At 43.3% G+C, this 131,381-nt stretch overlaps 1 protein-coding gene across 1 annotated transcript; it reads right to left on the reverse strand.

Moving 5' to 3' along the window:
• Positions 1–10,220: 10,220 nt before the first annotated feature.
• On the reverse strand, positions 10,221–116,148 carry MYO5C (myosin VC). The gene is made up of 41 exons (XM_068536206.1): positions 116,089–116,148; positions 102,770–102,880; positions 98,871–99,036; positions 98,148–98,292; positions 94,709–94,865; positions 92,378–92,521; positions 91,522–91,603; positions 90,281–90,388; positions 82,065–82,171; positions 78,767–79,032; positions 74,937–75,018; positions 72,534–72,674; positions 70,994–71,119; positions 66,788–66,871; positions 64,815–64,949; positions 64,204–64,301; positions 63,213–63,299; positions 62,649–62,760; positions 61,660–61,871; positions 59,158–59,323; positions 57,641–57,787; positions 55,562–55,726; positions 54,239–54,332; positions 51,125–51,188; positions 48,264–48,444; positions 46,177–46,270; positions 45,793–45,856; positions 45,631–45,711; positions 44,239–44,419; positions 42,536–42,629; positions 42,012–42,075; positions 39,525–39,693; positions 37,680–37,767; positions 27,994–28,092; positions 26,570–26,724; positions 24,558–24,647; positions 21,985–22,135; positions 21,056–21,338; positions 12,570–12,744; positions 11,975–12,055; positions 10,221–10,758 (listed from the first exon to the last, which is right to left on the reverse strand). Exons 1-41 carry the CDS (start codon positions 116,113–116,115, stop codon positions 10,606–10,608), a joined length of 5,229 nt encoding a protein of 1,742 aa, XP_068392307.1. The 5' UTR covers positions 116,116–116,148; the 3' UTR covers positions 10,221–10,605.
• Between the last annotated feature and the right edge of the window lie 15,233 nt (positions 116,149–131,381).

The following is a 131,381-nucleotide window of genomic DNA, read 5'->3' on the forward strand; positions in this document are numbered from 1 at the left end:
GCTGCTCCAGGATGGTAGGGCCATCAGAAAGCAGGTTTATTTTAAGAACTGAATGTCCTCAGTTTGCAGTTTGCAGATCCAAGTTTAGAACACAATGTGCTGCAGGTAGAAGCCCATCACACTGAGCCTGAACCCCGTGTCATCAGGATTACTATGCTGTACCAAAGCCTGTGTGCCACCTGAGGCCGCTTACTTGCAATTTGCTTTATAGGAATAATTTTTTTAAATGTGATCACTGTCAGGGGTTACAATGGGACCAAAAGGATGAATACGGTTTTTCCTCTTCAGTTGGATAAAATGTCAACGTTATCTTTCCTCCCTTAGATATGTGTTTTGTTTTTTCTTTTTTCATCGCGTCCATGATCGGGATTTCCTACTGAGCTTGTGGGGAAGAGTGCTTTACCACTTGTGACCAGGTGGGGGCTCCACACGGCTTTGCAAATCTTCTGAGACAGGATATTCTTAGTGCCTCAGCCCGGCTGTGGGCATTTCTGCTGCAAGATCTGAAGCCTGCGCAAAGCCATCTCTGGTGAGGATTGATTTGTGTACTTTCAAAAGTGCCAGGTTTTGTGTTCAGTGCCTACCCTCGCTGAAGGCTTAGACCCAAGGAGCACTTTTCCTTGAGCCTGATTTTGCTAAATACTGAGGCCCTATGTGGTTCAATCTTCTACAGAGCTGTTCCTAGGGACAGCTGGAACAGGGCCTTTGGGAAGATGCTCCCCGGCTGTTTATATACCAGAGTTTCTTTTAGCTTGGTTGCTTGCCAAGCAGACTAGGAGAAGACAGAAGAAAAAAGCATTAGCTCTAAAAAATAATAAGCTAAAACATTTATCGAGCACTTCCTCTGCTGGGTATTGTTTTAAACACCTTCTCAAATAAACTCAGTTTTGTTTCTCCCAAAACCCTATGAGACAGATGCCATTATTGTTGTTTTACAGATGGGAAAACAGACCTCCTGGGAGAGGGGAGGTCCATTGGTACAAGGCCTCCAAGGAACATAACTGGGAGTTGAACCCAGGCAGTCAGAGCCCAGAGCCCACATCCTAAATCCCCATACTATACTGTCTCACCCAGCCGGGGTGTGCTGCAAATGTGTGTGTGTGTGTGTGTGTGTGTGTGTGAACTGATTCTCTGGCAACCCACCTGTCACAGGACCCTCACATCAGACATTGTTCAAAGACAGGTAACGACTTAAAGTTTTAAAAAGCAGCACTTACGATTTCTGCACATAGTGAACAGTAGCTGAGCTGTTGAGATTTCTTGAAAACTGGTCTCAGAGCCCGTTGTTTGAAACATTTGTCACAGGAGCCAAACACGTTAACGAGAAAGGTCTGATCACACATCTTTTACCCAGGATGGAGCTGAAAAAGAGGGAGAGAAGAAAAAGGGATGTGTGTGTACGAGAAAATTTCCTCAACCTAAGAAAAAACCATTCACAAATTCTTTAGTCTGATTTCTCAGGCATTTGACAGCAACTGAAAGCATTATGAAACATTCCTAAGTATTTTATAACCGTCTGCAAGTTGTTACTTTCTACTCTTTGTTCATAAAAGAAACATTGTAAGAGACTTTAATAAACTTTGTATTAACATGGTGGTTAGTGTGGATGTAAAAATCACTTTCTTGACTTGAGGCTGCTGAGCTGAAAGCAGAGCCGGGTTGTTAAACAAAGCGGGCCTCATCCTCCCACACAGCGTGGGGCATCACTGTAGTCAGGTGCTTCTTCTGAAATAGCAGTAAGAGCAGCCAAAAACTGTAACCTCAAGGAAACCATAAGTCTGAGTGCCTTAATCTTTAACCAGTTTCCAATCAGCGGAGTAATACGTGCTTTTTTTTTTTTTTTTTTATGTGGGATCTTCCCGGACCAGGGCTCGAACCCATGTCCCCTGCATTAGCAGGTGGATTCTTAACCACTGTGCCACCAGGGAAGCCCTAATATGTGCTTTTTGTTTTGCTTTCTCTTTCTTTCTTTTTTTTTTTTTGGCCACACCGCATGGCATGTGGGATCTTAGTTCCCGGACCAGGGATGGAACCCGCGCCCCCTGCAGTGGAAGCGTGGGGTCTTAACCACTGGACTGCCAGGGAAGTCCCCAATACATGCTCTTGTTGACTTAAAAAGAAACCAAGAAAAGAAAAGAAAAAGAGGGAGAGAAAAGAGGGGGAGAGGGAAAAAAAGGGATGTGTGTACATGAGAAAAGCCAACAGAAACCACTTTTTAAAACCTTGTCTCCCTGTTATGGTAGTTGCTCAGACCTCTACATGAGGAATAAAGTCTATGCAGTTAATCTGTAACCTTTGATTTATTACAACATGCTGGGTCAACACCAGCTCATTTATTTAATCAGTAAGAAAGTGTCAGACAATAGGTTTCCTGAACAGACATGGACACAATTGATCTTTGCAGCACAGTATTAATCCTGTGGGGCCTCACAAAGGAAAGTGTCCTTGTAATGGATACTGTAATTTAAAACTTAAAAAAAAAATTCCTCCCCTCAGGATGAACTTTTGCAGTAAAGACAAGAGTCAGAAAACAGCAGAGCCTGACCCCAACCGAGTAAATGTGGTGTTGGTTCCCTGCAAGTAACACATCTCATTTATGAAACATTTGACAGTCACAGACCTAGGGGTTGCCGCTTGTTCACCCAGAAGTCAACAGACAGGCCCAGGTCACTGAAGGGAGGGTAATCTTGAGGAAACAAAATCATCTTGTGCTAAGGGTGGGGCTCTGGCTGGCCGGATCCTGGCCCTACTACTTAGGCAAGAAACTTCACCTCTCTGAATCTTTGTTTGCTGGTCTGTCAAATGGGTATCTTAGAATCTACCATCACAGGGGTATCAGGGGAATTATGAGGGACAGCGCAGGAAGCGTTTAGCTCAAGGCTGGAATATAGTGAGTGCTGCACAGATGTTATGCTGCCCTGGGGGTGGCTACAATAGCAGCCGCCACCACAGCAGCGGGGGGGGGGGGGGGGGGGGGGAAGGAGGGGAGGGGGGATGAGGCTGGAGATGAGGAAAGAGCAGAGAGGAGCCTATGGCCACAGTTCAGACGCGATGAAGGCGTGAACTAAAGCAATGCTCTGGGGTGGATTTGGAGCATGCTTACGAAGGAGAGGGAGCTGGACTTGGTGATATGTGGGCACGAGCAGAGGGCGAGGTCTAGGATGCCCTCTAGGTTTCTGTTTGGGAGGCTGAGGGGTCGTGGTGCCACTGTTGGAGAGGGAGGACAAGGGGGTAGAGGTGGGAGGGAGCAGCCATTGTCGCCGAGCCAATTTAACAGGCGTTCCAAAGAGCGGGCCATGTCAAGGGCAAAGAAGAGAACCGCTGAGTGTAAAGATATTGGGGGCCCTGGTCTGAACATTTGGAAGAGCCCAAAGTGAGAGGGATGTATCTGTGGGGCAGGTGGCAGTGGGGACACCGCTGAGGGGGAATGTCTACCCTGCAGAGGTCACCATGGGGCTGGGGAGAGAATGGGGAGCTCATGAGTTGGGGTGGACTCCTACAGCCAAGGGCCGGCTGGCAGAGTTCTTGAGATCTCTGAGGAACAAAGGAGTAGAGGACAGTCCCCTAAGGACGAGAGATCAGGAGGGAACCAGCTACTGACCACCGCGAAGGGCTGGTCCCTGACCTCTCACAGCCACCCTGGGAGGGAGGAAGGACATCTGTGTTACCGCAGAGGAAATGCTGAGGGATTAAATGAGATCAAGGTCAGTGACGGAGCCTGAATCTGTATGTAGTGGGACTCCACAGCGTTTACCACAGAGCTAGACCATCAAGCCGCTCTGCTTTGTCCCAAAGAGCGAGTTAAAGACTGGGAAAGGGCCTGCCCACCCGAGCCTGGCCCATGCCGGGGGCCTAGTAATGTTGCCCAGCCCCCCGGCCCCCCACTGCCCAAACCTGCTAAGGCGGCCAGTCACGAGGTCGTGCTGAGAACTCCAAGTAATAGCATTAGGAAGGTGAGCCGTGGATTTATTCAGCGAGGGAGCGACGTCATTCAAGTGGATTATTCCAGCATTTGCGCTTCCAGAAGTAGGTCAGAGAGACAAAGTACAGCAGGAAAATCGACTAGGTTAAGAGACTGTTATCATGTTCTGGGGAAGAGGAAATGAGCTCTGGACAGAGTAGCAGCTGCAGGAATGGAAGGCGAGAGGAACCCGAGGATGCAAGTGCAGAAGGAATAGAAGGATGACTAGGAATTATGGGAGATCGACCCCTACAAAGAGAGAAGTAGAAAAATTGCCACACAGAAAGACAAATATCGTATGATGTTGCTTACATGTGGAATCTCAAAAAAAAGGGGGTACAAATGAATTTATTTACAAAACAGAAGCAGAGTCATGGATGTAGAAAACAAACTTACGGTTACCACAGGATAAGGGGGGAGGAGGGATAAATTGGGAGATTGGGACTGACATATACACACTGGTATAGATAAGTAATAGATAACTAATAAGAACCTGCTGTATAGCACAGGGAACTCTACTCAGTACTCTGTAATGGCATATACGAGAAAAGAATCTAAAAAAGAGTGGATATATGTATATGTATAACTGATTCACTTCGCTGTACAGCAGAAACTAACATAATATTGTAAATCAACTATACTCCAATAAATATTAAGAAGAAAAGAAAAATTGCCAACATTCCAAATCTGGATAGAGATAATTTTTTTCTCCCAAACTGAATTTTAAATTTTTTCAAATTGTAAGAGCTGTACATGTTCATTATAAATAATTGGAAACAGAGGAACATGAAGAAGGAAAATCAATCACCTACATGCCCTGTCCTAACAAATAACTGACCTGTTAGCATTTTATGTTTTCTTCTAGTATCTTCATAAGCACCTGTGTGTATACATTTAAAAAATTGGAATTACATGCCATATGCAATTTTGAACTTTAGTTTTTTGCTTAATAGTGTTTTTGCCTTTGCATGTCATTGCATATTCTTGGAAAACGCCAATTTTTAAATGGAGACCACAAGTTTTGAATTATATCAACATTAAATCACATTGCATAGCTAGCATTTTAGATCTGGTCGGTTGAACGTGGGCAAGCTACAAACTAAAGTCGGAAGATTATAGTATTTTAAAACTATAAACATTATACATGGTTGTTGTAGAAAGTTTGGAAAAATCAGAAAGGTATAAGGAAGAAAACAATCACCTGTAATCCCATTGCCCAGAGAGACTCCTTTTCACATTTCGGCATATGCAAGAATAGATTTTTAGGACCAGGGGTCATACTGATCATGTACACTGTTTATATTTTTACATCCTGGTGTTTTTCATTTAGTATTTATAACATGGGCTAAATTTAATTTCAGTACATTCTATTGTACTTATTGACAATAATCCTTTTTATGATGAGGGAACTTTTCAAGCTAGAGCAAATGCTTCAATGGGCATTTTAACAAGATAAAAATACCCCATTTTAACAAGTTTTCACATGAAGTTTCTCTGCAGTAGGAGTTCCCTAACCCTAAGGCACGCAAAAAATTTCTTTGAAATGTTTCACTTAAATAGATGTTGCAAAAAATCACCAAAACCCCCACTGCCCCATGATTATTTTTAAAAAGTCAGTGCCAAGACAGAAAATCAAAAGTGAAAATCCCCACTATCTGCCCTGCACTCAATTCCCTGAGTTTGATGGCTATTCTTCCAGACTTTTCTGATGCCATAGATAAAGCTTTGTTAGTTATATAAATGGGGCTGTTAGCTACTTGCTTTTTCACCTAACTTATTGTGTTAGTGCTTACAGAGCTATCTGTTTTTTTGGTAATAGCTTCAGTATTATTTTATCCTATGGAGTAATGGAGTATCATAATTTAATAAACCAACCTCCTGCTGTTGGATATATAGGATATCACCAGTTTTCACTTTAAAAATAATGCTTCATTGACCCAATTAAAAATGGGCAAAAGTACCCTCAGGCTTTGCTGGTGGGAATGTAAACTGGTGCATCCTCTGTGGAAAACAGTTTGGCAGTTACACAAAAAGTTAAATAGAGTTGTTACCGAATGACCAAGCAAATTCACTCCTGGATATATCATATGTTCACATAAAAACTTACACACGAATATTTGTAGCAGCATTTAACACAAAAAGTGGAAACAACTAAAATATCCATCAACTGAGGTATGGATAAAGAAAATGTGGTCTGTTCATACAGTAGACTCTTATTTGGCAATAAAAAATGATGAAGTCCTGATATGTGCTATATCATGGACAAACCTTGAAAACTTTATGCTAAGTGAAATAAGCCAGACAAAAAGGCCACAAACTGTGATTCCATTTATACGATAAGTCCGAGACAGGCAAATCCATAGAGACAAATCCAGATTAGAGGTTACCAATAGGTGGGGGAGAGGGGGTTGGAAGTGACTGCTTAATGAATATGGGATTTCTTTTTTGGGGTGATGGAAATGTTCTGGAATTAGATAATGTACATTCTTGTGAATATACTAAAAACCTCTGAAATGTATGCTATAAAATAGAGAGTTTTATATTGTGTGCAATCATATCTCAACACAAATTATTTTTTAAGTGTGCAAAGGACTTGGACACTTCACAAATGCAGATATTCACATGGTCAATAAACAGATAAAGAGGTGCTCAACATCATTAGGCATCAAAGAAACGCAAGGTAAAACCACACTGTGAATCCACTACTTACCCACCAGAATACCTAACAGTAAAAAAGACTGATGATGTGAAACGTGGGTGAGAATGTAGAGAACTGGACCTCCTCTGCTGGTGGGAGGATAAATTGGTACAACCACGTTGGAAAACTGGTTGATAGGACCTACTATAGCTACACATACATATAATTCTATTCCTTGATATATACTCAACAGAAATGCATACTTACATCCTCAAAAAAAAAAAACCCATGAACAAGAATGTCATAGCAGCTTTATTCATAATAGCCCCAAACTGGAAAAACCGAAATGTTCATCAATATAGACTAGATACATAAATTGTGATATGTTCATGTAATAAAAAAGAATAAACTGCTGATACATATGGCAGTAAATGGATGAATCTCACAGACTTAACTAAAATTATGTAACGTTTAGTGTCAGAAACCTCTGTCTATTCCATAAGCTGCACTCCGAGGTTTACGTTAACACGTGAAATGTTACGTGGGTCAGTTTTTTTTAATATCTCTTTCTTGGGGGGCCGCACTGCGCAGCAGGTGGGATCTTAACCCCAACCAGGGATCGAACCCCGTGTCCCCTGCAGTGGGAGTGCAGAGTCTTAGCCACTGGACTGCCAGGGAAGTCCCATGTGGGTCAATTTTTAACACCGATTAAATAATTGTAAAGATGCTTAATTTTCCCCTGATGCCAATACTAAATACATTTTGAAAACAAAGTACCTACTTCAAAAGATATGCATGTGTATTGTGGAAAAATTAGAACATACAGACTAACTACCATACCACCCCTCACCCATACTCTTACCACACAGAAAGACCACTGTCAACACCTTGGTATGCACACACCTGAACACTTTTCTGAGCATTTAAGGAAGCCTGAGTATTCTAATTTAATGTGTTAACACATACATACCTTCCAGAGACTCAACACATGGAACCGATCAGCAGAACGGAGAGAAGTTAGAGCTGTAGCTCCAAGTGCTAAGGCAACTGCATCCCGTCTAACTAATCTCCTTACCTGGGCTTTACGGCTCAGCTGCTCCCTTCCTTCCCACCTGCAGCTCCGTGTTCGCGTCTGAAGCACTCACCGCAGTTCGCATCACTCATTCACCCCTTGAACCTTCTGACCATCCATGCTGCCAGGTGCCCTCAGAACCCCCGTTGACCAGCTTCTAGGGCTCAATTCTCTGCCCTCTGCAGGAAGCAGAGTTCAGCAGGTTTGACCCCCGTAAATTCAGACCCCTCGTTACTGAGCAACCCTGACATTCACCTGTAACTGAAGGTTATCCGCAGCTCCTGCCTCTTCACAGTCTTCACCCCACCAGCACCTCGTTGTTTCGGCCACCCTTGCTACATTCAGCTTTGTAGAGCTGATCAAGACTGTGGGGCGAGGGCTCCCCTGCCCCCTTCTCCATGCATAAACTTTTCAGGCTCTGCAGGTCCCCCTGTCTCCACACAAGATCTACTCCCTCCCAGGACTGAACCCTCACAAGCCCTGCCGCCTCCAGTAGGACTTGGCCCCTGCGGTTCTGCTCGCCACATCAGGATGACCACGGGGATGAGCAGGATGTGGACCTGCTCTCCAGGAGCTCACAGGGTAGTGGAGGGAATGGCCAGCGTTACTGTCCCATAGCCCAGGATAAATGCTGTAAAACAGACAGGAGCCCTGAGTTACGGGGGCCAAAAAGGAAGGGTGATTGTCTCTTTGTGGCATAGGGGAGACCTGGAAGGGGCATGGAGAAGGCAGTCCATGTGGACCAAAACCCAGCCAGCTCTCCACCAAGTAGCCCCTCATCCTGGCACAGTCTGGGAGCCCCATGCAGACACAGCCTGAGCCAGGACTGAGGGCATATTTACTTCCTCTCTAAAAAATTTTATATATGTTTCAAGAGATATTATGAATCTATAAAGATTCTAGCATCTTTAAGTACGACCCTTAAAGAAAGGCATAAAATTTGTGCACTTAAGAAAAATGTAATCTCCTAGCAATTAAAAGAATCTGGGACTTCCCTGGTGGCGCCGTGGTTAAGAATCCGCCTGCCAACGCAAGGGACACGGATTCAAGCCCTGGTCCGGGAAGACCCCACATGCTGCGGAGCAACTAAGCCCATGCACCACAACTACTGAGCCCGCGTGCCACAACTACTGAAGCCCGCGCGCCTAGAGCCCATGTTCCGCAACGAGAAGCCACCGCAATGAGAAGCCCGCACACCGCAATGAAGAGCAGCCCCGTTCACCGCAACTAGAGAAAGCCTGCACGCAGCAACGAAGACACAACGCAGCCAAAAATAAATAAATAAATTTATTTAAAAAAAAAGAATCTGACCCAATTCATTTGGTAATTTATTTTATTGATTAAAATGTCACCAAGTTCTACTTCTCATTTCTTCATATACCATGTATCTAAATGAACTAAATTCAATCATTTGTAATATGAAAAGACATTATTACATATTAGTAGGGTGTTGTTGCTTCAAAATCATGTATTATTTCCACTCCTAAGATACATGCCCATGTTACAGAATCACAGCTATGGCCTGTGACTTTGGGGTGGTGCAGAAGAGGCCACAGGCCAGGAGTGCTTATCAAATGATGTTTTATGCTCTGAAAGGAAGAACGGAGAAAACTTGGGGGGAACAAGTAATAGTTCCCACAAAACTTGGGAAACAGATTTCTCAAAAGGAGGAGCTGACAAAATTCTTCAGTTATTTTTATGAGAAAATCTTAAAACATATTTGAATGCTGATAAGATAGAGAAAATCATCTATGTTGCCTTTTCAAACTTATTTTTTTAAGTTCTTGTATGAAAGATATTAAACAATGAAAAACGATGGCAAATATGCTGGCAGATAAAATTTAAAGAAATCTTCTTCTGGAGGAGGAGATGATAAATGGCATGGAAATTAAGCTTGAATGATATATTAGTGTTTTTGTTTTTTTAGTAAATTTATTTATTGTATTTATTTATTTTTGGCTGTGCTGGGTCTTTGTTGCTGCGTGCGGGCTTTCTCTAGTTGCAGTCAGCGGGGGCTACTCTCTGTTGCAGTGCGTGGGCTTCTCATCGTGGTGGCTTCTCTCGTTGTGGACACGGGCTCTAGGCACGTGGGCTTCAGTAGTGGCGGCACACGGGCTCAGTAGTTGTGGCGCACGGGCTCTAGCGCGCAGGCTCGGTAGATGTGGCGCACGGGCTTAGTTGCTCTGCGGCATGTGGGCTCTTCCTGGACCAGGGATCGAACCTGTGTCCTCTGCATTGGCAGGTGGATTCTCAACCACTGCACCACCAGGGAAGCCCTGATATATTAGTTTTAAATGGATATATACATAAAAATACTTCTGTGATTCATTTCAGATTGAATATTCTCTTAAAAATTAGAGGGGCCTGAAATAAGTATTTTTTTATGCAGAAGCGTTCTTAGTAAGGAGAGTTGGTGAAACACCTCTGCCCCCCCCCATCAAGCAGGCGTGGGGTGAGAGGCCGCCTTTGACAGGCCGCCATGGCCGAATGGGATCATTTGGAAGACTCAGCCCTAGAACCCATTTGTGGCTTCATAAATGTATCTGGGCTTCACACGAACTTTAGAAAACTTAGGATAAACTGTGTCCCTGGGTCTCACTCCCTCTCGGTGGACCCCTGTCACAAAATACATCTAGACAAGAGGCACCTGGCAGAAAACACGAGACTTGCAGGAATTCTAGTAAAAGCTGGCTGAGATTCCAAAGGTAGCAGTGGCCTTTCCAACCTCAGCTGGTGTGTGTTAATTCTTACAAGATGACAGTGGCAGCACCATCACCACGAGCAAGAGAAGATGTGGCCCATTTGGGAGAATTCTTATTTTCTTCCTTCAATCACATTCCAAAGCATTTCCAGTTCCAATTAATAAGCCACATCCCTCTATTTGACCTTCATTTAGCTTTTGAAAGAAAAGTGCATTTATTCTCTTTTTTCCTGCTATAATCTATTGAGAAAGCCTAGTTTGAAACTGCTGGGGATCTGGATCATTTCCAGAGCATGTGGAGAGGGGGTAAAAGGAAATGTGACTTGAAAGAGATATTTGGTATCCAACATAAGGTGTGATGAATCCTCTCGGCTATTGAGGAGAGCCTGAAAGGAGAACCAGAGGAAAAATGAGTAAGGAAACCAGTGCACTTTGCTTTATGGCTGTCTGGAAGTCAAGAGCAAGGAAAACACAACAACTCTATCTCGAGTGAAAAACTCCTTTCAAAATCATGTGAGATAACACACAAAAGGGCTTTTCAACAGCACAGCTCCAAGGTGAAATGGTTTATCCAGCTCTTCCAGATTAGCTCTCATGAATACTTAACTTGCCCTGTTTCACTTCAGAAGTTAATTTCCCACAGGATGGAATGACTGTAAATCGATCTACTTTCTATGTTTACCTATTCTCATGGCATAATTCTAAGACCAAACACGAGTGGAGCTCAGTATTAAATTTTTATTGCATTAATATTTCTTTTTAGTTCAGTGGTTTGCAAACCTTTTTGGTTTCAGGACCCCTTTATACTCTTAAATTACCAAGGACGCCAAACAGCTTTTGTGCATGTGGTTATCACTACTGATATCTATCATATTAGTAATTAAAACAATAATTTTAAATATTTTTTAATGCATTAAAATAACAAGCCCAATACATGTTAACATATTTTTATTGAAAAACAACTATATTTTTGAAAACAAATCAAAAAACTAGTGAGAAGTGGTATTGTTTCATAATTTTGTAATTCTTTTAAATGTCTGACTTAATATGACAGGTGGAATCTTGTATCTGCTTCTGCATTCACCTCTAGTGATATGTTATTTTGGTTGAAGTGTATGAAGAAAAGTCTGCCTCATACAGGTATGTATTTGGAAAAAGGAAGACTTTGCAGACTCCCTGAAATCATCTCAAGAATCCCCCCGCCACCCTCCAAGGACCCTTGAACCAAACTTTGAGAACTGCTGCCCTAGTTCACTGGGCAAGAAACTTTAGGGATTAAAATAAGAAAAAAATGGGTACACAGGTTCTCTCTTTCCATTCAGCCTCTGCTCCCTTGCATATACTCAAAGACTGATGAGAAACAAGACATGCTGAAGGAACATAGAATGTGAATCACGGTTTTGGTGTTTTTGTTCCCTTCCCACCAGGGTGAAAATGTGTTCTGAAAACAGGGAATTTGACAGGGAAAATTCCTGCTGCTTTTCCTGGGTGCCTTTCCTTTGTATATTTGGTACATGTACTTTAATCCTGAATTTCTATAATGGTAATTAAACAACACTGTCTTATACTAAAAATTAAAAGGCACATCCTTAAGGATCTCACCTGTACTTTGCGAACAAAGGATGAAGTCACTCTTTTCTCGAAGTCATCTATAGGTGTGTATGAGTTGAGGATCTTTATGATCTGCAAAGAGCACACAAGATGGTGTGAGGCCGCAGAAAAGGACAACTCTGTCCATGAAATAATGGTTCCAGTAGTCTGGGAACAGTCGGGAACCACAAGTGGTTCTTTTAGACTGTAATCTGGCTCTAGGAACCATGTGTTATTTTTTTCCAAAAGAGAAAACAAGCTGAGAAGAGCACAGAAGGCAGCAAGGACATCCTATAATTAGATGACCTTAAGAGAATTCCCCATTTCCTGCCTCCTTCCCCGCTCCCACCCCCTCTCCCCACACATACACATATGTGAGTATAGCGGGCAGGGAATGTGTCATATGCACTTTTATGTTTTTAAGGCCTAGGGTTAGTATTTAATAAATGCTTGTTAGATAAGAGGGCAGCCCATGGGAGATACGTATGCTCCCCAAAGAGCACAGAGAGACGCAGATGCACCCCACAGCTGGCTAAGCCAGGAAAGGCAAGGCCAATTACATGATCTGTGGGTGAAGATCAGGGAGACACTCAGCAAGCCTGGTCACCTGCACAGCAGACAGGGAGGTACAGCGTTCGTAGATCTCCTTGGCATCGCTGTCTGTGGTCTTCTTGACCTGAAGCAACCAGGCTGCCTGAGAGAGAGCTTCCAAGGTTTCCCTGGCCAAGCTGTTCTGCAAATTCTTATCTTTAAGCCATTCTTCCAAGTAGCTGATGTTGCACCTGGAGTAAACACCAGAGGAGCAGAGAACAGGGGTGACCTGCTTAGAACACTTTAGGGGAGGGTGCCGAATCCTCCAGTGTGTCCCAACATGGTACCAGAGCTCATTGAGATCCTTAGGACTACAGCCCAGCAGTTTCTTTATTTGTAACAAGACGGGGTTGGGCCAGATGATCAGCTCTCACGATCCATGGTTCTAAGGATCATGATGGTCAAGGGTGAGGGGCCATAACAGCGATAAACTTTGGAGAAAATCTGAGCAAAGAACAGTGACTACAATAATTTATAATCTATTAAAGTACCCTTAATAATAGATTTGAAAATATATTAAAGGAAAAAATCATAGTGGTATTTGAAGAGAAGACTTACATTGGTATAAAAATTGTTTGATCTCTTTTCCCAAATTGGCAGAAAATTTTCAATTGGTAGAGGCTTTCTTTTAGTCCACTGGGGTTTTTATTCTTGTTTCTGTCACTGATTATCATAGGTTTATGAGTTAAGGGCCATGGGTTTTAATCCCACCAATCCGTTGTGTGAGCCTGGAGAGTTACTCAACCTCTCTTGGTAAATCAGAGCGTTGAGAACACTCATACATTGCTAGTGGGAATGTAAATGGTACAGCTGCTAAGGAAAGCAGTTAGGCAGTTCCTCAAAATGTTAAACATAAAACTACCTTCTGACCTAGCAACTCCACTTCTAGGTACTTACTAAAGAGAACTGAAAGCATGTCCACACAAATAATCATACACAAATGTTCACAGCACCATTAATCATTATAGCCAAAAAAAGAAAACAACCCAGATGTCCACCAGTTGATGGACAGATAAACAAATTGTGGTCTATCCATACAACGGGATATTATTCAGCAATAAAAAGGAGTGAGGTACTGCCACATGCTACCACAGGGGGGAGCTATGAAAACATTACGCTAAGGGAAAGAAGCCAGTCATAAAAGACAACATATTTATGATTCCATTTATTTTAAAAATGTCCAGAAGGGGCAAATCTATAGAGAAAGAAAATATATTTGTTGTTGGTTAGGTTGAGGGGGAGGGGACTCCCCAGTGGGACTTGGGTAGGGGATACGAGTGGCTGCTATTGGGTGTAAGGTTTCTTTCTGGAGTGATGAAACTGTTCTAAAATTACATTATGGTGGCGGCTGCATAACTCTGTAAATATACCAGAAACCACTGAACGATACACTTTAAACGAGTGAACTCTATGGCATGTAAATTATATATCAATGAAGCTGTTTAAAAAAACTGAGTGCTGAACTAGGTGATCTCTAAGGTCGGTTCCAGCTCTGACCTTCCAGATTAGCAACTCCCCATGGGTTATAACATTGGGACAAAAATGCTGAATTAATGTATTCCATAGGGATGCAATGAGTGTGAGATAACATCTCTTGCACTGGTTACCCCCCCCTTTTTTTGCATTGTCAATTTTGTCCCACTAGTTCTTTTTTTTTTTTTAATTTTATTTATTTATTTATTCATTCATTTATGGCTGTGTTGGGTCTTCGTTTCTGTACGAGGGCTTTCTCTAGTTGTGGCAAGCGGGGGCCACCCTTCATCGCGGTGCGCGGGCCTCTCACTATCGCAGCCTCTCTTGTTGCGGAGCACAGGCTCCAGACGCGCAGGCTCAGTAATTGTGGCTCATGGGCCCAGCTGCTCCGCGGCATGTGGGATCCTCCCAGACCAGGGCTCGAACCCACGTCCCCTGCATTGGCAGGCAGATTCTCAACCACTGCACCACCAGGGAAGCCCCCACCACTAGTTCTTATTACAGTAGATTCCTAATGGGAATCCACTGAATTTTGAGCACGTTAATCCTCCCACTCAAAACTCTGTGTTGGAGTTCTGGTTCTTGGTAAGATGGAGTAAGCACTCCATTTTGTTTCTCCCACTGAATGCAGCTATAAAACCTGGATGGAATGCCTGGAACAGCTATTTGAGGACTCTGAAAAGTAAACAGTAGCAGGTGGGCTGGGAGAGAAGACCAGAATTTGAAGTATCTCCAAACTGACAATGAGTTTACCAGTATCTTTCCCTCTGCTATTCATTGGCCTGAACTCAAAGCAGCCTGAAATTCAGTAGTGGGCATGGGTGCCAACAAAGAGCTCCAGAAGGAGCCCTCTAGTTCTGGCTCGAGGTGCTGGAAAGGGGTGTCCTAATGCTCTGAGACAGGGTGGAAATTCTGTTTTTCTTTTTTCTCCTTTTCCTTTCTTTTTCTTCATTCTCTCATGTGCAAGCCCCAAACAGTCCTATGGTGGTGGCAACAGGGTCCAGCAGGAAATTAAAACTCTGAGACAGGGGAACTTTCTTCAGCTAGAGGAGTTGTGGCTCAAGAGGATGGCGTGAACTCTCCTTGCTCTTCCTCTCACCACTTGACCCCAGGTGGGGACATTTGCTGGAAGTGCGCCACACAGTGAGTTAAGTGAAGCCCCAGTTTTCTGTCTGGAGGACCAAAGAGGGGATCCCCAGGTATCTGGAAAGTACCAGGGGTATTGTGGAGAGGAGGAGCTTGGGAAAGTGACCCTTAAAGTTATTTATGAACTCTTGGACACACCCCTGAGCCCAGGGATGGATCTGACCCTCAAGAGCACACATAAGCTTTGAGGACTAAACTATAGGATTGCACACCACCCAAGTTTCAGACTGGCCACTGTGTGTCACACACAAGACAAAACCAAATAGCATTACAAAGGCTTTGAAGACAGAACTGACAGAGGAACCACAACCTGCAGAGCCTAAACCCAAGTGAGCTGATTACCTGATAAAAGTATCAACATTCTCCATAGGATTTAAAGACTCAGTGTCTCATAATATAATAATAAAAGTGTCCAGAATACAATTCAAAATTACTTGGCATATGAAAACCAGGAAAATCTTAAGTCACATTAAACAAGGTAATTAATAGTATCAACTCTGAGATGACACAGATGTTAGAATCATCTGACAAAGGCTTTAAAGAAGCTATCACAAAAATTGGCTGTCTTGAAAATAAACCCTCTTTGCTGCAGGAAAAAAAAAAAAAAAAGCTCCAAAAAGTAAGGACAAACTATCTTGAAATACATGAAAAAATAGAAAGCTTCAGAAAAGAAACAGAAGATGTTTCAAAACAATGGAAATTTACAACTGAAAAATACAATAACTGAAACAAAAGAACTCACTGAATGGGCTCAATAGCAGAATATAGATGGCAGAGAAAAGAGTCAGTGAACTTCAAGGGATCAATAAAGACTATCCAATCTGAAAAGTACAAAGAACAGAACTTTAGGGATAACAAAATAATGAAAGGTCTAACATTTGTGTCATTGAAATTCCAGAAGGAAAGGAGAAAGTGTGATGCAGATAAAACATTTGAAGAAATGGCTGAAAATGTCCCACATTTGGTGAGATCCACAAACCTACCGAGTCAAGAAGTTCAGAGAAGCTCAAAGAGGCTAAACCCAAAGAAATCCACACCCAGATGCATCATAATCGAACTGTAGTAAACTAAACACAAAGAAAAAAAATTTGGAACTCAGTCAGAGAAAAACTATGCATTATTTATAGGGAAATAATAATTCAAATGACTGTGCATTTCTCATCAGAAACCATGGAAGCCAGAAAAAGTGGAACATTTTTAAACTGATGAAAGAAAGGGCTGTCAACCCAGACATTGGTAGCCTATAAAAATTTACTTTAGGAATGAAGGTGAAATGAAGATATTTTCAGAGGAAAGAAAGCTAAGAGAATTTATTGTCGGTGAACCTGCTCTAAAAGGACTACTAAAATAATTTCCTCAGGCAAAAGGAAAATGAAATCGAAATGAGATTTGGGGGGAAAATGAGACTTGAAACATTAGAAATGAAGGAAAAACAGAAATGATAAATACCTGGGTAAATACAATAGACCATTCTTCTATTAAGTCCTTTAAAATATGTTGGATGGTTTAAAACAAAAATTATAACATTGTCCGGCAGAGTTTTTGATGTATGTAGATATAATATATAAGACAACAAGCAAAGAGGGGAAAGGGGCCTACATAATGGTAAGGGTTCTACATTCCACTTAATGTGATAAGATACTGATTCTAAAATGACTGAAAAAGGTTAAGTATGTATACTGTAATTCCTAGAGCAGCCATTAAAAAGATACAAAGAGATACAGTGAAAACACAATAGATAAATTTAAAAGGGGTACCAAAAGTGTTCAAAGAACCCAAAAGAAGACAGAGACTGGAAATCAGAGAAATAAAAACCAGAAGGAACAAATAGAAAATAACAAAATGGTAGACTTAAATCTGAGTATACCAATAATTACATTAAATTGAAATGGTGTAAAAACCCCAATTAAAAAGCACAGATTGTCAGACTGGATGAAAAAATAAAACAAAAAACTGGACCCAAATATATGTTGCCTACAAGAAACTCACTTCAGATATGATACAGATAGGTTAAAAGTAAAAGGATGGAAAAAGATATACTATGAAAACACTGATCCAAATAAAAAATACTTTCAGACAAAGTAGATTTCAAAGCAGAAAAAATTACCAGGGAGGGACAAAGAGAGATCCCACATAATGATAGGAGGGCTAACTCACCAAGAAGACATAACAATTCTTAGTGTGTATGCACCTAAAAACAGAGCTTCAGAATACATAAAGCAAAACCTGACAGACTGAAAGAAGAAATAGACAACTCCATAATTATAGTTGGAGACTTCAACACTCCTCTCAGTAATCAATAGAACTAATAGACAGAAAATCAGCAAGGATACAGAAGAAATGAAAAACATCAACAAACTGGGTCTGATCTACATTTATAGAACATTCTACCCAACAAAAGCAGAATATACATTCTTTTCAACCCACCGCATGGGGAAGATTCACAAAAATAGACCTGGGTCACAAAAGCAAATATTAACAAATTTAAAAATAACTGAAATCATACAAAGTTTGTTTTTTTCAATGTAAAAATATTTATAAGTTTTTGGTTTTTGTTTTTTTTTTAGGCCACGCCATGCAGCAAGTGGGATCTTATTTCTCCTACCAGGGATCGAATTCACACCCCCTACACTGGAAGTGTGAAGACTTAACCGCTGGACCACCAGGGAAGTCCCAAAATATTTATAAGTTTGTATTTTAAAAATAAACCTGGGAAAGTCTCGGACAAAGTGGGATGGTTGGTAATTCTAGTATCACAATCTATGGTATATGTTAACCTGGACGTACCTTGAGATTTTTTTAAAAATTGTGGTAGAAAATGCATAACATAAAATTACCGTCTGAACTACTGTAAGTGTATAGTATAGTAGTGTTAACTATATGCACCATGTTGTATAACAGATTCCCAGAACATTTTCACTTTGTAAAACTGAAATTGTACATCCATTGAATGAACAACAACTCCCTTTTTCTCTCTCTCCTCAGCCCCAGGCAACCACCATTCTATCTTCTGTTTCTAAGAATTTGACTGACAAAGTATGTTCTTCAAGCACAATGAAATTAAACTAAAAATCAATAATAGAAAGGTAATAAGAAAGTCTCTAAACACTTGGAAATTAAACAACACACTTCTAAATAATCCATGGGTCCAAGAGTAAGACTCGAGGGAAATTAGAAATACTTTGAACTGAACAAAAATGAAAATATAACATATCAAAATTTGTGGGATAGAGTTAAAGTAGTGCTTAGAGAGAAATGTATAGCATTTAATGCTTATGTTAGAAAAGAAAGGCCTCAGCGCCAATAATCCAGGTGTCTACTTTAGGAACCTAGAAGAAGAAGAGAAAAATAAATGCAAAGTAGGCAGAAGGAATGAAATCATAAAGACAGTAACAGAAATCAATTAAATTAAAAAAAAAAAAGACAAAAATCAGTGAAACCAAACTGATACACCTCTAGCAAGACTGACCAAGGAAAAGAGAAGACACAGATTACCCAAAGAGGAGCAGAAGAGGGGATATCACTACAAATTCTGCAGAAATTAAAAGAATAATAAGGGAATATTCTGAACGGCTCTATACACATAAACTCAACTTTGATGAAGTGGACCAATTCCTTGAAAACCAAAAACTACCAAAACTCATCCAAGATGAAATATATAACCTGAATATTCCTACAACTATTAAAGAAATTGAATTCATAGTTTAAAGCCTTCTGAAAAAGAAAAAGAAAAATCTGTGGTGGTTGCCACTCCTGAGGGACTAAAGCATGCATTTCTCATGCTGGCATTCCGCTTTGTCTTTCTAACCCATCTTTCTAGGTCCTCCCATCACTCCTGGTGCTCCTTTCAAAGGAGGCTGTTCATACCCTGCCCTCAGTTTTCCTTCACTGAGGCCTGTGCTCATTCCTCTGGTTCTGGGTCAGCTGAAATCCTACTTGTCCTTCAAGACCCAAGTTAATGCCTCTCGTACTCCCCCCAGATTCCCTCAGGCCAGCAAGCAATGTTTGTAGTTGGGCCACATTATTCCGGTTCCTAACAGAACTGTCTCTGTCTCCAGGACCCCTACCTAGGTTCTTATCAAAGATCCCTGGGCAAAACAGCCACAGTGGAACTTGCAGCAAAAATGCTATTGTGGAGATGGTGAGATAAAGTTCCATATGAGATATTATTTTTACAATTTATGACTAGGAACAAAAAAGAATTACGTACTAGGAAAATCTTTATATCTTCCCAGGAACTGGTCTGCCTCACCAAGCCAGATGAGACCAGAGAGCTATGATGTTTGGCTTTTTTTCCTGGCAGTCAGAAAGCCCAGAGCCAGTTTTCAGGCTACTCTGTCTACTGTTTATGTTTTTCTTTTCTTTGGTTTTGATTTTCCACTTGTGTCCATGTTTTGTTATTGTGTTGCTTGTGTTGTCATGGTAAAGTCACTGTAAATCCTGGTGTGCCTTGTTTATGGCAGGAGCTGAGTCAATATCTGAATGGATGAATGCCTCTTAAATGCATGTGCTACTTACTCAGAGCAACACACTGGAAAGTCAGTACTTCTCTAATGGCACTTTCAATTGGTGAGAGGAGAAAATACTGAGCACCTATGGGGACAGATGTTCACTCAACTTGGGGACCTACTGGTGGAATGAGAGTTGTTTAGCAAAGACTCTGGTGGCACACGAGGTTTATGGCTTTACTTTAAATAGGCCTGAATCCTACCTCAGAGGGGTACAGGGCATCTGCTCAGTGCTCGGGAAGTAAACAGAAGTCTTTCCTCTCTCAATGAAGAGGAAAAAAAGCCCAGTCCTCCTGAATACTCCCTCATATCTGAAAACCACAACCTGGCATCATGAGAATTTGCCACAATGGTTTGTAGGGATTAGAGGGTCCACCTCTAATGCTAAAAAGATGTAATGGATGCCTCTTGTTTATTTCTTGGCTTAATAAACTTTTTGGGGTCACTTTTCATTGTATCACTGCCATCATCACCATCCCAGGTTCCCCTATCACCTACAGGTGTCAAATCCCTGCACATATTATAAAAATCTTAAATATCTACCCCATATTATATGCTTTCTAATCATGTGACAGTGTTAATTCAAACAATAGCTAATGGTCTGTGTTTCCTCGGTTTAGAGACAAAGAGAAGTCAACGCACCTCAAAACTGGATGACCATGTCCCCAGGATGAACTCCCAGTGCTTGGCCTGGCATTCCAGACCCTCCCAATCTGGGTCCAACTTAGCACTCTACTGCGGACCTGTGGCTCCCGACACAAACCTCCGCTTAATCTAGACGGAGTTAGTTACTCCTGCCTGAGGACGGGCGCTCACTCAGTTCTACCACTGTGCCTTTGCCCACTCATTCCCCTGCCTGAAATGTTCTCCCATATTTAATCACTCACACACAGTTTTCAGGCTTCTTTAACTTTCCTGTCCACGATAATCTCTCCTCTCTGAAGCACTTCCCTCGCCACTTGCTTGTGACTTAATTATAGTGGTTTTGACTCATCATTTAGCTTCTCAATGGCAGGGATCAAATCACCCTTTCCTCTGTTTCCTGTGTCCCCCACCAGTAGTACTAGTCACAGAGGTGGCGGTCAATAAATACTGGTTGAGTATATGATAACCACAGAGGGCCAGAATTTAAAATACACAATTACTAGTTCTTAGTAGAAGACATTCTGCCAGACCGTCAAGTTAGCGTGGGGTAGAGTGATGGGAGGAGGGCCTGGCATCAGATGGCTGACATTTCCAAGGTTCTAAGAGTCATCTCGCACACCCTCCAGCAGTGCAGCTCTTGTGAAGGGAGGGCAGAGCGTGTGGCCTCGGACTTTAAGAGCATCCTTTCTGGCCAGCCTCTCCAGGATGAGTGGTGCTTTATGGGTCTTACCTTATCTGCATCCCTTTTCTGCAGGAGCACATGTCCTTGCGCAGGAAGAGGCTGTTCAGGGTGACGGCCCCTATCAGGAAGAAGAGCTGCTTCACTGCCTGCCTCACGATCTCGGGGTCCAGGCCGTTCTGGCACATGGTGCTGTAAAAGTAGCTCAGCTGCTGCAAGATGGAGGTCATTGTGTAGGCATCCGTGTCATCTATGCTGGATGACCGCTTCCGGAAGCCTGTGGGCTTCAGGCCGGAAATGCCCTGCAGACTCTCATACTCCAGCATGCCTGGCACTACGGAGAAAAACGGGAAGATTTTCTTGCACATGCAGTGGGGACACCCAGAGAACATTTCCACTGCTCTCATGTGTCTGTTTCAGGAGGTGGGACATTTTCCACATGAGTTAGTGTGGATACAGCTGTGACAGAGGAAGCAGAAGAATGGAGGGCTGGGGAGCACCAGGATGTAAGGGGCGGATGGGGATGGACCGTCATCTACAGCAGGGCAATAGCTCCTTTTCTTTCAACTTCACAGGAGAGAGAGCTGGTTAGCGTGACAACCCACGGTCTAGAACTACTTAAAGCCTAAAGTATTTAAATTTCAGAAAATTGAAGAAAGTATACAAGAATTTGAGTGAGGCTTTAGAATTTCAAAAATACTTGACTAAGAACCAGGATTAGCCACATAAGTAGCAGCAGTTCTCCCAAGTCTTTCCCTTCAGGATGGATCCCCCTTACAGAAAGAAAACTATGACCCGTGTACTTTTATATATGTAATCATTTTAGGCAATCAAAGAATTAAAAAGTGGACATTTACATCAGTAAATCTTCTTGTTTTAAAATTATGTTCTTTGCAATTACACATGCCGTGCACCAGATTTATTTTTTTAAGGTCTCAATGTCGCTATAAATATTTCTTGGTCATCGATTCTTTTCTTACCTATTATTGGTTGAATGTTATTTTCCATTACAATAATGAACTGATGATATATTCGTATAGCCACATCACTAAGAATCTGTCTGTATTCTGAAAGGTCAAAATTGTTCAAGCAATTCTTATTCTGACGTAGACTGTTATTCTTCATGAATTCCTGGAAGTAATTTTGAATATAAATATTAGAATAATGTAGACATGTAGAAAATTAAAATACTATCTCTAATGATATTATAATAAGCTTCCACTATAACTCTTATACTTTAAAACTTAATGTCTGATTTATATCGAATGAGTTCTCGATGTTTGTGGTAGCATTTATTTTCTATAACTAACTACACTTGACGCTTAAATGACATGGGTTTGAACTACATGGGTCTACTTACATGTGGATTTTTTCACTAAATATGTACTATAGTACCACATGATCCACAGTTGATTGAATCTGAGGATGGGTCAACTGTAAACATTACTGTCCTATTTATTTCCCTGACAAATATGTGCCTCCAGAGCTAGACTACATTGGAAAACAACTCCCATGGAAGCTCATAGAAAAAACTGCAAAGCACCCAAGGAAATAAACTGCTGTAAGAGGTTGGTAGGTGAATAAATGAGATTCATAACTTTATAATTAGAGTATAGACCAATCTGAAATGTTTTAAAATGTCGGTTCTGGGCTGAATATTTGTCCCCCCCCACCTCAAATTTATATATTGAAGCCCTAACCTCCAGGGTGGCTATATTTTAAGATGGGGCCTCTAAGGAAGTTACTAAGGTTAAATGAAGTCATAAGGGTGGGGTCCTGATCTGATAGGATTAGTGTTCTTACAGAAGGAGACAGCAGAGAGCTCAATCTCCCTCTTTCTACCCCATGCACTGAGGAAGGGCCATGTGACTACATAGTGAGAAGGTAGCTGTCTGCAAGCCCAGAAGTGAGCTCTCACCAGTGAACCAACCATGCTTGCACCCTGATCTTGGGCTTCTGTCATCCAGAACTGTGAGAAAATAAATTTCTGTTGTTTAGGCCACCTAGTCTGTGCTAGCAGACCAAGCAGACTAATAACAATATGTTTACCATGTTCAAAGAGATAAAAGAAAAAAAACATTAAGAATAGGACATTATAAAAGGCAGAGGTGAAAAAGAATTGAGATTTTAGAAATAAAAATATAGTAATTAAAAACCACTCAGACAGGGACAAGAACATTGTATACATGGCAGAAGGGGGTAAAGAAAGGATTTTTTAAAATGGTGTTGAATAATGCCTCCCACGAAGGCCTCACAGATGCCAGTTTGTCTTAAATGGGCTGGTCTTCCCCCCCTCCCCCCAATATTCCTTTTGGTTAGAGGTTGGATTTTCTTTACTTATTTCTCCTTTTATTCAATAGTACCAGTAGGATTATTTTTATATTTTATTTTACTTTCTCTCCATTGGGACAACTGGCTATCCACATGGAAGAAGATATGAGATCATTACCTCACATGTCAACTTGGGATAAATAATCATACCAATTTTGGATAAAAGCATAATTATGAACTCTAAATTTGAATTATCAGTTTAGAAGAAAGAATAACTTCATGATCTCAGGGTAGGGAAGAATTTCTTGAACAAGACATTAAATCAGGTATCATAAAAGAACAGGATTGATAGGTTTAAGTACATCAGAATTCAAAAATTGTGTCTGACAAAGGACTCCATAAGGAAAAGTAGAAGATAAGCCACAATCTACCCATAATATGTAAAGACCTCCTGCAAATCAATAAGAAAAATAATCACCCTTAAGGAAAATGGAGAACAGATGTGAGTAGGCAATTTAAAAGGCAACCCAACCAACTAGTAAGCATATGAAATGATGCTTGACCTCACTAGTGATCAAGTAATTACAATTTAAGTCAACAAAGTATCATCTTATACCCATGAGACTAATAAATAATAAAATGTCTGTCAATACCTAGTGTTGGTAAAGGTATGAGACACTGGAACCTTTACATACTACTGGTAGGACTATAAAATGGTATAACCATTTTACAGAGCAGTGAAAACCCTGAAAGCTATTTTTGCTATTTTAGGTCAATGAAATATTGCTCTGTGAGTACTTGGAGGTGAAGAGCTTCTTTATGATGTCAGCCCCTTGAAAGCAGAGTCAGAATGGCAAAGGATTTGCAGATTATGGAGGAACAATCAGAATCTCATAGTGAGAACAGCTATGAAGAAATAGGCATGTTGCACTAACAGCTGTATTTTAGAGTGAGAATACTAAAAACTTCAGAATTTTACAACCAGAAGGAAAATGAAAAGTCACAGAATCTACCTCATGAATTTTAAGTCAAGAAAACTGAGGCTTAGTACCATGCCCGAGGTCTATACTTCTTTCTAGAAGTCTTTTTGCCTGTGACTTCCATTCAGCTGGTGATGTGAAGCTGGCCTCCTGGGTAAGGGGGGAGTGAGAAAGCCAGCTGAAGCAGAAGCTGCCCCTGGGGCTGGGCATCCCGATTCCTAACTCCTACGGTGAGCTCTGGCTCATGAGGAGGTAGGAGACTGGCAGTCAGCGTAGAACACAGAGCGGGCAGGCAATCCTACCTCTTCTCCACTGTACTGCTTCAGGCAATTGAGGAAATGACAAGTATTGGAAAGCCAAAAGGACAGCATCTCAAAGTCTTCTAAATGTTCCTTTAAAAAAAAACAAAAAACAAGAAAAGACAAAGTTGGATTTTGGTGTTGGATTTGGTACCTCTGAGCCAAGAACAGACATATCTTACCTGTTTGGTTAGCTGGTGGCTTTTGACCAAAAAGAATTCCTTTTTTATTCATTAAAGACTTTATTAAATTTATACTATAAAAATAAGCTCTTGTATTTATTTAGCACGTTATGGTTTGCAAAGTATTTCTGTACAGGTTATATCACCTGTTATGATGCTTGAAGCAGGCACTGCAGGAATGCCTGAGAAATGTCTCAGTCCTTGCCTTCCAAAGTTCACATTCTGACTGGTAAGACAGACATGACATATATAGGACACAGTTAAATAGGTGGCCGACAGCCTACCTGATGGGCATAGACTGTGCTACAAAAGCTCAGAGGATGCAGAGATGATGTGGAACCTGGACAGCTGAGAAAACCTCAGGAGAGAGGTGGGAGGATGTCCTCCTTGAAGGAAAGGGGTGGGCAGACAAGAGCTCAAGATCGAGGACTCTGTTGGCAAGAACACCCCCGCTTACGGGGCAGGAAGGAGAGGAACGAGCAAAGGAAGCAGAGGTACTAAAGACCAGAGAGATAAAAGGAAAACCGGGAAAGTCCTGGGATTTGAAAGACAATGTCAGAGCGTTTCAAGGAGATGGTGCTACTGTTCAGTCCATTTAAAGAGAATAAAAATTAAGAAAATACCATTGGATTTAGCAAGAGGAACTACCTGTGATCTTTCTGTGGAGTAATGGGGGTAGAAGCCAGATCGCAAGGGGTGAAAAAAAAAGGCACGGTGGCCAAGGGGGTATGTGGACCAAGTGAGGGTTGCTTTAATGTGCTGTGCACTGGAGGGGGAGGGGTGGGGAGTCACTGAAGAAGCTGAGACGGAAGATGCCGGCAAGGAAGGCTTTACACTCCTCATGCCATGTGTCTTTCAGTTTCTAAGTATTTAAGCATTCCAGAGCAGCACGATGGGGCAAACACTGTGTGCCCATGACCTGGAACGCAATGCAAGTGTACCTTGAGAAAACCCAATTTATGAAAACACGGACAGGGAAAACATGAATTTATGGAAGTCTCTTCTAAGAACACAATGGTAGCTCCTGTGAAGACAGTGACTATAAAGCACCCAGCACCAAATCAATGTTAGTTTTCTACTCCTAACTCCTGATGAATAAGGAATTCTTAGTATAAAATTTGGTGGAGGGGGGGGATAGGGGGAAGACTTATCCATGCCCTGATGCATTCACTGTTTTTATTCTTCTCTTTTCCTAGAGTATTTAAAATAGGATTTAATTGCTCATGACTTTTCTAGAACACATATTTTACTAAAAGTGAGATAGGACTTACCCAACTAAAAAAATTAAATATATCTCAAAATCAAACATTACTTTCCATCTGGAAGGGGAATGAAGAATAATGGCTCTATATTTTATTGGTCCCTTACATATAGCTTATCTTCGTTTCTGGGCTGAGAATAAAAGTACATACTGTGGTTTTATGAGGGAGAATCACATAAATGCCAAGGGAAGAGAGGAGTAATTTTTCAGTCCTTCCCATTCCTTGGCATTCACACTTGTTATCTGGATAGACACATACTCCTTGCAGCCAGCCCCTCTTTGCAGCCCTGGGGGACAGAAGTGGTGGCGTGTTGGCTACCAGGCTGTAGTCTTGCAGGTAAGGATTTGGGGTCCATTGGCAGATCCCCACCCTTAGGGCTCTCTGACCTAAATTGTCTTTTCCTAACAGCTTGGATTCTTTTGCTGATTGGGCCTCTGACTGGTTTGAGGAATCATGGGGTTGACCAAAGACTGGAGGTGAAGGATGGAAAAAGCACGGGCATCTGGTCATTCCCTCAGGTGTTCCTAAAGTAGCCATAATACCAAGGGCCAATGTCAAAGGTAGTTCCTACCTTAACCACCTGCTTGATACCATTAATGGTGCTGTTCATGAGGGACTTGAGCATGTTGGCGTCATTTAGAGAGTCTGCGTAGCGTACACACATGAACAGGATGTGAGCTGGCAGCCCGGGGATCATGTTCACCACCACACCGCGGGGCTTCAGGTCTGGAGCAGAGAGAGTCAGTGAGGATTACAGCTGATGATCAGCTCTCCCGATAAGGAACCTATAATGATGGGGCAGGGGTTGTCTGCTTTTCTGTACTTGATGCAGTGCCTGAAATGCATAGGGATGTCTTTTCCCCTTTGAGGAGTTCAGGCTGGCGGTTTTCTTGGCAAAAAAATACATGCAGGTGCCACCTGCTCCTCTTACTTCTCATTTGCAAAGTACCTTCTCTTTTCTAAGGTTGAATAAAGGACAGAATTTCATATCTCCAAGGTAACAGAGGAACCCCAGTTCCATGCACCCTCACTTCAGCCTCTATGATGAGGATGGAATATGATCTCAGCAATCACAGGCATCTGCCTTGAATAGAGAAAACAGGTACACAGCAGTCCTGTAGAGGAGGACCAGCTGGTCTTGAGGAGAAGAGAATGGCTGGAAATCAGAGCGGGAATGAAGGGAAGATAGAAACTTTATAGAACAAGTTAAGATAAGCAAACACAGACCTCCCCATGTCTGCATTAAGACAGGGGAACAAAGAGGCCCCACAGCTGTGCACCAGTGAGGGCGGAAAGGAAAGGGTAGGGGTGCTCATGTCCTCTGAGGGGAGTCAATTAGGACAAGAGGAGTAAGGCTACATATGGGTTTTCTGCTTTGAGATGTTACAACCCGCTGATAGGGAGGCAGCTTTTCTCCTTTTCCCTGGAAAACCATGTGGTTTTCATGGTGAAGACAGTCTAGTAAGATTATTTCTAAGACCACCAACGTACGCCCACTGGGAGATTCCTGTAACTGAGGTGTGGCTAGAAAGCCTCCACCATACTGCCTGCAAATAAATTTCTCAGCAGAAGTCAGATGGAACAAAGGAGCCACAATTACTTTTCCCATGGCTCCCGTGCTGAGACACAAAGATGAGGAGATGTGTCTTCTACCCTGACCATGTGATGAGACTTGGGAAGAGGTTAGGGCAGTGCTTCTCAACTGAAGGCAAGGTACCCCCAGAGGGCATCTGGCAATGGCTGGAGGCGTTTCTTATTGTCATGGCTAGGGGTTGCTACTGGCTTCTACAGAATAGAAGCTAATGACACTGCTCAATATTCTACAGTGCAAAGCCCCTCCTCACCCCAAACAAAGAATTATGTGGTCAACAGTGGTGAGGCTGAGAAGAAGCAGTGGAGGAAGAAGAGGAAATACCCCTGCCCAAGACTGTAGCAATGGCTGATGCTCAAGTTCTCAAAGATAAACCAAAAATTCAGAGTTCCAGGTTTCACTACCAAGAATGAGGTTTTGGATGAGCTTGGCCTCATCTTCTCTCTTGTATTCCAGCATTCCAAGGTACTCCTTGGGTCCTGAGGACAGGTGCACATCATTGGCTGTAGGCAGAAGCAAACAATCAACTAAATACACAAAAACAACTTTCACCAGCATTATAATGAGACTACTCTGTCTCTTTCCATCCCATACTGGCTGGCTTGCCCATGAATTCCTGTGGCTTTCTGATAAATGCAAACTTTATTAAATCCTGAAGAATTTCTTCGGGTAGTGATTCTTATCTGTGAGTATATCAATGAGTATAGCTGCTGGTATATATCCTCATGAGCACCTGGTGTATATCGAGCACAGTGGGGATATGAAAACAATCCAAGATAATGCTCTGGCCTTCAGGACACTGATGTTACAGTTAAAGAAACGAGAGTCACAAAACATGTGGTGTGCAAAACACCAAACTGCATGACCCCAAGGTGGCTGGGCTAGCTTCCTATGTGCCATCACAAGGTGCCACAAACTCAGTGGCATAAAGCACAATTTTTAAAAAAATATAATTTAAAAAAATTTTACATTTCTGGAGGTCATAAGACTGAAATAGATCTTACACTGCTAAAATCAAAGTGTCAGCAGAGCTGTGTTTCTTCTGGAGGCTCTAGGGGAGAACTCATTCCTTGCCTTTTCCAGCATCTAGAGGCTGCCCACATGATTTGGCTTGTGGCCACATCACTCTGACCTCTGCTTCTATCATCACATCTTTCTCTCTCTGCTTCCATTGTCATATCACCTTCTCTCACCCTGTCATTCCTGCCTCTCTTATAATGTCTTTTGTGATTATTGTACATTGAATCCACCTGGATAATCCAGGAGACTCTCCCCATCTCAAGATCCTTCACTTAATCACATCTGCAAAATCCCTTCTGCCATGTAAGGTAACATATTCACAGGTTCTGGGGATTGGGACATGGACATCTTTGGGTGGGCCACAGTCTTCCCTCTGGTCCCCAAAGATTCATGTCCGTTCTGAGAGGAGGAGATGTACACAGAAGCACAGGTCAGAGGGTCAGAAAGATGTTAAAGATGCCATGCTGCTGAATTCGAAGACGGTGGAAGAAGCCCATAAGTCAGGAAAAGTGGGTGGCCTCCAGAAGCAGGAAAAGGCAAGAGAATAGAATCTCCCCCTAAAGCCTACAGAAGGCCTGCTGACATGTTGACTTTAACCCAGTGAAGACCATTTTTAACTTCTGACCTCTAGAACTGTAAGATTTGTGTTTTATTAAGCCACTAATTTTATGGTGATTTGTTAGGCAGCCATAGGAAATAAATACAGGGGACATAAGACTTTACGCATAGGTAGGTTGGAACTGTTGAAAATTTCTTCTTGAAGGAGGCAGCACTCCAGTTGGGCCAAGAAAAGTGAGTAGGCTCTGATGGATGAAGAAGAAGATAATCCAGGTAAAGAGTTAACAGAACTCTCTTCTACTGCATGAGACTTTGTCCTGTTGATTTACTAGCTCTGTTCCCTTGGAGACTGATAAAGGTAGAATGTTAACTGTTTTACTAAGCAACCTGCTTATGCTAAGAATAACCTCTGCCGAACTGCATCTGGACTGGGAAGAACAATAAATGAAGCAGAAATACGCGATAAGAACATCATACTTTGGGTATTCTTAAGTGTGGTCACTTGCATCTGACCATATTCCTTGGGAGCTAGTGCCACCTATGCAGTGTCCAAAAGGTACTGGCTTCCTGACCACAGCCATGTGAATGAGCTTGGAGAAAGGCACTCCAGCCCCAGCTAAGCCTTCAGATGACTGCAGCCCTGCTGATGACTTGACTGCAACTCAGAGCCAGGACCACCCAGCTAAGCTGCTTATGGATTCTTGACCTTCAGAAACTGTTTGTTTTTTTTTTAACATCTTTATTGGAGTATAATTGCTTTACAATGGTGTGTTAGTTTCTGCTGTATAACAAAGTGAATCAGCTATACATACACATATATCCCCATATCTCCAACCTCTTGCGTCTCTCTCCCACACTCACCCTATCCCACCCCTCTAGGTGGTCACAAAGCACAGAGCTGATCTCCCTGTACTATGCAGCTGCTTCCCACTAGCTATCTATTTTACATTTGGTAGTGTATATATAAGTCCATGCCACTCTCTCACTTCGTCCCAGCTTACCCTTCCCCTTCCCCATGTCCTGAAGTCCATTCTCTACATCTGCGTCTTTATTCCTGCTAAATTTTGGGGTAGTTTGTTATATGACAATAGATACATGATACAGGAAGGAAAGCTGATGCATTCCACTTTAGACACACTGGGCTGGAGGTGATAATAGAAAGGTGAAGGAGTAGTCTTACAGGCAAAAAGGGACTGGGACTCAGGAAAAGTGAGGAATGGAAGGTGGATTTTGGAAGTCCTTATGTAGCGATGGCAGTTCCTTCATTCATTCCAACAACGGGGACACCACTGGGAAATGGGAAGGACAGACACGGTCTCTGCCCTCATGAGGGCAGACTGACCTTTATCGTTAATTATTGAAGGGGAAAGATCCTCATTTTGGTTTTGGACATATTAAATGTGAGGTGAGAGCTGAATAAATAATAGTAAAAGAGCTCTTCAAAGAAATGAATATAGTAAAAAGAACAGAGAACTGAAGATACAGCCTTAGTGATAAAGGTTGGGAGGAAGAAGCAATACTGAACAAAGAGTAAAGGGAGTTAGAAGAGAGAAGTCAGAAAAGTTCAGTGACACAGAAGCGGGTGAAGGGAGAGAGACCTTCAAGATGGCAGAGAAGTAAGACATGGAGATCACCTGCCTCCCCACAAATACACCAGAAATACATCTACATGTGGAACAACTCCTACAGAACACCTACTGAACGCTGGCAGAAGACCTCAGACTTCACAAAAGATATATATATATATAAATTTTTTCCTTTTTCTCTTTTTGTGAGTGTGTATGTATATGCGTCTTTGTGTGATTTTGTCTGTATAGCTTAGCTTTTACCATTTGTCCTAGGGTTCTGCCTGTCCCATTTTTTTGTTTTGTTTTGTATAGTTTTTAGCGCTTGTTAACATTGGTGGATTTGTTTCTTGGTTTGGTTGCTCCTTCTTTCTTTTTTTTTATTACTTTTTAATTTTAAAAATTTTTAATAATTTATTTTTATTTTAATAACTTTATTTTATTTTTTTCTTTCTTTCTTTTTTTCTCCCTTTTCTTCTGAGCCGTGTGGCTGACAGCATCTTGGTGCTCCGGCCGGGTGTAAGGCCTGTGCCTCTGAGGTGGGAGAGCCGAGTTCAGGACATTGGTCCACCAGAGACTTCCCGTCTCCATGTAATATCAAACGGCGAAAGCTCTCCCAGAGATCTCCATCTCAACGCTAAGACCCAGCTCCACTCAACGACCAGCAAGCTACAGTGCTGGACACCCTATGCCAAACAACTAGCAAGACAGGAACACAACCCCACCCATTAGCAGAGAGGCTGCCTAAAATCATAATAAGGTCACAGGTACCCTAAAACACATCACTGGACGCAGTCCTGCCCACCAGAAAGACAAGATCCAGCCTCATCCACCAGAACACAGGCACCAGTCCCCTCCACCAGGAAGCCGACACAAGCCACTGAACCAACCTTAGCCACTGGGGACAGATACCAAAAACAACGGGAACTATGAACCTGCAGCCTGCGAAAAGGAGACCCCAAACACAGTAAGTAAGTTAAGCAAAATGAGAAGACAGAGAAACACACAGCAGATGAAGGAGTAAGGTAAAAACCCACCAGACCAAACAAATGAAGAGGAAATAGGCAGTCTACCTGAAAAAGAATTCAGAGTAATGATAGTAAAGATGATCCAAAATCTTGGAAATAGAATGGAGAAAATACAAGAAACGTTTAACAAGGACCTAGAAGAACTAAAGCAAACAAACAATGATGAACAACACAATAAATGAAATTAAAAATTCTCTAGAAGGAATCAATACAGAATAACTGAGGCAGAAGAATGGATAAGTGACCTGGAAGATGAAATAGTGGAAATAACTACTGCAGAGCAGAATAAAGAAAAAAGAATGAAAAGAATTGAGGACAGTCTCAGAGACCTCTGGGACAACATCAAACACACCAACATTTGAATTATAGGGGTCCCAGAAGAAGAAGAGAAAAAGAAAGGGACTGAGAAAATATTTGAAGAGATTATGGTTGAAAACTTCCCTAATATGGGAAAGGAAACAGTCAATCAAGTCCAGGAAGCACAGAGAGTCCCATGCAGGACATATCCAAGGAGAAACATGCGAAGACACATATTAATCAAACTATCAAAAATTAAATTCAAAGGAAAAATATTAAAAGCAGCAAGGGAAACACAACAAAAAACATACAAGGGAATCCCCATAATGTTAACAGCTGATCTTTCAGCAGAAACTCTGCAAGCCAGAAGGGAGTGGCAGGACATATTTAAAGTGATGAAAGGGAAAAACCTACAACCAAGATTACTCTACCCAGCAAAGATCTCATTCAGATTCGACAGAGAAATTAAAACCTTTACAGACAAGCAAAAGCTAAGAGAATTCAGCACCACCAAACCAGCTTTACAACAAATGCTAAAGGAACTTCCCTAGGCAGGAAACACAAGAGAAGGAAAAGACCTACAATAACAAACCCAAAACAATTAAGAAAATGGTAATATGAACATACATATCAATAACTACTTTAAATGTAAATGGATTAAATGCTCCAACCAAAAGACATAGACTGGCTGAATGGATACAAAAACAAGACCTGTATATATGCTGTCTACAAGAGACCCACTTCAGACCTAGGGACACATACAGACTGAACGTGAGGGGATGGAAAAAGATATTCCATGCAAATGGAAATCAAAAGGAAGCTGGAGTAGCAATTCTCATATCAGACAAAATAGACTTTAAAACAAAGACTATTACAAGAGACAAAGAAGGACACTACATAATGATGAAGAAATCAATCCAAAAAGAAGATATAACAATTGTAAATATTTCTGCATTCAACGTAGGTGCACCTCACTCCATAAGGCAAATGCTAACAGCCATAAAAGGGGAAATCGACAGTAACACGATCATAGTAGGGGACTTTAACACCCCACTTTCACCAATGGACAGATCATCCAAAATGAAAATAAATAAGGAAACACAAGCTTTAAATGATACATTAAACAAGATGGACTTAATTGATATTTATAGGACATTCCATCCAAAAACAACAGAATACACTTTCTTCTCAAGGGCCCATGGAACATTCTCCAGGATACATCATATCTTGGGTCACAAATCAAGCCTTGGTAAATTAAGAAAATTGAAATCGTATCAAATATCTTTTCCAACCACAACTATCAATTACAGAAAAAAAATCTGTAAAAAATAAAAACACATGGAGGCTAAACAATACACTACTAAATAACCAAGAGATCACTGAAGAAATAAAAGAGAAAATAAAAAAATACCTAGAAACAAATGACAATGAAAACACGACGACCCAAAACCTACGGGATGCAGCAAAAGCAGTTCTAAGAGGGAAGTTTATAGCAATACAATCCTACCTTAAGAAACAAGAAACATCTCAAATAAACAACCTAACCTTACATCTAAAGCAATTAGAGAAAGAAGAACAAAAAAACCCCAAAGCTAGCAGAAGGAAAGAAATCATAAAGATCAGATCAGAAATAAATGAAAAAGAAATGAAGGAAACAATGGCAAAAATCAATAAACTAAAAGCTGGTTCTTTGAGAAGATAAACAAAATCGATAAACCATTAGCCAGACTCATCAAGAAAAAAAGGGAGAAGACTCAAATCAATAGAATTAGAAGTGAAAAAGCAGAAGTAACAACTGACACTGCAAAAATACAAAGGATCATGAGAGATTACTACAAGCAACTGTATGCCAATAAAATGGACAACCTGGAATAAATGGACAAATTCTTACAAAAGCACAACCTTCTGAGACTGAGCCAGGAAGAAATAGAAAATATAAACAGACCAGTCACAAGCACTGAAATTGAGACTGTGATTAAAAATCTTCCAACAGGGCTTCCCTGGTGGTGCAGTGGTTGAGAATCTGCCTGCTAATGCAGGGGACACGGGTTCGAGCCCTGGTCTGGGAAGATCCCACATGCCACGGAGCAGCTGGGCCCGTGAGCCACAACTACTGAGCCTGCGCGTCTGGAGCCTGTGCCCCGCAACGGGAGGGGCCGCGATAGTGAAAGGCCCGCGCACCACGATGAAGAGCGGTCCCCGCACCGCGATGAAGAGTGGCCCCCGCTTGCCGCAGCTAGAGAAAGCCCTCGCGCGAACCGAAGACCCAGCACAGCCAAAAATAAATAAATAAATAAAAATAAAAGTAGCTATAAAATTAAAAAAAAAAAAAAAATCTTCCAACAAACAAACACCCAGGACCAGATGGCTTCACAGGTGAATTTTATCAAACATTTAGAGAACAGCTAACACCTGTTCTTCTCAAACTCTTCCAAAATATAGCAGAGGGAGGAACACTCCCAAACTCATTCTACAAGGCCACCATCACCCTGATACCAAAACCAGACAAAGATGTCACAAAGAAAGAAAACTACAGGCCAATATCACTGATGAACATAGATGCAAAAATTCTCAACAAAACACTAGCAAACAGAATTCAACAGCACATTAAAAGGATCATATACCATGATCAAGTGGGGTTTATCCCAGGAATGCAAGGATTCTTCAAAATATGCAAATCAATCAATGTGATACACCATATTAACAAATTGAAGGAGAAAAACCATATGATCATCTCAATAGATGCAGAAAAAACTTTTGACAAAATTCAACAGTCATTTATGATAAAAACCCTCCAGAAAGTAGGCATAGAGGGAACTTACCTCAACATAATAAATGCCATATATGACAACCCACAGCCAACATCATCCTCAATGGTGAAAAACTGAAACCATTGCCACTAAGATCAGGAACAAGACAAGGTTGTCCACTCTCCCCACTATTATTCAACATAGTTTTGGAAGTTTTAGCCACAGCAGTCAGAGAAGAAAAAGAAATGAAAGGAATCCAAATCGGAAAAGAAGAAGTAAAACTGTCACTGTTTGCAGATGACATGATACTCTACACAGAGAATCCTGAAGATGCTACCAGAAAACTACTAGAGCTAATCAATGAATTTGGTAAAGTAGGAGGATACAAAATTAATGCACAGAAATCTCTTGCATTCCTATACACTAACGATGAAAAATCTGAAGAAATTAAGGAAACACTCCAATTTACCATTGCAACAAAAAGAATAAAATACCTAGGAATAAACCTACCTAAGGAGACAAAGTACCTGTATGCAGAAACTATAAGACACTGATGAAAGAAATTAAAGGTGATACAAACAGATGGAGAGATATACCATGTTCTTGGATTCGAAGAATCAACACTGTGAAAATGACTCTACTACCCAAAGCAATACACAGGTTCAATGCAATCCCTATCAAACTACCACTGGCATTTTTCACAGAACTAGAACAAAAAATTTCACAATTTGTATGGAGACACAAAAGACCCTGAATAGCCAAAGCAATCTTGAGAAAGAAAAACGGAGCTGGAGGAATCAGGCTTCCAGACTTCAGACTATACTACTTAAAGCTACAGTAATCAAGACAGTATGATACTGGCACAAAAACAGGAATATAGATCAATGGAACAGGATAGAAAGCCCAGAGATAAGCCCACGCACATACTGTCACCTTATTTTTGAAAAAGGAGGCAAGAATATATGATGGAGAAAAGACAGCCTCTTTAATAAGTGGTGCTGGGAAAATTGGACAGCTACATGTAAAAGAATGAATTTAGAACACTCCCTAACACCATACACAAAAATAAACTCAAAATGGATTAAAGACCTAAATGTAAGGGCAGACACTATAAAACTCTTAGAGGAACACATAGGCAGAACACTCTATGACATAAATCACAGAAAGATCCTTTTTGACCCACCTCCTAGAGGAATGGAAATAAAAACAAAAATAAACAAATGGGACCTAATGAAACTTAAAAGCTTTTGCACAGCAAAAGAAAACTTAAACAAGACGAAAAGAAAACTCTCAGAATGGGAGAAAATATTTGCAAATGAAGCCACTGACAAGGGATTAATCTCCAAAATTTACAAGCAGCTCATGCAGCTCAATATCAAAAAAACAAACAACCCAATCCAAAAATGGGCAGAAGACCTAAACAGACATTTCTCCAAAGAAGACATACAGATTGCCAACAAACATATGAAGGAATACTCAACATCACTAATTATTAGAGAAATGCAAATTAAAACTACAATGAGGTATCACCTCACACCAGTCAGAATGGCCATCATCAAAAAATCCACAAACAATAAATGCTGGAGAGGGTGTGGAGAAAAGGGAACCCTCTTGCCCTGTTGGTGGGAATGTAAATTGATACAGCCACTATGGAGAACAGTATGGAGGTTCCTTAAAAAACTAAAAATAGAACTACCCTATAACCCAGCAATCCCACTACTGGGCATATACCCTGAGAAAACAATAATTCAAAAAGAGTCATGTACCAAAATGTTCATTGCAGCTCTATTTACAATAGCCAGGACATGGAAGCAACTTAAGTGTCCATCAACAGATGAATGGACAAAGAAGATGTGGCACATATATACAATGGAATATTACTCAGCCATAAAAAGAAACAAAATTGAGTTATTTGTAGTGATGTGGATGAACCTGGAGTCTGTCATACAGAGTGAAGTCAGTCAGAAAGAGAAAAACAAATACCGTATGCTAACACATATATATGGAATCTAAAAAAAAAAAATGGTTCCGAAGAACCTAGTGGCAAGACAGGAATAAAGATGCAGATGGAGAGAATGGACTTGAGGACATGGGGAGGGGGAAGGGTAAGCTGGGACAAAGTGAGAGAGTGGCATGGACATATATTACACTACCAAATGTAAAATAGATAGCTAGTAGAAAGCAGCCAAATAGCACAGGGAGATCAGCTTGGTGCTTTGTGACCACTTAGAGGGTTGGGATAGGGAGGGTGGGAGGGAGACGCAAGAGGGAGGGGATATGGGGATATATGTATATATATAGCTGATTCACTTTGTTATACAGCAGAAACTAACACACCATTGTAAAGCAATTGTACTCCAATAAAGATGTAAAAAAAAAAAGAAGCAGGCGAAGGAAAGAAAGGCAGAGGGTCCTTTTCCCAGGAGCTCATGAGGACACTCAGTGTGCAGTTCAGTCCATGTTTAGGACTGCTGTCCAGCTTCTTAGTTGTCTACTTCTTTTTTCTAATAGAAACTGGGATATTGATTCCATGTCACTGAGAGAGGAAATAAATTTTAAAGCCATTAAATTTGAAACTTTTTCCCAGTTTCATTTTTACAAGGAGAGAGCTAACAGAGAAAGAGGTTAAAAGTAGTCATTCCAGGGTGCCCCTTACAATTGCATGAGCATATCTGGTGTCATCTGAGAGGCGGTTATCTTCCTGCCTTGAAGGATCCTTCCATTAGCCCATCACTGAACCCCAAACCCACCAGTTGAGACCCATTCCTTTGGTTTTCAAATTCTTTTGACCACATCAAGAAATAACATGTCAACACATGTGGACCTTAGCTGAAAGTTCAAAAAATAGGAAAGTGAATGTTATTTTTCCTACCTTTTTCAATTGTCTTGGTTAGAGTCTTCACTTGATCTTGTAACTTTTTAATCACTCTGTCCTTCATGTCTAACGCTTCTTCAAGATCCTACAGAAATCAAAAGAAACAAGGACATTAGCTCAGAAGCATCTTAACCTATTTTTTGGTAATAGCTTTACTGAGCTATAATTCACACACCAAACAGTTCACCCATTTGAAGTGTACACTCAATGGTTTTTAGAATACTCAGTTGTGCAACCATCACTATCATCTAATTCCAGAATATTTTCATCACATCAGAAAGAAACATGTAACTTTTAGCTGGCACCCCTTTGTCCTCCTATTCCTTTCCAGCCCTTGGCAACCACTAATCTACCTTCTGTGTCTACATATTTGCCTGTTCTGGACATTTAATATACATGGAGTCATACAATATGTGGCCTTTCATGTTTGGCTTCTTTCACTTGGCATAATGTTTTCAAGGTTCATCCATGCTCTAGCAGGTATCAGTACTTCACTCCTTTTCGTGGCTGAATAATATCCTATTGTACGGATAGACCACAGTTAACTTGATCTAATTTTCCCTTAATAAAGTAATGCCCATTGTAGAGAATTTTAAAATATGCAGGTGTGCAAATGGGCTCTCTGGATGTCAGAAGCTGCAGGCGGAGAAACTTCAGAGATTTGGCTCCTGAGGAGGGGCACTGAGTGGGACGTCACTCCTCCCGGAACATCAGAAACAAACTCACACAAATCCCACACAACTCAGGGACGGACAACACCCAGAGCCACATGCTCACAGCTGAGTGAAGGCTCACACAGGACAAGATGTGCAACACACATGATCACCCACCTACCCTCTCCCTCATCACTGGCTCTTGCTGAGACCCCAGGGACACACACGCAGACACAGCGGCAGAAGGTGGGACAGCCTCTCACATTTAGCAGGCAGTTGCTTATCCAGTGTGATTTGAGAAACTTATTCTCTGAGAAAGGGGTACCCCCACCTCAAAAAAGATGGTCATCATCCAGGTGCCCTGACTGGAATGTGTTACTTCCTATTACATGTTAAACTCTCTGGAGTCCTCTTCAAAGTTAAATCCTGACATGGCAAAATGTGATTTTACCCTAGCATGTTTTTCTTGTGAGATAGGAAATGGGGGACCCTGACGACAGGGAGCAGGGCCCGTGGACACGTGCAGGCTGACCAATGCCTGGGTGAGCCCTCCCCTGGTCATGGTCTTGGAGGTTGCCGGGCCAGGAAGGGGCCTGTGAGCATTCAGCTCCCAGGAAAGCACCCAATCTGCTACTTTGGTGCTTCTCATTCTTGTGAGTTTCACACACCAATAAAATTTCAAAAGAACTGCTGGAAGCTGACAGAGTTGCCAAATATCATGTTGACAAGGGCACTGACAATCTGATGAAGATTTTCACAAGTTAAAAAGTTAGTCATCTACTATCATGATCATTGCATAGAAGAACATTTTGACTCTGAAAACTGCAGGAAGGGCACACCCCCCCAGAAGCAAGCATAGGCCTTTGTTGGGGTAAGCTCTGCTCAGAGAAGGTCACACATCAGCCTGTCACCCTCAAGGTGCTCTGGGCCAGGGCGTCGTCATCTCAGATGGGTGCCGTCCATGGGACAGTGCTCAGGTCCTCGCCACCCGTCCTCTCTCAGCCCTCGTCAATCCCCAGGCTCCCCTGAGGCAACTGTAACCTCAGAGACCACCTGTCTTGAGATAAGGAAACAGACTGCTCTGGTGGGAGGCAGATGCTGCTCATTGGATGCTTTAGGTGGCCTGACCCCCTTCAGTGTTGCCTGCATGTGCAGGCATCACTCAGCAACAAGTGACAAAACTCCTCACCCTGTGTTCCACAGTGAGGCGAGATGCTTCCTGCCGGAAACTACTCTTGACTTCACTTTCAGTTTCAAATTGTCTCCTCAAGTGCTCGCTGGCCTCCTGCATTTCTTGAATGTTATCCATCAGCTTCTCTTTCTCTTTGGTATGCATTTCATTTGGGGCTTCTACGGTTCTGAGAAAAGGATTAGGAAATGTTGGTATCAGTTTGACGGTCATAGAAATGTCTCTCATTGTCATAGCAAGCAGTGATATTTCCAAAGATGGAAAAATACTTTGGCCGCTTTATGTGTGAAGCAAGTGGTACCTGAATAGGGGAGTGCTCAGAGTGGGACGAAGAGATCAGGGTTCGTGGGGTAGAAAAGTCCACGTCTGCTCCAGTCTCCTTAACCTGATAAGAAGTTCTTGTCCCCACCTGCCTACGCCCTTTGACTGCTCCCACAGGACATCCATACCCACTTACACCCTTACAACCAAAAGCTCGATAATTATCTCCTTTGTGAAAAGACCGGGAACAGGTACTCCAAAACCCAGCGATCAGAGAGAGAAGAAAAGGGAACCCATCCAAAGAGTTCCAAAATGGTGCTCACCACTTTCCTACTGTTTTGGGCCCTCATTTGGCCCCAATCCTACCAAAGAAGTCACATGATGAAAAATGCTCTCTGGGACATAGAGTGTCCATTTACTGTTCTTAAAATCAAGTTATCTCAAGGATTTTTAAATTGGAATGGAACACTGATGACAAATTTGACATCTATTCCTCTGATGATTTAAATAATAATATGGGAGTCAATTTTAACCTGATGAGGATGACTTAGAAATGACTGTGAATAAAATTCACAGTGAAGAAGTCAGGGTAACTGACTTTTCTGAAGATTATAAAGTTTTACAAAATACTTTTACCATACAAAAGTGCAATCTAATCTAAGTTATAAAAAATATTATTTGATATAAGCAATGCTTTGTGGTATGGAAAAACAATAGGATATAAAATGGTACCTTACTAATGAGTGTGAAACTCTAAACTTGTAATTCTAACTTGAGTTATGTATAAATAAGTAAATCTATATTTTATTACAAAAGCACTGAATTAAAATAGCTTCAAAAACATTTTTAGAAAAGGGAACCCTCTTGCACTGTTGGTGTGAATGTAAATTGATACAGCCACTATGGAGAACAGTAATGGAGGTTCCTTAAAACACTAAAAATAGAACTACCATATGACCCAGCAATCCCACTACTGGGCATATGCCCTGAGAAAACCATAATTCAAAAATAGTCATGTACCACAATGTTCATTGCAGCTCTATTTACAATAGCCAGGACATGGAAGCAACCTAAGGGCATTGACAATCTGATGGACACCTAAGTGTCCATTGACAGATGAATGGATAAAGAAGATGTGGCACATATATACAATGGAATATTACTCAGCCATAAAAAGAAACAAAATTGAGTTATTTGTAGTGAGGTAGATGGACCTAGAGTCTGTCATACAGAGTGAAGTCAGTCAGAAAGAGAAAAACAAATACCATATGCTAACACATATATATGGAATCTATAAAAAAATGGTTCTGATGAACCGAGGGGCAGGACAGGAATAAAGACGTAGATGTAGAGAATGGACCTGAGGATATGGGGAGGGGGAAGGGTAAGCTGGGACAAAGTGAGAGAGTAGCAATGACATATATACACTACCAAATGTCAAACAGATAGCTAGTGGGAAGCAGCCGCATAGCACAGGGAGATCAGCTCGGTGCTTTGTGGCCACCTAGAGGGGTGGGATAGGGAGGGTGGGAGGGAGAAGCAAGAGGGAGGGGATATGGGGATATATGTATACGTATAGCTGATTCACTTTGTTATACAGCAGAAACTAACACACCATTGTAAAACAATTATACTCCAATAAAGATGTTAAAAAAAAAGCCCAAGAAACAAAAAAACCCACCATTTTTAAAAAAGTATCTCAACAAGCTGGTGGCAAAACATTTTCCTCACAAGGCTCTACCAGGCCCTCTGCTGGTCAGGATGTAATTTGGGGGGTTTATCGATGAAGATTCTCTATCAACATGGATTTTAAGCCTTACCCTAAGTGGTCTGCTGAGAGAGAAACTGTTCTCTTTCACATGATCTTATGTTATCAATTTTTTCTGAAGAGATAATTCATGCGTATGGCATAATGTTCTAAGGGTATAAAAGTCTACACGGTGAAAAGTAAGTCTCCTCCCTCCTCTGTGCACCAGCCGCCCAGTTACCCTTCCTGCAGGCAACCAGTGTTTTGTTTCATTTCTCATACACTCTCCCAGAGAAGGGTGTGTGTGTGTGTGCACACAAGTGTTTCTTTTCTTCACACTTGAACGCTAACAAATTATATATCTTAATTAATACCTTGCTTTTTTGGTTTAATAACCTTTCTTTGGTATCACCCCCAATTTCAGAAAAGAAAAGCATTACATGAATGTGAACCTGAGGTACATGCACGATGATACTTACTTTCTTTGCGTTCCTTCCTCTTCCTGATTGTGATTCAACTGATTAGACAACTCTTCTGGTTTTCCTATAATGAGAAGAACTATCAGTCCTTTGGTGGCCATGTCACTGCATTCTGATTTGGGTTTGGTCGTATTTTCATATTTTCAGTTATCAGGGGTTCTGAACTGTACCCAGCTACAGATTAGGTTTTATGTGGTCTGAACAGTGTTTAAAAACTTTTCAAGCCATTATTTAATAATTGTGATATTTCACATAAAAACCTGGATTTCTGGTTTTTCTTTAAAAATAGGAATATCAAGCAATACTGGGGCCCGAACTCTTACTTGCCAACAATCAATGGAGGCTGGAGGCAGCTGCCGCCTTTAAATGCCTATGAACCTTAATGTACTGTCTACCCAGCCCACTTCTCACATTTATGTCACCTGCCTGGCTCCACGGAGAATCAGTTTGATGATGATTTTTTGGTCATTTCCTGGCTATAGGAAACCATTTTCTAAAAGCAGCTTCATGAGGGTTCCAGTTACCTTTCATGTTTTCAGATTGTTCATTCAGGCGGATTTCAAGATCTTGCTTCTGTTTCTCCAGTTCTGCAATTTGCTGTTTAAAGTCTGGGATCATCTTTAGAGAAGAATTAGAAATATTAGAACACTTTCACGTATAAACTTTAAAATCTCAGAGCTGCTCAGAAGCAAACTAAACTGTCTAGGTCATTAACCCCATGGAACATACGTCTAGTATAGCTGTGTAAGAGGGCTAGCCAAAGCATAGACTGGATGGACGGCATGTTTTTTGTTTTTTGTTTTTTACCTCAAGACCTATACAGTCACAAGAAATACCAGCATGCTCAGGGTGAGCGGTTCTCACATAGCTACAACCCTCCACATCTCCAAGGTCTCCTGGAGAGAAGGAAGTGTACATCTGGGAGGGCATGTGGGAATTCTCTGCTGAGTTGAGGGAGGGATGATGTGAGGAAATAGCAGCCAGTCTCTTTGGTCCAGGCCCAGAGACATCATCTCCTCATCTAGAAACAGGAGAATCATCTCAAAGGGGTCATACCGTGCCCTTTGAATTCCAGGCTGCGCACGGCTCTGTTAGCAGAGGTCTGGAATGATCCAATATGTTTCATAATCCTCTGTCTTTGTCTAGCTAATATTTGTTTAAATGTCCATCATTTCCACCCCTAGTCACGTACGGAGAGTTTTTCTATCATGCAAGTTTATGAAAACACCCGTGCCTCTGAAGTCCAAATGAAAAATACTTGTTTGACTGTGCAATTGGATTTCACTGCAAATTCCTCATTAAAGCGTCACCCAAGGAATAAACAAAGACGTGCAGGTCCTTAACTAACGTTCCATACGTCCGCTGTGCCCAGGGTCACATATGCTCACGTGTTGACACAGCACTGAGATTTCCTAATGCTTCCAGGCTAGGGGGAGGAGGAGGAGCCAGTGAGGCGGGATGAGAAACCTGGGAGACCACAGTGTCCTGGAAGCCAGCAGAACAGAAAGGAGGGAGAGGGAGTCATTAACATCACCAAGTGCTGCTGAGAGACTAAGACGAGGGTGGAAAGGAACCCTCTGTGCTCAGCCCTGTGCAGGCAGATTCAGTTAGTGGGAGGGGCAGCCCACAGAATGGGGTGGTCACAGAGCAAACGGGAGGTGAGTGGAGAAATCACAGCCAGGTGGCATGGAGAAGTGTGGCCAAGTCTCCCAGAGAGATGGGGTGGTGGCTGCAAGGGCTGTGGGGTTAAGAAAGGACTGCTTTTGTTGAGAAGGTTCCTAAGGTATTTCTTCATGCCAGTAGACATGAGTGAGAAGAAAGGATGAGACAAACGCAGTGGGGAAGAGCAGGCATCACGGAAGAAGAAAGCTGTTGAAACAGTGAGATGAGGGGCATGAGCAGGGCGACTGACCTTCTGAATGCACACCCCTCTCAAGAGGTACCTTTTTACCTTAATGCTTTGTGTTACTTGCCAAGGGGTTAGGGCTAGATTTAAAATGGATAGATTTAAGAGCACACACACCTCAGAATTTGGACCTATCCTATGGTAAACCCTCTTAAAATGCTTTCCAGCCTGGGGTAATTTTATAGTTTTATCTTCTGAACCAGCTATTTCACTCCTGGGAAATGTAATTTGTTTTACAGCTGAGACACTGAATTTTACTCCACTAATGTATAACATCTCCAGAATAATGGCCACGACTGGGGCCCGTGGCTGAGACCATACCATGTTTTCTGATGTTAGCCTGGTAACTTCATGACGGATACTTTCATTGATGTCATTCTCTTCTCTAAATAATTTCTGTAGGTGGTTGATTTCCTGATTTAGATGCACCACTTTGAAGTTCAGAGCTTCAATCTCCTTTTCGTAGCACTCCTTCTGGGACTGGAGATGGCTCTCCAAAATGCTGTTAGAGGAGGGGTCAAGAAGTTAACTGCACAGTCTTTATTCTGCTGATGACTCTGAGCGTGTACTTCTGCAGCAGTTATGAAAACCCACAATTAAGAGCCAGGCGCTAAGCACATAAAGTTTACTTGTGTACACAAGGTTACAGGCTATGGAATTAGGAACATATAATTATAAACTCCTTCTAGCTAGTTAGGAAGAATTATGTGGTGTTAACATGCAGTTAGTGATAAGAAATTTTATTTTGGACATTATTAAAATTATATTTTTACTCTAATAATTAAAAAAATATGTTCTGTTTGATGCAACAATGATAAAGATACATGTTATTATACATTTTTCAAAACCCATAGAATGTACAACACCAAGAGTAAACCCTAGGATAAACTATTGACTCTGGGTGATAATGATGTGTCAGCATAGGTTCATCGGTTTTAAAAGATGCACCCTCTGGTGAGAGATGTTGATAATGGCTGTGCGTGTGTAGGGGTAGGAGGTATATGAGAAACCTCTACTTTCTGTTCGGTTTGCTGTGAACCTAAAACTGCTCTAAAAACAGTTTACTAATTTTTTAAAAAGCGAACGCCTTAAATTTAAACATATCTATAGGGACTTCCCCGGTGGCGCGGTGGTTAAGAATCCACCTGCCAATGCAGGGGACACGGGTTCGAGCCCTGGTCCGGGAAGATCCCACATGCCGCAGAGCAACTAAGCCCGTACACCACAACTACTGAGGTCACGTGCCACAACTACTGAAGCCCGCGTGCCTAGAACCCGTGCTCCACAACAAGAGAAGCCACTGCAATGAGAAGCCCGCGCACCGCAATGAAAAGCAGCCCCCGCTCGCCGCAACTAGAGAAAGCCCGCACACAGCAACGAAGACCCAACACAGCCAAAAATTAAGTAAATAAACAAATAAATAAATAAACATATTTATATATCTATAGCAACACTGGCTAACTTATTTGATATAGTCAGTTTTCATTGTACAGGTTATGGGTTTTATTACTTGGCCAGTTATCCCACAAAGAGATTGTTCTTCATTATTAAACTAATTTACTCAATCTTCAAAGAAATATTTCCAGGGATTATTAGACCATTCTACTGTAAGGAATTTACTTTGTCTATCAAATCTATGAAAGATAAACTTTTGAGTTTCCAATAGTACATTATCTCTGAAAAATCACAAAGAACCTGAGGGAAATTTCTCACCGTGTTGCTTTCTTTAGTCCTTCATAAGCAAACCAAAGTTCTCCATCCTCATTTAAATGTTCCAAATCTTCCGGAGAGAGCCTGCAACATGAGGAGGGTAAGAAAATCATCTCTTTCATGTGTTACCTTTTTTTAAGTGCTTGGTAATGCACAAATGATTACCTGCTTCTTACATCTTCAATGTCGTAGCTCTCAAGAAGTTGTCTGGTGATTTCTGACATCTTTTCTGAGAGAAAAAGGCAGAACTGGTATAAATTACATTTTTGCCTAATTTCTCTTTTTCCATTTCCTTTTTAAGGACCCAGTTCTCTAGCCCTTCAGACTCTCCAGCTAACCATCTCATCAGCTGACTAACTTACCAGCTATCCAACCAACCCACCCACCAACCAACCAGCTATGAAGCCAACTAGCTATTCAACCTACCATAATACCAACCAACCAACTAACCAGCCTCAGACCAATCAAAGGACACACTGCCTTAGCAGTGACACCTATGATAAATTCAGCCTGCACCCCAATGGACTCAGTGACTCATATTTTCGTTACCTCTCATTTCCCGTTTTTGGGACTGCACATGTTTTTCCACGTCTATCTTCTGTGTCTGAAGTAGCTCTATCTCCTTTTCAAACTCAGAGATTGTCTGAATCCCAGCAATGATGGAACCAGGTGAAGAAAAAACAGCTATCATGACTTACATCAGACAAAGGGAACACTATTACTGTATTATTTATCTATGCAAGCTGTCCTACCTGCAGTTTCTCAGTTAAAATCTTGTTAAACCATCACTGCCCATAAAGCTTGGCCTTAAAGCCTTGTTTAACTATCTAAAATACTGTTCTTCCCAGATGTACTTGGTTGTAGCAAGAGAATTAGCTTCCTTACTATAAAAAGGGAAAAAATAAGTACTTACTACAAGCTTGGGGAGGGGAGGGAGAGGGGAGGGAGCTGCGAGAAGTCAAGCACAGGGGCTAAGTTCTCTCTCACTGTATGATGAAATCTTGGATGCAAGGAAGTGGGCAAAGTCAAGGGTCTGGGCTCCAGGTACGTGTAGATGTGGCCCAGCAGCAGGGGCAGGGCATGCCCTGGAGGTCCGGGAGTTGGCAGTGAGTGCATGACCCGGGTCCAAGAGGGGCAGCTCTGGTTGTGGGGAAGAGGCTGTATTCTGCCTCTATTCACCTGTGAGCTCAGGTTTGTGCTTTTGTAGCTATGGGAGCTGTTCAGAGGTGAATAACCCTTCCTGGATATTTTCTCAGTTAGCCTAAGTGTTTAAAGGTTAAAGCTCTTGTTTCCACAGGGGATGAAAAGGGAGATCAAGTTGGCATTTACCGATCATTTTACATACACGACCTCATCCTTGTAACAGGCCTATAAGGTGAGTAGAATGACCTTTTATAGATTAGAAAACTGAAGCTGCATAAGCGTTACGCGGCACGTTCAGGGTCACACGGACAGCTGACAGGGGACCCAGGACTATCCACCCTCAAGCCCGACTCTTGGTAATGTTTCAGTGAATGTTCCAAGTCATATCTGTATTTACTTACAGGCTTATTATAACATGTATCATGATGACAATGGGTTTATTTTCTTTGAAAATCAGACTAATCTCCTTAATATACCACATTGGAGAGTGTGGACCATAGTTTTAGCTACCAAAGAGGAAACGAGTGACAAATATTGGTGCCGTACTCCAAGGGCAGCCACATGATTTCCCAAGATAGAGACTGCAGCCAGATGACGTGACTCCCAGATTGACATCGGTCTTATGTGGCTGCTAAGAATGCAGGACTCACAGGCATATGTGGTCCTTCCAGATTCCACAGTCCAACCTACTACTTTCAAACAACAGGAAACTAGGGCCCAGAGAATACTGGCAGTTCTGCTAAGAAATTCAGAGGCAACCCAGGTATGATTCCATGACACATCTTCTAAACCATGCATGGGTGCTCCTTGATGATTACAGAGGATATCTGTGTAATCATAACAATTATTCTACTAACATGTGTCTCACATATCTAGTGGAAACTTAAAAGCTTTCCAACCTTACACTAAAATGGTCTGCCTTGAAGAACGGAGGGACCAACAGGTTTGTATTTTCCAATGGGGAAGGAATTTAGTTAAACCTTGATCGTCCAGGCATGGACCATTGCTTGTGTAGATTATCAGATAACACTTTTTTTTTTTTTTTTTAATAATTCAAACAGAAAGTCACAAAAATTATAATCATCCTCATCAGTTCATGATAACACTTTAAAATGGAAGATTCTGATATGGTCATTTAATTTTAATACCGGTATTAACAGATATACAACATGATGGATTACATAACAGGGGTTCACATCAATTTATAATTTTATATGGAAGTATTCTCTGGGCCAACATACTTGAAGAACTTTATGTAAATGTAATTTTTACAAAGTTAGAAAGCTGACTTTTAAAACATAAAAAAACAGTATTGCTAAGTCAAAGGCAGTGGGGGGGTTTATGCTTGGAAGAATTGGAGGAACTGGGGTCCTTTGGCTTTCTGCCCTCACATGGGTGCTTTTAGCTGACCCTGCAGGGATGTGAAGTTCCTCCCTCTCGTGCAGGTCAGACGAGTCAGCCAAAGAGCTTGTGGGGGAGTGAGGAGCTCCTACCTTTGCCTGCTTGCTCAGCCGGGCCACCTCCCCTTTCAGGCCATCAGAGGTGACCCGCTCTCCCTCCAGCTGACGCTGCAGTTGCATTTTCTCATCTTTGAGAGCTTTCATTTCTTCTTTCAAAAACCGGATCTGCTTCTCATAGTCTTGCGTTTTCAGTTCAAAACTTTTTTCAAGAAGTCTGAGCAGCAAGAGAAAATTTTGAACCGTCTCTAAAGGCTTTACCCTGAAGTAGAACTACAGATCATTTGGAAAATAAGAGGCTCTTCCTTCAGAGAGGAAGAGCCAAGTTAAGACCTATTGTGAGGACAACGGTCTTACGTTTAGCAGACTGCTTTCTGTCCCCTTAGGTTAAGGCAGCTTCTTACACCTTCTGATCAGAGAAGTGCGGCTCTACAGGGGTCACTCCGAGGAACCGCAAGAGAGGGAGGCTAAACGTAAAGACTCAGTGCTTGTTGGGGGTCGTGTACCCCCCAAGCCGCCCCGGTTCCATGTGGTCCCCTAAAGGGGCCACTTCACTCAGCAAAGACCGTGGCACATTCTGCTAAGTCCTGTCTCCTGCCTCGAACCAAGGATCCTTGGAGCAGTTTGGCTTAGTCCTAAACAAGTTAATACTTAGTCCTAAACCAGTTAAATGGTTATTAAGTTAATAGCCATTTAATATGTGAAAGGGTCCAGCTCTTCAATCATTTTAGAATAAACTGCAGCAAACCCAGGTGCCCAAAAGGCCACAGAAAGCCAATTCCTTGTACGACAACTGCTCAGTTGAGCCCAAGAAAAATAACCGAAGGGAGATACAGAGTCTAGACCAGCCCCACACAGCTCACAGGGGCCCAGTCGGAATTGAAGCCATCCTGGGAGCTCTGTGAGTTTACGAAATCATCTTCCCACTTGCTGGGCTGTCAACTCAGTCCATTTTATGACTTGCTTTTATAGCACAAAGGGGAAAATCCTGAGGAAGAGTCATATTCCCAATAGGTTTTCGTTTCATTTCTTCTTACAGGTGTTAACAAACTTTTAAACTTTGTTTTCAGATTTGAAAAAAAACTACAGTGCTCCTACGAGGCCAGGAAAATACATTTGAAGAAGCAAATTACAGCCAGAAATCTTATGTAAAGAGAATCTCAGACTTGTAACCTAAACTGACCAGAAGTGTGCCCACTGACCGTGGCACCTCTGAGCCTCTCAAGGGTTGTGACAGGACCAAGTCTTCCCCAGTCAGCTGACCAGGGACCAAAAGGAGCTGCAGGTGAGGGCTGATGAGGACTGCAAAGGGGTCAGAGTGACTTGGCCTCAGGCTGGCTCTCCAAGCCCCTGCTTGAAATGATCACTCCTAAGTGGCCCCAGAACATCAGCAGATGCCAATAGCTGAGCTCCTCTATCCTAGAGTTAAGAGTTCACTGAAAAACAGACTTTTCAAGGTAAAGAGTTAACTATCCCTATTTAAAAACTGATATAAGTATGATCCAGCAATTGCAGTCCCAGGTATATATCCGAAGAAAATGAAAACACTAATTCACAAGGATACATGCACCCCAATGTTCACAGCAGCACTATTTACAATAGCCAAGATATGTTAGCATCCTAAGTGTCCATCAACAGATGAATGGATAAAGAAGATGTGGCATATGTATACAATGGAGTATTACTCAGCCATAAAAAAAGAAAATTTTCCATTTGCAACAACATGGATGAAACTGGGGGGTATAATACCTTAGTGAAATAACTCAGACAGAGAAAGACAAATACTGTGTGTTATCACTTATATGTGGAATCTAAAAAATAAAACAAATGAATGAATGTAGCAAAACAGAAACAGACTCACAGAGAACAAACTAGTGGCTGCCAGTGGGGAGAGGGAAGGTGGAGGGGCAAGAAAGGGGTAGGGGATGAAGAGGCACAAACTACTATGTATAAAATAAATAAGCTAAAGGGATATATTATATAACAGGGAATATTAGCTAATATCTTATAATAACTATAAATGGAGTACAATGTATAAAAATTTTGAATCACTATGTTGTACACATGAAACTAATATAATATTATAAATCGATGATACATCAAAAAAACAAACAAACAAACAAAACTGATGTAGGATCATGAAACACTTCAGGTATCTGTTAACTCTTGGAGATTTTCAGTGACACTCCCTCTCCTAACTGCTTAGCATCCTGCCCCCTTCATCCAGGCCCAGGTTCTCCTGCTAACTAACTTCACAGGGAAGTTGTATATCCTGCCACCCAGGCAGCCCTGTGCCTTCTAGCCTCCGACAGAGATATGCAAGAATGTTCCATCTCTCCCCAACACCCTGCCATGAATCCCTACCTGGAGATCTAAAAACCTGTGAGTTGACTTCTTAAGAGAGGGGGGCACAGACTGGAGCCTCTAGACCTTAGCAAAAGGATTTGATACTGAGACAGGAAAGGCAGGGCTGGTACAGTACAAGCTCATGGGGACCTGTCTTAATTTTTGTGAGGTGGGTTACACCCCTTACTGCCTGAGACAAGAGTCAAGTTTACAGATACAATGTGGGGGGTGAGGGGAAGGAAGGGAGGTTTATTTAAGAGGCAATAATTTTCATCCTTGGACTTGATGGAAGCTGAAGAGGTGGCAGTCTCTGAACTTCTCACTGTCTTGGCAATAAAGGTCCACTGTGCCCACAACTCCAGAACCTGTGCAGTGTCTGAGAGGTGCAGGCTGGGCACTTGGCTCTCACAAAGCTCAGTCTCTCACTTCCTAAAAATATTCACACCCTGCTCTCCTGTATCTGTGATCTGCTACCTGCAAGCTGAGAAGCAAAACAGAAAACAGCAGAGAGAGAAAAAAGCAGTGGCTTTAAGGCAAATGAGATTTCATACATTCTCTGTCGTTCTTCTTTCTGCACATCATCAAAGAGCTGCTTGGTGAGGTTGTCCATTTTTTCTGTGAAAGAGAATGAATGCTCTTTGAAACATGTCCGCAAAGCAATGCCTTGATTGTTTCATGTCACATTTAAGAAAATGAGAATGTAAGAATAATCATGTGATATTTATGATTAATGGGACTTAAGATGAGAGCATAATTGTCATTTTTTATAAGTTAGAAATAGATAAGGGGGTTTCAAAATAATAACCCTCATAAATTTGTTGTGTTGGAATCTATAAATAGTTTCACTCAGAGTACTTTTATTGGTCTGAATACCATTTGTATAATTAAAATAGATATGTTGGCTTTGAGACAATAAATATTATTATTAAAAATAAACAGATGGGGCTTCCCTGGTGGCGCAGTGGTTGAGAGTCTGCCTGCCAATGCAGGGGACACGGGTTCGCGCTCTGGTCTGGGAGGATCCCACATGCCGCGGAGCGGCTAGGCCCGTGAGCCACAACTGCTGAGCCTGCGCGTCTGGGGCCTGTGCTCCGCAACAAGAGAGGCCGCGGTGGTGAGAGGCCCGCGCACCGCGATGAGGAGCGGCCCCCGCTTGCCGCAACTGGAGAGGGCCCTCGCACAGAAACGAAGACCCAACACAGCCATAAATAAATAAATAAATAAATTTTTAAAAAAATAAAAATAAAAAAAAAAATAAACAGAAACCCTTTGGGAAGAAGATGATCAATTTATGATAGGGGTTCTCAATCTCAGCACTATTGATGCTTCGGGCTAGATAATTCTTTGCTGTGGAGAGGGGGCCACCCTGCTCATTGTAGGATGTTGACTGGCATCCCTGGCTTCTACCCACTGGAGGCCAGTAGCAGGTCTGCTCTAGCTGTGACACCAAAAATGTCTCCAGACATCGCCAAATGTCCCCTGGCGGGGGGTGGGGGGTGGGGGGGTGGGAACAAAAGGGCCTTGGTGGAGAATCACTCATTCATGATAACCAAGAACGTAATAAAGTGTCTGTCTTCATCTGGGGAAGAGGAAGTCTAAAAAGCCACTGTTGCATTTAAATACAAGAATCCAACACAAAGTGTAGGTTAAGTGGGCACCTGACCACTGGGAAACGATCACTGGGGTTCAAGACAGTCTCTGGTTAGGACAGCTCCACGTTCCCAATGTGTCCACACACAACAGGTGCCCTTCAGAATGGGTGCAGGATTAACAGATGCAGCAGCCCATCAAAGCCTGACAGCCCGAAATGTGCTTAGCCGACACCTCGACCTTGAGTTCTACCTCATTTCTGAGTCCTGCCCCAGAGGGGAGCCCAGGGATGAGGTGACAATAGTAATCCTCCACATGACTTTGTTTAAAAAAAAAAAAAAAGCCAACAGTTTAATAGTTTGTCTAATGCAGTGTAAAACGTCCCTGAATCAAAATGACTGCTTCAGAATGTCATGAGTCAGCCAGAAAATACTAGGGAAAATGCTTAAGCTTTAATTTAGAAGATACCGTATTTGGTATAATTTCAATGTTTAACTCATTCACAGAATTGACTTCAATTCTGGTGTCTACCATCTTGGGCTATTTGCAAATGGGCTAAAGAGGTTGCCCAAATGGGACTTTCTTCCCCAAAGCAATGAGATTTTGCCCAAGGTGGAATCTCAAGAAGAGGAAACAGCATTCGATAATATCCTTGAGTCCCACGTCACAAGAGTAAGTGGAAGTTGGTGCTTTCATAAAACTCAGTTTGCCATGTGTAGGGAGACCCACAGGATAAGCAGTTTATAAACATGGGGTGTGAAAGCTTTCAGGCACTTTTTAGAAGGAGTTATAAAATTACCCACCCAAACATGTCAGTGCTGTCAAATATATAATTTTCAGGACATACCTGTGGGAATTTAAAATTTTTTGTGGGAAATTCCACTTAAAGAAGTTAGAAAAAAGGACAAACACTCAAGAGGAATGGATTGTAATTAAAAAGCCCTTCCCTAATTCGGGTTCAAGGTTTACTCACAGACCTCTAACCTCTCTCTGTCCATCACTGCCACGTACGTGGGCCCCAGCACCCACATCATCAGCCCTTACAGACAGGGTGCAGGGCACACAGTATCTGGAGCAGGAGGTCATGCCCATCCTGGGCATCACCTGAACACCCTGCCTGCTCTGCTGGCCAGGTCTCAGGATGTTTACTTCCTCCTCCCGACATGTGCTTCTCCTGCACTCTGACCTGAACCCCCAGGGCTTAGTGCTGCTCCAGATGCTGGCACATCCACCAGCAGCTGGGCCTAAGGTGTGTGCTAGATCCCCAGGCCTGAACCCTTGCGCTCCTGCCCCCACGCTGGAGCTTAAGGAATAGCTCCTGGACGCGATAGATAATCCAGTGTGGTGATTTAAACTACCTGGTGAGGCACCACTAGGCTCATGTTCCTGCTGCCTTTTCTGGGATTTAGCAAGGGCTTGCAATTAGAATTTGAGTCGGACAAGTACAGATGGACAGAGCTAGGCTAAGGATGGCTGCTCCACACTCCAAAGGAAAGTGATACCGCTGGTCCCAAGGGTCTGCATCTGACAGCTCAGGGCTGCTGTAGCTCAGTGCTAAGCAGGGCCCTTTGCTCAGGGCCAGGACAGTGGCAGAGGACCTGGGTACCACTTAGACTAAGTAACTTGGACAGAGCTGAAATTTGCGTGCAAATCCTTGGTAAGCCACAAACATTATCCCAACACTGCCCTGGACAATGCATCAGGATGACTACAAGGTTTAAAAAAATACAGACACTGAACCATCCCTGCCACCACCACCCACAGATACTCCCCCACCCCATCTTCTGATATCACAGCTCCAGGCTGATGGCCCACCCATCGGTACTTTGTAAATGGCCCAGGAGGTTCTGAGACAGGGAAGGCTGTGCTCCGACAAAAGACAGAAATAAACCGGATGAATCTGTAGGGTACAGTTGCCACGATTTAAATAAAGTTATCCTCTGTGGAGTGAAAGTTTTCTCATTATACCAGAGCCTCCTGGTCCAGCCTGAAACTCAGTTCCCACCCAGTACCTATTTCCTGAATGACTGGACTTGTGAACGGGTGAATGTGTGTCGGGTCACCTTGGGCTTTACCTTTCAACTCCTCAGTCTTCTCTTGGAGCTTCAGCTGTATTTGTTCTTTTTGTATTTCCAATTCTGAATTACGCTTCTGAAGCTTTGCCAATTTCTAGCAAAGGGAAGAAAAAAATGCTTTTTTGAAAACCTCGCTTTGAGTTTTGTCACCACTGCCTGTATATTTTTAAATTAGCATTTTTTGGTCTCGGCTCCCATCCATAGGTAACAGCCGGCACCAGCCCACTGCAAGACGCTGTGTTTAGCTCCACATGCAAGGGCTCCATGTGACTTCAACAGACACTAGTTCCCAGCCTCGCCCAGAAATGGCTGAAATCAAGGAGAAAGAACCAAATCCAAGGCCTTCCCAAAGTCAAGGAAACTTCTCTTTTTCTTGACCAGGGTATGTATATACTTAATATAAGAAATTTATGATATAAAGTGGATTCACACCGAGACTCAGGAAGGATGTGTGATCACGACCTAAGTTCTCTTGTCAAGTGCCTGCTGGGCTGGCAGCCGGGGGCCCCTGGGTGCTGATGGCTGGTGACTGGCAGTGAGGGGGATGCCAGCAGCCGTGTCGGTGCAGCCAGGCATGTGGTCGTGGGGAGGGCAGAGGGATGCCCTGGGGCTCCAGGGTGCCACTACGGTGGGTGCTGTGGCACTTCAGAAGGTGCAGAACGGACGGTAATAAAGACCACCTGCTTAGAAAACAGCAGTTCACGCTTTTGCAGGGCTCTACGACAGTCACTTGGCTAAATTATTTTATCTGACAATTTTATCTTCACAGTAATTCTGTCAGTCCCTTTTTGTTATTCCCATTTTACATATGAGGAAACCAAAATTCAGAGAGGGTAAGTGACTTGTCCAAGGTTGCCCAGACAGAGGAGATCTGAGCCTGGGGTATCTGGTTTTTATGTCTACTGCTCTTTTTACTACACCACAGAGATGGAAACCTGCCCATGCTTTGCGCTGCTGCTCTGGGGACGATGCTTCCAGGATGCACACCAGGTGGACAGGTGACAGGAGAGCAAGGTCATGCTGGAAGAGAGGGAAGCATCTGACCAGGGCTCTTTCTCAGGCCTTTCATCACTTTACAAACGTGGAAAGGAAGGGGAAACCTTATATTGTGCTTCTTGAAGCCTCAGCCTCCTCTTCTAGACCCACCCGGACTCCAGGCCTCAGATCTCCCCTCCCCTAAGATGCAGGCTCTCTTCGGTAACGGACGCCAATGGCAAAATCTGATTTGCTCTGCAGAAGTCTACTCTGTGGGAAAATGCTGCACTGCGATCTCTTTCACGGCACGACTCACAACCTAGGCCCATAGTCACTTCCAGCACAGACCTCTTCCACGGAAGCCTTGTACCTCTTCCCCTTCTCCTCGTAATTCTGCCTGTGGGTGGCTGCTCTGTCCAGCTCTGATTCCAGTTTCTGAATCTTCTCCACGTCACCGGCCTGAAGGGCAGCCAAGCTGGTCAGCTTCTCCACCAGCCCATGGTTCTCTCTGTTCTAGAGGAAAGAAACATCCTATACTTAGGGGTTCATCCAAAATAAAGAAGCTGTTCCATTTGCTCCTCACAACGTCTCATCTAATTCGGAGGTTTATTCACACTGACCACAGTTATCATTACAATGGCATAGATGAGCATCTTCAACCTAGTGAAAATAGGGATGCAGAGCTGGTCAGGCAAATGCCCTCCTGAGCGGGTGGCTCTTTTAGTCCAATCCTGGAGCTCCAGGACAGCCCCTAATGTGGCGGGCTGAGCTGCGTCCCCTCCATCCCCCCAAATCCACATCTTGAAGTCCTAACCACCAGTACCTCAGAACGTCACTGTATTTAGAGATTGGGTCTTTAAAGATGTAATTTAGGTAAAACGAGGTCATACAGGTGGTCATACCAATCCAGTATGACTGGTGTCCTTATAAGAGATTAGGACCCAGACACACACCGAGGGAAGATGATGTGAAGACACAGGGAGAGGAAGACCATGTGTAAGCCAAGGAGAAACCCCTCGGAAGAGACCAACGCTGCCAACACCTTGATCTTGGACTTTCAGCCTCCAGCACTGTGAGAAAATAAATGTCTGTTGTTTAAGCCGCCCAGTCTGTGCTGGCTTGTTATGGCAGCCCTAAGCACATGAATACCTAGAAAGGAGCTCAGGGAGTGTGGGGACTCCCACGGGCCCTGCTCCCTCTTGGCCAGGGCTGTTTTTCAATGCTGTTCTCCACAAGCTATATAACAGGCAGGCCTGCTGCACAACAGCACAAGGAGGGGAAACTTTATCAAAACCTAAAGTTTCTTGTTTGCACATTCATCCATTCACCAACGACCCCTAGGGCTAAGTTTAAAGTTTATTGTAGGAGAATCTCAGTATTATTTGAGACAGATGCAGGAGTAAGTTTCATAGAACTGGACACTGCATATTCCACAGCTCTCTCCCACTGGCTGAGGGTATATGAAGTTTTTTCCTGTCAATGGGAATGGTATGGGGAATCTTCCCAAACTTGGCAGGGCTGTAGCTAGACGACATGGACCTCTGGGCAAGTTAGAAAACGGCAACTTCTCTGGGCCAGTGCAGCTCTGAGGGAGCACGGCTTGGCATTCAGGTAGCATCTTTGTGCAAATTAGAAAAAGGCACCCATGCCTCAAGGCAGTACAGCTTTATACCAAGACACATGGGCTGGCAAGTGAAGCCAGACTGGATTTCAGCCCCATCTGCTCTCTTGGGCAGGTGCCCTTGTGCAATGTGCAACCTACACAACCATATGTATCAGCCCTTCACAGTGCGCTTCTGTTTCCTAGCTCAGTTGGTCCATGTAAACTGTTTGAACCTCCTAACATGGGCATAAATCTTAACAGTGTTGACCAAAAAAAATAATTAATCAATATTCAATCTAAAAAAGAAATAAAGTATTTTATTCGAGCCAACCTGAGGATTATAACCCAGGAGACAATCTTTCAGAAAGCTCTGAGCACTGTTCCACCTGTTAGAGGTCAAAGCACAGTTACATAAGTTTTTAAGACAAAGCGCTATCCGTCAAAGTAATATATTGACAGTTTACATAGTCCAACAAGACAAGTAGTGGATCACTGTGACCCTTTACAGGATTAAGGAAGGAAAGTTATCTCTTAAGCAGCTACCTTGCTGGCACCAGGAGGAAACTGCTTTTTTGGGGAGGAGGGGGTGGGTAGGCATTTCTGTGTCTTCTAAGAGGATCGAGTTAACGTATAATGCAGATGCACAACGCACGCTAAAGGGGACAAGGTTGTGGCTCAAATGGCAGAGAAAATTTTATGTTCAATTTTTCTTGTCCTGCCTTAAAATAATTTTATTTCATCAACAGCATAGCTAAGGAACTGGCCCAGAACAAAATAAATCTGTTAGAAAAAGTAAATATGAAAGATGCGTTAGGAACACCTACCTGGTCTTCTAGCTTTTTCTGCAAACGCTGAACTCTGTAAGTAAGCTGAATGTTGATCACAAATCGTCGGATATTTTGGAATCTGCGTCTGACCAGCCACGCCCGGGCATACTTCTGAAGGATCACAGCCTTGTGTTCCTCCAGCATCTTTAAAACAAGATTTTGTGAAATGCAAACTGGGTCTCTACTGTTTTTCTCATCAACTCTTCCAATGTTGGGAGATATTACTACCAAAATATTCCTACAGGGTAAAATATGAATTTCTTGTAATCAACCCACAGAGCACATTACCCATCTTTTTTCAGATTCTTTTTTACATTGTAAATTACAATTATTTACATTGTAAGTAATTGTAATTATTTACAATGCTGTGTTAGTTTCAAGGGTACAGCAAAGTGATTCAGTTATACCTATATATATATTCTTTTTCAGATTCTTTTCCATTATAGGTTTTTACAAGATATTGAGTATATAGTTCCCTGTGCTATATAGTAAGTTCTTGTTGTTTATCTATTTTATATATAGTAGTGTGTATATGTTAATACCAAACTTAATTTATCTATCCACCTCCCGCTATCCCCTTTGGTAACTAACCCTAAGTTTGTTTTCTATGCCTGTGAGTCTATTTCTGTTTTGTAAATAAGTTCATTTGTATCATTTTTAAAGATTCCACATATAACTGAAGTCATATGATATTTGTCTTTCTCTGTCTGACTTAATTCATTTAATATGATAATCTAGAGGTCCATCCATGTTGCTGCAAATGGCATTATTGCATTCTTTTTTATGGCTGTGTAATATTCCATTGTATGTATACATATATATACATATATATGTATCTATATATACACATATATATATACACACACACACACACCCCACATCTTCTTTATCCATTCCTCTGCTGATGGACATTTAGGTTGCTTCCATGGCTTACCTATTGTAAACAGCACTGCTATGAACATAGGGGTGCATGTATCTTTTCGAATTAGAGTTTTCTCTGGATATATGCCCAGGAGTGGGATTGAAGGATCATATGATAACTCTATTTTTAATTTTTTAAGGAACCTCCATACTGTTCTCCATAGTGGCTGCACCAATTTACATTCCCACAAACAGTGTAGGAAGGTTCCTTTTTTCACCACATCCTCTACAGCATTTATTATTTGTAGACTTTTTAATGATGGCCATTCTGACTGGTGTGAGGTGATACCTCATTGTAGTTTTGATTTGCATTCCTCTAATAATTAGCGATGTTGAGCATCTTTTCATGTGCCTATTGGCCATCTGTATGTCTTCTTTGGTGAAATGTCGATCTGGGTCTTCTGCCCATTTTTTGATTGGGTTGGTGTTTTGATATCAAGCTGTATGAGTTTTTTTGTATATTTTGGAAATTAATCCCTCATCAGTAGCATCGTTTGCAAATGTTTTCTCCTACCTAGACTTTTGAAACAATAACCAAATCCCACCTGTAGCGGACATGTTCGAACAGACATTCACATCCCAGAAAGCCGCACCTTTCGATACCTCCTCCTCGCCAGGAATCCTCGGGTGTAGGCCTGGATGGTGATGGCGGCCACGCGAATCAGTTGGTACAAATTGCGGACAAGATACGCACGACAGTACTTCTGAATGATTATGGCTGCCCACGCTTCTTTTAAGGCTGTGGCGGTAACAGCTTTCCTTGGTTTAAAAGAATGTAGAGTAAATCTGTTACCCACAGGGCACTGACACCTACTCCAGAGCAGCAAGCTTGTGCAACACCTCTTAACTAAGGCATATTCAAATGTTTTGCAAATCTACACATTAAACGCTGTAAGTGGTTTATGCTAATGTCTACTCAAGATCAGTGTCATTACCTCTCCTTTCCACCCTGATCTGAATGTGGACCTGCTCCAGGAACGGGGCACCACGTGGGAACTGCCACACTCTTCACATTCAGGCCGATCACCCCACTGTCACTCACATACCCACAGAGACCATGACAACACAACTGTGCTTCGGCAATGCACTCGCTCATTCATCTAGTCATTCTTGTGGGAAATCACACTGGAGGCTCTAGATCAGGGGTTGGAAAACTACGGCCTGGGGGCCAAATCTGCAGCCTCCCACCTATTATTGTCAACTTTTGTTGGAATGCAGCTGCAACTATTAATTACAAATGGCCCATGGCTGATTTCACGTTACAAAGGCAGAGTGTAACAGCTGTGTGAGAAACCACATGACCCCAGAAGCCCAAATATTTGGCCCTTAACAGAAAAAGTTTTTCGAAGGATCTATCTGAAGGATGGGGGGTGAACACAAAGTTCTTACCTTCAATGTTTACAACCTCATGAAACAGACAGACGTAGAAATGGTCAAGTGGGATAAGAAGAAAAGTAAAATAACTACTAAAAGATCTGTAAGATAGATCTTATTGAAATATCATTCTGCTTGGGAAGAGCTGAGATGTCAGCCAGCCTTGATGGAAAAGTAGGATCTCTGTAGACAGTGAAGGCTGGAAAAGGCATTTCAGACTAAGGGACCAGTGAAGGCGTGAAGGCCTAACAGTGCCTGAAATATTCAGAGAAAGGGAATTTGTCTGGAATTGCTAGAATATAAGATACATGGAGAAGATTGGTAGTCTGTGAGGTGAGAAAGATAGATGGGGACAATTTGTTATTTAAAAAAAAAAAAAAAAAAATATATATATATATATATATATATATGTATAGAACACCTACTATGTGACAATCACTGTGCTGGGTCTTACGTATGGATGCAGTGGGAACCAGACAAGTATGGTCCCTGTCCTCACAGAGCTTCCATGCTTATAACTGCATCCAGGCCATGGGGGGACGTGAATACCACGTTGAAACCTGAGTGCTCTTCTGTGGGAAACAGGGGCCACTGGAGGCATTCACGGCAGGAGCAGGGCAGGCCCTGCTTTAGGAAGATGGGAGAGAAAGGCAGCAGGTGGAGGGCTGTGCTGTACAGTGAACGGCAAACGATGACGAAGGCCTCGTCCAGGGCAGGGGCGCAGGAATGAAACGAACGGCACAGACACAAGAGGCAGGCGGGGAATAGAATCCCAGGCCACGGTGATTCCCAAACGGAAAGGGAGCATGAGTTTGGGGAAGAAGCTAACTGTGGAGTTTCCTGCCCTGGAGACTGCTGCTATTAACTGACACCAGAGGCTCAGGAGGGCAAGGCTGGCTGTGTTTCTGTGTAAGATGGTCGCCTGGGAGGAGAGCGGGCTGGGGTGGGGGTAGGGGGGTGGAACGGCGAGTCCAGTTTGGGGGTGCTGAGATGAAGGCTGTGGTGTGTCAGCCACGTGCAGAAGCCCAGATGCTGCTGGAGGTCAGGCTCAAGCTTGGGACGAGGGAGGCTGAGCCCCACAGCCTGACCCTTAAACACCTGCGCCCTCAACTACCCTCGGAGCAAGCGAAGGAGGGAGGCAGGGCAGACACAGAACCACAAAATGCTGTCCAGGAGGGACGCCCGTCTTGCTGGCCAGGCCAGCATGGCCTCCTGGGAGCACTCAAGGAGGGGCGGGGTGGGCGTGGCCGGAGGAACTGCCCTCCACTCAGGCAGCCCCACCCAGGGGCTTAGTGCCTGCGGGCAGAGCCTTGCCATGGTCCCCTCAGGTGTGGTTTGCCCCACCACCTGCAAGGTCGGCTGGTCACTGGTGTCTTTACTCTGAGGCTTCACTTGGACCTTGATCACCTTAGGTGTTTTCAGTTCCCATGGACCAGCGGCCCAGCCCCTCTACCTGGTCTCACCAGGAACTCTGACCCTCTTCAGCAGCACGCTGATCAGGGCTTCCTCTCTTCAGGGTCCTGGTTGTCACCTCTGCCACGTGGGGACAGCAGGCAGTCAGCACCACCTGCCCCCGAGGACACACCCATCTCACCTGGAGGCTCACGGCCACCTCGGGGGACGCATCTGCACCTGGGTCCCAGGAGAAAGGAGGCCCCGCCCCCCGAGGTGATGGCGAAGAAAGCCATATGATGGCACACGTCTTCTTGGTTCCAACATACCTCACGGTTTGCTGACCCCGGAAGTACTGCTGGATGATCAAGGCCGCTCGTCTCTTTCGGAGGAATTTTTTCCTCTGGAGCCAGCCACGGATGTGCTTTTGTATCACAACACAACCCTGCCTCAGTTTATCCAACCGGAGTTTCTCTAAATAAGCCACTTGCCCTGCTCTGAAGAAAATTTTGGTTTTACCGAACTGGTACTGATTAGAATCCTGGAAGAGAAAAATGACATAATCAGAAACAAAATCTTTCAGATTTTCTGTAGTATTCGGAAAAGATGTTTAGAGATCCAAACATGCCACCAACATTGTTACTCTGACATCTCTTTGACATAAAGCAGAAAAGCTCTGATTATGACCTAGAAGTTTGTATTTTGCCTTGTTTGTTTAAAGCTTCTTTCTGGGGGAGAAATGGACTCGAGGGTGAGGCATCCGTCTGTGGGGTGGGAAGGGGTGTGTGCATTGTTGGCTGGGCTGCCGGGGAGCTCCAGCCTTTCACAGGTGGTTTGCACAGAAGAGCAGAGGCACCTGGAAAGGCTTGGTTTCTGTCTTCCTTTGGCTTCTCTTCACCACCCCCTTCCTGGCCATCATAACTGCTTCCCCACCTCTTTTCCATCGCAAGTCATGGCTTCAGCAAACCTCTAAGTCCACACCGAGGGCCATGCTTGGAACCCCCGGCTCAACGACCGTCTAACTGACTGTGTAACGTTAAGCCTGGCCCGCAGAAGCTCCCTAGGCTGTGGGAGAACACAGCAGGACAGGGGGACACGGTGGCGGTGGAGGCCAGGGTTTGAATTCGGGTCCCTCAAGGTGACTCCTGCTGTTAGGAGATGACGCCCCGTGAGCAGGTCTGCTCTGATCTCCGTACACAGACGCTCGGGGCACGTTTCCTTCCCGCTTAGGCATTCACGACAGTTACAGCCCTGAGGCAGAGGCAGAGATGAGGAAAGCGTCTGCGAGCCCGTGGTTCCAGGAGAGAGCAGGACTGACCTGGACAAGCCTGTGTAAAATCACTTTGCACACCTCCTTTTTATCACTGAATGAAAGCTCCTGCTTGGTCATGAGGATCCCAAAGCGGCTGTAGAACTCGATGTACGTCCACCTGGAGAGTCAAGGCAGACCTAAGGAGGCGGGCCGGAGGAAACGCATGCTGCCTGTGGACCCCAAGGGCTTACCTGCCACTGTTCTGGGGACAATGACCCTGACCTTTGACCCTCTGCCCACAAACCTCACCTGAGCACACCTGGATGGTTTTGCTCCCTGGATGCTTCCTGTTAACGTTCCGCTCCGACAGCTGTCTCCCCCTCCGGCTCCCTTTCTCAGGGGCACTGGGGAGGGAGCGGGCGACCCTCACTAGTGCAGAGATGAGGGTGGGGTGTGAGGGCGGGGACGGTGGCCTCTGTCCCACATGCTGCTCGTTCATCTGGCCTTCCCACAGCACAGCGGGACATCGTATGAACATATCTGATGAAAACGCGGCAGCCCCTCCCTTGGATCTCAGCACAGACCTGAAGTTGGGCACTTTTCCCCCCAAATAAGGAACTGACAACGTACCTAGAAGGGTAGCTCTGCGCACTAATGCGAATGGTTTCTAAAACGCCACAGGCTCGCAGCTGCTGAACAATTCTTTTGGAGTCAAACCTGAAAGAAGACAATCTGATCATGTGTTAAGCCATCGCAGTTGATAAACAGGCCCATGAACAGTGTAGCGGACCTGCCCCAACTGTGAGCTCCTGGGCAACAGGATCTGCCTGTGCAATCCCCGAGCCCAGCAGATACTTAATAAATATGTGTTGCGTGTCAAATGAAGATAGCACCTCTGTGAAACAGTTCAGAAAGCTTCACTTGAGGACACGGGGAAAGGAGCAGCTGATTCTGACTGAGGGAGGCAACAGCGAGAAGGCTTGTGGGGAAATGGCCTTTGGGTTGAGCTTCGAATGGCAACCAGAGTGGAAGAACTGTCCAAGCTCACCCGTCCCAGCGCTTACTTGTTGCTGAGTTCCCTTTATAAGACACCCCACAGGTGGCCCTCTGGCTTAGGCCTGACCCTCTGAGGACACACAGACACAGTCACCACCTCCAGACAGACCACTGCCTTAGACACCTCTCAGGTGGAGTCAGCTAAGAGGCTCTCTACAGCTTCCACTCGTGGGTCTGGGCCTTCTCCCTGGGGCCCCAGAGAACAAGTCTAAGTAAGGCCTCATGGCATGCTGGAAGACAAAACTTCAGACCCCTCTACAGCATTTCTCCTGCAAACACATACAAATTCTTACTGTCAAGGAAAATGTTCTGGCTTTCTCAGTTGCGTAAGCTTTAGCTGCAGAATAATTCTTTCAAATCTAACCCTTTTGCTTAATCCCGGAGATGAGACGGCTTAGCCAGAGGGGTTGTGCTAACATTATATGTACAGGGCAGGCTTGTTTTGAATCATTTAAAAACCCAGAAACAGTAAAGTTCACGACAATTGCAAGCAAATTCTCCAACATCACGACAGAAACCGTTTCCTCGGTGTTTCTTCCCCCCTCTGTTGCAGAAGAACACTTACTCAAAGGGCAATTTCTCATCATTTGGTTTGATGCATCGAACGTAGTGGGGCATGGTGGCATTGAGGGTCTCCATGAGCAAGTACAGAGAGCCGCGGAACTAGGAAACAAGGTCAGGTGACAAACATCGTGCTGAAATTTAATGCTTAGATCCAGGTTAAAAGGGAAAAAAAAAAGGTCCAACCTTACTGTAAAGCAATTATACTCCAATAAAGATGTTTAAAAAAAAAAAAAAGGTCCAACCTTGATAAGTTACTCAAGAAGAGGAAAAGTTAACTTCATGCATAAACATCTATTATGAAAAGTTTTAGTCTGTGACTGGGTTTATCAGCGTATCCTGCTCTTGTGGACAGAGCAGTTCTCCGTCCAATACTCCCAAACAGCAAAGGACTTTAGTGACTCGGGTTACTTGTGCAAACATATGGTTTGCTCAGATGTGTGTAGCCTTAGAGGTTGAGGCACTATGATGATGAACGACTATTTTTCTTTGCATGTGCATTTATATTAATAGATCTGAAGAAACCCAGTGCCCGTGTCCAGGCCCGGAATGGGTCCCACCCACCCCTGGCTCCCCGCCCTCAGCCCCCTCGCCCTCAGAAAACTCTCTCAGTACCTTGCTCCCCACGGTGCTCCGGAAATGCTTGTTGTTCGGCTTGATGACTGGCTTTGCAGATTTAACTGTGATCGCTGAACCGAAAGGTGAAGAAGGAACCGGATTTTCTTGAAAAAAGTTGGCACAGAGATGAAACTGGGAAGAACAAAGAGGGTTTCAACGTCAAAAGCATTCGCCCACAGTCCTCAGCTGGAACGATCAATGAAATGGTCACAACAACCCCGTCTAAACCAGTGGGGGGTAAAGTAACAATCTTGGCCAAATCTCAGTTCCACAAGGGGGTCGTCCTCGCTTGGGATGACTGACGGTTTCTTTCCCAGGAATGGGAGCGGAAAGGAAACCATGTGAATGTCTGTATGTGGGTATCACTCCAAGTGTCAGAATAGGAGAAGCATTTACTCTTCCTCCCTCTGTGCCTTGGCTCACGTTGCTTCTGCACTTGGAATCTCCTCCCTCCTAACCCCACGTTCTCATCCCTGCAGATCCAAACCCTACCCATTACTCAAGGTGCTATTATAATATTTTCTAGCCCCACACCCTTCACAATAACTTCCCTGGTGTCCCAGAGCAAATTAATCCCAACTTCCTCTGAGTTATCTTAATCTTTGATCTGTACCTCTTTTAAGACACTCACTACTCTCTACCTTGCATCACTTATTTCTTTAAATGTCTTATCTTCCCTCTTGGAGAAGACCTTATATTTTCTTCTTTTAAATCAGACATTGAGAATCTTCTTTGGGGGAGAATTTCTGCCTGATGCATCCTGTAGCTCCTGTGGAACAAGTGAATCTGAAATTCCCAGGCCTCTGACAGCTTGTGGGCTTAGTGCAGAGACCCATCTGTGCTTCACCACGATCTGTGTCCCTCTTCCAGACTGGACCCCAGGTAAACAATTGGTGAAATACGTCAACTAATTTTGTACACAAATACAGGCTATTTCTGTCATAAATCAATTTTAATAACTGAGGTTGCCATGGCCTGTGATTTACTTACGACCATTAGTGGGAAGTGCTCAGGCTCATTTGGGAAACTGTCAAAATACTTGAGCATCTGGTGCTCTGTGATGACCTAGATGGGTGGGATGGGTAGGGAGGGAGGTCTAAGAGGGAGGGGATATATGTATACTTATAGCTGATTCACTTCACTGTGCAGCGGAAACTAACACAACATTGTAAAGCAATTATACTCCAATAAAATAAAATTTAAAAAAAAGAGAAAAAAAATACTTGAGCATCAGCAAAGGACTGGGGACCTTCTAAAAGAAGGAAAATAAATATGATAACCAAATCTTCACAAAAAATGAAGGACTGTGTATGAAATATCCTTTTTCTCATATTTTAAGAATTCGAATTCTTAAAATTCTTAAAACTGAAAGAAATGTTTAAGGAGGAAAAGAAAAAGCCAGAAGTCACTCTTATGGTGACACTTCATCATACAGAACCATGGATTCAAGGAGCTCACATATGCAGAGCAGCACTCCGTCTTGCTTTGGTTTTCCCTGAGCACTTATTTAGCACTACCTACCATTGCTTGCTTTCATGTGTAAGGTATGTTGCTCCCTCTGGGACGTGAGCTCCATGAGGGCAGGAACCCTGTCTGCCCTGTTCACTGCTGCATCCCCAGAATCTAGGACAGTGCTTGGCACATGATAAGTGCTGTATAAGTAAGTGAACTAATAAAATGTGAATTATGATTCTTTAAATGATTGTATTATCTGTTCTTCGTCTCTGTCATCTGCATATTTGATTTCTGATTTTGCATATAGTGGAAATTTGCATGCTTTCAGAAGCTAGAAACATCTTTTAGTGCCAATTCCGAAATAGTCATTTTTTGTATGTAGGAGCTACAATTCGCTGCTACAAGACAGTTAACACACACACACACACACACTTCTTACTCTTTCCTGAAACACAGCTAGATCCACGTCAAGTACACAATGAATAACATTAACTACCTCTTAGGACTTTACAAACCTTGCTGGCTCTCAGGATTTCAACCAGCATGTCATAGACGGTGTCTCTGTTCTTCTCAAGGAAACCTTCACATTTATACTCTACCTATGCAAAGAAAGGAATTAGTTCCAAAGAGGCAAATGCAGACAGCGTCTAAGTACCACAGGTTTCTTTTCTTTTTAAAGAAAGATTAATGAAGGGGCTATAAAGGCAATGTTTTAAAAAGAGACTCAGTTTCTGTTTGTCACAGCAACACCAATACAGAAAGCTTAGAAAGCTGGGAATATGTCATCTGATGCAAAGCGCCAGGCTCTCCCACTGCCTGGACTTCTCACTGGCCGCTGGTCACTCTACACTCACCCATTAGTTCCCACTGGCCACAGGTGACTGATTGTTCCCTGTAACATGTGCAGCTAATACAAGAAGACCCGGCTTAGGGTTCCCTTTGCCTTTGAAGCCACCAGGAGGAGGAAAAAAGCTCAGTGGTGTCCTTTGAGTTCAAACAGAAATGTTTTCCTGAATCAGCATTAATGTGGTAGAAAGGAAAGAAAAACTGACCAGCTGATCACAAAACCTTCCAGGACCACAAAACCCTTAGAGTCAGGTTTAGAGTGGGTCAGAGTTTGCCCTGATTGAATTTGGCTTAGAAAAACCCTCTATGCAGCCCTTTCTGATTCATAAGGCTTCTCAAATCCCTCAAACAACATATCCAGGGTGGCTGCTTAAACATTCAAATCTCTGGCTAATCACAAAGCTACAGTCATCAAAACAGTATTGTACTGGCATAAAGACAGACACATAAATCAATAGAATAGAACAGAACAGAGAGCCCAGAAAAGAACCCACACTTTTAAGGGCAATTAATCTACGACAAAGGAGGCAAGAGTATATAATGGGGAAAAGACAGCCTCTTCAATAAGTGGTGCCAGGAAAACTAGACAGCTACACGAAAAGAATCAAACTGGACTACTCCCACACCATGCACAAAAATAAATTTCAGGGACTTCCCTGGTGGCGCAGTGGTTAAGACTCCGTGCTCCCAATGCAGGGGGCCTGGGTTCGATCCCTGCTCAGGGAACTAGATCCCACATGCATGCTGCAACTAACAGTTCGCATGCCACAACTAAGGAGCCGGCCTGCCGCAACTAAGACCTGGCACAGCCAAATAAATAAATAAATAAATATTAAAGAGTTAAATGTGATCGCCTTTTAGCGCTTAGAGTTTTTCAGATAGGCTCCTGAAGAGATGCACATGAAATGAGTGATGATATATCAAGTTCTAGTTTCTAGTTGTGGTCCTTTATAATTTCACAGTTGTGATCCCAAGGGAAAAAGAAGGATCAGACTTCATGTAAAGCACATATGGGATTTACTTCAAGAGACCCTCTCTATAGTACCTGGTTTCTGTACGTTTAATTCTTGTCACCTGGCACTTCCAAGAAGACCCTCTTAAAAGAACTAACAGTGCAGCATTTTGTGTGTACTATGGATTGGTGAGAAGAAACCATACACACCGTAGGGTCAGCTTAGGTTCTCAATTTCATTAGCCAAGGAAATAAAATTGTTTTGAGAGCGAGGCAGCTGTGCTTAGATGCAGAAAATCAGCACACTTTACCATGGTCCCCAGTGCCCCCAACAGAGGCACTCAGGTACCTGCGACCCTGTCCCTGCAGACAGTCTCCTGGGATCGGGAAGGCTCTATATTTGTTACACCTTTGCTCGTTTATACTAGTGGCTCACACACCAGCCTGGAAGAATTTATACAACAATCCATGTGCTGTACTCACAAGGGCGTGTTTCCAGACAGGATTAAAGAGTTAAATGTAAGACCTGAAATCATAAAACTTCTAAAAGAAAACATAGGCAGTACGCTCTTTGACATCGGTCTTAGTAATACTTTTTCATAAATGTCTCCTCAGGCAAGGGAAACAAAAGCAAAAATAAACAAATGGGACTGCATCAAACTAAAAAGCTTTTGCACAGTGAAGGAAACTATCAACAAAATGAAAAGGCCACCTATTGAATGAGAGAACTTATTTGCAAATGATATATCTAATAAGGGATTAATATCCAAAATATATTAAGAACTCCTACAACTCATCTCCAAAAAAAGAAACAATCCTATTAAAAAATGGACAGAGGATCTGAATAAACATTTTTCCAAAGAAGACAGATAGCCAACAGGCACATGAAAAGATGCTCAACATCATTAATCATCAAGCAAATGCAAACCAAAACCACAAAGAGATATCACCTCACACCTGTCAGAATGGATAAAGTCAACAAGACCACACATAACAAGTGTTGGTGAGGGTATGGAGCAAAGGGGACCCTCCTGCACTATTGGTGGGAATGTAAATTGGTGCAGCCACTGTGGAAAATAGTATAGAGAGTCCTCAAAAATAGAACTAACATTTGATCCAGCAATTCCACTCCTGGGTATATATCTGAAGAAAACAAAAACACGAATTCAAAAAGATACATGCACCCCTATGTCCTCTGCAGCACTATTTACAATAGCCAAATCTCTGGACTATATATTTTAAAATGTGATATATATTCTTCATAAATAAAAAAATAAAAATTTACAAACTATGAACAAACAGGCTTTCAGGGGTGCTGGAATATGGAGGCAGAGAGGGTGTTCAGGGACCCCAGGGCAAGGACTCTGCTTTGTCCCCTGGGGAGGAAAGTGTCCTTCCTGGTGCACAGTTCGGGTTATGAACCAGGAACACTGGCTGTCTGGAAACACGCCCTTGTGAGTACAGCACATGGACTGTTGTATAAATTCTTCCAGGCTGGTGTGTGAGCCACTAGTATAAACGAGCAAAGGTGTGACAAATATACAGCCTTCCCGATCCCAGGAGACTGTCTGCAGGGACAGGGTCGCAGGTACCTGAGTGCCTCTGTTGGGGGCACTGGGGACCATGGCAAAGTGTGCTGATTTTCTGCATCTAAGCACAGCTGCCTCGCTCTCAAAACAATTTTATTTCCTTGGCTAATGAAATTGAGAACCTAAGCTGACCCTACGGTGTGTATGGTTTCTTCTCACCAATCCATAGTACACACAGAATGCTGCACTGTTAGTTCTTTTAAGAGGGTCTTCTTGGAAGCGCCAGGTGACAAGAATTGAATGTACAGAAACCATGTACTATAGAGAGGGTCTCTTGAAGTAAATCCCATATGTGCTTTACATGAAGTCTGATCCTTTTTTTTCCCTTGGGATCACAACTGTGAAATTATAAAAGGACCACAACTAGAAACTAGAACTTGATATATCATCACTCATTTCATGTGCATCTCTTCAGGAGCCTATCTGAAAAACTCTAAGCGCTAAAAGGCGATCACATTTAACTCTGCTCCTCTGGCCCACAAAGGTGATTATAGCTGTCTGGCTGGCTGTCCCTCCACTGCTCCCGTGGTCACTCAGGCACAACCAGCAGACTGACCCCCAGCAATAGCCTCTAGGACAGGCAAGCACAGGCTGTCCCCATGATCCCCAGGCGCTGGCCAAGCCACTGGAGTAACACTCAACCCGGCAATAACACAGAGGGCAGGAGTTTCCATACGGAAGGAAAGCAAGATGAGAAAGCATGTTTAGGGCAGGTGGTTGTGGTACATTTTCTTTTTTTTTTTTCCTTCCGTTTCCTAAGCTTTCTGTAATTTCATTAAAAAAAATTTTTTTTTTTTACTAAACATTTTTTTCATAAGAAATTGGAGACATATAAAGAAAATAAAGATCACTTAGAAAACCCATCATCTTGAGTCAGTCTCTGTTACCAATGTAAAAATATATTATGACAATAAGAAAGGAAAGGGTCAACAAAAAGATATTCCTTTCAATGTAGGAAACAACTATGCTGTCTTGATTATAGCAATTTCACGGAGAAAATAAACTGATAAAAGGTTAATGAAAAAAATAAATAAAAATAAATTTAAAAAAAAAAGGTTAATGAACTCACAATAAGCCCCAAATCAGAAATGAGGTCCATTGGCAACACGTTTATCTTTAAAGCAGTACAACTGAAACGCATATATTTTGCGCTAAAGACAAATTAAGAACTGTTAGGCTCACACAAGCACGCATACACACAGGTATCCTTCATCAAAGCTACGTGCTAAATAAGCATGATGGTTCTGACCAGCAAAGTCCCTGGCCTCCTTGCTCCTCCCAGGAGACAGCTGTGGGCCAGGGGCAGACAGCACTGCTCCAAACTCTCACTGTACCTTATCAGCAAAGTGCTGGATGATAAAGGATGTGTTTGACATTCTGGGTTTTTCAAACAAAGAGTTCTTGTTGACAAAATTATTATACAGCTTTTGAAGCCAGTTTTCATCAGTCCCATGTGGTAACTGGAAGAGAAAAGCAAACCAAATAGCAAGTAAGAAAACAGAGGGGAGGAAAAGCGCTAATTCTAAGAAACCAAGATGAGTTGCACCTCAGAGTGAACTGCTCTACATGAGAGGCTTCTGTTTCAAATGCAACTCTAGGCATAAATCTGTCTTTGATCTGATTCTTTAGAGTGATATTTAAATGGACATATCAATGCTCTTTTAGAAGAACAAAATGTTATCGATGAAAAGGAAACGGTCATATAATGACGTAAGAATGAAGGATTTTATTTCTGCAAAATTGGCAGTAATTTAACATTTCTTCCCCCCCAAAATTATGTGAACATGATTTTTATTCTTGGTTGAACGGGGGAAGATTGGAACCCAAATGTAGTCCTTCCCACCCTCTGCCTCAGGAAGACAGTTTTTCTTTTGTTTTACTGCCTAGTTAATAACTACCTCCTTGAACTAAGATCTTACCTACTTAAGCTAAGCTGGTTGCAAAACTTGTTCTTGATACTGGTGATTGTGAAGCTATCGATTATATTCAGCCTGAACTCTGTGAGTCTAATACTCCATATAGGGGATAACTCTGTAGAGTGGCTACAAATATTCCTAGAGGTTACCTTGGCCTCTACACCCTGCCCCCAGTAGATCAGTCCAGAATGTTTGGCCCTGATGCCTGTCTTTTAATCTTACATCACTGCAGGGGCTAAAGCATAGGTGGCACCAGAAAGGCTAATCTGTGAGAAGAACCATGGAATTGAGAATTCTAGGGAGAAAATACCAGTAGGTCTTCAACGTTACAAGCATTTGGGGCTGGGGGTGGTAAAAATAAATCTTTGGAAAAGAAACAAGATGTGTGTTTAAACATTAAAATATAACCTTTAAACCAAAAAAATGAGTACTGCCCTAGGGATTATTTTTTCCTGTGGCCTGATGAAGGGCACTGCTAGGCTGACTCACTGTAAAGTTGTTCCTCCCAGAGGGTAATAATAATAGGAAAATTCCTAGAGACTCTTTTCTCAATTGTATGATGTTGATTTTTCAGCTGCACCTCCCAGTGGGTGACTCATGGAATCAGGAAATAAGAGAAAACTCAGTTCCTATTAGTCATTAACAACTGGTGTGTAGTCACTTGCTGTTTCCATGTCCACTCTATATATACACCTAGGGACAGCTTCAAAAGGCTCCTCCCTGCTGGACATGACCTAAGAGGTCATGCATGTTACCCAAGGGTGGGCTACACCTGCTGAGGGTGGGAGGTTCACCGGGCCCTCTGAGGTTCCTGCTATGGACTGCTGTCTCAGTATTAACATCCAACCAAGTAGTAACGCGTCAGGAATTTACATGTACATTAAAAAAAATCCATTTTGCAATATGCTCATCTATTACTACTCAGAAGTTGAAAACAACAATTATTTTAAAAAGTTACCAAGCATTCTTCATCCAGTAACTCCAAAATACCCATTTTTGCTTCAATCAGGTCAATAACTGTTTGGTTGTCATAAAAATCTATCAGAGTCCAAGGAATATCTTCCTTCATATACTCTTCTTGTTCAAGTTTAAAGACATGCTGGAAATCCAGAAGTCAACATAGAAAGTAAAAGAGAATATTAGAGTGTGCTTCTGAAGAACAGGACATAAACATTTGGAAAATGTAGATATATGACTGATTTGAATGTTTATGGAAGACCCTGAGGTGCACGCCACCCTCCTTACCCACGATCAGTGCTGCTGAGGTCCTAACGTGGGTCTAGCTGTCATCTTCCAGCCCACTCGCAGGGGGTCCCCACATCCTGGGGTGTAAGGCCTGAGCCAGCCTGCCACCTTTAGCACTCAGGGTGGTCCCGGAGCCCCTTCCTGCTCAGTCACTGCTGCTGTCCAAGGCAGACCCAGCCTCTTTGGCCGGGTGGGAACCAGCCCACCTGAGAATGTTGGCTCTGGGGCCAGTATGAGAAGTTAACAACTTGGGGAGCTTTGTACATTACTTGTTGGGGCGATGAGGGTACCAGGGAGGCTTCCCAGAGGGCTGGCTCAGGCTCAGGCTCATGCTGGTTGCAGGTGGCAGAAGGGGGAAGGGCTACGAGGAGAAAGGCTCCCACAGGAGAATCCCAGTGGGAATTGCACAGAAGCCCAATAGGTGGTTGAGAACTGAACAGCGCCCGTACAGGCCACAGAGACAGCACAACAGTGATGGGGGGCGGGGGCAATGGATGGGACTGCAAAGGACAGCAGAGGGGAGATCACACCAGCCTCCTGTGTACCCCCAGAGAATCTCAGACCTGTGGCCTTTTCCTAGGGGCAGTGAGGACCCACAGAGTTCATGATGAGACCTAAGTTCTGGAAAGATAACTTGGTTTGGGGGTGGAGATGGCTTTGAAGAGGGCAGGACTGGAGGCAGAAAGCCCAGTCAGGATTCAGCCCGGGGTTCTGTGGAAGCCAGACACTGTGCAAGGAAGGTGAGCAAGAGCAAAGAGGTTGGGATGAACGTGAGGCTCAGGACACTGGGTCAGGGGTGGTGCTTTAATCACAAGAGGGAGCGTAGAAGGCAAGGAGCCAAGAAGGGAAGGTGGCAGGTTCACTTTGTCACTGCTGAACTCCCAGTGGCCACCCAGATGCAGGGGTCCAGCAGCGGCCAGATTCATGGGACTGGAGCTAGGAGAGGGCTCACTAAGGCTTTTATGTTGATATTTTAAGGTTTTACCTCTTCCAGAAGGATCTGCACATTGATAGATGACTCAACCCACCCCCCCCCAAAAAAAGTGGGGCGGGGGAGAAGGAGGATGAAGTGGAAGAGGAGGAAAAGCAGAATAAAAAAAGAGAAAAATGGAATTGCAGCCTCTGACATGCTATTTTCAGGAGGTGTCTGGCACATGTTATTCTGAGGTTGAGGTGAATGTGTGTGTTGGGGAGGAATATGGCACTGGAGTCCTGGGAGGGGCAGGATCTACAGATACAGTTCGACTTCAGGTGACTTATGCTGCATACCCACTTGGAATAAATCTTAGTTTCAGTTATTAAATGCTAAACTTCCAGGGAATCCTTGAGAATGTTAACAGAATACAAATTCGCAACAGGGTGAAATCTTATGCTTATACATGACTTAATTCTGGAGCAAGGACTAGGAAAGCAAAAAAACATTTACTGGGTATGATTCAACGTTAGGTCTTCTCCTTACAAGAATATTAGGCAGATACTACTGACCTGTTTTCAAAATGAGAAAAATGAGGCTCAGAGAACCCAAGGTCCCAGAGGAAGGAGGTGGTAGAGCTGAGACTCAAACCCAGTTCAGTTTGAGCAAAAGCCCATGCTCTCCGTGATGCCACACTATCTTCTCCTCATGAGTTGTGTGGGAGAAGCTGAATTTCAAATGACAAGCAGGCGTTCTCCAGGTGAAGATGAAGGGATGGGGAGAGGACAGGGGCAGGTGGGTTGTGGCAGAGAGAGCAGCAAGTGCAGATACTGAGGCTCTCAAAGACTGGAGCCTTCAGGAAACTAAGAGGTTTGGTCTGGCTGCAGGGGGGGTGGTCGGTGTCCAAGAATGGCAGGCGATGAACTGAAACAGAAGTTGGCAAGTGGCTCCACAAAGATGAAATAGGATGGGAAGGTGCAGTTTCAAGATATGGCCACAAGATGGTGCAGTGACCCAGCATGTGAGTGATCCAGCAAGATTTGAAGAGGGAAAGAACTAGACTGAGCCTCTCTCCATGGTCTGTCTCTGTCTCTCTGTCTCTGTGTCTCTCTCTCTCTCTCTCACACACACACACACACACACACACACACACACACACACACGGCTGAGAGCTAGTTTCAAGAAGGCAGAAAAGTCACTTACCAGGTTAAACTGTTGTTGCAGCTTTTCGTTAGCATAATTGATGCAAAACTGTTCAAAGCTGTTCACATCAAAGGTTTCGAAACTGAAATACAGTTTAAACAAGTTAAGATATAACTTGAAGGATATATACATTCATTTATAGGTTAGCATTTTTTTACAGATTTTTACAGTTTAAAAGTTTTCTCTGTTTTCTGCAAGTTTTAAATATGCCTCAAAGCTTCTGTTTTAAACATCCTAGCATTCAGTTTATAAGTCACCTTTTTCCAGGCTGCCCCAGGAAGGCATCTTGGGTGTACAAAACACCTACCTGAAGCAGGCATTAAAATAGGCATGGTACAATATGGCATATCATTTAATCCACACCATAACACTGGCATCAGCATTATTATCCTCACTTTATAAGACTGAGAAGTTGAAAAATTTGTCCGAGGACAAACCGTGTCAGACTGAGCTGTGAGCTGACCTGACGGTAACACTTATGTTTCCAGTGAAAAAGCAACGCTGCTTCCTGTTGCCCCACTCTTTGCTGCACACAGAGGCAGCACGGTTTTGCCTCCCAAGGGGTGCTTTCATAGTCCTTGGAGGAAAAGGGCAAGGCCATCTAATACCCATAGCCCAGCAGACCCCTTTAGGTCCAAGGCAGACAGCCCCACCCCCATTTTCAGACTTTCAGTGTCTGTCTCTGGAGCTGCAAACTCACAAGCTGAGGGGAGACCAGTAGACGACAGAATGGGGGGCAGGCTGGAACTGTGCGGGGCCCATGATAACCAGGATTGCCCAACGGGCAGCTGCTACTCAGCTCCAGCCAGCTGTGGCCATGGATTAATGCAGGTCAGGATGTGAGGTCACCTGATTCTCAAGAGAATCCAGAAACCTGATTTTATGTGAATTACCCCACTCTATGATGTGGGCTGAACAAAACCGGGGCACCCAACGCCACCACCTGTCCAGATGAGTGCTCCTGCCAGAAGGAGGCTGAGTACTTTAGGTGTTAGCATTGATGGTCATCACCTCACTTAACCCAACACCGCCCTAGGTGAAGAGCTGCCCTGACCCCACTGTTACACACGAGGGTCAGAAGAGATGGTGACCATTGCAATGTAGTGCCAGACATGCAATTCGACCCCAGCTCTTGGTGCCTTAGTCTAAAGCCTTAGTTCTTAATCGCTCTAATCCCGAGAGGTTCCTGCCAGCTCCAACCATGGGTCCCCTGGGAATCTCACTTGACCGAGCCCGTTTGGCTCAGTTTAGAATTCCTGGGGAGGTGAAGGGCCCGGACTGTCCTCTGGGCAGCTGCAGGGTGACTTGGAACAGGAGCAGAACCCACAGTCCTGACAGCCCCATACCACATGCGCCCTGGGTGGTCCGGAGGCTCTGCCGGCCTGGACATTGCAGACAGGCCACGGCTGGGCCTGGAGGGGAGACAAAAGGGCCTCATCGTGCCCTGCGGCCCGCAGCTGGGGCCAAAGGCTGGACTTCCTAGGGCAGGGGCCGAATGTCAAACATCAATGACTGTTTTCCTGTTCACATTTGAACAATCCTTATGGTTCTCAAAATATCTTCACAATCTCTTCCATTTGACCTTTGTAATAACCCTGCCAGAGAGGCCCCCTCCGAAACTGAGGTTCAGAGAGGTTCTGTGACTTTCTGGGGGCCACACAACAGGTGTGGTGCGGTGCTCACTCCCTGCGGACCGATTCCAAGCCCCAGGCCTTTCCAACTCTGGGTCTAGAGAACATAAATACCCGACTGGCTGGGGAACCACAAGCCTCCATGCTTTTCCGAGCTGAAATCTCAAGGCTCACAGCTTTGGCTTTAATCGCCTTCACAGAGGGTAACTTTTCTTTTCAGGCTGTCTTATTTCCAGGTCACCCTGAGCTCGGTTCTCTCAACAGCTGCAGGTGTGCATGCACGAGGGCTAACCTAGACATAAGCATACTGGAGAAAGGTGTGAAAGGATTCGCCCCAGACAGTAACACTCTTACTTAAAGAGGAGAGTTTATTTTTTTGGAGGGATGAAATGAATTCATGGGTGGCAGTGAGCATGTTACTTTTTAAATTTCCAAGGAGGAATTTAATTTTAAAATATGAATTTAAAATCTACCCTAACAAGTTCTTAAAAATTTACAATTACTCCTGTCAAAGATTTGCCCACTTAGCCAAAAATTCAACTTCCTTATGACAGCGGTCTATCAGCCTGCGGATCTGACGCCGGCCTGCCATTCTCCTGACTCACTGCTCCCTGTTCTCAGCTGCCCCCTCTCTTCTTCCTGCCCTGCTAACCTGCAGCACATCCATCTACTTATTCCCCGCCCAGAAGTCATCCCAACCTCTAAGTATCTGCCTGCCCACTCCACTAAAAGTTAAGTCCCTAGAGGTCAGAAGCCATGTCTATTTTCTTTATCAATCACACCTGACATAGTTCCTGGCACATGCATATTTGTTCTTGAATGAAATAATATATTCTTAAAATAAAGGGCTATTTATTTTAAAGACATTTTAAAAACACAGAGAAGAATAGAAAAAATATAACAGTCACATTTTCACCACAATGAGACAGACTATTGTAAAAGTCTGCTTAAATGATTATTGGCTGCTCAAATCCTTTTTTTTTTTTTGAATGGACAAGGTAAATAATTTATTAGACTACCCCAGCAATGTATCACTAATTTATAACTGTTGACAGATACTATTAATTGGGAGTCATATGTACAGTATTAACTTAGAACCTAAGTTAAACAAGGAACTCCCCTGAGGCACAGCCTCACATTAAATAGCTGTGGGAAAAGCTATTTCTCTCTATATGGGTAAAAAAAAGTTCAGCGGCCCCTTCTGCCTGCCCTTCCAGCAGAGCCGGCTCTCCCCTCCAAATGGGAAGGGGAGGGTGAGCTGCTTTTCCCGGCGTGTGGGGGGATACTCCCCAATCTGGGTGCAATACTCCGTGATGCCTTCCCTGGGACCATCTGTCCCTCCTCCCCCTGAGAAACCAGGGCTGGTCCTGGGAGGGGGAAGGGGTTGGGCGCCCGAGGCCAGTTGCTAACAAACAAAAGCCCGGGTGCTAACTCCCCTCACGCTGGCCAGGCCTCACTCACTCTTCTTGGCTGTTCTACAAGTGTCTTTAGCACAAGTCTGACCTGGAAAAGCAGGACTGGGCAATGAAAAGAAGCCAAGAAAAAAACCCCAATGTGGGAACTTGGTCCCCCAAATGTATTAGAATTCTTGGAGAATGGGGCAAACACATGACCCTCATGATCCAAGAATGGAAGAGGATTTTCGGTGTGAGGAGGCTGGTTGGTAAAAGCCCTGGGTTTGAGTCTACCTCTGGCCCTGTGAGTGTGGGCAAGGTGCAGGACCGCTGGGGCTGTTATTTTCACCCTACGAAATGGGAAAGGTATGTCAGGGCTCTACACCTCACAGGGCCTCCATAGGGAAACAGAAGTGGGTGAGAGCCTCATACAGTGCTGGGTTTTCCCACCAGCAGAGCAACTGTGAAAGAGTCTTCCTAAGGCTTAGTTGTTTCATCTGTAAAACGAGGGTAATTACAAGGTTGTTTGAGGAATAAGAAGGTGCACGGAGACCACTCAGCATGGTAGCTGGCATGTGGCTCTGGATGTTGGCCATTATTGATTTAGAATTTATTTAATATACCCTAGAAAAAAGACACTGTAGCCCAGGAGACTGTATCTAACATCCATATATATGCAAAAAAAGAGAACACCATCTTTCTGATCACGTGAAACACAAAAGAGCAACCAGAACAAAATGATCTAAAAATAACAGGCATTCGACATTTAAATGAGGAAAGACAGACTCACTGAGGAGACTCTTACCCATAAATGTCCAAAACACCAATAAAAGTGTGCTGCTTGCCTGAAAACTGCAAGGCTTGGTTAATTCTCTCCACAATGAAGTCAAACAGCTGAGCGTAGATCTTTTTGGCCAGCGCGTCCCTGGCGTTGATGGCCTGGGACCTGGTCATGGGTTTCACCACCGTCTCGGAGTTTGTGATGATCTTGCGATTACACAGCCACTGAGCGACTCTGCCACTCTCCAGCCCCAGGAGCTCACAGAACACCTCCAGGTGACTGTTGTCCTCCTTCAAAAGCAAGACACAAGCCCCGTCAGGGCCATCGGGCCGTCTAAACCGGCACTGGCCCACTCAGCCAGGCCCCTCGGCCTCTGCACGACCAGGCCTCAGGACACAGAGCCGGGTCTGGGAGTGAAGCAGGAGGGCCTGCAGCGGCACTCAGTCTGCACCTGGTCCCTGGCAGGGCACCGCTGTGGTGATGCCAGGCAGTCCTGGGCTTGGTCCCATCTGGATTTTCGTTCGGGTCAAAGAATGTCAGTAGTGATTTAGGCCACAGAAGCAATCCTCTCCCCTCTCCTGTGCATGTGGACACAGCCTTGAAGCCTCTCTTCCCTTTGCATCACATCCAGGCCACCTGTCAGAGCCTACACTCACGACCTCTCCCTCCTTGTGTTGTTGGGATTTGCCCGGGGGGTCTGGCCCAGGAGGTACCTAGGTGTCATTGTCAGAGAGAACATGGTGGGCTCCCTGGACTAAAGTAAGCTTCCCAGCCAACTTGAGGGCTGTGGTGGGAACTCTTCCTGGATGTACAAAGTGAATCTTATTTCTCTCCCAAGCCTGGGCAGGAGAGCTGCCCCACTGGCCAGCAGGCAAGGAGAGTTCTGCTCCTGTTTGTCTTCAGGAAGCATGGACTAGGGGTCCTTGTCACTAGGCAAGGAGATGTGATCCCATGTGACTGCACACCATCATTCCTCTCGGGAAGGGGAACTTCTGAGGCAGGCTGATCTGTAGACACCATCTCAGCCAATCGGGGAAAAACCACATGATTGCATTTAAAAAGCATCAGATTACAGTGGCGATGACAACCTATAAAGTCCTGCCGCCAACCCACATCCCTTCTGACCAAGATCACAATAATATGAAGCCTGTCTTAAATGTGCCTGATTCCCTCCCTGGGGGAGGGAACTGGCAGAGCCATTGGTTTCCTTCCTTCTAAGCAGGAACCAAACCTTCTGCGTTAAAAACATTCAGCTACAGGTGCAGCTACCGGGGGAAATGCAAAGGGGCAGCAAGTTTTAAAAAGTAAGCTGGCTTCATCCAATTGAATTTGCCCAATATTTCAAGTTCTTGATGCAAATGACTGAAAATTACAGGACTGATAATTTTCTACAAAGATTTGACATCTTTTTTGTGGAATCTGTCTCCTAAGATGGATAGACAAAGGATTTTTAGTCTATCAATTTTAACTCCTCCTCCAAAATACTACCTTCACAACAAACTTCACAGGACAGAGTTCAAAGCAAGGGCATTTGTTGGGTGGAAGTCTTGGGAGTTTCAGAAGAAAAAGTGCAGCAGCCCATTTCTGGGGTAAATGAGCCAGTATCCAGAGGAAGAACCACACCTACACACATTCCAGGCCTACCACCACCTTTCTCCAAACTTCCCAGTCCTTTGTGAACTGACTGACTCTGTCAGGGCTGGATATTGGTGGGGAAGGGGGCGGGGCGCTTAGTGTAGGAATCTGAGGAGAGGGAGGAGAATTACCTCCTGGTCATATGGCAACAGGCCAAAAACACACCCTTCATTTCTGCTCAGCGCTCTCTCCCCTTAAACCACAGGTCCCAGAGCTGAGAAATTACCAGGTGTACAAAATTAACAATTGTTCCCATCCGTTGTTTTGGAGACATGAAAGTAGATATTGTTATGGACTGAATGTTTGTTTCAGTCATATGAAAAACTCATATGTTGAAGCCCTAACCCCCAATGTGATGGTATTTGGAAGTGGGGCCTTTAGGAGGTAATTAGGTTTAGATGAGGTCATGCGGATGGGGCCCCCATGATAGGATTAGTGTCCTTATAAGAAAAGAGACTAGATATTGCTGTCTCTCTCTGCCATGTGAGGACACAGCAAGAAGGTAGCTGTCTGCAAGCTAGGAAGAGGGCCCTCACCAAGAGTTCAACCATGCTGGCACCTTGATCTTGGACTTTCAGCCTCCAGGACTGTGAGAAAATAAATTTCTGTTGTTAAGCCACCCAGCCTGTGGTATTTTGTTATGGCAACCGGAGATGACTAAGACACACATGTTAATACAAAGCTTTAACGATAAGAAGATTTTGCATTTCAGAGAAATTTTTAACTGTGTGACTGTCCTCTTTACATGGATATTGTTGAGAATAAGCAAACACATACCCCACCAAGAATCACCATTCATAACATTTGTTGCTAAAGAGACACACACATAAACTTATCTTGTGTCCATTAAATAAAGAAATCCATCACAAAACTTACATGGGAATATATTTCCACAGAGAGCACCACTGGTGTTTGAATCAGGCATGTGTCAGGAGGTAGGAGGTGTCCTTTCTACTTAAAACTGTCCAGTGCCCTTAAGGCCCTGCATGATCTGCACCTTTCCCTCCCGCCTACCCCTCATTTTCTGGCCTCATCTACCACCCCTCCTTTCTCTCACTCTTTTCTGCATTTACCAACCTTTTGGCTATTTTTCCAATAACACTTCCTGACTTAGGGCCTTTGCACCTGCTGTTCCCTCTACTTCAAATGTTCTTCCCGAAGTGTGTGTGTGAAGTGATACAATTCACTTCCTTATGGAATTAGAAAGGCTTTCTCTGAATGCCAGATACAAAAGGCACAGCCCCACCCCACCCCTACTCTGCTTAATTTTCCTTTTTAATGGCTATGGCCAGCTGCCAGAGCCTGTAACTGTTTATTGTGTCTCCCCCTCCTCCACTTCCTTCCCCCAGATCATAAGCTTCATGAAGGCCTTCTGATCTTGTTTTGTTCACTGCTGTTTCTCCAGAGCCTATAACAGTGTCTGGCACAGAGTAGGCACTCAGTAAAAATCTGTTGAATAAAAGAAAAACAGAGAATGCATTTCCCCCTTCTCTACTGTTGCAAGGGGAAGAAGCTTTACTCTTTGAAGGTAACCCATGGAAACTCCTACCTTCCTTGTTCCTGTTAAACTGGTCTCCCCAGTAGGCCCAATGTGCCTGGTGCTAAAATGCAAAAGCAGGGTAACCATGAGCGGTTTCTACTGATGATCCTCCCTACACAGGAAGGGTGAAACAAACACATATCTTACACTGACTGCCGATCTCTCGTTGCCCACTGCTATGATCTGCACATTGCCCAGATGTAGGATGGCTGCCAGGATCTTAAAAACATCCATCTGAAAATCTTCCTTGAAACCTGAAAACAAAATTTTTCCCAAATTAGGAATACTGCATTTCTTCTCTTGCTCAGTCACTAGTAAGATAAACACCTGAATTCTCTCATGACACTCTAGTACCATCAGTGCCAAGAGCTGGGACAGGGAACAATGAGTAGACCCCAGGGAAAATCCAGTTTGCTGTCTTTCTAGTTTGATGTGTGCAGACACACAATGTGAGCTGTACAACCCACCAGGTTCCCCTTTTGCTGTGGCTGCTAGGAAGTTCAACACAAAAATTAGTATCTGAGTAACCACTTCATGTCGGGTTCCTGGGAGAACCAGCTCTCTCATTCATTCTGTGTGCTGTGCTTTCTTGATTGTTAATTTTTTTTTCTTTTCTTTTTTGCTCATAAGCTCTCTGGATGCTTTTTATGGTGGGTGCTGGAAGGATTTCATTTGCCCCTCCAGCTCTGCACCCTGTTCTCTGCCGCAGGGGACTGGCCTGTTTGGACCAAGGCAATGGGCTCTGGTGGGGTTTGACCAGTGGGGACCCTGGCAGGAGATGAGAGAGCAGGAGGAGACAGGTGCTGGGTACATCTCCCCATCTCTTTCCCTGCAAAGTTGCCTCAGGCTGGCTGTGTTGCCGACTGACAGAATGTTACTGTTCCGAGTCATTGCTGACTTTCCCCAACCTGCCCTTCAGGCTCCGTGCCTGAACAAAAGGGCTGTTGTTTCCAGGTCCCTACTGCTCCTCAGAGCCCCCTTAGCCCCACACAGTTTGTAGTTGCTCCCTTCATAAATAAACCCTCCTCCTTTTATCCTATTTGAATGTGCCCCATGATTCCTCGATGGGACCCTGACCAATGTATGTGGAATATCACTTGTGAATGAAAAATGTTGCCTGCTATATCAGCAAACAATGGATGCTGTGGCCATCAGACCATCAGCCACTATCACTGCCCCCAACAGTGTACCCTGAAGGGATTCAGGATGGAGAAAAGCAGGATACGGGTCCTAAGTAGCTAAGGTGCGTATCAAAGGAATGATTTCAATGAACCCAGACTCTTGTATCTTCCCATAAATAGAAAAGTGCTAAATTCCTTAATTTGAGATGTCTGGTTTTCTTTAATTAACAGTAATCTTTTGATGTTCTGACTTAAAACTCCTACATATCCTGGCTCCTCCCTTACCTCTTGGGAGCAGTCCCTCAGAGCTAGCTGCGAGGCTGTGTGCCAGGCTTAAATCCTCAGTTTTGTCCTCCAAATAAAACATAATTCTCAACTTTTAGGTTGTGCATTTTTTTCAGTTAACAGGAGACCCTCGACTCCTCCAGCACAAAAGCAGCAGGCCCTAAATGCCCAGTAAGAGCCACTGCAGCCACCTGCTACTTCTGACTTGAGGATATGTGGAATATCTCAATAGCAGCTAGGTCACGTTCTTAAATAATTTCCAAACCTGGAGAGACTTCTCTCTACTAAGATTACGCAAAATCAAAGTCATAAAAGATTTCAAACCTATGAGACCTAATTAAACTTAAAAGCTTTTGCACAGCAAAGGAAACCATAAACAAGATGAAAAGACAATCCTCAGAATGGGAGAAAATATTTGCAAACGAAGCAACTGACAAAGGATTAATCTCCAAAACATACAAGCAGCTCATGCAGCTCAATATCAAAAAGAAAAAACAACCCAATCAAAATATGGGCGGGAGACCTAAATAGACATTTCTCCAACGAAGACATAGAGATGGCCAACAAACACATGAAAAGATGTTCAACATCACTAATTATTAGAGAAATGCAAATCAAAACTACAATGAGGTATCACCTCACACCAGTCAGAGTGGCCATCACCAAAAAATCTATGAACGATAAATGCTGGAGAGGGTGTGGAGAAAAGGGATCCCTCTTGCACTGTTGGTGGGAATGTAAATTGATACAGCCACTATGGAGAACAGTATGGAGGCTCCTTAAAAACCTAAAACTAGAACTACCATATGACCCAGCAATCCCACTACTGGGCATATACCCAGAGAGAACCATTAACTCAAAAAGACACATGCACCCCAATGTTCACTGCAGCACTATTTACAATAGCCAGGTCATGGAAGCAACCTAAATGTCCAAGAAGATGTGGTACATATATACAATGTAATATTACTCAGCCATACAAAGGAATGAAATTGAGTCATTTGTAGAGACATGGATGGACCTAGAGACTGTCATACAGAGTGAAGTAAGTCAGAAAGAGAAAAACAAATATCGTATATTAACACATACATGTGACATCTGAACAAATTAGTATAGACAACCTTATTTACAAAACGGAAATAGAGACACAGACATAGAGAACAAACGTATGGATACCAAGGAGGAAAGGGCGGTGGAGGGGGCGGGAGATGAATTGGGAGATTGGGATTGACACATATACACTATTGATACTATGTATGAAACAGATAACTAATGAGAACCTACTGTATAGCTCAGGGAAGTCTACTCAGTGCTCTGTGGTGACCTAAATGGGAAGAAAATCCAAAAAAGAGGGGATATATGTATATGTATAGCTGACTCACTTTGCTGTACAGTAGAAACTAACACAATATTGTAAAACAACTATACTCCAATAAAAATTAAAAAAAAAAATTTCAAACCAAAATGACATGGAAGCCTCCAGTTCAATCTGAGTCCAGGCATTTGCAGCTGTTCCATTTCGCGCTAATGCCTACATTTGAAGGACAGATGATTCTAACAGAAATAAACCCCTGAGCATCACTATGATAAATGACAGGTAAGTGATGAAGAAAAGCAACTAAATACACAAAGTTTGGGAATCTGCTCTGGCACTCCCACTCTCTGTATGATCCATTACTTACCCCATGCTTTCCAAAACTGACAAAAGTGAAATAACAACTCCAAAGCAATGATGTCAAAGAAAGAACTTAAGACCTCACTTAAGTAATCATTTCTAGTAAGATAAAATCACTGCACAAGCACCACTGGCCTGAGGTAGATTTCAATGAGAAACATAGTGGTCAAGTTTCTTGAGCCTGAGGTCCAGGATAGGTCTGACTGTTTCCAGAGTATTCTTTCTGTCGGAGATCTTAATGGCTAGGCAAAGATCAAAGGATGAATTAAATGAGAGTCAGCAGAAGAACAAAGGAAATGAGCTCTTGATCAAAATGCACCCCCATTCTGCTTCCTCAGTGGGTAACTTGTGGCTAGCTAAAGTACCTGTGATATTGTGATTTAAACTAAGAAGTATATACTTGGGCTTCATCCAGTTTCTTAACACACAGAACTTCTAAAACCCCGGGAACTTCCTAACTTCTGAGAGAGATTAAGATGTCTTTTGTTAATGAGGCAATTTTGGAATGCCCTTAGGTCATGTGAGGATGGGGGCTGGTTGCCAGGGGAAACAACCCTGTGATTGAGAGTTGGAACTTTCAGTCTCACCCCTCAAACTCCGGGGAGCAGAGAGGGGCTAGAAGTTGAACTAACTGCCAATGGCCAATGATTTAATCAACCGTGCCTATGTAATGAAGTCTCCATAAAAACCCAAAAGCACGAGGTTTGCAAGCCCCCAGGTGAATGCATGGGGATTGTGGAGAGTGACACACTCAGACAGCATGGAAGCTCCGTGCTCCTTCCCACATACTTGCCCCTGTGTATCTGTTCCAAATGACTGTTCCTGAGTTATATCCTTTTATATTAAATTGATGACCTAGTAAGTAAAATGTTTCTCTGAGTTCTGTGAGCTGCTCTAGCAAATTAACTGAACCCAAGGAGGTGGTTGTGGGAACCTCTGATTTACAGCCATTCGGTTACAATCACAGGTGACAACCTGATCTGAAGCGGGGTGGGCTGGGGGCAGTCCTGTGGAACTGAGCCCTCAACCTGTGGGATCTGAGGCTTTCTCCAGGTAGTGTCAGAATTGAGGCGAATTGTAGGACACCCAGCTGGTGTCCAGAGAATCACTTGGTGTGGGGAACCCCCTACCCTCACCCTCCTCCCCCAACACACATTGGAATTGGGTGTCAGAACCATTTTAGTACCTCAGAAGCAGAGCCAGAAGGGAAAGCAAATGAAGCTCTGCAGCAGGCATTATCCTTAGTACTTTCTACATATCACCTCGTCTGATGCTTACAACAACTATATAAAGTACTAGTACTGCTCCCATTTTACAGAGGGGTAAACTAAGGCATAGAAGGGTTAGGGAACTTGCCAAAGTCACAATCACACCGGGTGTATCATGGCTAAGCAGTGTACCGCCAGTGACCACTGCAGTGAGTGAAAAGACCTGTGGAGTCATGAAGCTGCCTTAGCTCACCCCAGGGTATATAAAAGTGATGGTTTCCTGATGACTCTGCACCAGGCAAAGAAGTCTGAGCAGATCCCAGAAGTCTGCTTACTGGGCGTGTTGTGAAGTGGATTTGTGTACTGAACTAGATGACCTCACTGCTAACCTTGTCTGTTTCTCCAAACTGTCTCCATAGCAAACCACAGCAATGGACAAATCAACCAACAAGTACGTTGTTTAGCAATTACATTTAAAAAAGGTATCTGCCCAAATGTGTTATAAGCCTATGTATGATTCATGTTGGGCAGTCTGCCCTTGAGGGGGTCTCTGTCTAAGATGATAACACTGAGACACAAACAAGAGGACACAGCCAACGGGACAAGCAGTATACACGAGATATTCACATTGTCGGAGACATGCTATCGGATAGAACTTTCCTTGGGGATGAAAATGTTCTCTATCTGTGCTGAACAATATGGCAGCTATTAGCTACATATGGTTATGAGCATTTGAAACATGTCTACTGCAACTGAGAAATGAATTTTAAAATTTATTTCATTTTATATGGGAACATATGTATATGTATAACTGACTCACTTTGTTATAAAGCAGAAACTAACACACCATTGTAAAGCAATTATACAATTATACTCCAATAAAGATGTTAAAAAAACATTTTTAAATAAAAAATTTATTTCATTTTAATTAATGTAAACAGTCACTTCTGGCTAGTAGTTAACTGTGTTGGACAACGCAGGTTTAGAGACCATGAAATCAAGACACGGCATGAGATTATTGGCTGTGGGGGTCACAGGATGATGGCAATCTCAAAGTTATAGTGAGTTCCATGCATGAATCTACTCCACAGCAGCAAACAGACCTCTGAAGCCTGCTCAAACTTCTTTGCCTGGCCAGGGGTCCTCAGGGGACATCCATGTTTAAACACACTGGGGTTGAAGCTTAGCTTCATGACTCCACCCACGAACCTTTTCACAAATTGCAAGAAAACTGTAAGGAACCCATCAGCTATGCTCAACTATCACCTAGGACAAGAGTCAGCAAACGTTTCCTTATTAGGCTTTGCAGGCTATAGAGTCTATGGCACAAGTACTCAACTCTGCCACCATAGCATGAAAACGGCCATAGATCATACTTAAATGAGTGTGGCTGTGTTCCAATAAAACTTTATTTACAAAAACAGGCTGCAGGGCTTCCCTGGTGGCGCAGTGGTTGAGAATCTGCCTGCCAATGCAGGGGACACGGGTTCGAGCCCTGGTCTGGGAAGATCCCACGTGCCGCGGAGCGGCTGGGCCCGTGAGCCACAATTACTGAGCCTGCGTGTCTGGGCCTGTGCTCCGCAACAAGAGAGGCCGCGATAGTGAGAGGCGTGGCGCGCGCACCGCGATGAAGAGTGGCCCCCGCTTGCCACAACTGGAGAAAGCTCTCGCACAGAAACGAAGACCCAACACAGCCATAAATAAATTAATTAATTAATTAAAAAAAAAAAAAAACAAAAAAACAGGCTGCAATCTGCCAACCTCTGGCCTAGGACATTTTTTAGTGATTCATACGTTGAGGTCATGCTTTCATTACATGTGTACTGATCTCTCATTCTGATAGAGCATGCCACAGTTCATAAACCAAGAGACGTTATCTCTTAATCCTCACCACGTCCCTAACAGCTACTGTGGTGGCTACTCTCCAAAGATGACCCCCAATGCATTACCCTCCCATTGTTCACGCCCTGTGTAGTTTTCTCCCCGAGGGTCCTAAGTCTGAGCTGGCCCTATGCCTTGCTTTTGATTATTAGCACACAGCAGCAGTGATGCTGCACTGCTTCCAAGGCTGGTTCATAAAAAAACCTGCAGAGTCCACCTGAGCCTGTCGGAACTAGCTCTGGGAGAAGCTAGCCGCATGTGACCTGCGTGCTGTGAGGAGGGCCACATGGAGGAAGAGAAATGCCCACCCGGCCCTCAGTAGTTCTAGCCATCCCAGCCCCTGTGACAGAAGACGCCCTCAGCTGATCCAGCCCCTGCCACCATCATACGAGAATCCCCAAGTGAGAAGTGCCCAGGTGAGCCCAGTCAGCCCGGAATCACAAGAGATAATAATAAATGGTCATTTTAAGAAAGATAAAGTTCTTGTTCTTAGAGGACTCATAGCCATGTCCAGTGCATGCATGTGGAGGAACATTAAGAGCTGCATTTTTTCTCTACAAAGATTTTCTTTTGTTCAGTTTAAGTGAACTTTGCAAAATTAAATTTTGCAGCAAAAAAAAGATCTGATCTTTTTAAAATTAGGAGTTTTGTTAGAACGACTGATTAGGGTAGAAATTGAACGCTAGTTCATAAATTCCTGATGGAAAGGAAGAAGCCCAAAGTTAGACACTTTTTATTTCAAATGTCTATCTCGAGGTTTTCACACAGTTCACAGATTAGAATGAAAAGCTTCTACATGATTATTTCTTCTCTTTTAGGTATATCATTGTTCTCAATATTCTCATTCAGATTTAGTAGGTCTGGGGTGATATCTAGATATAAGAATTTAAAAAAACAATCTTCTCAGGTGATCTGATATTCTAGTATTGAGAACCACTGGCAATAAGTCACTGTTTCTCAAAGAGTTATACTCTTAGTTAAGATCATTTATTTATTTTTTAATAAAATTAATTATTTTTATTGCTTCTTCAAGGATATTATTTTTTTCCTTTTTTTTTTTTTTTTTTTAATTGGGGTATGGTTGTTTTACAATGTTGTGTTACTTTCTACTGTACAGCGAAGTGGAGTTCCCTATGCTATACAGCCGGTTCTCATTAGTTACCTATTTTATACATATTAGTGTATATGTGTCAATCCCAATCTCCCAATTCATCCCACCGCCCCAAGAATATTAAGTAAAACTTTTTTTTACTGTGAGCCCATGGAGGTGAAGAATACTTTTTGACTACTGCTATCATTTGGGGCCCTTTCCATAAGGTTTCTTTTTTTTTAAGGATTTTATTTATTTATTTTTTATATTTTGGCTGTCTCGGGTCTTTTTTTTTTTTGGCTGCATCGGGTCTTCATTGCTGCACATGGGCTTTCTCTAGTTGCGGCGAGCGGGGGCTACTTTTCATTGCAGTGCACGGGCTTCTCGTTGCGGTGGCTTCTCTTGTTGCAGAGCACAGGCTCTAGGTGCACGGGCTTTAGTAGTTGTGGCACGCAGGCTCCAGGGTGCGTGGGCTCTGTAGTTGTGCACACGGGTTCCAGAGTGCGTGGGTTCTGTAGCTGTGGAACGCAGCTTCAGAGCATGTGGGCTCTGTAGTTTGCAGCACTCAGGCTCTCTAGTTGAGGCGCACGAGCTCAGTAGTTATGGCACACGGGCTTAGTTGCCCGGTGGTATGTGGGATTTTAGTTCCCTGACTAGGGATCGACCCCGCGTCCCCTGCATTGCTAGGTGGATTCTTTACCACTGGACCACCAGGGAAGTCCCTGCCATAGGGTTTTTTAAATTATTTATTTATTTATTTATTTATTCATTCATTCATTCATTTTTATTGGAGTATAGTTGTTTTACAATGTTGTGTTAGTTTCTGCTATACAACGATGTGAATCAGCTATATGTATACATATATCCCCTTCCTCTCACCCACCCTTCAATCCCACCCATCTAGGTCATCATAGAGCACAGAGTTGATTTCTGGATCTTTTCAGGGAAAAGCACCTTTTTGACCGCTTGGCCTCCAAGTATGTTTTTTGATTGGCTCATCTTAAAATTAGAATTTATTAGGTGTCTTCAGAACACATGCATCCTGGGCATCCCAGCCTTTTTGGAGAAAATGGCCACTCCTGGGACAGGATGCTTTCACTTACCCAGTAGTGTGAAGGTCTTCTGAGTCTCTATCATGTTGGCTCTGTCATTCACGCCCTCAATGATGGTACTGCCCCCCATTCTCGTATAATTAAATTCTTCTGCACTCCCTGAAATCAAAAGTAAGACTGTGACATCTGTGACACAGAAATCTGAACATACATGTACATCAGAAGCGAGAAGAAAAGTTCACACTTAATGTGCTATCTTAAGCACTTTACAAATGTTTCTCCACTTATTCCTTAGAAATCTACGTTGCTGACTCAGAAGCTGAGGCTCGGAAAAGTGAAGGCCTGCTCATGGTCCCACAGCTGACGGCAGGGCAAGAATTAAAACACAGGCCTGACTCCAAAGTGCGTGGTTTTTGTTCCCATACCTAACAATTTTATACAGCATTACTGAGGTTTATTGAACGTACGATTAACTGTAGAAAACTTGATAAGTTTTGATAAACATATACCATTATGAAAACATCACTATGGTCAAGATAATAACCATATATGCATCTAATATTTGAATAGTAGGGGAGCCTTCAGAAAGCTCTTTCATGTTCGCTCTTCACATTCTATTTGGCAGACAAGGCATGGATATTATCATTATACGAAATCTGAAGAAACTTAGATTCTACAAGTGCAAGTAACTTCTCCAGGATTAGGGAGTGTGCACTCAACTGCGACACACTAGACAATTCTGTCTACCAACACGGCACAAACGACCAAGACAGGAGAGCCGAGATACCACCGCAGTTGGGCCATTTGCACTAAACGACAAATAGCTCATTAATTATGATTACAATTAATAATGATTTTGAGTCATCAAGGAAATCCAAATTATGATAGAGGTACTCTGTCTCAGAAGACACGGAAATATGTCATAGCTGTTAGAAAAATGACCATCCAAGAAGTTCAGATAAAAAGAAAAGTTTGGGGACTTAGACCGGTAAGTCCCAGTGGTCAGAAGGCCTTCTTCAGGTAGTTCTAGCTGGATGGACCACAATCACTCTGGAGCTTTGCAAAGAACCCTGGAGTTGAAGGGGTCCCCTATTCCTGGACTCACTTTGCCCCTAACTAATCTACCTCCTCAGTTAAATGCATCAATTCCACCCCTGGAACCCAAGGATCTTATGTTTCTGGACAGAATACTTTTTTTTTAAAAGTGACGATATTATAAGAAGACGGAATTAACCTAGAATTTAAATTCCTACATAAAAAAGAGACTCTTCCACACACCATGCATTACGTACCCAATTTAAGATGTTTAAATTCCGACTGCTGTGCAGATGCACAAAGCTGATAGAAAATGTGGTAATTTCGCTCATTTTCTGACTGTAAGATAAAGAAAAGTCCTGGAATTACACAAGCCCTTCACAAATGAAGATGTGAGGTTTTCAACAAGAGGGTCTTAGATGGCTAATCTGGACAGTTCTTAGATGGCTAATCTTGACAGTTCTGCTCTCATGGACACGGACATCCACGTGTGTTTTTGCTGTGACCCAACTTCTTGCCTCCACTGGCTCACAGAGGGAGAGCCGGTGGCCCAAGATCACCTTCCAAATAACCACCGCAGAGAAAGTGTTATTAAACGAAACATTCTACGAAAGGGGAAATAATGTAGTTAGTACTAGTTGAAATTTTAAAGAAACTCCCTGCAGTACAAGGTTTACTGTTACTCTCCTTCTGGGCCAAAACGATGAGAGTTTTCTCCATTTTATGGAGAGAAGCCTTTTTCTTAAACCCCGCCTCTCTAGATCTGATCCCATTCCCTTCCTGATACAAAAGCCAGTCTAACAGCTTTGTCTATTTCAAGTAGACGTCTTTGTGTTCTAGAAAGATAAACTTGATTTTTAAATGCTAAGGATTTAAGTGCCTAAAATTGAAAGTCATAAACTTTTCCCTCAACCATATAATTCCACTAATACTGGACCTATTCATCACTTTTCATTTTTAAGAAATAGAAAAATAATAACCCAAACTGCAAATGAAATATAGGAAAACTGTATTCTTCAAGTCACAGAACAATGTAGGTTGTCTAATGAATATATAAATGTGAACCATACTACAAAAGTTGGGGAAAAGGAAATTTAATATTTTTATCCTTACTTGAAAGACAACTCTGGATTTCTCCAGCAGGTAAGTTCTCATGTTGGCTCCTATAATTTGATTTCTCTCATCAAAACTGATTTCTGTGTATTTCCCAAACCGACTGCTGTTGTCATTGCGGGTGGTCTTGGCATTTCCAACAGCCTACAAAACATAGTAACAACATTAAAAAAACCTTTGCATCAATATTTTTGGAGCAGTTACAGTAAAATCCAGTCCTGTATGCTGGGGAAAAGTCTGATTATAGAGGGAGGCCGGGAGGCAGGGGCTCGCAGGGAATAAGACACATCCTTAGGTCTCCTCAATCTCACCTCAAGGCTCCCCTCAATCTTACTGGTAGACACTGAGCAGGATCAGAAAACACATGGGTTCTGATGTTTCATGGCCCTAGGCTCCTTTTTTACTATCTGTGTGATGCTAGAAAAGTTATTTCATCTTTCCAAGTCTCAAATTTCTCTAGCTGTAATATGGGGAAGTATGCATCTTACAGAGTTGGGAGAATTAAATGAGATAATATACAGTGTCTCAACTCATCTATGCCTAAAATATTAGAGATGCTCAATTCAAAGTCTACATCCTTCATCCAACCTTTATTTCTGTCCTTATCCCTTACCACTTCCCTACTCGAACTTTCTACTCAACCAAACAACTGCCTTCTTCCATCCCTCCCACACTGAGCATGATTTTTTCTTTTTACTTCTGCTACTGAATTCTGTCTCTCCTCTTGCCCACCCTGCTCTCCCTTTCTGGGCACCTTCCAGCTGGAAGTACCCTTCCTATGCACACATGTCGCATTCCTGTCCAGGCCATCATGCTTTTGGACAACATGTATTTACTGGCAGGCGAAGGTAAACCAAGTAGACATGGTCTTGCCTTCATGGAGCTTACACTAGCAGGTGAGACCAGCCCTAAACAAATAACCACACGATATCATCCACTGGGCATTTAACAGGGTAGTGCTTCTTGACAACCTTTTTACTGCCATCTTGGATCATGATTTATCTTTCTATTCGAATTTAAAATATGCTATGTTAGAGGAGTCTTAAAACTTGGCGATTGGACCTTATTCTTTTTCATTACTTCCTGTATTATTTTGGCACAGTGGCTTATACAAAATAGGTGGTCTGATAAATATTCATTGAGGATTTTGATTCAAGAAAACAGGGAGAAAGGGTCTAGGAATCTAACGTTCTTAATTACTTGCTATGCTTCCAAATAAATCCAAATCAATCCTCTTCCCAATTTGCAAGGCAGCCAGAGTTGGCCTTTGGGCCCTCCCGTGAGCTGTCAGATGCCCCTTCTTCCTTGAGGGTTGTCTCCTTACCCCTGGGTGCCATCGTGGTTGGCCTTGCCCACATATCTGAGCCAGTCAGTGGTGTGCTGAGGAATCACTCTCAGGGAGGGGAGGAGGAACAGCCTGGATATGTGACATCTGCCGATTTGTAAGGTGTAAATACTTCCACCATGACTGATTTCAAACTACCAAAGGTTTAACAATAACTTGCAAAAGAATTCCTGAATGTTTGACAATCAGCTCATGAAAGTTGGTGCTGGTTGGCTGGAGAACACCACTGGTCTTGGTGTACCAGTTGTCTCTGTGCTTGAGGAAATTTCCCCTGGGATATAAACGTAAACAGGGGACTCCTGAAATCCTGATGGTAGAACTTCTAGCCCAGCAGGTAGAGGAGAGAGGCCTTGGAAGCAGCAATCTATGCCCCAATCTCCTTCAAATCCCACCGGAGAACAGACTTCCTTGCTCCTTCCCTGCCCTCACTTCTTTGGCTTTTAAAGGAAGGGAACTCAAGTTAGCAAGCACAACATACAGGCATACCTTGAAGATATGGTGGGTTTAGTTCCAGACCACCGCAATAGAGCAAATGTCACAATAAAGCAAGCTGCACGAATTTTCTGGTTTCCCAGTGCATATAAAAGTTATGTTTACACTATACTATAGTCTATTAAGAGTGAAATAGCATTATGTCTAAAAAAACAATGTACACACCTTAATTTTAAATATTTTATTGCTAAAAAATGCTAACCACCATCTGACCCTTCAGCAAGTCCGAATCTTTTTGTTGGTGGAGGGTTTGAAATACTGCGAGAGTTACCAAACCGTGACACAGAGACAAAAGTGAGCAAATGCTGTTGGAAAAAGGCGCTGATAGACTTGTTTGATGCAGGATTGCCATAAACCTTTAACTAGTTAAAAAAAAAAAAAAAGAAAAAAAGCAATATCTGCAAAGTGAGGTATGCCTGTATACACGAACCAGCCCACTTCTCCATACACGCCTCTGCCTCTGTCCCCACTCCCCACACCCACAGGGTACACACCTCAGTTATGGGGTTCGACGCCAGAACCTTGTCTTCCACGTGAGCATTAGTGCTGGACTTGCTGACGGTGGCGAAGTACCTCATGGCATAGCGAGCAGATACTGTCTTTCCAGCACCCGACTCCCCGCTTACAATTATTGACTGATTTTTATTATTTCTAAAGCAAATAAATAAAAGGATTTTTTAAAAGATTCATTTCTTCCTATTAGGCAATATATACTCATCAAGAAGAAAGCAGATAAGCCAGAAGAAGGGACTTTGTTTTATCACTTTAAAGTAACTGTTTTTAACATATCAGTGAATTTCCTTCTAGTCTTTTTCTCTGTGATCCTGCTGAACACACAACTTCGTTTCCTGCTGTGTCCCCTGTGCTGAGAGTCCCCAAGACCAATTCCAGATCAGTGATCCACCAGGAGGACTCACAGGACTCAGCAAATATTTGCACTCATGGCTAAGACTTATTACACCAGAAGGATACAAAGCAAATAAGCAAAGGGAAAAGGCATACAGGGCCAAGTCCAGAGGAGGCCAGGTGCAAACTTCCAAGAGTCCTCTCCCAGTGGAGTCACACAGGATGCACTTACTTCCTCCAGCAATGAATTACGACAACACACGGGAAACACTGTCTACCAGGGAAGCTCAATAGAGACTCAGTGTCCAGGGTTTTTACTGGGGGCTGGTCACATAGGCATCCTCTGCTATCACACACCAAAATTCCAGATGCCCAGAAGGAAAGCAGATATTCAGCAGGAACCACACTGTTCACACAAACAGTTTAGGTGCAGTGAGCCACTCTTAGCAATTAGGAAATGTTGAGAACCTTTCTGAAATCCAAGTTCCCAGAGGTTTGCCACAGGCCAAACCTGCAAGCAGGTTTCTAAAGATAGCAGTCTCAAGCCTACGTCAACTCCTTTCTGTATATCCCCACTTAAATATAAAAACATTTTAAAGACATCATTTGGAGAGCAATTACTTCAAATGTGCTTGGGAACACGTGTGCTCCATAAGCCAACATGCTCTGTTACACAACTTAGAGATCTTAAAAAAATGCATTAAACTTTTTGTGTCATAAGATCATGATGGTAGAACCTTATTATAGTCCTGTCCTAGCACCGCTTATGTGCCAGGTGCTTGGTGAATACTTTACAGGGATTCTCATTTAAGCCTCACAAAAATCCTATGCCACATACTGTGTATCCATTTTACAGATGAGTAGAACAGTGACTCTGCGAGGCACAGAATACACAGCCTCCCTGTGAACACTGGAGAGGACCTTAGAGAGAGAGCTCCTGGCCTCAGTGAGGAAAGCTAAGACGCTCAGGAGGTGAACAACACTCCCAGCGCCCCTCAGCCGCACGGAGTGGGACTGGGGTTCCTAACGCTGGGCTCTCCGGACTCCTAGTCCAGCATCGGCAAGTCCAGTAAGAGCCTGCCTTATGTTCGGTTCTGCTAGTACAGTTAGACAGACCTCCAGAGGAAACTGGCTCTTCAAGCTTGAACCTGGCTCAGTCCTGCAGCTCTAACGAGCTCATGCTACTGACACCCAGGGGCAGTCCTGGCCTGTCAGGCTCTGAGCCACACAGACTCTAATCTTGCAGATGCCCTGGAGACCTGCAGGGGCCAGGGTAAATCCTAGAACCACGGGTGTTTTAGCACTGGAAAGAACCTTGCTGTGGCAGAAGCCAAGGTAACTGGCAATTTTTTTTTGGAACCTGCAGGATCTTTCATGTTCTGGTACCATCGGGCTCGGCTGCCCTCTGCTCACGAGCCTCCACACTACCCGCAGGGCTCAGGAAAAGGGGGAGACTTTTGCGTCATTCGTCACAGCACCAGAGTAGGGACGGCAGGTTCGGGTCCAGCTGGTGTCCTCAGGAGCACAGCCTGGCTTGGCTCCCAGCCTCTGATGTGTTTCCAAAAGAGAGGGAGTCACACGATCCCTTGTGGCCTGACAGGTGCATCGAGGCATGGAGGGCGCCTGCTGAGACTGAGGACGTGGGGTTCGGGTGTCCCAGGTTACTGGTTTTTAATCAGTAATTCTCCACCCAACGTTCATCCTCCCCTGCTTCTTAGGGACTAGGCCCCATGTTCTTAGTGGACATGTTGCTGTGCATATGAAAGACTACATATCCCAGCCTCCCTTGTGGCTAGGCATGGTCATGTGAGTAGGACCTGACCAATGAGCTGTGAGCAGAAGTGCTCTGTGGGGGCTTCTGGGAGGGCTCCTTAACCAGGAGGGGCACACCCTTCCCCTGGGACACTCTGTAGCCTAGAAAAGAGAGAAAGGAGGCTGAGTACTTGCTTGGCCCTGAGGCCAAGGATCCCGCTCCAAGGATTGGGAAGTTGGAAGGCACTGATCCTTGATGACTTGGTAGAGGTGGTGTGCTAGCCCTGGACTGCCCCTCAGACTTCTCTGCAGGAGAGAATCATGCATTTCTACCTTGTATAAGCCACCATTATTTTTTCCTGGTTATAAGCAGTAGAGCTTGGAATGGGTGCTCTCTGAGCTATCTAGCTCACAGATGAGGATCCTGAAGCTGAGGGAGATCAGGGCTGTGCCCAGGGTTATGAAGTAAATGTAGCAGACCCAAGTCCTGTGTCTCAGGTTTTATCTGTGAAATAAGGGCATGATGGCGGTTCAATAGACTTCACAGAGGTGTTCTAAGACTCAAAGGAGACCACTGTCTGTGAAAGTTCTTTTGCAAACTGTAAGGATCTACCAAGATCCTTTTACAGATCAGGATGTTGAAGCCAAAATAGGATAGTTATGGGGAAAACAAATTACACATGGAGTCTAGAAATCCGAGCACAAATCCCAGCTCTGCCTTTCTCTTGCTGGGTGACCTTGGGTGGATGGCTTCACATCTCAGTTGTCTGACTACTGCTCAGGCATCCTCATCACACGCTCTTTTGAGGGCACTCAAGATGATGTGTGAGTGTGTGCACAGTGCCTGGTCCACAGGAGGCTTTTCAGAAAAGCTTCCTTGTTTGCTAGCAAAACAATAACTTCACAGGCCATACAAAAAACAAGTGGCAAAATTAGAATAAAACCCCAAATCTCCTACAGCTAAAACCTGTGCTCATCTACCACTAGAGTCTGCTGCTGTGGATGGGTAAAAATGCTTAAGCATCTCACAGTGAAGAATAAATCAATTTTCTTCCAACCAAACACACTGCAAGAAAAGCATCGGCTATTCCCAGATTGGTAGGACTGACTTGACTACCTAGAAGGGGCAAAACCAGGAAACTTGGTTTAGGCAGTTATATATAACAGTCATTTGCTACTTGGTACAGTCAGTCTGCTCTACCAAGCACCCCTGCCGGTCTGATTGATGGTCACTTTTAATGAGACCCAGCCAGATGTCTCCCTACCACTGTGAAGGCGCAGCAAATGCAGGAGCACTGGGAGAGCAAGAGGAAGCCCTGCCTGGCAGGAGGCTACCTGACCATCTGCTTGTAGGCCTCTTCTGCCACAGCAAATATGTGCGGGTCCATATCGCCCATGTTCTGCCCGCTGTAGGCGTGGATGATGGCATCTCCATATATCGGCAGTTGCTTGTAAGGATTCATGGCCACCAGGATGATTCCTGAGGAAAGATGTCAGATGCAGTGATGGGATTCTTAGTGTCACCTCTTTCTCCAAGTTCTTTTGAGAAACCGCAGCTCTGTCACTTATTAAATCTCCTGTGTGACTTTGGGCAGGTCACTTAATGCTCTGAATCTCAGTTCCCTGCTGAGGTCACCTACATTTCTAGGCTACTCTGAAGGTTAGATGAGATGACAGATGGCAATGCCCTAAAACTGAGAGGCTCTTACAATTCTCAGTGTAAACATAATGATAATATCACTGCCCAAAATAAGTAATAAACGTATCACATGAGAAACTCAAACACAAGCTTTATCCACATGTATTTTTCTTGGTAGTCCAATCTTAGTTTTTGTTGAAGACTCTCCCTACCTAGATACTTCGTTTTATAACAAACTCTAAGATCAGATGTGTGTACCTTTTCGATAGAAACCTGGGCAAATTTTTAGGTGTGATTACACATTTTGACAGAGTCAACATTTCTAATATAAACATAATATAAAACATAATCAGGATGCTCTAGACAACAAGCATTAAGTTTCAGCGTCATTCCTGCGCTCCTAGAATTGCTCTCCTTACCACTGTAGGTGTAAATGAGTTTGGATTCTGCAAAGCGGATTCTGAGATTGTGGAGCACAGCGGGCTCGTGGAGATAGCTGAGGGCCGTGAGGTCATTCTCACCCACGAGGATGTCAGGATTCCGAAGTGGAGGTAGAGATTCTGGATCAACGGAATAATCCAGCTCCTGTGGACAAAGATGAAATTAAAGTTCTGGAAGAAGAAGTTTTTTGGTGTTTCCGCTGAATCACTGTCCTCTTTCCTATCTACCCCTCTTTGGAGTGATCCCTGACACTCTAAAAAACAAATTTATGTATAGCAATGAGAAAATAACCTTCGTGGCTGACTTTTGGGAGCCAGGTGATCAAGGTATTATTGGCTGTGTGCCCTAGGGTGTGTCACTCACCTTCTCTGGCCCTCCCTTCTCTCATCTGTAAAAAGACTGTCTGGACCAGATCAGGGGTCCTCAGAGCTACAGAGGCCTCAATGAGGGGTGACAGGGAAGTTACATGGTCAGGGACCTGGGGATCCCATCCCAATTCTACCACAGGGGCTCTACTTGCATGTGGTTTAACTGCTGGTGCCATGAGAGTTTTCATTTGGAAACAGGATTCTGTTGCTAAAATGATTCAATGATCTAAGGTCCCTTGAAGCTCTAAGGTTGCCGAATCTCTGCTGGAAGTTGACATTCTTGGTGGTGAGAAGTGTCTAAAGGAGCCTGCGTGGGGTGATGGTCTCTCTGTGAGAGGCCCCCTGTACAGGTGACTCCTGTCTGCAGCCACCTGTGTTCCCAAGGGCTGCAGGGCTGCCTATTTCTATGATTCTCAGCCCTGGGCTGAGTAACTGGCCCAGGATGGCCTCTCATCTGCTAGATTTCACCAATGTATATTCCGAAAGTAGCTGCCTGAGCAGAATGAAGGCAAGGTCAGCGTGCCTTGTGGGCCTTGCAGATGTCAGAGCATTAAGGGACCTTATTACCACCTGTTCTACCTTCCTTCACTTTCACTTCACAGCTTGGGGAAGTGACTTGAGCAAGGTCACCCAGCAGGCTTGTTTCCCTTCCACCGCCCAGGCTGCCTTCCTTTCCATACCTGGTCCTGGACCAGCTGCACAAAGTGACCCAGCTGCCCCGTAGCAAGAGCCCACTCTGCAGGCCCTATGCCAAGTACTCAGCACTGGTTTTTCATCTGATCCTCAGAACTGCTTTCCAAGGAGAGCATGACAGCCCTAACTAAGAGTTAAGGAGACAGGTTCAGAGAAGTTAAGCTCCTTGTTGAAGGTCACACAGTTAATATGGGTCTGGCTGACTCTGAAGCCTGCGTCATTGATGCCTGGTCAACGCTGACAGGGGTTTGGTTTGTTGGCTGGTTGGACTGTTTTCCATAAGGAGAGCAGCTCAGGGAAATCCAGGACAACTGGGCATGGGTCCTCATAGCAGCTGCCTGCTCATTATCAATGCAATTATATTTATGGACCTGCCCCAAGCAGGACATTCTTAACCTACACACTTTCGAGAATAAGATAAAGTGCCGCTCATACATAATTTGTACTTACCCTGAGTTTTTCCGTTATGTTTTAAATCAACAGCCTCCTTTTCCAGTTCAGCCACTGTGTGTGTGTGTGTGTGTGTCTTATGTGTGAAAAAAACAGAAGGAGAGAAAAAAACAAATAGAACAGAAAGTCTTTGTGGGAGGCAAGAAAATATGAATGTGAAGAACATGAGATCGACAGCTAGAAACAGAGGTGATATTTTCTTACATAAAGCAGGCTTTGCCCTTCATGGTATAGATAAAGGGTTAAGTTAAAAAGCAGCAGACGAATGGATAAAGAAGATGTGGCACATATATACAATGGAATATTACTCAGCCATAAAAAGAAACGAAATGGAGTTATTTGTAGTGAGGTGGATGGACCTAGAGTCTGTCATACAGAGTGAAGTAAGTCAAAAAGAGAAAAATAAATACCGTATGCTAACACATATATATGGAATCTAAAAAAAAAAAAAAAATGGTCATGAAGAACCTAGGGGCAAGACGGGAATAAAGACGCAGACCTACTAGAGAATGGACTTGAGGATATGGGGAGGGGGAAGGGTAAGCTGTGACAAAGTGAGAAAGTGGCATGGACATATATACACTACCAAGTGTAAAATAGATAGCTAGTGGGAAGCATCCACATAGCACAGGGAGATCAGCTCGGTGCTTTGTGAACACCTAGAGGGGTGGGATAGGGAGGGTAGGAGGGAGACACAAGAGGGAGGAGATATGGGGATATATGTATATGTATAGCTGATTTACCTTGTTATACAGCAGAAACTAACACACCATTGTAAGGCAATTATACTCCAATAAAGATGTTAAAAAAAAAAAAAAAAAAAGCAGTCTGGCCACCTGCCATCTTACCTGCCTCTCCCCCTCCTCCTCTGAGCAGCTCATTCAGGGCCAGGAATGTCGCCACCTGAAGCCCTGCTCATATTACTAAAGCAGCAAACTGCCACTGCAGCTGCTGCCCTGAGATTTTTCTCCCCAAAGCCATCTGATCCCTAATCAGAACCTTGACTGTGCACAGGAGATACTCAACAAATGCCCCCAAGGAGTTTCTGATGGGAAGGGAAAGGCTAAATGGAAATAGCAGCTTCTCTGCCTTGTCCCTTGCATTTACACATGCCCCCAGGGATTATCTCATCTGATCTCCAGCAGCCCTGTGATATGCTGTTACTAACTCCATCTGACATGTGAGGAAGCCGAGGGGCTCACTGTCACAGACTTAGTGGGATTTGAACCCAGACAGTCTGTCACAGACTGGGCAGGATTTGAACTCAGATAGTCTGACTCTAGAGGATGTGCTCTTAACTGCTATGTTTATCTCCCTTCCCAGGATCTCAGGAGATGACTCCAAATCCAGGACAGTCTGATTGGCAGTAATATGTCCTGTCTCTACAGAGACCATTTCCATGCCTTGGAAATTCCAGCATTTTAATATTCATGTGAAATTCCCAGGACTAACTCTGACATCCAGATGGATCATGAATCCTTTGTCCAGCTCTGCATCCAGATACTTGATTCTAAAAACCTAAGGTCAGCCTAGCTATGGATCCAGTGGGATGTCATTACAGCTATGGGGGGAAAGGACGACTCATCATGGAAACTTAAAGCGGAGATAAAATCTGTAGAAACTGGTAAGCGAAAGCCATGACCAGCCTTTGAGAGGAACTCTTCACAAGCATGCTCTACCATAGGGACAACTGCCCATCCTCCTGCTCATCCTTTGCCCCTCCCTTGCCACACCGGCACCACAGAGCTTCCTCATAATGTCCTACCCAGCTGGGCTTCCTGTCCCCTTGTCCCATCTCCCGTCACTCCTCCAATTGCCCTGTTACACTCCCTCCTGGAGGTCCCAATTCTTACCTGTTTCTATCCATCCATAGACTGACTCTCCATTCTCCCACACCTCCCTCTCCCTTCCTGTTTTCTATCTCCCTTCTTCTATGTCTCTTCCTCTTCCCATCTTGATGTTTTCCTCCACCAGTTTATGTCCTGGGCTCAAACTACTTCCTCTCCAAGTTTCTCATCGTCACCCAGTCTCTGTGCTGAGACCCATAAAACCAAAATGGTAATCATTTTTCAGCATTCTCCCAACATTGCTGAATCCCCAGAAAGGCAGCAGAGAGCACAGACCTGTCCACTGCATCTCATTCCAGAGAGAGGCCCAGCTGACGCAGGGCACTTTATGTCTTCATTAGGCTAGTGTGGGGTGGGGGCAGGGGGGTGGGGAGGAGTACAAACACACGGGTGCATCCACAGCACCAGCTGGCCATGTTAGGTGCCCCCTCATGTGCCCCCACCGAAGGTGCTCCCCTCCACACACACCCTACAGTTTCTCCTTTATACATCATGGTAGTTATGATCAAGGACCCTCACCGTTCCATCCTCCAGCAGGAGACGCAGGACTTTGTCACCAACTCTGTAGTCCTTTGCTATTTCGGCAGACTTCCAAACTTCTTCAGGATCAGGAATCCAAACCCTGTTGTACTGACCAACAGAATAAGAAAGGCTTAATTTCAGCACTTTAAAAGCAAAACACAAATCGTTAGATGATTAGACTCAGGGAGATTTCTTTCTGTCCACTACGTCAGTGAATTCATTAGGAATACTTTTACCTAATTTTTGCTTGTGAGGTAATTGTTAGCGTATCTGCAATGCACCAGGCCTAGCTGCTTCATTTCACAGGTAACAGAATTCCCAAAGCCTCTTAAATACATATTGAAAAAGGAAAGCCTGGGAGTGGAAAGGAAATCTGTGAGTCTCTTAATGGGAAGATCTGAGCACTGTCTACACGAGCTGGAGCAGAGGGATGTGGTTCACCACTGATGGACTATGGGGCTCTGGGCCAGACACTTAACTTCTTGTGCTCATTTTTCTCATCTATAAAATGGGCACAACAATACCTACTCAGTACTTTACAGGTTTGCTGGGAGGTTAAATTGGACTGAGTAGCTGACAGCACTTTGCAAAATGCTGTGGAAGTAGTGTTACAGCAGTGTTATCACAGTCTTATCACACTGGTCAGCAGCCAAGGATTCCCACCGTGGGAAATGTGGAAGTCCCGAGCTCAATGTGCCACCTGGCTCAGTGCTGATGTGCAAGTCCTTAAGCAGAACTACATTGCTATGTACTGAATTACCCTCCCAAAATTCATACGTTGAAGCCCTAACCCCCAATGTGAATATATTTGGAGATAAGGTCTTTAAGAGGTAATTAAGGTTAAATGAAGTCATAAGGCCCCGATCCGATAAGATTAGTGTCCTTATAAGAAGAGATACCAGGGAGCTTGCACGCACACTCTCTCTCCACCTGCACGCACAGAAGAAAGGCCATGGGAGTTCAGTGAGAAAACAGCTGTCTGCACCCAAGGGGAGAAGCCCTCACCAGACCAACCCTGCCAACACCTTGATCTTGGACTGCCCAGCCTCCAGAACTGTGAGAAAATAAACGTCTGTTGTTTAAGCACCCAGTCTGTGGTATATTGTTATGGCAGCTCAAGCCAACCAATACACACATCTAATATTCACACTCACACACTGGGAAGGGGGCAGGCTCACTCTCCAGAAGTCACCAGTGGCACCTGAATGCAGCTTGAGATAAACACAAAGTGACTGCCATGTCCCTATACTGCAGCTGTCACAGGGCCCCATGAGTCATTCTTCTCTCTCCTGCATGCATGCTGTCAGCATCATGCACTGACTACTCTTGCTTTCACCCAGACCCCACATTTCGTATTCTCCTGTGGTCATCTATTTGTTTGTTTGTTCATTCACTCTCTCGTTCATTCATTCACCCATCCATCCATCCCATCTATCCATCCCATCCATCCATCGATCCATCCATCCATCCAACACCTGGGCACCTCCTGGGACTTTCCTGGTGACGCAGTGTTTAAGAATCCACCTGCCAATGCAGGGGACGTGGCTTCGAGCCCTGGTCTGGGAAGATCCCACATGCCGAGGAGCAACTAAGCCCGTGTGCCACAACCAGACTCAGGGAGAGTCTTTGTTGCACTGCAACGAAGAGTAGCCCCTGCTCGCTGCAACTAGAGAAAGCCCGTGCACAGTGGCGAAGACCCAACGCAGCCAATAAATAAATAAATAAATAAATAAATAAATAAATAAATAAATAAATAAATAAATAAATAAATAAATAAATAAAATAAAATAAAATAAAATAAAATAAAATAAATATAAAAAATTTTAAAAAAAAACAAACACCTGGGCATCTCTTATGTATGCATCTGGCACAGTGCTGGATTACCAAGAAAGAAAGGTATCTCCTCTTAGTCATCATGATCTTCCTACTAACTCAGCCAATCTCTAACCTAGGGCTGCACGTGCATTATGTGTATATTTGCATCTCTCTGCTCACATATCGGTGGTTTCTATCAATGGGGGCACCCCTACAGGATACCCTGATGTCCTGGGACATAACCAGGCCAAAAGGAACAAGAATTGGGAAGCACTCACATGGAGACATGAAGTAGCACCCAGGAAAGCTCCTGAATCCAAAGGCTCAATAGCTCAGGATCCCAGATCTAGATGAAGCCTAAGAAGCCGTGCAGGGTCTAACCCTTATTTCCCAGAGAAAACTGGCCTCAGGGACTCCAAGTTCTCCAGGAGCAGAGCTGAGATGAGCACCCAGTTCAGGCTGGTGCCTACAGTGGTATCTCCTTTCCACCTCCTTACATTCACAGGTCAAAGGAATACTGGTCCTCTGGCATTGTCCCTCAATGGGACAAATGGACCTTCTGAAGGTAATTGTCGAGTGTGTAAACTCTTGTAACAGGGAATGTTTGTGCCTTGAGGGGAGAATGCTGCACTTATTTATTTATTTATTTATTTATTTATTTATTTAATTTATTTAGGCTGCGTTGGGTCTTCGCGCAGGCTTTCTCTAGTTGCAGCGAGCAGGGGCTACTCTTCGTTGCAGCGTGCAGGCTTCTCATTGCGGTGGCTTCTCTTGTTGTGGTGCATAGGCTTAGTTGCTCCACGGCATGTGGGATCTTCCCGGCCCAGGGCTTGAACCCATGTCCCCTGCATTGGCAGGCAGATTCTTAACCACTGTGCCACCAGGGAAGCCCAAGAATGCTGCACTTTTGCCTAAGTGCCTGCCATCCTTTTGAGTACAGTTCCTGGGCACTGAATTGGCACCACGCATCATCCTTGACTCTGGGAATAGTCACAAACAAGACACTGCCTTTTGTGAATCTCTGCTTCTTAACAGCTGAGAGGGCAAACATCATGACCAAATGATGACCTGGACATAAGCCAGCTGAACACGTGGCTTGTGGACTGCTGGGGCCTTTCCACTGTGAGGAAATCTTCCCTTGGGTTGAGAGATCACACCTTCAGGAGTTTTCAGTTACAAAAAAATTCTGGGCAATAATTATGACATTTTAATTTTCTTCTTTATAGTTTTATGTACCTTCTATAATTTGCGTATTTTACTTTTATAATCAGAATATGCCATCTTTACAGGCAAATATCAAAATATATGTTCACAAAAAGACTTGTACATGAACGTTCATAGTAACTTTCTTCATAATGGCTAAAAACTAGAAACAGACTCTATGTCCACTAACATGAGAATAAATTAAAAAAACATAAAACTGTGGTATACTCATACAATGGAATACTACTTACCAATAAAAAGAATCAACTGCTGATACAAGCAAGAACATGAATGAATCTCCAAAGTATTAGGCTGAGTTAAAGAAGCTGTACACAAACGAGTACATTCTGTATGAGTCCTTTAAATGAAGTACTAGAACAGGTAAAACAAATACAATGTGGTGAAAAGAATCAGAACAGTAGTTGCCTCTGGGGGTAGGTGGGTCTGGGGAGGGAATCTTGTGGGGCAATGGCAACATTCTATACCTCGAAGGGGTCTGGGTTACACAGGTGTTAAGTAAGCCCTTTTTCAAACATCAGAGAACGCACTCTTAAGATATGTACCTTTCATTGTCTGGAAATTTTACAAAAAGAACTAAACAACTATGGAACTCAACAATACGCATACTAATATTTAGGAGGACATGTATTGATGTACGCAATTACCCTAAAATGCTTCAGAAAATAAGATGGGCTGAGGACTGAAGTATAAAAAGATGGATAGACATGTGATATAACAAATATGGTAAAATATTCACGCTAGTATCTAGGTGGTGGGACAGATACTCACCGTAAAATTTTTTCAACTTTTTTATATACTTTAAATTTTCATAATAAGATGTTGAAGGAAATAAAGAATAAGTATAAAACAAAGTTTGGGGTGCCAGGACTAGACTAGGACAAAATTGGTTGAGGAGCACATTTATTAATCTACTAGTTAATATAAGCTGCCTCACTTATCAAACAAAAAATATATGTTTATCATTGGTTGAATATCAATCATGACTCCCTAAGTTATTTGGGTTTGCTTTAATTCTTGACAGCTAGCTAAGAGCAGAAGTTTGCTGAAATGTGGCACGGGATGAGTGATACCTGCAAGAGAGAGGGGGAGGGAAAGGGAAAGAGAGAGAAAATGGAAGAATGACCTGGCGGGCAATGACACACACTCAGAGACACACGCCCAGGCAAATAGGTGGAGAGAAGCCTCACAAGCACACAGACACACACACCCACACTCCACACACACTTGTTGCCATGGGCTACTATTTTGCATGTCAGGTCTGCTCTTGAAAGTATTTGTTGCAAACCTCATAAAGCTGAAATCATTAATACTTTTTTATAGGATAATATTTTTATGATAATTGGGAATATCCCATTTATCAAGAATTGGCCACTACAGAATTTGATAGCTGAAAGGGTCCCAGGAGATTGTCTACTCCAAGCTGTCAAAGTTCTTGGCAAAGCTTGCTTCAAATGAAATGGTGGTAGCCCACCATGTTCTGCAGCTGAGGTCCCTCAGGCCCTTCCATGGAAACCTGAGGCTCTGAGAAGTGATGCAAGTCACTAAGCTAACCCAAGGCCTTTGTTTTCCTGATCCTCAAACTCAAGCCCAGAGAGGTCAATAACTCACCAAACACCACACAGAGAATCTCAAAGGCCAGGACTCCATGGAGCCAGAGCTTGGGACTCCTTCTTTGAACTACTTGTTAATTGAATGAGTCTGGCTCTGAAAATAATCCTGAACTCTCAACTGCAGCCATCTACTTGAGAGTGCACAGGCTAGTCTGTTTCAGTTAAAGTAGCCTTAAATGCATTAGGACGTATGGAACCAAGAGGCTGCTTCTCTTCTGGCGTGAACACAAATGGCTTCCTCAGCCCCGGATTCCCCAGGCTGCGCACACCCCGCCAGCCCTGATGCCTCTGTCGGCAAGGCCGTCGGCCGTTTAGGGCCCCGAAGCTGAGACCCAGCCTGGTAAGTAAACATGCCCAAGTTTACCTGGTTCCACCTCAGTTACACCCATTCGGTCCCTCCCTTCTGCCTCACATTCCTCAACCCACAAGGCAATGCTTCAAACCAGAGAGAGAGCTAACTGCAGTGTCTGGACAAACGACATGACCAGCTCCCATAGGACCTCCCCAGGGTGGCTCCTTCCTGTGGGGCAGGAGCCTCCTGACTCAGGTCGCTTGCCAAGCCCTCCGGGGGCTGCCTGCCGCAGGGCCAGGAGGGCAGCGAGGCCTGCCGCCCACGCCTGTCCTGGGAATCTTCCCCTGTGGGGGGAGATCATGGTGCATCCACGTCCGGGCAGGCTCGGGAATGAGGCAAAGGCTTCAGGAGGAAGGGACACGTCCTCAGGAACAGGCCAAATCCGCCCACCCCACATGCTCAGATATGACGAGTGGTGTCTTCTCATGTCTCCCGCCTATTTGAGGGATCTACCGGCATCAGCCACAGAAACGGCTTGGAGACTTTACATGGCGTATGCGACGACAGGGGTTTTCTCCTAGCCACTCTCTGGACTGGAAGGCGGTCTCCACGTTCTCGGTCAGCCAGGCCAGAGCAGCGACACCACGCTCCCTCTCTCCTCTTCACTCGTTCCTCCAGGCCTTCCCAGTTGGTCAGCCAGGCCAGAGCAGCGACACCACGCTCCCTCTCTCCTCTTCACTCGTTCCTCCAGGCCTTCCCAGTTGGTCAGCCAGGCCAGAGCAGCGACACCACGCTCCCTCTCTCCTCCTCTTCACTCGTTCCTGCAGGCCTTCCCAGCTCCCCAGCCTCCTCCCGCGTCTCCCAAGATCCCTCCCGGCCTCCCCTCATGACAGGCTGTTTCTGGAGAGTTTCACCCATTCCCACAGCTTCCACGACTGCCCTGGCACCTGGGCACCACTGAGGCCTCCAGCCCAGATCTCTCAGTGGGTCTAGACCACATTCCAACTGTCTCCCAGACGTCAGCCCCGAAATGTCCTCTGACACTCACAAATTCCAAGCTTGAGTGATCATTACGCCTGCCCCACACTCAATCTTCCTCTTCAGTTCTCTTGCCCATCAAATCAGAAAACTGGGACAGCGCTGGACACCCTCTCCCTCCTTCCCTTCGCCCCCAACAATCAGATGGTTATCAAGTGCTAGGACGCCTATATCTAAAACAGGTCCCACCTGTCTGCCCCATCCACCCCCAATGCCATGGCCATCAATCAGCTCCCCCCATGCTGCTCCCACCAATCTTCTCTTGATGGGCACCACAACCTGCTGAGTGCTTCCTCAACCAGGCTGAGTACCGGTTTCTGTGGATAGACAGATTCCTCTACCCGCACCTGAATCAGAATTTCCGTGGGTGGGCCCAGCAAGATGAAAGTTCCCCCTGATGGATTCTGATGAACATCCAGGCCTGGGAACCACAGTCCTAGCCAGTTTTCCTACTCAGGCCTCACCTTCTTTTCAATCCATCCTCTGCCTGCTGCCACTCAAACCATTAGCAGTTTCTAGAACATGCCAAGCTCTTCCTGGCTCTCTGCTATGCACTTCTGTTCCTTCCACCCCCAGTGCCATCCCTCCTCTCCCCATCTGTGAGCAAACTGCTCTGAGCAGTCAAGACTCAGCTCAAGATTCCCACCTGCGGTGCTCTCCCCACCACCCTCCACCCCAGGCAGGACTGAATGCTTCCTCTTTAGCGCGCTCTCTGCTCCCTCCCCAGGTTTCAGGTAGCTTCCCATCTCCCCCACTGGCGTGTGAGCATCAAGAGCCTTGTCTTTGTGCCCTGGAACTCAATACAATGATTTCCCCACGACTAGCACTCCATAAAAACATCTACTGAACAAAAACTCAAATTCCAAGTAGTTTGCACCAATAAACTTGGTATTTTAGTCTTTATGTCCCTTTTTTTACTCTTTTGAACTCTCCATATATAGTACAATAGAAAAATCTAATTTTCCAGGGTGGTTAATCACATATAGAAATCTAAAAGCTGCTTAGAATAGCTAAGTGGAAAGTTATTAAACTGAGCTTTGACCTTATTTTAGACAGAGGCCCTGGACTGCATTTCTCTTGACCTTGCATATCTGAGTTTCAGCAGAATTTCTGTGAAGATGTCTTGTGAGTTCCTCAAGCACAAAGACGAGAAAGAAATGGGTGAAGGATAATATGATTTGTGAATCTGTGGCTAAAACCTGAGTTCTGGTTAATTAGAAAGGTCTTTAGAGGCATGCTATACAGCTCTACTGCCTCACCCTCCATTCATCACTTTCACCAGTATCTTAGGTAAAAAAGCAGAACACGTGTATCAAATATGCAGATAAAATGATTAGCTAAAGATGATCAAGATACAAAAAGGTTTTTAAAAAGGTTCAAAAAGGTTTTGACAAGCTGCAGAACATTATACACTAAACAACAAGATGGAAAATTTAATAGGAATAAATGTAAAGTCCAACAGTTAGGTACCAAAAATTAACTGTATTACAATAGCATCAATATAAAAAACAACTAACTTTTATTAAGCATTGTGTGTCAGATATTGTGCTAAGGATTTTACACAGGTAATTTAATCCTTACAATGACTGGTAAGACTTAAATCCATTCTACGGGTGTGGAAACTCAAGAGAAATTAAGTAACTTGCGCAATGTCACCCAGTTAGCAGAACCAAGACTTAACCCCAGCCACCGTGCATGTGCATTCCAGGGGCAGCATGTAGCAGCTCTGCTTAAAACAAACAGGACACTGACTTAGTGCTCGCCTGCACTGAGGGCAGCTCACAGGAGGCTGCAGCCCCACGAGTTCCACGGTACTCTGGCTAAGCAGATCAGATCTAGAGAATAGTGCCACAAAGATGGGCATCAAGGAATTGAAATTCACCCAGAGGATGGTGGCCTTGATGGTGAAGGGTCTGGAATGATGCTGTAAGAGAAAAAGTTGGTGGTATCGTCACTCTCCTCAAGCTCTCAGTCCTGCCCACAGCTCATTCTAAAGAGCTCCATGTCTTCCAACTCCTGCCACCCAGCCTCAGGTCCACCATTACCTTCTGAAGCTACTTCGTGCCTGGTGCCTTTCTTACATCTTCAGAGTCCAGTCCTCCACCAGTTCCATCCCTTCGGCCTGTGACCATGCCCAGGTGTCCCCTCTCTCCCTCACAGTTCTACTAAAAGAGAAGCAATGCCAAGGACCTCCTGGTGGCCAAATCTAATGACACTTCCTCAGCCTTCATCCTGCTTGACTTCTCTGCAGCTACAGAACTGACTGCTGAATTGTTATTGATACACATGGTCTTCTTACTTTGCATATTTTATATGTTTATGATCACAGAGCAGATGCATTTTTGTGCCGTCATTTTCCACGTAACAGAAACATTTTCCCATGTTGTTATGAACTCTTCACAGTAGCATTTTTAATGGCCTCATACTATTCTGTTCTTCTATCTATAATTCACGTAACTCTAGCCCTCTTCCTGGACATTGGGGTTGGTTCCATTTTAGTTATTAGAAGGAATAATCTGATAAATAACCAGATGTCAGAGGAGGCAGCTATGAAATGAATGGACTTTCCAAAAATCCTCTGTGTGTTGGGGGAAAGGTCAGATCCCTTGAAGAGAAGGAAGATGATAAGGTCGTTGAATAAGGTGGTGAGAGTACGAGGTATTAAGAAGATAGGTTTTTAATCCCAGCTCCATCGCTTCTATGTAACCTTAGGCAACTTACTTAACCTGAGCCATTTGTAAAAATGGGATAGCAATAATTAACACATGGCATTGTCTATTCAGATTGAATGAAAGACGTTCTGAGGATAAAGTTCACAGAGTTCTGAGGATGGCATCTGGCACATAAGAAGTACTCAACGACTATAAGATAAAAGTAACTATCATCAACATTCATAATCGTCATGACCATAGCTCTTTCTGAAAGCAAAAAAACTCATTCATTCATGCATGCACACATCAAACATTTACTGAGTCCCTACTGCTCCCTGTTCTCTAGAAACCCTTGGCCAACAGGGGAGACAGAGTTAAGGAGCTGTTACAAGTCATCATGAAAAGTGCCTGGATGGAGGGGCTGGCTGCAAAGATTTCTCAGAAGGGGCACTGCTCAGCAATGTGACTGACAAGGGGTTAATCTCCAAAATACAAAAGCAGCTCATACAACTCAATATAAAACAAACAAACAACCTAATCAAAAAATGGGCAGAAGACCTCAATAGACATTTCTCCAAAGAAGACACACCGATGGCCAATGGGCACACGAAAAGATGCTCGACGTTGCTAATTACTAGCAATTAATTAATAATTATTAATTAATTACTAGAGAAATGCAAATCAAAACCATAATGAGGTATCACCTCATACTGACCAGAATGGCCATCATCTAAAAGTCTACAACTGGGACTTCCCTGGTGGCGCAGTGGTTAAGAACCCACCTGCCAATGCAGGGGACATGGGTTCGAGCCCTGGTCCAGGAAGATCCCACATGCCGCAGAGCAACTAAGGCCGTGCGCCACAACTACTGAAGCCCACATGCCTATATATATAGATATATATATATCACACACAAAATGGACTGTGTATATATAGATATATATATATTACTCAGCAGTAAAAGAAGAATGAAATATTGCCATTTGCAGCAACATGGATGGACCTAGAGAATATCATAGTAAGTCAGAGAAAGACAAATATTATATATCATTTATATGTAGAATATAAAAAATAATACAAATGAATCTATATACAAAACAGAAATAGACTCACATAGTAAACAAACTTATGGTTACAAAGGGGAAAAGGAGCGGGGGAGGGAGAGATAAATTAAGAGTATGGGATTAACAAACTACTATACATAAGATAGACAAGCAAAAAGGATTTACTGTATAACACAGGGAACTGTATTCAATATCTTGTATTAACCTATCATGGAAAATAATATGAATAACTTTGCTGTATACCTGAAACTAAAACAATATTGTAAATCAACTATACTTTGATTAAAAAAATAGGAAAGAAGAAGAGGCACTGCTCAAATTGAATTCGAAAGGTGCAGGCACCGGTGAGCAGAACAGACAGAGTGGTGACACTGCAGGAATGCATTGCAGGATGGCAAGAAGTTGGGCAGAGGGTGAGCCAAGGTAGGAGCTGGCAGGCAGCAGGGGAAGATGCAGAGGCGGGGCCTTGTGGCTGGTCAGTGAGTCTGAAAGTGACAGGGGCCTCCAGAGGGGCTCAATAAGAGGATGGCCAGACCGGTTTTTCTCAGAGAGATTTCAAACAGTGGAACTGCTGAACAGCAAATGCTCTGAACATTTCTAAGGCACGTTGCCAAAGAGCTTCTGAAAAGGGGTGGGTCGTTTTACACTTCAACTGGCAGCAACTACTCTCAACACACTTCCTCCCGAGAGTCCACTTTCTCAGAACCTCTCTTCCTGTGGTTCCCGTGCCAGGCCTCCCGTGTCCCCCTCCCTGGGATGGCTCCATCTGCGGCCCCTCTGCCTCCTTTCCTCCCTGAACAGATGCATCCCCAGGGTCCTGTCTGGGCCCTCTTCTCTCCCTTGATGAGGCCCTCATGCCTGGGCTTCAACTACCACCTCTGGGGAAAACTCCTGGCCCATCTTCTATACCAACCTCCAACCACCCAGGGCACTCTCCCTTGGAAGCCCCCTCACCACATCAACCCCCGCAGGTACAAACCTTGCCTCATGACTTCCCTAACGTCTCCTCCTCCTGAAGTCCCTGTGTCAACAGCACCAGCCTGCTTCGATCTTTCAGACTCTAACCTCATGTCAGCCTTGGCTCAGCCCTCTCCCTCACACGTCCCAGTGCCATCTCCCATTCTCACCTACCTCTCCATGCTCTCTGCACGTTCCTTCCATCCTCCATGTCTAACACTGCAGCCCTAATTTTTTTCCCGTGCACTTAGGATGACCTGAGAATTCAGCTACCTGACTCCAGCCTCTCTCCCATGGGCACAGAGTCTCATGGTCACTGCTGGCATATCTGACATACACCACCCTGGATCCTGTCATCCCCATTCAAAATCTTCAATGGAATATAAAGCCCTGACCTAACTCTTTGGCTGCCATGACTCTCCCCTGCTAAGCCCCATCTCCCAGCAGGCTCCTCCATGCCTTCCAGGCCTCAGCAGATTGAATTACTTGACATTTCTCATTTCTCACTAATCAGAAAACTCCCTGAGGCAAGACTAATCATTTAAATTTTCTTTTTCTAACCTTCCCCAAGCATAATGTTTTATATACAAAAAGTGCTAAACAAACGTTCTATGGGAGATAATATGCCTGTCTTCAATGCAGGAAGGGAAATTAGTCAGGGGCCAGGCAGGTAACAGCAGTGTAAAGTGGGTGAGTGGGGCAGCGGGCAGATCATAGGGTGGGTCTGGATGTCACACGGGAACTGGCTGCCACACACAGGATCCCTGAGTGGACAGCCCACCCATCACCCTGCTACAAGGTGACTACTTGCCTCTGAGTGCAGCAATGGGTTTCAGGTTGTTTTAAAACATTATGCGGCCAAGATTGTGCAGGGAAACAAGAGCACTCCTGGGGGTTCACTGTGGCCAAGGTGCCCCCGTCACAAACTTTGACTTAGACTAATTGGCTAGATCTGCAGACTCGGGAGTGTGGGAGGGAGTGGTAGGGAAGCAAGGGAGAGAGCTTAAGATTTTTGTCTCAGTTTGAGGAAGAACTCTTTAACAAAGAAGTTCTCTAAAACCTAAACAGGCAGCTACACAAATGGGGGAGCTTCCCACCTCTGGAACTGACAAAGTGGAGGCTGACTGGCCACTGGGAAGGGAGGTGCCTGGACACAGGTGCTTACTTGGACACAAAGTGGGTAGAGACGGTCATCAAGGCTTCTTCTGGCTCTGCGATTCTCAGAGTCTTTCTCCATCCAAGCTCACCTCTAGAAAACTCTTCCATATTAGTTTTCCTACATTGTGCCTGGTACCTAGTTGGTATTTAATAAATATTTGTGGCATGAGTCACTTGATGATAGGGGTATTCACACCTGTGTATTTTTGCTTCAGGAAAAATTGTTACTTAGAATGGATTAATCAGCATTTTCCTCCGACCTCCAAAGTATCTTCCAAGAATAGTTTTTTTCAAGAATTTTTTTTTTATCTCCAGTAAGCTGAAGATCTAAGAAGCATTGCTGGATATACGATGTCTCACATTCTCACTGGTAAAACTATTCTAACACTGCCATTTAGAACTCTAGTTAATAGAGGGGGAAATACGGTTTGGTTAATTTGTATTTGTACTGTTAACTAATTAAACAAAGTAGAAGAAAAAAAGCTTGCTTAAACCATTGAAACAAATTATTTACAGCCATCGTTTATATCTACAACAAAAGTGTCTCTTTACTATAAAGCTAGGGCACTTGTCAGGGGAAATGGATGAATTCTAGTCTCATCTCTCTGAATACTGGGTACCATAGATTTCCCCCACTGGGGTACAGGAGTATCTGGCTTTATGGCTATTCGAATGGATTTTTTCCAACACTTTCACACTTTTTATCCAAATAATTAACCAAGCTCATCTCAGAAGGTTCTGGGCACCATGTGGGAATGCTGGCCTTCCCAGAGAAGGGGTGGAGCCCTCGTTTGCGGGAAGAGGAGGTTTCAGAGGAATGCTCTAGGGCGATTCCCGGACTCGGGGTGTACGTGAAAGGTTTTTTTTATAAGCTGTAAAGCACCTTATAAATGTGAGTAAAGAGCCTGTGACTGCAGTGTCAGGATCCCTGGATTCCCAGGAGCCCTCAACTTCTCCCACACTCCCAGGCACCCGCAGCTTCAGGCACCAGATGAACTTAAGTGCACGTACAGGTATTTTGAAGACTCGGGAATTCTAGAAAGCATCCTAAATACTGCTCTCCGAGCTTCTGTGCCGAGTTGTTCAAGGGGGAAGATTACAGACACTATTATTCGCCCGTGTCTGAGGTTTCTGAGTTTCCGTGGGCAAGTCTGATTCCCTCTGTGGCTCAGGAGGAGGAGCCGAGAGGCGCGGGAGAAGAGACGGACCCGCAACTCCTGGACACCGGGAAGCTCGGGTCCTGCCGCAGAAGCAGCCCCTAGCATTCGGTCTTCCCATCCCGAGAGGACCCAGGCTCCCGGGGGGCGCCTTCCCCACGGATAGGGACCCGAGCTCTCGGCGGGGCGGGGGGTACGACGCTCCCCGGACCCCCACTGTCTCCGCGGCCCCTCCCCGCGGCGAGCGCGCCAGGTGCACAGGTGTGGCCCGGGCGCCAGGTACAGTCAGCACTAGCTCCCGGCCGCTTCCCTCCCGCGCGCCTTCCCTTAGGTCGGGCCACCCTGCCTACCTGCGTGTACAGCTCGGCCACCGCCATGGGCGCGAGAGGACAGCTCGAGGGCTGCGGAGGTGCAAGGCTCGGGGGCTGGGCCGGCGGCTCTGTGGCCCCGGGGCAGGTAACCGTCGCTGCGGGCCCCGCAAATCAGCGCTGAGCCATCTTGCGGAAGAAGTTTTCCAGAAACCGACTAACTTTGCCGAGGGCTGGCGGCCCCGGAGGAGAGAAGTCGCGGATTGGTCCTTCCCGGCCCGTGGCGAGGCCTCGCTGTGATTGGCGGGGCGGGGGCTGCGGGCGCGACGCCCCTCCTCCGGGCGGGCGCCCGAGGCGAAGTGGGTCCACCTGGCGGGAGCCGAGCGCTCAGCCAAGAACCCGCGGGGCAGGGGATTCGCTGGCTCTCGAGGGAGGAAGCAGGTGTGTTCCGAGGCGTTCCCGACCCAAGTTTTAGCTCCCTTAGGTCTCAACGTGCTTATTGGAAAGAGCAGAGGATATAACCATTTGCATAGAAAATCCAAGAGAATCAACCACTAGTACTTGTTAAAGAGTTCAGCCAAGTGGCTATATTCAAAATCAGATTTTAAAGTGAAAGTTTCCTTTGTATGAGCAATAACCGGTTAGAAAATAAGATATTTGAAATATAAACGAAACTATAAAGTGTCCACTAACAAAAATGCACTTGGCCTTTGTGGAGAAAATGTTTGAATTTCTCTTCAAGGGTATAAAAGAAGGCCCGAATAAATGGGGAAATGTGCTATTCTCATGGATGGGAATATTTAACATTGTACAGGTGTCAATTGTACCCAAATTAATATATAAGCCTAATACAACTGGAATCAAAATCCTAGCAGGGGGAGTTCCCTGGTGGCACAGTGGTTGGGAATCCGCCTGCCAATGCAGGGGACATGGGTTCAAGCCCTGGTCCGGGAAGATCCCACATGGGGCAGAGCAACTAAGCCCGTGGGCCACAACTACTGAGCCTGCGTGCCACAGCTACTGAAACCTGTGCGCCTAGAGCCCATGCTCCCCAACAAAGAGAAGCCACCGCAATGAGAAGCCCGCACACTGCAACGAAGATTAGCGCTGGCTCGCCGCAACTAGAGATAGCTTGCACACAGCAACAAAGACCCAACACAGCCAAAAAATAAATTAAATACATTTTTTAAAAAATTCTAGCAGGACTTTTGGAGAATTGTAAAGTGATTTTATACTTTTTACGGAATAATAAAAGTCCGTGTATAATTAAGACAATGCTCAAAACAAAGAACAAAGAGATTAGCCCTACCGTGTATTAAGGGATATCACAAAGCCATGGTCATTAAAACAGTGTGACACCAGCATGGGAATGGATAAATGAATAATGGAACAGAATGGAGTCCCCCAACAGGACCCTGCATTATATAGTGGCCTGGAGAACCAGAGGAGGAAGGGAAAGATTATTTAATAGAAGGGCCATTATATGAAAAAATAAAAAAATAAAAGCAAGTGCATAGCAAACAGTACATTCAAAAATAACCTCTAGATGGATTCATGATTAAAACTTAAAAGTAAAATGAGGAAATTACTAGAAAAAATATAGGGGTAATATCTTTTCAATGTTGGGTTAAGAATGAGTTAAGATACAACGTAGCACAGCTATAGAAGGAAAGAAATGATGGATTTGAGGTCATCAAAATGAAAGATTTCTGTTCAGTGAAGAACACCATTTGCAAAGAAAGCCAACAGATTAGGAAATATATTTGCAATTTAAAAAACAAGTGATTAATATCTAGAATATTAATCTAGAGTATATAAGAAACTACTGTAAATTGGTTCAAGAAAAGATAGGAAGTCCAGTTTTGAATATTGGACAATTGGCAAAGGAAATGAGTAGGCAATTTTCACATGGGAATACTCAAATGGCTGGTTAGCACATAAAGAGATGTTAACTTTATTAGTAGAGAAATACAAATGAAAACAATGAGATCACTTCACATCCATATTGGCAACAATATTTAGGTTGGACAACATCATATGCTGCCTAGGATGTGAGAAGACAAGAACGTTTTTGCTCACACAGCTGGTGGGAACTATACAGTCATCCCTTGGTATTCGGGGGAGGATTGGTCCCAGGACACCCAAGGTTACCAAACTCCTTGGATGCTCAAGTCCCTAATATATTGATATAATGGCATGGTATTTGCATATAACCTACACACATCCTTCTGTATATTTTAAATCATCTCTAGATTACTTATAATTCCTAATACAATGGAAATGCTATGTAAATAGTTGCTGAAGCACAGAAATTCAAGTTTTGCTTTTTTGGAAATTTCTGGAATTAAAAAATGTATATTTTGGATCTGAGGTGGTTGAATCTGTGGTTGCAGAACCTGTGGATATGGAGGGCTGACTGTACTGATCCTCCCATTTAAGAGAGCAATTTGAGAATATTTACTGAAAATAAATTCAGGCAGAAAAATTCTCACATAGTCACCCAAAGAGATAATTATGTAGATGTTCATCACAACACAGTTGTTATGTCAAAGAGTTGGAAACACTTAAATATCCATCAAAAGGGGTATGAATAAGTAAAATAGTGTATACATACAATGTAAAACTGTACAGCTGCTAGTAGGAATGGACATGATCTACCTATACCACTCAGAGAGATATAAAAAACAAGGCTGAATAGATGTCTAGCACAGTCATATATATATGTATTTTTTATTTTATTTTTTATACATCTTTACTGGAGTATAGTTGCTTCACAATGCTGTGCTAGTTTCTGTTGTACAACAAAGTGAATCAGCCGTATGCATACATATATCCCCATATCCCCTCCCTCTTGAGCCCCCCTCCCACCCCCTCATCCCACCCTTCTAAGTCGTCGCAAATCACTGAGCTGATCTCCCTGTGCTATGCTGTTGCTTCCCACTAGCTATCTATTTTACATTTGGTAGTGTATATATGTCAATGCTACTCTCACTTCGCCCCAGCTTTCCCTTCCTCCCCCGTCCCCGTGTCCTCAAGTCCATTCTCTCCATCTGCATCTTTATTCCTGCCCTGCCACTAGGTTCATCAGTGCCATTTTTTTTAGATTCCATATATATGCATTAGCATACGGTATTTGTTTTTCTCTTCCTGACTTATTTCACTCTGTATGACAGACTCTAGGTCCGTCCACCTCATTACAAATAACTCAATTTCATTTCTTTTTATGGCTGAGTAATATTCCATTGTATATATGTGCCATATCTTCTTTATCCATTCATCTGTCTATGGACATTTAGGTTGCTTCCATGTCCTGTCTATTGTAAATAGTGCTTCAATAAACATATATATTTTAAAACTCACAAAAACTGCAATACTATATGTTGTCCATGGATATCAGCATGTGTAAATAAAAGTGTGGATAATAACTTGCAAAGTCATCCATTAAATATATAAAAGTGGAAATTCATGAGGTTGAAGGAAGTGGGACTGGGTATAAAGAAAAAAGGGAAACCAAAAATATGAAAAAGGGCTTGACATAGACCAACCACGATAGGTGCCAGAAAAAGAGGACTATGGTAAATTCAATTTTGTACACTTATTTTTCAAAATAACATAAAAAAAAGAAAAGGCATAAAGTGGGTAGGGACAGCTGCGTGGTTCCTCAGAGTTAAGAAAGGAATCCAAATGTCTAGCTACTTTTTTCTTTATTTTTAAGTTAAAAAAAAATTTTTTTTTTGGCCATGCTGCATGGCTTGCGGAATTTTAGTTCCCTGACCAGGGACTGAACCTGGGCCACGGCAGTGAAAGCGCCAAGTCCTAACCACTGGACCACCAGGGAATTCCCTACTTTTTTCTTTAAATAGAAATTTTATTGAAGAATAAAATTATATACAGAAAAGTGCACAAATAATAAATGTATAGCTCAATGTATTCTTATACATGGAACACAGCAACACACTCAAGTAACCACCACCCAACCCAGACAGAACATTTTCAACAACCTCAAACCTTCAATGTCCCTTCTAGCCATTACCCCTCAAAGATAACCGATGTTATGACTTCTGTCACCACGGGTTAGTTTTACCTATTTTGGATGTTTTTATAAATGGAATCATGTTTGTAATTTTTTGCATTTGGTTTTTTACATGACACTTATCCATGCTGTTGCATGTAGCTGTAGTTTGCTATTTTTTGTTGTGTACAGTATTCCACTGTATAAATATTTTACAATTTATTTATTCATTCTCTTATTGATAAATATTTGGGTTCTTTCGGTTTGTGCTGATGAGGCCCTGGGCAAGCTGTCCCAGTATGTGCTGCTCTGGCATGTGGATTATTTTGAGCTGAAAAGAAGCAGGGCCCAAAAGACTATGGAAGAACCTTTGAACTCCCACCCTTGCTGCCTGAAAGAATTTAAGATAGAGGCCTGTCCCAGGAAGGAGCTATCACCATAGACAACTATAGTAAAGTATGAATTAGGTGTGGTAGGCAGGGAGGAACCTAGGAAGGTCTGTTTACTCAAAGTCCTCTCGGTGCCCAGTTGCCTTTGGATGGGCCAGCAAATATTTATTTACCAAACATCAACCATTTTTATCTTCCTGAAATTACCTGACTTCCTTTTGGAGTCTCAGATCCCCCCACCTCCTTCTTCTTAGTCCAGAATATATATATACCTCATCTTGCCTTGCTGTCTTTGGAATTCTTCATGCATATGTGGTTTCCCCATGTGCATGTAATAAGTTTGATTTTTTCCTGTTTATCAGCTTTATTTCATTTTAATTGCCAGCCCAAAGAACTAAGAGAAGAAAACTCCCCTCCCCAAAGTGGCTATTATGAATAATGCTGGTATGAACCTTTTTTATATGGGTCTTTTTATATGGGTCTATGAACTTTTTATATGCACAGATCTATGCATTTCTGTTGGGTACATGAAAGGAATGGGATTGCTGGATCATAAGGTATGCAATGCTCAACTTTAGTAGATATTGAAAGAGTTTTCAAAACTCGTATCAATTTCTACCTCTATCAACAATATATGAAATTTTCAGTTGCTTAATATCCTCACCAACCTTGACACTGTCAGATTTTTAAATGTTTGCCTTTCTGATGAGTGTGTTGAGATAGCTCACTGTGGTTTCACTTTGCATTTCCACGATGACACTTTGTTGACCATATTGGTATTCTCTTCTGTGAAATATCTGTTTGAGCCTTTAGGCCACTTCGATTGCTATTTAAACAGAAGTTCTATTTTCAGCCCCACATCACTTTCAGTGTTGCTGTCTCTGAGTTCTATTCCCGAGTCTTTCAGAATTCTGCTCTGTGAACTAGGCTACTACTTCTGGACTCCCCACCTTTGCAAGTTTAGGTTCAGCCTTCCTGTCATTTATGAAAATAAGCAACAATTGTCTGTTTTCCATCCTCCAAAATTTGTTGTCACTTCTCTTCCATTCTCTTTCTCATATTGTGTTTATCATCATTTATGGGCATTTCAGGAGGAAAGGAAGGTCAATAAAAGCATTGAATCCACCATCTTTCTTTATATATTTTGGTCACAAATCCTTTATCAGATATATGATTTGCAAATATTTTGTCCCACTGCGTAGATTATCTTTCCATTTTCTTCATGGTGTCTTTTGCAGTACAAACTTTCAAATTTTGATGAAGCCGATTTATCTATTCTTTTTCTTTTATGGATCATGCTTTGGGTGTTGTACCTAAGAAATCTTTGCCTAGCTTAAAGTCACAAAAATTTTCTTCTACAAGTTTCATACTTTCAGCTTTAACATTTAAGACTATGATTCATTTTGGGTTAATTTTTGTGTGTGCTATTGAGGTAAGGGTCTAAATTAATCTCTTTCAACATTTGGATATTGAATTGTTCTGGCATCACTTATTGAAAAGAATTGTATTGAATTGCCTTGACAGCCTTGTCAAAAATCAGTTGACCATAATTTCAGGATGTTCATTTCTGTTCCATAGATTTGATGTCAACACATATGCCAGTACCATCCATGCCTGTCTTGATGACTGTAGCTTCAAAGCTTTGAAATTGGAAGGTGTAATTCCTCCAACTTTGTTTTCCTTTTTCAAAATTGTTTTGACTATTCTGAGTCCTTTGCATTTTCATATAAATTTTATATAAATTTTAACTTCAGCTTGGGATTTTGTTAGGGACTGTGTTGAATCTATAGTTCAGTTTGGAGAGAACTGCCATCTTAGTAGCACTGAGTATTCTAATTCATGGAATTCCTCTTATTCCTAGTTTATAAGATTTTTTAAAAAACATTGAATGGGATTTTGTTAAATGCTTTTTCTGCATCTATTGAGATGATCATGTGGGGTTTGTCCTCTATTCTATTAATATGGTGTATTATATTAATTGATTTTTGAATGTGAAATCAACTTTGCATTCCTGGGATAGATCCCACTTGATCATGGTATGTAATCCTGTTTATGTATTGCTGGATTTGGTTTGTAATGTTTTGGTTTTTGTAATGTTTTTTGCTCTATTTTTATGAGGAGTATTGGTCTGTGGTCTTCTTTTCTTGTGGTGTGTTTTGTTTGCCTTTGCTGTCAAAGTCGGTTGGTGTTATGTCATCTTTAAATATTTGATAAGAGTTGCCAATAAAGCCATCTGGGCCTGGTCTTTTCTTTACAAGATTATTAATTACTCATTTTATTTTTTTACTTATACATATATTCAGAGTTTTATACCTTTTTGAGTCAGTTTTCATAATTTGTATCTTTCTAGGAATTTGTCCATTTCATTTAAGTTGTTCAATTTGTTGGTGTGAAGTCATTCATGGTATTCTACTATAATTCTTTTCATTTTGTTAGGGTCTCTGTAGCAGGGCCGGGACTGAAGTGAGGTGCCTAGGGGGAGGTTACTCATTCTCAGGTACTGAGCTTGTATTTGCCTGATCCCGCCTCTCTAAATTTTGCACCCTAGAAATTATGATGCCCACAAATGTTGTTTCCTCTTTCATTCCTGATTTTGGTAATTTTTATCTTTTCTCTTTTTGTGTGGTTAATCTGGATAAAAGTTTGTCATTGTATGACTCTTTTCATCAGTTTCATTCATTTCATAAATTTTTCTCTTTTGTTTTCCATTTCATTGATCTCCACTCTAACCTTTAGTATTTCCTTCCGCTTGCATTGGGTTTAGTTTGTTCTCTTCTTTTTCCTAGGTTCTTAGGATATAATCTTAAATTATTGATTTGAGACATGTCTTCTTTTCTAATAAAGGCAATCAATTTCCTTCTATAACCTGCTTTGGTTACATCCCATAAACTTTGATTTGTTGCATTTTTGTTTTTTTCAACTCAGAATATTTTCTAACTTCCTTTGTGATTTCTTCTTTGTTACTTAGAAGTGTCTTACTTAATTTCCAAATACTTGCATATTTTGCAAATTTCCTTCAGTTGTTTTCTAATTTGATTCTGTTGATTTCTAATTTGATTCCATTCTCCATTGTAGTCAGAGAACATACTTTATGTGATTTCAATATTGTTAAATGTACTAAGATTTGTTTCATTGTCTTGCATATAATTTATCCTGAAGAATGATCTGTGTGTGCTTGAAAAGAATATGGGTAAAGTGTTCTATAAATGTCAGTTAGGTCAAAGTGCTTGATATTATTTTCAAGTCTTCTATATTCTTGCCGATTTCCTGTCTAGTTCTGCTAATTTTTGAGAATAGGATATTGATGGCTCCAACTATTATTGCTGAGTTGTCAATTTCTCCTTTCAATTTTGTCACATTTATTTCATGTATCTCAGGGTTCTGTTAGGTGTCTACAGTTTTTTGTTTTTTTAAAACAAGGGCTCAGGCAAGGCTTATTCCTTTCTCATATAGAAGGTGGACACAGGAGTCTGAGTTGGGGTGGTAATCTCAGTGCCAGGGACAAAGAAACTTCTGTTTTGTGCTTCCACGATCCTTCAAACAAATGATCCAAGACTGCTCCCCACATGTTGCATTTAAGTGAAAGGGGCCTGGGAAGGTCTGCTCCTTCTCAGGCCACTTGGTCACATGACCACACCTAGTAGCAAAGGAGCCTGGGAAATGTAGGTTTTGACTGAAAGAAGGGAGAATGGATATCAATCTCTGACTGCCCTTCTTTGGGAAACTCTGGGCAAGTTGGGGAGTGGACAGACACTGCAAGGGAATCATAGTGGAATGGGAACAGAAAAATAGCATGCACTAAGATCTGGATCTGGTGAAAGATAACTCACCAAGATCTGGGCCAGGCTCCCCATGCACTGAGCAGTGACTCCCTAGATCTGCATGTGGCATGACTGGGCTCAGCCACTGTCCTTCATTTCTGCTTCTTATGTGCCTTTTTTTCTCTTCCCACCACAAAATGCCTGCTTCTCTTAATTTACCCGTGGTACATTTATAACTGTTATATCTTTGTGATGAGTTGACTTTTACCATTATGAAATGTCCCTTTTTCCTTTGAATTTTTTATTTTTCCATCTGAGTCTATTTTGTCTATTTTGTAGTATAGTCTGAAGTCAGGGAGCCTGATTCCTCCAGCTCTGTTTTTCTTTCTCAAGATTGCTTTGGCTATTCAGGGTCTTTTGTGTTTTCCATATCAATTGTGAAATTTTTTGTTCCAGTTCTGTGAAAAATGCCAGTGGTAGTTTGATAGGGATTGCATTGAATCTGTAGGTTGCTTTCGGTAGTAGAGTCATTTTCACAATGTTGATTCTTCCAATCCAAGAATATGGTATATCCCTCCATCAGTCTGTATCATCTTTAATTTCTTTCATCAGTGTCTTATAATTTTCTGAGTACAGGTCTTTTGTCTCCTTAGGTAGGGTTATTCCTAGATATTTTATTCTTTTTGTTGCAATGGTAAATGGGAGTGTTTTCCTAATTTCACTTTCAGATTTTTCATCATTAGTGTATAGGAATGCCAGAGATTTCTGTGCATTAATTTTATATCCTGCTACTTTACCAAATTCATTGTTAGCTCTAGTAGTTTTCTGGTAGCATCTTTAGGTTTCTCTATGCATAGTATCATGTCATCTGCAAACAGTGACAGCTTTACATCTTCTTTTCCGATTTGGATCCCTTTTATTTCTTTTTCTTCTCTGATTGCTGTGGCTAAAACTTCCAAAACTATGTTGAATAATAATGGTGAGAGTGGGCAACCTTGTCTTGTTCCTGATCTTAGTGTAAATGGTTTCAGTTTTTCACCATTGAGGATGATGTTGGCTGTGGGTTTCTCATATATGGCCTTTATTATGTTGAGGTAAGTTCCCTCTATGCCTACTTTCTGGAGGGTTTTTATCATAAATGGGTGTTGAATTTTGTCAAAAGCTTTCTCTGCATCTATCGAGATGATCATATGGTTTTTCTCCTTCAATTTGTTAATATGGTGTATCACACTGATTGATTTGCATATATTGAAGAATCCTTGCATTCCTGGGATAAACCCCACTTGATCATGGTGTATGATCCTTTTAATGTGCTGTTGGATTCTGTTTGCTAGTATTTTGTTGAGGATTTTTGCATCTATGTTCATCAGTCATATTGGCCTGTAGTTTTCTTTCTTTGTGATATCTTTGTCTGGTTTTGGTATCAGGGTGATGGTGGCCTCATAGAATGAGTTTGGGAGTGTTCCTCCCTCTGCTATATTTTGGAAGAGTTTGAGAAGGATAGATGTTAGCTCTTCTCTAAATGTTTGGTAAAATTCGCCTGTGAAGCCGTCTGGTCCTGGGCTTTTGTTTGTTGGAAGATTTTTAATCTCAGTTTCAATTTCAGTGCTTGTGATTGGTCTGTTCATATTTTCTATTTCTTCCTGGTTCAGTCTTGGAAGGTTGTGCATTTCTAAGAATTTGTCCATTTCTTCCAGGTTGTCCATTTTATTGGCATACAGTTGCTTGTAGTAATCTCTCATGATCCTTTGTGTTTCTGCAGTGTTAGTTGTTACTTCTCCTTTTTCGTTTCTAATTCTATTGATTTGAGTCTTCTCTCTTTTTTTCTTGATGAGTCTGGTTAATGGTTTATCAATTCTGTTTGTGTTCTCAAAGAACCAGCTTTTAGTTTTATTGATCTTTGCTATCGTTTCCTTCATTTCTTTTTCATTTATTTCTGATCTGATCTTTATGACTTCTTTCCTTCTGCTAACTTTGGGGTTTTATTGTTCTTCTTTCTCTAATTGCTTTAGGTATAAGGTTAGGTTGTTTATTTGAGATGTGTCTTGTTTCTTAAGGTAGGATTGTATTGCTATAAACTACCCTCTTAGAACTGCTTTTGCTGCATCCCATAGGTTTTGGGTCATCGTGCTTTCATTGTCATTTGTTTCTAGGTATTTTTTGATTTCTTCTTTGATTTCTTCAGTGATCTCTTGGTTATTAAGTAGTGTATTGTTTAGCCTCCATGTGTTTGTATTTTTTACAGATCTTTTCCTGTAATTGATATCTAGTCTCATAGCGTTGTGGTCGGAAAAGATACTTGATACGATTTCAATTTTCTTAAATTTAGCAAGGCTTGATTTGTGACCCAAGATATGATCTATCCTGGAGAATGTTCCATGAGCACTTGAGAAGAAAGTGTATTCTGTTGTTTTTGGATGGAATGTCCTATAAATATCAATTAAGTCCATCTTGTTTAATGTATCATTTAAAGCTTGTGTTTCCTTATTTATTTTCATTTTGGATGATCCGTCCATTGGTGAAAGTGGGGTGTTAAAGTCCCCTACTATGATTGTGTTACTGTTGATTTCCCCTATTATGGCTGTTAGTATTTGCCTTATGTATTGAGGCGCTCCTATGTTGGGTGCATAAATATTTACAATTGTTACATCTTCTTCTTGGATTGATCCCTTGATCATTATGTAGTGTCCTTCTTTGTCTCTTGTAATAGTCTTTGTTTTAAAGTCTATTTTGTCTGATATGAGAATTGCTACTCCAGCTTTCTTTTGATTTCCATTTGCATGGAATATCTTTTTCAATCCCCTCACTTTCAGTCTGTATGTGTCCCTAGGTCTGAAGTGGGTCTCTTGTAGACAGCATATATATGGGTCTTCTTTTTGTATCCATTCAGCCAGTCTATGTCTTTTGGTTGGAGCATTTAATCCATTTACATTTAAGGTAATTATTGATATGTATGTTTATATTACCATATTCTTAATTGTTTTGGGTTTGTTATTGTAGGTCTTTTCCTTCTCTTGTGTTTCCTGCCTAGGGAAGGTCCTTTAGCATTTGTTGTAAAGCTGGTTTGGTGGTGCTGAATTCTCTTAGCTTTTGCTTGTCTGTAAAGGTTCTAATTTCTCCATCAAATCTGAATGAGATCCTTGCTCATAGATCCTTGTAGAGTAATCTTGGTTGTAGGTTTTTCCCCTTCATCACTTTAAATATGTCCTGCCACTCCCTTCTAGCTTGCAGAGTTTCTGCTGAAAGATCAGCTGTTAACCTTATGGGGATCCCCTTGTGTGTTATTTATTGTTTTTCCCTTGCTGCTTTTAATATTTGTTCTTTGTATTTAATTTTTGATAGTTTGATTAATATGTGTCTTGGCCTGTTTCTCCTTGGATTTATCCTGTATGGGACTCTCTGTGCTTCCTGGACTTGATTAACTATTTCCTTTCCCATATTAGGGAACTTTTCAACTATAATCTCTTCAAATATTTTCTCAGTCCCTTTCTTTTTCTCTTCTTCTTCTGGGACCTCTGTAATTCAAACGTTGGTGCGTTTGATGTTGTCCCAGAGGTCTCTGAGACTGTCCTCAATTATTTTCATTCTTTTTTCTTTATTCTGCTCTGCATTAGTTATTTCCACTATTTTATCTTCCAGGTCACTTATCCGTTCTTCTGCCTCAGTTACTCTGCTATTGATTCCTTCTAGAGAATTTTTAATTTCATTTATTGTGTTATTCATCACTGTTTGTTTGCTCTTTAGTTCTTCTAGGTCCTTGTTAAACGTTTTTTGTATTTTCTCCATTCTATTTCCAAGATTTTGGATCATCTTTACTATCATTATTCTGAATTCTTTTTCAGGTAGACAGCCTACTTCCTCTTCATTTGTTAGGTCTGGTGGGGTTTTGCCTTGTTCCTTCATCTGCTGTGTGTTTCTCTGTCTTCTCATTTTGCTTAACTTACTTACTGTGTTTGGGGTCTCTTTTTCGCAGGCTGCAGGTTCACAGTTCCTGTTGTTTTTGGTGTCTGCCCCCAGTGGCTAAGGTTGGTTCAGTGGGTTGTGTAGGCTTCCTGGTGGAGGGGACTGGTGCCTGTGTTATGGTGGATGAGGCTGGATCTTGTCTTTCTGGTGGGCAGGTCCACGTCTGGTGGTATGTTTTGGGGTGTCTGTGACCTTATTTTGATTTTAGGCAGCTTCTCTGCTAATGGATGGGGTTGTGTTCCTGTCTTGCTAGTTGTTTGGCATAGGGTGTCCAGCACTGTAGCTTGCTGGTCATTGAGTGAAGCTGGGTCTTGGTGTTGAGATGGAGATCTCTGGGAGATTTTCGTCGTTTGGTATTACGTGGAGCTGGGAGGTCTCTTGTGGACCAACTTCCTGAACTTGGCTCTCCCACCTCAGAGGCACAGCCCTGATGCCTGGCTGGAGCACCAAGAGCCTGTCATCCACATGGCACAGAATAAAAGGGAGAAAAAGAAAGAAAGAAACAAGAAGATAAAATAAAATAAAATAAAGTTATTAAAATAAAAAATAAAAAATAATTATTAAAAAAATTTTTTAAAGTAATAAAAAGAAAGAAAGAAAGAAAGAGCAACCAATCCAAAAAACAAATCCACCAATGATAACAAGTGCTAAAAACTATACTAAAAAAACCCAAAAAACAAAAAACAAAAAAATGGACAGACAGAACCCTAGGACAAATGGCAAAAGCAAAGCTATATAGACAAAATCATACACGGAAGCATACACATACACACTCACAAAAAGAGAAAAAGGGGAAAATATATATATATATCGTTGCTCCCAAAGTCCACCTCCACAATTTGGGATGATTTGTTGTCTATTCAGGTATTCCACAGATGCAGGGTATATCATGTTGACTGTGGAGATTTAATCTGCTGCTCCTGAGGCTGCTGGGAGAGATTTCCCTTTCTCTTTGTTCGCACAGCTCCTGGGGTTCAGCTTTGGATTGGCCCCGCCTCTGCGTGTAGGTCACCTGAGGTTGTCTGTTCTTTCCTCAGACAGGACGGGGTTAAAGGAGCAGCTGATTCGGGGGCTGTGGCTCACTCAGGCCAGGGGGAGAGAGGGGTATGGATGCGGGGCGAGCCTGCAGCGGCAGAGGCCAGTGTGACGTTGCACCAGCCTGAGGCACGCTGTGTGTTCTCCTGGGGAAGTTGTCCCTGGATCACGGGACCCTGGCAGGGGCAGGCTGCACAGGCTCCCGGGAGGGGAGGTGTGGAGAGTCACCTGTGCTTGCACACAGGCTTCTTGGTGGCTGCAGTAGCAGCCTTAGCTTCTCATGCCCGTCTCTGGGGTCCGTGCTGATACCCGTGGCTCGCGCCCGTCTCTGGAGCTCCTTTAAGCGGCGCTCTTAATCACCTTTCCTCGCGCACCAGGAAACAAAGAGGCAAGAAAAAGTCTCTTGCCTCTTCAGCAGCTCCAGACTTTTACCCGGACTCCCTCCCGGCCAGCCGTGGCACACTGGCCCCCTTCAGGCTGTGTTCACACAGCCAACCCCAGTCCTCTCCCTGGGATCCGACCTCCAAAGCCGGAGCCTCAGCTGCCAGACCCCACCCATCCCAACGGGTGAGCAGACAAGCCTCTCGGGCTGGTGAGTGCTGGTCGAAACCAATCCTCTGTGCGGGAATCTCTCCACTTTGCCCTCTGCATCCCGGTTGCTGCGCTCTCCTCCGTGGCTCCGAGGCTTCCCCCCTCCGCCACCCACAGTCTCCGCCCGCGAAGGGCCTTCCTTGTGTGTGGAAACCTTTCCTTCTTCACAGCTACCTCCCACTGGTGCAGGTCCCGTCCCTATTCTTTTGTCTCTGTTTTTTCTTTTTTCTTTTGCCCTACCCAGGTACATGGGGAGTATCTTGCCTTTTGGGAGGTCTGAGGTCTTCTGCCAGCGTTCAGTAGGTGTTCTGTAGGAATTGTTCCACATGTAGATGTATTTCTGATGTATTTGTCAGGAGGAAGGTGATCTCCACGTCTTACTCTTCCGCCATCTTGAAGCTCCTCGCTTCTGCCCATTTTTAAATGGATTGTTTTTTCGATATTGAGTTATATGAGCTGCTTGTATATATTAGATATTAACCCCTTGTTGGTTATAGCATTTGCAAATATTTTCTCCCATTCCATAGGTGTCTTTTTGTTTTGATGATGGTTTCCTTTGCTGTGAAAAAGCTTTCAAGTCTAATTAGGCCCCATTTGTTTATTTTTGCTTTTATTTCTTTTGCCTTGGGAAACTGATCTAAGAAAATTTTGCTATGATTTATGTCCAAGGATGTTTTGCCTATGTTCTCTTCTGGAAGGTTTATGGTGTCATGTCTTATATTTAGGTTTTTAAACCATTTGGAGTTTATTTTTGCATATGGTGTGAGAAAGTGTTCTAATTTCATTGATTTACATGTAGCTGTCCAGCTTTCCCAATACCACTTGTTGAAGAGACTCTTTTCTCCATTGTATATTCTTGCCCCCTTTTTTGAAGGTAGGAGTGTGGGTTTATTTCTGGGCCTTCTATTCTGTTCCACTGAGCTATATATCTGTTTTTGTGCCAGTGCCACACTGTTTTGATTACTGTAGCTTTGTAGTATTGTCTGACATCTGGGAGGGTTATGCTTCCAACTTTGTTCTTTTTCCTCAGGATTGCTTTGGCAGTTCTGGGTCTTTTGTGGTTCTATATAAACTTTAGGATTATTTGTCCTAGTTCTGTGAAAAATGTCATAAGTATTTTGATAGGGATTGCTGTCTAAGTCTGTAGATTGCTCTGGATAGTATGGCCATTTTAACAATATTAATTCTTCCAACCCAAGAGCATGGGATATCTTTCCGTTTCTTTGAATCATCTTCAATTTCCTTTATCAATGTTTTATAGTTTTCAGCATATGGGTCTTTCATCTCCTTGGTTTTTTTTTAAAAAATTTATTTATTTATTTATTTTTGGCTGCATTGGGTCTTCGTTGCTGTGCGCAGGCTTCCTCTAGTTGTGGCAAGCAGGGGCTACTCTTTGTTGTGGTGCACGGGCTTCTCACTGCAGTGGCTTCTCTTTGTTGCGGAGCATGGGCCCTAGAGCGCACAGGCTTCAGTAGTTGTAGCACGTGGGCTCAGTAGTTGTGGCTCACAGGCTCTAGAGCACAGGATCAGTAGTTGTGGCACACAGGCTTAGCTGTTCTGCAGCATGTGGGATCTTCCTGGACC

The sequence above is a fragment of the Eschrichtius robustus genome, chromosome 1 (assembly GCF_028021215.1).
Source record: "Eschrichtius robustus isolate mEscRob2 chromosome 1, mEscRob2.pri, whole genome shotgun sequence".
NCBI classification, from domain to species: domain Eukaryota; kingdom Metazoa; phylum Chordata; class Mammalia; order Artiodactyla; family Eschrichtiidae; genus Eschrichtius; species Eschrichtius robustus.

What these genes read in the sequence shown, in the direction of transcription:
- MYO5C (XM_068536206.1), bottom strand. Translation starts at nt 116,115, where the DNA reads ATGGCGGTGGCCGAGCTGTACACGCAG. An exon ending in AGAAAAAGCTAGAAGACCAG is followed by an intron (nt 55,727 to 57,640) that starts GTAGGTGTTCCT and finishes TCTTTCCTCTAG; the next exon opens with AACAGAGAGAACCATGGGCT. An exon ending in AGAAAAGGGATGCAGATAAG is followed by an intron (nt 12,745 to 21,055) that starts GTAAGACCCATA and finishes TGTTTACTCCAG; the next exon opens with GTGCAACATCAGCTACTTGG.